The sequence below is a fragment of the Drosophila subpulchrella genome, unplaced genomic scaffold (assembly GCF_014743375.2).
Source record: "Drosophila subpulchrella strain 33 F10 #4 breed RU33 unplaced genomic scaffold, RU_Dsub_v1.1 Primary Assembly Seq50, whole genome shotgun sequence".
NCBI classification, from domain to species: Eukaryota; Metazoa; Arthropoda; class Insecta; order Diptera; family Drosophilidae; genus Drosophila; species Drosophila subpulchrella.
The window spans coordinates 846,936-991,114 of NW_023665687.1; the positions used below are offsets into that span (position 1 = coordinate 846,936).

Sequence of the window (144,179 nt, forward strand, 5' to 3'; positions counted from 1 at the left end):
TAACAAGTAACAATATTCTAACCGATAAGCCGTCCTATTCGTAGAATTAATGAATGTATAAGTGTCTGTCAAGCTGAAATGGCAATTGTTAGCAAGTGGGCGAAGATCAATGGGCTAGGCTCAAACCCGAAAAAAAAGTAATTGTATTGTTGTAGGTAAAAGAGTAATGGCTACCGATGCATTGCAAAAACTATCCATTAATAATGCTCCTATTCAGTATGTAAAAACTGCAATTAATTTAGGATTTACGTTTAATCAAACATTGACGTGGGATGATCACATTAATAAATCTGTGGGAAAAATGGTATGCAATACTTAGAAACTTATACTTGACCAAAGACTTAGACTAGCGTTTAATAATGTGGAAAGATATATTTATAATAGACAAAGAGCTGACCATATAAGTGACGTTACAATAAAAATCTTTAACAAGCCACTTAAATCATGGACAAACCTTAGGGCCCTATTACTACCCCATAAAATTATAAGCAAACAAGAGCCGTGGTATCTGTATGAAAAACTTATTTTTAGTTCGTCAAGAAGAACCAGAAACATAATAAGCTTAAAGTATAAGTACCTATGCACAAGGAGGCAGTTCCTTGTATATGCTGTTCGTACTTGGAACCAACTTCCACACACTATCAAGGCAATCAGTAACGAAACTCCATTTAAAAACGCACTGCAAGACTATTTTAATACTATTTAAGAGCACCACCTGACTATTAAACTACACAATTTAGCATATTGGAATTTAAATTTAGAGAGAAAGGACTAATAATAAAAATTAAAAATTAAAATTTAAAGTTTAAATTTAAAATTAACTAATTAAAAATAAAATATATACAAAATTAAAAATTAATATTATAAATTTAAAATAAAAATAAAAATAAATAAAAATAGTATTAACAGTAATAATGAAACTGAATACATATTTAAATTGTATTTATTAAGATTTGTAATTATCTGTCCTCATACCATCTGACTCGACCGAAATGTTAGCATATAAGATCAACTTTAAGTTCAACTTTCAAATTTTACACTTTTAACTAGCGCCTTAATTTATAAGTATGCTACATGCTTGTAGCGCTGGGATAAAAACAACCAAATAAATAATAATACAAAATTAATCTAATTATTTCATTCGTTGGTTCTTCATTTTTTAACAGTAACAGAAAGTGGCTTAATGCTTCGGTGTGACTTCCGGGTTCCAATTCTGGCAATAGATCCTAGAGAGAAAACCCATTAAAATTATGAAAAATCTAGTCAGTACTAGGTTCATACTTGAGTACTCTTTAAGGGCACGTCGTGAACTTGTTCATGAGTTTCAAATTCAAGACTTTCTCTAATACAATCAATGAGTCCATCTTGTTTAAATATAGTAAGTTTTCCTTGAGCGACTGCGTAAATTATGTCACGCACATTTTTTGCATATATGCAGCGTAGTGTTATTCTAAAGAGATCAGTGTTATTGGTCGCTATCGACTTGAACTCTCTATATATGTCAGGAAGAAGCCACAAGTATATGGTTGTGCTTTCTTTCTCTAGAAGATCGAGGTCTCGCACCAGGCAATTACCCACCCTATCATCTACCGCATCGCAAATTTGTCGATAAATAGTTGTTTTAAACTGATATGATTGCTGAGAATTTTTGCGCGTTTGAAGCTTACAGTAAACTTTCATAAAGTACAGAAGTAAATATCCAATTTCAGGTATGCTTTCACATAGCATTGACAATAAAGTTTGAAATGGCTTTATGCTTTTTTCATCATTTTCATAAATAAACCGAAACAAACCATACAATGGATAACCAATACTTTTCGCCAACAACTTTTCCTCAGTTTTACTCTCCGAAAATAGATTTTGTTGCGGTAAAGTTACGCGTAGAATTAAAATAGTATTTGATATCACATCATTAAGCTGAAACTCTTCAAAGGCAAAATCTGGTAACGTCCGAAAGTCATTTAAAAATGCCTCCCATTATTGTGGAACTTCACCGACAGGAAGCAATACCACAACAGGGCCAGAATCGCAGTGGGAAAGAACGTGCCGAGTGGGACTTCGCTCCCTACATGGACATCCTGCCGGGCGTGTCTTCGCAAAGAAAGTAAGTTCTGGCCAATGAATTTTTGGTTTCGTTGTACTAATAGAAGCATCTTTTTAGCAGAGCCGCCAGTAACACGATCTCCGACGAGCTCTCCATTGCGGAACCACAGGACTCCACCACCACCAGCTACTTGGCAGCTAAAGAGGAGATGTAGAGCGCATTGGCCTCTGCAGCGTGGAGGAAAAAAGGACGCCCGCTAAGGGACAGCTGGAGGAGCCATTACCAGCCATTGCCCGTATGCTGGGCAACTTCCTCCAGCATCAGCGGAATAACCCCGTTCCCACTCCCTCAAGGCCCATGTTGGCATGTTGCAAATAAGAGCTGAACTTAGGTTAGGGCGGCTGTCGGACTATAGTCCGACACACTTAGACCTCAATGGGTCCATTGTAAGCTGGACTGCAAATTGCGCGGAGAAAATGGCGAAATGGCGTGACAAGAGATGGATGCCGTTTTAAAACCGTCATTGCGGGTAAACTTTGAAAACTTAGGTCACACTACAAAGCTACGATGGGGAAACTCTTAGCCCATCTGAGTACTAGGCCTAAAAGTTAAAATAAATTTTATCTTATTCCGCTGGGCAACACCTACCTACAAAAAATTGGTGAAGTCAGAACAGTAGTTCATAAGAAATGATTTTCCTTCCCTATCTAGCAAGAACATAGTCCTCGACGTTACAGCCAATAGATTAAAGTGAAAAGAAACCAAATGTAAATATGTAAAGTAGATAAAATGTAAGGTAGCTTAATGCTAATGCTATTAATGTTATTACAACCAATAATTTGGAATTCTGTTCTTGGCAGAGTAGCTATCATTAAACATGTCAAAGCTTGCTTTAAGTTAGTTAGTCATAACTTAAAATAATAATGCGATTGGTACGATTCTCAGCATCTATATAGGTACAGACAGACGGACATGTCTAGATCGACTTGGCTTGTGATCCTGATCTAGAATATGTAAACTTTATAGGGTCGGAATCGCTTCCTTCTACTTGTTCTACTCAACGAGTAACAGGTATAAGAACTAACACAGTCAAAATTATTTACTTTTAAAAAACTTCTAAATTGTACATACTTTGCGTTCCGATTTTTAGAAAACTGAAATATAATTACAGAAATATTAAGTAACAAAAGCACTGCTTATCGAGGTAAAAAACTAGTCAGCATATAAAAGTTTAGATATCAACTTTTATGACAAAAATGTATTATACGGTCTTCTAAATAAATACACTTTCTCAATTTGTCTCATTCGGCACGCTTCATCAAAATCGTGCATTTTCTGCGAATCTGAATAAAAATAAGATAATTTGAAATGTCTTAATTGAAATTATTTAAATATATAAACGTTAAAAGATCAAATGACAAAAAAATGTTATGACTTGCTTTACTTTTCAATTTATTATTTCTTTTATTTTTCATTTTAAGAATATCCGTTCTGTTTTTAATTAATTTTTTTCGGCGCAACAACAATGAGATTGTAATTGTCAGTCAGAATCATTTATATTTTTTTTTTCTCTTAGCCGCTTGCGTCATTTTAGGTTTGGACCAATCCTCCTAAAAATGTATTATTTATTTAAATGATAGACAATATTAAGATATTTTTCCAATCTTGCTAGAATTTTCATCGGAGGAATATATTGATTTAACAATTTCGTAAATCTTTTTACATGACGAGCTATGATTGATGGAATCCTTTTTATTGTCTACTTGCTTCCGGCCACGACCACTTCCTTCACGTCGGCCAACAGCTTTTGTGTCGTCTTCCTGTTTTTATAAACCTTTGTGCCCTCGTTACTGTGAGAATATGCTGATTGCAGGGCTCTCTGCATCATGTCTTGAACGTAAAGTCCAGTACGAATACCATGCCTGCAACTTCTTCTATAACGCTCCAGATGACTTAATACCTATTATAAAGATGTTAGTATTTATTCGTTTAAAATACTTCTTGAATAACACAATTCCTTTTCTTTTCACCAGAGGGCGGAGATTTATCCCCCAAATCTCCCCGTAGATCCACGCCTAAAGTATTTGTTTAAATAAATTAAATAGACTTTCCGATAGACTTTTTGTATTATTTTGATTTTAATATTCAGATTCTTCCTATGAGAGCTATATGATATTTATATTTTCTTAACAAATTCAATTCGTAGTTCTGATATATTACAAAAATTTTATATACCGGAGTAGAAAAGTATGACCAGAAATAACGAAGCTATAAATATTTTCCTATTATTTTTCTATTAATTGTCCGATCGTTTCTATGACAGCTTTATGATACAAAATACATAGTTGTCCACTTTTTATCAAAATAAATTCAAAGTTCTGAAATATAAAAAGTGATATTTCTCAGAGAAAAAGACAAAATGTCAAGAAACACAACAGCTGTAATTATAAACCATTTTATTTTTATAATTTTTTCGATTATTTTTATGGGTGTTATAATATAAAGTTGTTCGGCTCGTTCAGACTTATATACTACCTGCAATACAAAAAATACTTTTGGTAAGGTTTAATTCCGATAGCCTTAAACTGAGAGACTTGTTCGTGTAGAAACGGACAAACGGATGGACAGACGGATATGGCTAGATCGACTCGTCTGGTGATGTTAATCAAGAATACATATACTTTATGTGGAAAACGTCTCCTTTACTGCGTTGCATACAAATATATCTCTAAGGATGAGGTTAAACGGTGAATTAGTTGGAGCATTGTTTGAAGCGGTGCAATGTTTCAATAAAAAGTCTCCACTTTTCTATATTTTAAACGCCGCTGGAAGAGATTCTGCGAAATATCTAAATTGTGGTTATAATTGCATTGAGAACGTATGTGCTAAGTAAAATTCAAATAAACTACACGTGCAGCGATGCTGGTAAATCATGTAATTCCAGCTTAATAGTAAACATATACAGATTTAACAATTTACCTTGAAGCTGAGGTAATTTGGTTTCCCTGCTGAGCACTAGGCACTTTAAATTCATATATTCTCTTCACATTAGACTTAAGATTTTTCAAACTCTTAAAATTACGACTCTCCTAATTAGGTATCTCACTCTCTCTCAAGAATGTTTTTTGTGTTTAATAGTGGTACGTAGACTAATTATTATATCAAAAGCAATAGGTGCGTATGCGTTACTGATTGTTTAGTCTGCTGACTAGATCAGATGACAATGTATGCTCGCCGAGTGCGAGCAGCTGTACGATGCTTAGAGTACTTGGTAATCAGAGAACTGGCCTTCGTGTATGCCATATTAACGCCCAAAGCGTTGTGAATAAAATTGAAGAATATAGGAATTTAATTGTTAATTCTAACATTGATGTTATATGTTTGTCCGAAACGTGGTTTACGTCTTATGTTAGTGATTCGTTAGTAGAGTGTAGTTGTTATGATCTCTTTCGTTCCGATCGAGGTAACCACGCTGGGGAGTAGCCATATATGTAAGTAAACGTCTTAATGCAAAGTTTGTCTGTAAACATCCGAGTGATAGCTCCGTTGAATGGAGATTTGTTCAGATCACAAATACATTATACTCATCAAAATCTTTAATAGGCTGCGTTTATAGACCAAACCGATTTATTGACTACCAAAATTTAATTGACATATTGTCCTCTATATCTATCCCTTATTCGGATGTTATCCTTGCTGGGGACTTCCACAGCAATATTCTAAAGGAAAATAAATAACCGGACGACATCGAATCTATTGGCTTAAATTTAGTAAGCTTAACAGTACCTACACATTTTTCAAACCACTGTGATACTCTACTTGACTTATTTTTAGTAACTGACTGTGATAAAATTTTCATGTATAGTCAACTTTCAATGCCAATGTTTTTTAAACACGATCTAATTTATTTAATTTATAATATTTATACAGACTTAACTAAAAACTATATAGTTTATAGGGACTTTAAAAATATTGACCACGCCTTGCTAAATACCGACTGTAATTTATGTGACTGGGCTCTATTTATGACTATACATATATTAATTCTCAATTGACTGTCCTACAAGATAATATAATAAATTTATATAATCGATCAGTACCATTGGTGACGAAAATGACCAAGCCACGTGAAAATCCATGGTTTAAGTCAGCAATTAAAGTACTTATTGACAAACGGGATAATGCATTTAAAAAATGGAATTGATACAAGACAAGCCAGCACGCAGCGCAATATAAACCCTAAGGAAAAATGTTTCACAATTAATTAATCAAGAGAAACGCAAATATTTCTTTACCAAATTTAATAGGGCAGCATCGAGTCAGCAGAAATGGGCTGATATTAAAAAACTAGGCATTGGTAGATCCAACACTACCCGATGTGATGCCAATCCTGATGAACTTAACAAAAAATTTTTAGACTTCAAAGTACCTGACGTAACTATAGATGACTATCTTGATCACCTACCTCGAAATACATATTAAAATTGTGATAATATAAATTGCGGCTTTGATAATGGTACCTGTGATAGTAATTTTAGTTTCGCGTGTGTAACTGAGTCCGATGTCCTTAAATAAATGTTACTAATTAAGTCAAATTAAGCCACTGGAGTCGACGACATAAACCCAAAATTTATAAAGATACTATTGCCAAAAATCTTACCATACATAACTTTTATATATAATACTGCCCTGACACAATCAATATTTCCCAACTCTTGGAAATTGCAAATGAATATAGGCGTACCATATTTGTCAAAAGTCTTTGAACGACTTATAACTGATCAGATTACAAGTTATTTAACAAGTAATATTCTAACCGATAAGCCGTCCTTTTCGTAGAATTAATGAATGTATAAGTGTCTGTCAAGCTGAAATGGCAATTGTTAGCAAGTGGGCGAAGATCATGGGCTAGGCTCAAACCCGAAAAAAAAGTAAATGTATTGTTGTAGGTAAAAGAGTAATGGCTAACGATGCATTGCAAAAACTATCCATTAATAATGCTCCTATTCAGTATGTAAAAACTGCAATTAATTTAGGATTTACGTTTAATCAAACATTGACGTGGGATGATCACATTAATAAATCTGTGGGAAAAATGGTATGCAATACTTAGAAACTTATACTTGACCAAAGACTTAGACTAGCGTTTAATAATGTGGAAAGATATATTTATAATAGACAAAGAGCTGACCATATAAGTGACGTTACAATAAAAATCTTTAACAAGCCACTTAAATCATGGACAAACCTTAGGGCCCTATTACTACTCCATAAAATTATAAGCAAACAAGAGCCGTGGTATCTGTATAAAAAACTTATTTTTAGTTCGTCAAGAAGAACCAGAAACATAATAAGCTTTAGGTATAAGTACCTATGCCTCAAGGAGGCAGTTCCTTGTATATGCTGTTCGTACTTGGAACCAACTTCCACACACTATCAAGGCAATCAGTAACGAAACTCCATTTAAAAACGCACTGCAAGACTATTTTAATACTATTTAAGAGCACCACCTAACTATTAAACTACACAATTTAGCATATTGGAATTTAAATTTAGAGAGAAAGGACTAATAATAAAAATTAAAAATTAAAATTTAAAGTTTAAATTTAAAATTAACTAATTAAAAATAAAATATATACAAAATTAAAAATTAAAATTATACTTTTAAAATAAAAATAAAAATAAATAAAAATAGTATTAACAGTAATAATGAAACTGAATACATATTTAAATTGTATTTATTAAGATTTGTAATTATCTGTCGTCATACCATCTGACTCGACCCAAATGTTAGCATATAAGATCAACTTTAAGTTCAACTTTCAAATTTTACACTTTTGACTAGCGCCTTAATTTATAAGTATGCTACATGCTTGTAGCGCTGGGATAAAAACAACCAAATAAATAATAATACAAAATTAATCTAATTATTTCATTCGTTGGTTCTTCATTTTTTAACAGTAACAGAAATTGGCTGCTTCGGTGTGACTTCCGGGTTCCAATTCTGGCAATAGATCCTAGAGAGAAAACCCATTAAAATTATGAAAAATCTAGTCAGTACTAGGTTCATACTTGAATACTCTTTAGGGGCACGTCGTGAGCTTGTTCATGAGTTTCAAATTCAAGACTCTAATACAATCAATGAGTCCATCTTGTTTAAATATAGTAAGTTTTCCTTGAGCGACTGCGTAAATTATGTCACGCACATTTGTTGCATCTATGCAGCGTAGTGTTATTCTAAAGAGATCAGTGTTATTGGTCGCTATCGACTTGAACTCTCTATATATGTCAGGAAGAAGCCACAAGTATATGGTTGTGCTTTCTTTCTCTAGAAGATCGAGGTCTCGCACCAGGCAATTACCCACCCTATCATCTACCGCATCGCAAATTTGTCGATAAATAGTTGTTTTAAACTGATATGATTGCTGAGAATTTTTGCGCGTTTGAAGCTTACAGTAAACTTTCATAAAGTACAGAAGTAAATATCCAATTTCAGGTATGCTTTCACATAGCATTGACAATAAAGTTTGAAATGGCTTTATGCTTTTTTCATCATTTTCATAAATAAACCGAAACAAACCATACAATGGATAACTAATACTTTTCGCCAACAACTTTTCCTCAGTTTTTCTCTCCGAAAATAGATTATGTTGCGGTAAAGTTTCGCGTAGAATTAAAATAGTGTTTGATATCACATCATTAAGCTGAAACTCTTCAAAGGCAAAGGCTGGTAACGTCCGAAAGTCATTTAAAAATGCCTCCCATTATTGTGGAACTTCACCGACAGGAAGCAATACCACAACAGGGCCAGAATCGCAGTGGGAAAGAACATGCCGAGTGGGACTTCGCTCCCTACATGGACATCCTCCGGGCGTGTCTTCGCAAAGAAAGTAAGTTCTGGCCAATGAATTTTTGGTTTCGTTGTACTAATAGAAGCATCTTTTTAGCAGAGCCGCCAGTAACACGATCTCCGACGAGCTCTCCATTGCGGAACCACAGGACTCCACCACCACCAGCTACTTGGCAGCTAAAGAGGAGATGTAGAGCGCATTGGCCTCTGCAGCGTGGAGGAAAAAAGGACGCCCGCTAAGGGACAGCTGGAGGAGCCATTACCAGCCATTGCCCGTATGCTGGGCAACTTCCTCCAGCATCAGCGGAATAACCCCGTTCCCAATCCGACTCCCACTCCCTCAAAGCCCATGTTGGCATGTTGCAAATAAGAGCTGAACTTAGGTTAGGGCGGCTGTCGGACAATAGTCCGACACACTTAGACCTCAATGGGTCCATTGTAAGCTGGACTGCAAATTGCGCGGAGAAAATGGCGAAATGGCGTGACAACAGATGGATGTCGTTTTAAAACCGTCATTGCGGGTAAACTTTGAAAACTTAGGTCACACTACAAAGCTACGATGGGGAAACTCTTAGCCCATCTGAGTACTAGGCCTAAGAGTTCAAATAAATTTTATCTTATTCCGCTGGGCAACACCTACCTACAAAAAATTGGTTAGGCAGAACAGTAGTTCATAAGAAATGATTTTCCTTCCGTATCTAGCAAGAACATAGTCCTCGACGTTACAGCCAATAGATTAAAGTGAAAAGAAACCAAATGTAAATATGTAAAGTAGATAAAATGTAAAGTGGCTTAATGCTAATGCTATCTATTAATGTTGATACAACCAATAATTTTGAATTTTGTTCTTGGCAGAGTAGCTATTATTAAACATGTCAAAGCTTGCTTTAAGTTAGTTAGTCATAACTTAAAATAATAATGCGATTGGTACCATTCTCAGCATCTATATAAGTACAGACAGACGGACATGTCTAGATCGACTTGGCTTGTGATCCTGATCTAGAATATATAAACTTTATAGGGTCGGAATCGCTTCCTTTTACTTGTTCTACTCAAAGAGTAACAGGTATAAGAACTAACACAAAGTTATTTACTTTTAAAACTTCTAAAATGTACATACTTTGCGTTCCGATTTTTAGAAAACTGAAATATAATTACAGAAATACTAAGTAACAAAAGCACTGCTTCGAGGTAAAAAACTAGTCAGCATATAAAAGTTTAGATATCAACTTTTATGACAAAAATGTATTATACGGTCTTCTAAATAAATACACTTTCTCAATTTGTCTCATTCGGCACGCTTCATCAAAATCGTTCATTTGAAATGTCTTAATTGAAATTATTTAAATATATAAACGTTTAAAGATCAAATGGCAAAAAAATGTTATGACTTGCTTTACTTTTCAATTTATTGTTTCTTTTATTTTTCATTTTAAGAATATCCGTTCTGTTTTTAATTAATTTTGTTCGGCGCAACAACACATTAGATAATGAGATTGTAATTGTCAGTCAGAATCATTTATATTTTTTTTTTCTCTTAGCCGCTTGCGTCATTTTAGGTTTGGACCAATCCTCCTAAAAATATATTATTTATTTAATTGATAGACAATATTAAGATATTTTTCCAACCTCGCTAGAATTTTCATCGGAGGAATATATTGTTTTAACAATTTTGGTATTCTTTTTACTTGACGAGCTATGATTGCTGGAATCCTTTTTATTGACTACTTGCTTCCGGCCACGACCACTTCCTCCACGTCGGCCAACAGCTGTTGTGTCGTCTTCAGCCGCCAGAGCAAAAAGATCGCTATATTGTTTCTGCGGATACAATATAAGCTTAATATTATATTTATTTTAAGAAACAGGTTTTAGAAACCTTTGTGCCCTCGTTACTGTGAGAATATGCTGATTGCAGGGCTCTTTGCATCATATCATGAACGTAAAGTCCAGTACCAGTACCATGCCTGCAACTTCTTCTATAATGCTCCAGATGACTTAATACCTATTAAAAAGATATTAGTATTTATTCGTTTAAAGTAAGCCAAAAAACGCACTTGATCAGCAGAAGGAGAACTATTCGTGATGGAAGTCCCCTTAGATGGTCGTTTTCTTTTGTTAGGAGACGAACTTGGATATTTGGATGTAAGCAAAGACGCAATGATTTCAGAGAGCTTTTCTTCATACCGTTGACACCAGAATCTGTTGATTTAGTGGATTCATTTAATAATTTATGTAGGGAGGGAGATTTTCAGAACAACTTTTTTGCAGAATACTTCTTGAATAACACAATTCCTTTTCTTTTCGCCAGAGAGCGGAGATTTATCCCCCAAATCTCCCCGTAAATCCACGCCTAAGGTATTTGTTTAAATAAATTAAATAGACTTTCCGATAGACTTTTTGTATTATTTTGACATTAATATTCAGATTCTTCCTATGAGAGCTATACGAAATATATATATATTTACATGAGTCGTTCTTCGCCCGAATAAAAAATCAGGAGATTTTTTATATTGGTTGGTTATTCTTTATTAGAACGTTGGAAAAAGACTAATTGTATGTTACAGAATTGGTTAGAATGAAACCTCGGTTTGCGTCTTAGAATTTACTGTTAGTGCATTAGGTGACGCAATCGCAAGTGGATGATGCGATCGCCATTTCTTTGTTTATGTTTACATAATTCGGTCTTATTAGATTTTGCGATCTTATTGGATTTTTACGTTTATGGAATTACGTCATTGTTGACATTCGGACTTAATCAATTTTCTTTGTTTGTTTGCATTGCGGGATCTCGAGCTTCTGTATCGTTTTTAATCAAGGCCGAAATTGGCGATTCTGTTTATTTGTGAACGGTTTCGTTCTTTAAACTGGTGGCCGTTGAGAAATCGCAGTGCAGACACGTCACTCCCCCATCACTTAGACAAAATCGTATGGTTATTTATGTGATTTTGGGGTATAGTTGTGGTATTTCTTGTAACTCTTGTGTTTCTATTGTTGGGTCGTCACCTTTTGTGTTATTGTATTTTATAAGTATTCTTTTAGGTATTTCCTTAAATTTATAAAGTAGGTACAGTGATACACTTAATATTAAGAGACCCAGTGTTACAATTACAATTATTTTGTAAATCTGGTTTTCTTTATTTTGTTCAAAAAATATTTCTTTTGCTTGAATGTATGATATTGGGTCTAATTTGGTGACATTATTTCTTGTGTATATGCTTTGTGTGTAGTCAGGATTATAATTGCTTATGGATAAATCGTTAATTACAATTGAGCAATTGTGTATTTTGATCATATTGTTTCCTTCAATTACAATTTCATTTTTTATACAATTTTGATTTAGTATAGTTTTTGACAAATTCCATGTAACTATGATATTTGGTTCGACATAATTAATTTGGGTAGTTAATAGCGTTTTTGTGAACCTGCAACTAGTATTTGTTTGATTAACAAGTCCTTAAAGACATGCGTTGGTAACAGGTTTTTTTGTTTCTTTGTTATACAAACTATTTCTGTACACGTAATATTTGTTTTGGGTGTTATCTTGTAATATTTTATTATTTTCATCTGGATAAGGTAATATTTCGTATACGGGAAGTTTCTTTATTTCTCTGGGTATGTGGGATATAATTAAAATTTCGTTTGAATCTGACCTAAGCCAAGTTGAGGTTTTTATGTTCAGAAGTATCTCAGAATTAATGTTTGTCAAGTAGTCGTGTTTTAATAACTTTGGATTGAATATTCCTAATCTTGCTAACTGCATTCCCATTTCCAGGTCTTCAATGTATTCTGCGAAATGTTCTAAATTAAAAATCAATAATTCAAGTATTTTTTCGTTTTTGTTGTATTCGAGATGCTTGTTTATTATATCGATGCCTTTGTTAACTGTATCGATTATATTATTTAGTTCGTTTACCTGTACACTGTTTTGAGCTATTACATTGATTTTTTCTTCTAATTCTTCTTTATCATTATTATCTAATGTTCCAAAAAGATATTTGTAAGCTGTTCCTACAGAATTAGCTAATCCTCTTTTGTTTCTTTTAACAATTTTTAACCCATTCTCTTTGTAGTTTTTCCGTTAAATATTTAATCTGTATTATTTCCTTAAAGCCAAACGCTTGTGATAGCAAATTTTTGTAAGTTTCTTCCGTTTTTGTAATATTAATTGTGAAGCAATGGTATTCAAAACTATCTGGGATGTTGATTGTGTCGGTCATAAATAATAAATAGCCATTGTATGATTTTATAGGGTTAATTTCTATAAATTGGTTGTTACCCATTGGCATCATTATTATTAACATTGATGTCAGAAAGATGAAAGTCAAAGCGCTGAGTCTTGATCTGGGTCCTCCTGCAAATATTTACTTTTATTAACTTTCTTTTGTCTCTGGAAGTTTGTTTTGTAATGTTTTATTTTTCAACCTCTGTTAGTTTCCTCAAAATGATCATTATCTATTTGTTCTATATTTCCTGTCTTTTTATAAGGATTGTGTAATTTCCCGTGAATTATGGGAGCCTTTCTAAATTTGGTATTTACCTCACAATGTTGTCTTTTTTATTAAGTTGTTCTATTTTAGCTTCTTTTATAATTTGGCTATTATATGCAGGGGTACCTGCATAAATAAAAATATCAGCTGGGGTTCTACCGGTTGCATTGTGTTTTATTTTATGATTGTAAGTATACAGTATTACTTCCATTTTCATAAGTTTATTTTCCGGATTGTCGCTGGTCTCGATCACACGTATTTTTTCGTTAATTGTTTTGTGTAATCTTTCTACATCTGATACTCCATTTTTACTTGTTGTTATCTGAATATTTACTTTTTCTGTGTCCAGCCAATTTTTAAGCGCTATACTCATAAAAGCACTATCCCTATCTGTTTTCAAGGTTCTGGGTTTTCCCATTGAATTGAATATTCGAAAAAGTCCTCTTTTAACTTCCATCCAGTCCTTTCCGTTTAATTCAATCGCGCTTCCAAATTTTGAGTATAAATCAATACAAGTTAGGTAATTTTGATTTTTGATCGTGTAAATATCTGCGACGTAAATTTCCCTACAAAATTCTGTTTCTGGAGTTGTTTTTAATAAAAGCGATGTTTTTCTATGTTCGGTTTTTGCTTGGTTACAAACATTACACTCATTAATTAAATTCTGAATTAAATTCTGGTAGTCGGGATAATAATAGGTTTCTTTGAAAAGCCTTACCATTTTTTCAATTCCTGGGTGCAACAGTTTTTCGTGGTTGCTAACAATAATTTCTTTAAATTCAGCGTAAGTTTTTATGTCCTGTAATTTAATTACTGCTCTTACAATTTTTGTAGTAGTGTTCAAAACCTGTTTAAAAGCTTCTTGAATGATTTCAAAATCAGAGTCGTGTTCGATGTAAAGTGCACTTGACTTGGTACAAAAGTGTTTTATTAATATTTGCTTAGCTTTTTCGACGTTTAATTCATTAAACATTATTTTAATCTTGACTTTATTAAAATAATTTTCACTTTCTTCACCTTCTTTATTGCTTCGAATCATTTCTACCTGTCTTGCGAAATGATTGATTGGTTTTTCAGTAATTGTTATTAAATTTTCATTATCTTCTTCAGCGCTATGTGCTGTTGCTTTGTTACTGCCATAGTATACTTCGTTAATTTTGATTCTTGACAATGCATCGGCTACGTGATTTTGCTTTCCTTCTAAATATTTTATTTCGAAGTCATATTCTCCTAACCTTATCTTCCATCTTTGCAGTTTCATATTATGTTCTTTGATATTGTTTAGCCAGACTAACGGCTTATGGTCACTTAATATCTCAAATCTTCTTCCGAATAAATAGGGTCTTAAGGTTTTTGTTGCCCATACTATAGCTAATAATTATTTTTCAATTGTACTATAGTTTTCTTCATGTGCATTTAGAGTCCTACTAATGTAACTGATTGGTTTGTTATCCTGAGAAAGAACTGCTCCTAATGCAAAGTTGCTAGCATCAGTAGTTAATTGAAACCTTTTTCCAAAATCTGGACAAATCAGTATGGGATCGTTTATAATAAGTTGTTTTAATTTATTGAATGCTGCAATAAATGTATCATCTTTGAATGTCACTTTAGAACCAGCTTTTAAACACTTAGTTAAAGGTTTTGAAATGTCTGCGAAGTTTGGAATGAATTTTCTGTAATAACCGCAAAGACCAAGAAATGATTTTATTTCTTTTTGAGTTTTGGGAATTGGAAATTTATTGATTGCCTTAACCTTTTCTGGATTTGGCATTACACCGTTTGGTCCAACTATGTGTCCCAAAAATTCTGTTTCTTTTTTCAAAAATTCACATTTGTCTAGTTGTAATTTTAGATTAGCGTTTTTAAGTTTTTCGAAAACAATTTTTAATGAAGAAAGGTGTTCGTCAAGAGACGTAGAGAAAACAATTATATCATCCAAGTATACAAGGCAATGCTTGTTTATTAATTCACGAAGGACATTGTTCATGCATCGCTGAAAAGTTGCAGGTGCATTTTTTAATCCAAATGGCATTCGTGTGTACTCGTAGTGTCCGTACTTTGTGGAAAACGCTGTTTTGTTTATGGAATTTTGGTCCATTTCGATCTGGTGGAAACCTTTAGCCAAATCAATGGTGGTAAAATATTGACACCGTCCTAGCTTGCCTAGTATTTCGTCCATATTGGGAATGGGAAATTTATCACTAATAGTGATCTCATTTAAGCCCCTATAGTCTACTACAAGTCTAAATTTTTGTTTACCTGAAGCATCTTCTTTTTTTGGTACTATCCACAATGGACTGCAATAAGGTGATTGGCTGTGCCTAATTATTCCTTGCTTTAACATATCCTGTATTTGAGACTCAACTTATTTTTCAAATGAAAAAGGATACCCATACGGTTTTTTATAAATTGGATTTTCATGATGAGTTTTTATTTCATGCTTAACAACATTCGTAAAGGTCAAATTTTCACCATCACGATATTGAATGCATTTATATTGGTTAATTAATTTTAATAATTTAACTTTTTCTTCTTCATTTAAGTGTTCTAAGCGATAACTTTTTCCCTCTGCTAATTCATTTTGAACAGCATAATTTATTTCATCAGTATAATTTTTAGATTTTAGCAATGCCTCAAAATCATTTATTTGTGTTGGATTTTTCAAACTAATGTTTTTGTGTAAAAAAATGCGGCCACTAATAGTAGTGCGACTATTTAAATAATCAATATTTGCCTGGTTTGCCTCTAGTAACTTTCGTCCTAGTAGTATGTCATAATTGGAAGAAAAGTCGTGAATATAAAATATTTGTTCTTGAGTAGTTCATAATGACCTGTCATAGTGCGTATAATTGTCGGATCTTTATGTATGCTCCCGTTGAGAAAATTCTTTTTCATTAAGTTAATTGATGAACCGGTATCGACGAGGCAACGATAATTATGATTATTTATAGTTATTTCTATGTATGTAATTGGTCCGAGGCTTGCATTGGAAAATTTTCGTTTTTATTATAAACATCTTCTTTGTACTCCTTATTTTGTTGATAATTTTCGTCTACTTACATTCTTGATTGTCCACTATTACTTTCTCTGACTCTCTTTTGTGATTGGTTGGGTACTGAGCCCGATCGTCCACTTGGCTGTTGGCTTTGATTCATTGTATTATTTTGCTGTCCCTGAATTAAATTTCTTCGAAACTCTTGGTAACTTCCCCTATTTTGGTCAAAAGTATTATTTCGGTTATTCAATTGGAACCTATAATTTTGTGGAACCATTCTTTGGGGTTGGTTGGGGTGTGTTTGAATTCAAAGAGCTGGGCCAGGATTAAATTGTTGGGTGTTGTACAAATTAGTGAAAGGGTAGGGGTTACGTGTATAATTTGTTTGTTGATGCTTTTGAATTTTATTAACATTGTTGTTATAATGTTTTAAATTTTCATTTTCTTCGTATAACCCTTCTTGCTGAGCCGCTTGTTTCAGTTTAAGTACTGTTGATATATCGCTTCTTGCTAATGTCATAAAAATTCTATCAGGTAATTTTCGTTGTATTAGGTTCTTTGTTGTCCTAAACATTGCTTCTGTGTACAATATTAATTCATTTGGATTTCCCTCAAGTTCTAATTTGTTGCTTATAACTAACTGCTTAAGCTCGATCTCGTTACAAAATTTTCTTAGATTACCTTGAAAATTTGTATTGTATAATCGCCTTAATAGTTCCTCCACAGGTGTTTGCGTTTTGTACTCGTCGATTAGGGCTGCTCTAAGATCTGGCCAGTTGTTGACTTGTAGAACTTGCAGAATCCTCTGGGCATCACCGGTGATTTGAAGTTCAATTGCTCCAAATATAACGCTTGTCTGTCGATCATTGGTTGTAGGATACAGACGCAAAAGGTAGTTAACTCTTCTGACAAAGGTTCCTAGGGTAGATGGATCTCCTTCAAACGTTGGAATATTCCGGATCTGGGACAAAAGCTGATTTAAGTTTAGCTCCGTCAATGGGTTGGGTGCCACACCAATTTGTGGTTGCCCTTTAGCTGGTGGTTGTTGGTCCATTTTGTTGTGTTTAATTAAATTCCACTCAACTTTATTACTGACCGAATTGGATTTATTCAGTAGTCGATTGAAATTTAATTTTTTATATTTTTTGTTCAGTGCCTTTAATTTGCACTTAGGTTCTTTTGCGGATCTCTTAGTTGCACTTCCGAGCTAGTCGAATAAATTGCTTACTTGTGGGCAATTCCACGCGCTGATCTGGATATCCTAGTTGTTTAGAAATATCCTTTTAATTGATCAGTAAGCTACCGACTTTGTTTTTTCGCAAGGATATTTTTTTTTAAAGAGATCCTACCGACTGCGCCATTTACATGAGTCGTTCTTCGCCCGAATAAAAAATCAGGAGATTTTTTATATTGGTTGGTTATTCTTTATTAGAACGTTGGAAAATGACTAATTGTATGTTACAGAATTGGTTAGAATGAAACCTCGGTTTGCGTCTTAGAATTTACTGTTAGTGCATTAGGTGACGCAATCGCAAGTGGATGATGCGATCGCCACTTCTTTGTTTATGTTTACATAATTCGGACTTATTAGATTTTGCGATCTTATTGGATTTTTACGTTTATGGAATTACGTCATTATTGACATTCGGACTTAATCAATTTTCTTTGTTTGTTTGCATTGCGGGATCTCGAGCTTCTGTATCGCTTTTAATCAAAGCCGAAATTGCCGATTCTGTTTATTTGTGAACGGTTTCGTTCTTTAAACTGGTGGCCGTTGAGAAATCACAGTGCAGACACGTCACTATATATATATTTTTTTTATCAAATTCAATTCGTAGTTCTGATATAATGAAAAATTGTATATACCGGAGTAGAAAAGTATGACCAGAAATAACGAAGCTATAAATATTTTTCTATTAATTGTCCGATCGTTTCTATGACAGCTTTATGATATACATAGTTGTCCACTTTTTTCAAAATAAATTCAAAACTCTGAAATATAAAAAGTGATATTTCTCAGAGTAAAACACAAAATGTCAAGAAACACAACAGCTATAAATATAAACCATTTCCATATCCGTTTCTACGCAAACTAGTCTCTCAGTTTGAAAGCTAGCCCATAGGAAATTTAAAAAAATTATATCTTTGGTGTTTTTTAGCGTATACCCTCCTAAGCTTGGAAATAACATTTTTTAATTAGTTTTGAATTTCGAATTAAATTTGATCGAAATCGTACGACTGTATCATACAGCTGCCATAGGAACGATCGTAAAATCGGTTGGAAAATAATATGAAACAAATTATAGCTTCGGTGTTTTTTAACATATAATCTCCTACGCTTGGAAATAACATTTTTTAATTAGTTCTGAATTTCGAATTTAATTTTATCAAAATCGGACGACTATATCATATAGCTGCCATAGGAACGATCGAAAAATTGGTAGGAAAATAATATGAAACAAATTATAGCTTCGGTGTTTTTTGACATATGAGTGATTCTTTGTGAAACGTATCGAGATTTTCATTATGGTCTCAAAACGGTTTCATATTTTTATCACGATGTTATACCATTTATACATGATTTTAAAAAAATTAAAAAAATTTATCCATTTGACAGAAGCAAAGATATGGCGATGCCTTTTTTTTTGTTAAGATTGTGTATAACTTGAAATTACATGGTGTAAAAAATAAAAAAAAAATCTCATTAATTATTATTTTTGCCAACCTTTAAGATAAAAATAACTCCCATAACAGTTTCCAAGCAAATTATAGTCCAAACTTAAAAAAAAAAATTCAATCGCGGTTTTCTGCAAGCCGGCATTTTTAATTTTTATAAAAAATAAGTATAATGTTCTAAACATAATCCTTGTTGAATCCTACAAATTTTGACGTGGGACCTTACCATACATAACTTTTATATATAATACTGCCCTCACACAATCAATATTTCCCGACTCTTGGAAATTAGCTAAAACTATACCGATTCCAAAATCTGCAAATGAATATAGGCGTACCATATTTGTCAAAAGTCTTTGAACGACTTATAACTGGTCAGATTACAAATTATTTAACAAGTAACAATATTCTAACCGATAAGCCGTCCTATTCGTAGAATTAATGAATGTATAAGTGTCTGTCAAGCTGAAATGGCAATTGTTAGCAAGTGGGCGAACTTTAATGGGCTAGGCTCAAACCCGAAAAAAAGGTAAATGTATTGTTGTAGGTAAAAGAGTAATGGCTACCGATGCATTGAAAAAACTATCCATTAATAATGCTCCTATTCAGTATGTAAAAACTGCAATTAATTTAGGATTTACGTTTAATCAAACATTGACGTGGGATGATCACATTAATAAATCTGTAAGAAATATGGTATGCAATACTTAGAAACTTATACTTGACCAAAGACTTAGACTAGCGTTTAATAATGTGGAAAGATATATTTATAATAGACAAAGAGCTGACCATATAAGTGACGTTACAATAAAAATCTTTAACAAGCCACTTAAATCATGGACAAACCTTAGGGCCCTATTACTACTCCATAAAATTATAAGCAAACAAGAGCCGTGGTATCTGTATGAAAAACTTATTTTTAGTTCGTCAAGAAGAACCAGAAACATAATAAGCTTTAAGTATAAGTACCTATGCACAAGGAGGCAGTTCCTTGTATATGCTGTTCGTACTTGGAACCAACTTCCACACACTATCAAGGCAATCAGTAACGAAACTCCATTTAAAAACGCACTGCAAGACTATTTTAATACTATTTAAGAGCACCACCTGACTATTAAACTACGCATATTGGAATTTAAATTTAGAGAGAAAGGACTAATAATAAAAATTAAAAATTAAAATTTAAAGTTTAAATTTAAAATTAACTAATTAAAAATAAAATATATACAAAATTAAAAATTAAGATTATAAATTTAAAATAAAAATAAAAATAAATAAAAATATTATTAACAGTAATAATGAAACTGAATACATATTTAAATTGTATTTATTAAGATTTGTAATTATCTGTCCTCATACCATCTGACTCGACCCAAATGTTAGCATATAAGATCAACTTTAAGGGGGTATTCTAGTCTAGAAATTTGAAAAAATCGAAATTTTTTTTTTTCATAATTCGATAGTTTAGATATTCAAAAATATCTCCCTAAACGGATTTTTCGAAACTCAATTTATTTTTAAAATTATGGCTGATTATACGTGCTATTCTATCAGTTACACTGCCTGAAATTTAACGTAAAACTTTAAACGCGTTTTTCTCCAAACTACTTTTTCTGATACGGTAGCCATAATATTTCAAGTTCTAATCAGCCGATTTACTTAAAATTTGGCATGAATATTCTTTCAATATCTCTCTATCGCGGGAACCAACAAAAAATAAGAATTTTAAACTTGTAATATTTTTAAAAAATTCGATAAAATTAAAAAATTAGTAAAAAAAATCGACCTTTTTTTGAGTGGCCGCCATTTTTTGAAAAAAATTTTTTTTTTTAGTTTTGCTGGTTCATGACATAGCGACATTCGTACTGATTAAGAATCTTTATTTTTTTTATTTTTATGATGACCACAAGGGTAGAAATCATGGCGACGAGGACACGGCCTTTTTTTTTCCCTCTACTTCAAGGACGCATAACTCGATGAAAAAAAAAATTTTTTTTTTTAAGTTTATTTTATGTACTCTTCTAAGTTAAATAAACAAATGATAAAAAACCCGACACTAAAAATATCAATTGTTTATTTTTAATTAATTGTTAAAAAAGGCTCGAAACTAGAGCCTCTAGACTAGAATACCCCCTTAAGTTCAACTTTCAAATTTTACACTTTTGACTAGCGCCTTAATTTATAAGTATGCTACATGCTTGTAGCGCTGGGATAAAAACAACCAAATAAATAATAATACAAAATTAATCTAATTATTTCATTCGTTGGTTCTTCATTTTTTAACAGTAACAGAAATTGGCTTAATGCTTCGGTGTGACTTCCGGGTTCCAATTCTGGCAATAGATCCTAGAGAGAAAACCCATTAAAATTATGAAAAATCTAGTCAGTACTAGGTTCATACTTGAATACTCTTTAGGGGCACGTCGTGAGCTTGAACAATTTGCCACAGGCAAAATTGTTCATGAGTTTCAAATTCAAGACTTCCTCTAATACAATCAATGAGTCCATCTTGTTTAAAAATAGTAAGTTTTCCTTGAGCGACTGCGTAAATTATGTCACGCACATTTTTTGCATCTATGCAGCGTAGTGTTATTCTCAAGAGATCAGTGTTATTGGTCGCTATCGAGTATATGGTTGTGTTTTCTTTCTCTAGAAAATCGAGGTCTCGCACCAAGCAATTACCCACCTTATCATCTACCGCATCGCAAATTTGTCGATAAATAGTTGTTTTAAACTGATATGATTGCTGAGAATTTTTGCGCGTTTGAAGCTTACAGTAAACTTTCATAAAGTACAGAAGTAAATATCCAATTTCAGGTATGCTTTCACATAGCATTGACAATAAAGTTTGAAATGGCTTTATGCTTTTTTCATCATTTTCATAAATAAACCGAAACAAACCATACAATGGATAACTAATACTTTTCGCCAACAACTTTTCCTCAGTTTTCTCTCCGAAAATAGATTATGTTGCGGTAAAGTTTCGCGTAGAATTAAAATAGTGTTTGATATCACATCATTAAGCTGAAACTCTTCAAAGGCAAAGGCTGGTAACGTCCGAAAGTCATTTAAAAATGCCTCCCATTATTGTGGAACTTCACCGACAGGAAGCAATACCACAACAGGGCCAGAATCGCAGTGGGAAAGAACATGCCGAGTGGGACTTCGCTCCCTACATGGACATCCTGCCGGGCGTGTCTTCGCAAAGAAAGTAAGTTCTGGCCAATGAATTTTTGGTTTCGTTGTACTAATAGAAGCATCTTTTTAGCAGAGCCGCCAGTAACACGATCTCCGACGAGCTCTCCATTGCGGAACCACAGGACTCCACCACCACCAGCTACTTGGCAGCTAAAGAGGAGATGTAGAGCGCGTTGGCCTCTGCAGCGTGGAGGAAAAAAGGACGCCCGCTAAGGGACAGCTGGAGGAGCCATTACCAGCCATTGCCCGTATGCTGGGCAACTTCCTCCAGCATCAGCGGAATAACCCCGTTCCCAATCCGACTCCCACTCCCTCAAGGCCCATGTTGGCATGTTGCAAATAAGAGCTGAACTTAGGTTAGGGCGGCTGTCGGACTATAGTCCGACACACTTAGACCTCAATGGGTCCATTGTAAACTGGACTGCAAATTGCGCGGAGAAAATGGCGAAATGGCGTGACAAGAGATGGATGCCGTTTTAAAACCGTCATTGCGGGTAAACTTTGAAAACTTAGGTCACACTACAAAGCTACGATGGGGAAACTCTTAGCCCATCTGAGTACTAGGCCTAAAAGTTAAAATAAATTTTATCTTATTCCGCTTGGCAACACCTACCTACAAAAAATTGGTTAAGTCAGAACAGTAGTTCATAAGAAATGATTTTCCTTCCGTATCTAGCAAGAACATAGTCCTCGACGTTACAGCCAATAGATTAAAGTGAAAAGGAACCATATGTAAATATGTAAAGTAGATAAAATGTAAAGTGGCTTAATGCTAATGCTATCTATTAATGTTGATACAACCAATAATTTGGAATTTTGTTCTTGGCAGAGTAGCTATTATTAAACATGTCAAAGCTTGCTTTAAGTTAGTTAGTCATAACTTAAAATAATAATGCGATTGGTACGATTCTCAGCATCTATATAGGTACAGACAGACGGACATGTCTAGATCGACTTGGCTTGTGATCCTGATCAAGAATATATAAACTTTATAGGGTCGGAATCGCTTCCTTCTACTTGTTCTACTCAACGAGTAACAGGTATAAGAACTAACACAGTCAAAGTTATTTACTTTTAAAAAACTTCTAAAATGTACATACTTTGCGTTCCGATTTTTAGAAAACTGAAATATAATTACAGAAATACTAAGTAACAAAAGCACTGCTTCGAGGTAAAAAACTAGTCAGCATATAAAAGTTTATATATCAACTTTTATGACAAAAATGTATTATACGGTCTTCTAAATAAATACACTTTCTCAATTTGTCTCATTCGGCACGCTTCATCAAAATCGTGCATTTTCTGCGAATCTGAATAAAAATAAGATAATTTGAAATGTCTTAATTGAAATTATTTAAGTATATAAACGTTAAAAGATCAAATGACAAAAAAAATGTTATGACTTGCTTTACTTTTCAATTTATTATTTCTTTTATTTTTCATTTTAAGAATATCCGTTCTGTTTTTAATTAATTTTTTTCGGCGCAACAACACATTAGATAATGAGATTGTAATTGTCAGTCAGAATCATTTATATTTTTTTTTTTTCTCTTAGCCGCTTGCGTCATTTTAGGTTTGGACCAATCCTCCTAAAAATATATTATTTATTTAATTGATAGACAATATTAAGATATTTTTCCAACCTCGCTAGAATTTTCATCGGAGGAATATATTGTTTTAACAATTTCGGTATTCTTTTTACTTGACGAGCTATGATTGTTGGAATCCTTTTTATTGACTACTTGCTTCCGGCCACGACCACTTCCTCCACGTCGGCCAACAGCTGTTGTGTCGTCTTCAGCCGCCAGAGCAAAAAGATCGCTATATTGTTTCTGCGAATACAATATAAGCTTAATATTATATTTATTTTAAGAACCAGCTTTTAGAAACCTTTGTGCCCTCGTTACTGTGAGAATATGCTGATTGCAGGGCTCTTTGCATCATATCATGAACGTAAAGTCCAGTACCAGTACCATGCCTGCAACTTCTTCTATAATGCTCCAGATGACTTAATACCTATTAAAAAGATATTAGTATTTATTCGTTTAAAGTAAGCCAAAAAACGTACTTGATCAGCAGAAGGAGAACTATTCGTGATGGAGGTCCCCTTAGATGGTCGTTTTCTTTTGTTAGGAGACGAACTTGGATATTTGGATGTAAGCAAAGACGCAATGATTTCAGAGAGCTTTTCTTCATACCGTTGACACCAGAATCTGTTGATTTAGTGGATTCATTTAATAATTTATGTAGGGAGGGAGATTTTCAGAACAACTTTTTTGCAGAATACTTCTTGAATAACACAATTCCTTTTCTTTTCGGCAGAGAGCGGAGATTTATCCCCCAAATCTCCCCGTAGATCCACGCCTAAGGTATTTGTTTAAATAAATTAAATAGACTTTCCGATAGACTTTTTGTATTATTTTGACATTAATATTCAGATTCTTCCTATGAGAGCTATACGAAATATATATATATATATTTTTTTTTTTTTCAAATTCAATTCGTAGTTCTGATATATTAAAAAATTGTATATACCGGATTAGAAAAGTATGATCAGAAATAACGAAGCTATAAATATTTTTCTATTATTTTTCTATTAATTGTCCGATCGTTTCCATGACAGCTTTATGATATACATAGTTGTCCACTTTTTTCAAAATAAATTCAAAACTCTGAAATATAAAAAGTGATATTTCTCAGAGTAAAAAACAAAATGTCAAGAAACACAACAGCTATAAATATAAACCATTTCCATATCCGTTTCTACGCAAACTAGTCTCTCAGTTTGAAAGCTATCGGGCTGAAACTTTCCCAAAAGTCTTATATTTTTTGCAGGTAGTATATAAGTCAGAACCAGCCGGATCGGACAACTATATCTTATAGCTCCCATAGGAAATTTAAAAAAATTATATCTTTGGTGTTTTTTAGCATATACCCTCCTAAGCTTGGAAATAACATTTTTTAATTAGTTTTGAATTTCGAATTAAATTTGATCGAAATCGGACGACTGTATCATACAGTTGCCATAGGAACGATCGTAAAATCGGTTGGAAAATAATATGAAACAAATTATAGCTTTGGTGTTTTTTAACATATAATCTCCTACGCTTGGAAATAACATTTTTTAATTAGTTCTGAATTTCGAATTTAATTTTATCAAAATCGGACGACTATATCATATAGCTGCCATAGGAACGATCGAAAAATTGGTAGGAAAATAATATGAAACAAATTATAGCTTCGGTGTTTTTTGACATATATGTCAAATATATATACAAGGGTGGTCAAAAGTATTTTCACAAAAAAAAAGATAAATATATTCATAATTTGAACTTACATCTTGTTTACTTTGGCATCAATGGAAAGGTAATTTAAATGCCGTTTGAATGATACAATACATTTCTTAACACATTCAGTACTTATTGAAAATCATAAAAAATATAAGCAAAATGATTTTTCAAAAATTCTTTTTGCAGTTACTATTATTTTTGTTTGAAGAAACTTTTTGCATCAAAAAATTTAAGTTTTCAAGTCGAGGAAAAAAGTTCAAAAAGGACATTTTCACACAAATTCGTCCTTTTCAATAAGTACTGAATGTGTTAAGAAATGTATTGTATCATTCAAACGGCATTTAAATTACCTTTCCATTGATGCCAAAGTTAACAAGATGTAAGTTCAAATTATGAATATATTTAACTTTTTTTTTGTGAAAATACTTTTGACCACCCTTGTATTATCTTATACTATTGGGAATATCATTTTTTGTGTTTTTAAATTTAATAATTATAGCTGCAAGGGTATATAAGCTTCGGCTTGCCGAAGCTAACTTCCTTTCTTGTTTATAATTTGTTCGATTATTTTTATGGGTGTTATAATATAAAGTTGTTCGGCTCGTTCACACTTATATACAACCTGCAATACAAAAAATACTTTTGGTAAGGCTTAATTCCGATAGCCTTAAACTGAGAGACTTGTTCGTGTAGAAACGAACAAACGGATGGACAGACGGATATGGCTAGATCGACTCGTCTGGTGATGCTAATCAAGAATACATATACTTTATGTGAAAAACGTCTGCTTTACTGCGTTTCATACAAATTAGAAATTGTTTATTTTTATACCCGTTACTCGTAGAGTAAAAGGGTATACTAGATTCGTCGGAAAGTATGTAACAGGCAGAAGGAAGCGTTTCCGACCCCATAAAGTGCATATATTCTTGATCAGGATCACAAGCCGAGTCGATCTAGCCATGTCCGTCTGTCCGTCTGTCTGTCCGTCCGGATGAACGCTGAGATCTCGGAAACTATAAGAGCTAGGCTGTTGAGATTTGGCGTGGAGATTCCTGAGCTTCTTACGCAGCGCAAGTTTGTTTCAGCAGAGTGCCACGCCCACTCTAACGCCCACAAACCGCCCAAAACTTCAAAAAATCGTAAATATGAACGCGGATATCTCGGAAAATATCAAAGATAGAGAAATGGGATTTCAGATTTAGATTCCGTAGGCTTGAGCGCAGCGCAACTCTAACGCCCACAAACCGCCCAAGCAAGCGTGTGGCGCCCACAATTTTCATGCTAGATAAAAAATTTTAACTGAAATGTGTTGGTCTCGTCAATACCTATGTATTGATCCAAAAAAAACTTTGCCACGGCCACTCTTACGCCCATAACGCTTAAATCTGTCTACCGCCGGTAGGTGGCGCATTTAAATCTCACTTTGCTGCTTGCATATCTCCATTATCCTTTGGTCCCTTTAGCTGAGTAACGGGTATCTGATAGTCGAGGTACTCGACTATAGCGTTCTTCCTTGTTTAAACTTGACTTTTGCAGTCAATTGAAAGGAAACTGCTACCATATCTCTAAGGATGAGGTTAAACGGTGAATTAGTTGGAGCATTGTTTGAAGCGGTGCAATGTTTCAATAAAAAGTCTCCACTTTTCTATATTTTAAATGCCGCTGGAAGAGATTCAGCGAAATATCTAAATTGTGGTTATAATTGCATTGAGAACGTATGTAAAATTCAAATAAACTACACGTGCTGCGATGCTGGTAAATCATGTAATTCCAGCTTAATAGTAAACAATAAAGACTTAAGAATTTACCTTAAAGCTGAGGTTACGAATGGATCTCCCCTCGACTTGGTTTCCCTGCTGAGCATTAACCTAATTATTTCATTCGTTGGTTCTTCATTTTTTAACAGTAACAGAAAGTGGCTTAATGCTTCGGGGTGACTTCCGGGTTCCAATTCTGGCAGTAGATCCTAGAGAGAAAACCCATTAAAATTATGAAAAATCTAGTCAGTACTAGGTTCATACTTGAATACTCTTTAGGGGCACGTCGTGAGCTTGAACAATTTGCCATAGGCAAAATTGTTCATAAGTTTCAAATTCAAGACTTTCTCTAATACAATCAATGAGTCCATCTTGTTTAAATATAGTAAGTTTTCCTTGAGCGACTGAGTAAATTATGTCACGCACATTTTTTGCATCTATGCAGCGTAGTGTTATTCTCAAGAGATCAGTGTTATTGGTCGCTATCGACTTGAACTCTCTATATATGTCAGGGAGAAGCCACAAGTATATGGTTGTGCTTTCTTTCTCTAGAAGATCGAGGTCTCGCACCAGGCAATTACCCACCTTATCATCTACCGCATCGCAAATTTGTCGATAAATAGTTGTTTTAAACTGATATGATTGCTGAGAATTTTTGCGCGTTTGAAGCTTACAATAAACTTTCATAAAGTACAGAAGTAAATATCCAATTTCAGGTATGCTTTCACATAGCATTGACAATAAAGTTTGAAATGGCTTTTTGCTTTTTTCATCATTTTCATAAAGAAACCGAAACAAACCATACAATGGATAACTAATACTTTTCGCCAACAACTTCTCCTCAGTTTTACTCTCCGAAAATAGATTATGTTGCGGTAAAGTTTCGCGTAGAATTAAAACAGTATTTGATATCACATAATTAAGCTGAAACTCTTCAAAGGCAGAGGCTGGTAACGTCCGAAAGTCATTTAAAAATACTTCCCACGTAAAAGAGTTCCGTCCAGTAACAAATGAATCAAATGATTCAGCTATTGCCTCGGCCAGTTCCACTTTTGGTTTTTCTCTTAGTCTTACCTGAAAAAAAAAAATTAATATACTCTTTGGGATATTTTATGAATGTTAACCTTTGACAAAGGCAAATCGTCATCGTCATCGGTATTCTCTTCGATTTTATAAATTTTCCCCAAATTTTTAGCTGCTTCCTCGCTAAAAACACTTTCAATTTCTTGATCCGTTGGTATTAGTGCTATTTTATTTTCTTCATCTAGGAACGATATGACTGTTCCACTTTTATGGCTAGGACTAAGGCCAGTTCCTTGAAGATCAAAGTTTTCTGTTAATGAATATTGAGTCAGATTATTTTTTAGATATATATTTTAAGCACTACTAACCACTTTGAAAAATTCGCTGATCAATCTCTTTTTTAACACTGTGAGCCAGAATTGAATGCATTGAAGGGTAGGACGGGGCTTGACTAAGACTATTAGACGGTGATAAAAACTCTCTAAAGTTTTCCCGTATTAAATTACGCAGTTCTCTATCAAGTTTTGATGACTCAAAAAGAGGTTGTATATTTGGTATCACCTGTGTATAAAAAACCATTACATTAAATTATTGTTTTCACATTTTGGAATTTACCTGCTTATCCAGAATTAATTTCAATGAATTGTAAACTCCCATTCGAATTCTATCTTCATGTTTCACATAAAAGTGTTTTGTAATTCGACATAGGAAATCCAACAGCGTACTACTGACAAAGGGATGATTTCTAATCGAGTGGTACATAACCAGAATTCCAGGCTCTATGTTCATAATATTATCTTTAGCTGGATCAAAAAATAACCAATCGTAAAACAATGACAACTTTGCATTGGCCGACGCAATTGGATTTGTGCAGGATGATATGAGCCAGCCTATAATTGCCCATCTCGGTATAATATCTGAACATAACATATCGTTAGTCGGATGGATTACATTAATGATAAACCGAATTAGATCTGAGCGTAAGCTGTGAGACTCAGGTGTTGCGAAATATTTGTCCTGAAACCAATCCTGGTATCTCTTTTGATTTCCAAACTTCACTGACGATGCTAGAAAGCTAATTTTTCGTTCCATTTCTGGCAGTAGACGGCATTGCAGGAACCTTCGACTTGTCCGAATTTGAAGTAGGTGCCAAATACCGTTGAAGGTTGGATGTAAGCTTTTTGGATTGTAAAGTATATCACGCCATAGTTGTTCAAATTCCGGAATGCGGGCGACGTTCTGTAAAAGGCTGTTTTTAACATAGATGAAGAATTGAAACCATTATTGTTTATTTATTTTTAAGCTGAAACTACAAAAATGATTCAAGTTAACTATGTATGTTAACACTTTGCTCAGCAAAGTTTGCTGACCCAGTATTTTGTAACTTTATGTTAGCTCTAAGATTATATTATAATATTCCGTAAGAAATTATAAAAAAAAAATGTAAGTGGAATTTTAAGCTTATACTGATTTTAAGTCTGTAATAAATAAAAACACCATATCCGAGTTATCCATTGACTAACATTTTTATTAAACAAATTAAAAAAACCAAATTAAAAAAAAATAATTCATGAATAAATTATTGATTTTTGTGAAATGATTGTAATAAACTGAATTTAGGAAATTTCAATTCTAATTTTGTGCAGCCATAAAAGAGAAAATATAAAGTCGTTTTTGGAGTGGCCGCGTCACCCGACTGAAACAAATTTGCGCTGCGCAGGAAGCCCAAGTACAAAATATTATAAAACTGTGGGCGCTAGAACGGTTTTTGTGCTTGCGCTGCGTGGGAAGGCCAAGAATCTGCACGCTAAGTGCCAACATTCTAGCTCTTATAGTTTTCGAGATCATAAGCGTTCATACGGACAGACGGACATGACTACATCGACTCGACTAGTGATCCTGATCAAGAATTTTTTTATGGGGTCGGAAACGATTCCTTCTTCCTGTTACATACTTTCCGACGAATCTAGTATACCCTTTTACTCTACGAGTAACGGGTATACAAACACCGAAGCTATAATTTGTTTCATATTATTTTCCCACCAATTTTCCGATCGTTCCTATGGCAGCTATATGATTTAGTCGTCCGATTTTCATACAATTTAATCCGAAATTCAGATCTAATTAAAAAATGTTATTTCCGAGCGTAGAAGTTTATATGTTAAAAAACACCAAAGTTTCAGCCCGATAGCTTTAAAACTAAGAGGAGACTAGCTTGCGTTGAAACGGACGGACAGACGGACATGGCTAGATCGACTCGTCTAGTCATGTTGATCAAGAATACAAGGTGAGTTCCAAAGTAAACAGGACTTTTTGAATCTAGCGCCCTCTAGTGGCGCCATCTATATGTCAACTGGTGCGGTAGAATCTGCTATCGTTTATCGACTTCCAGTAAAAACATGACATTTCATATATTGGAAGTGAGGTTGTTGCGTTTTAAGTGTCAGTATGTTTTTGTCATCGGTGCGAAAATGAGCTTCGAACCAAGAGCCAACATTAAATTTTGTTTTAAAATTGGTAAAACTTTTACCGAAACGTTTCAATTGATGAAACAAGTTTATGGCGATGATTGCCTATCCCGTAGCAGAGTGCACGAGTGGTTTCAAAGTTTTCAAAGTGGTCGTGAGGACATAAATGACGATGAACATGTGGGCCAACCAAAATCCGTGATCACCGAAAATTCCATCGAAACTGTGCGTGAATTCACAAAAAAATGAGACGAAATCATCATTGAAATTCATGGAAATAGAATTGAACATCTCCAAAACATCGATTTATCGCATTTTCACCGAACATTTGGGCTTACAAAAGGTGTGTGCACGGTTTGTTTCGCACAAATTGACTGACGTCCAAAAATTGCTCAGAATTCAACATTCGAAGGACATCATTAAAGAGGCACAAAAAGACCCGAACTTCCTTTACAAGATTGTGACTGGTGACGAAACGTGGTGTTTTAAATATGATCCCGAAACGAAACGCCAGAGTGTTGAATGGAAGGCGCCGGACGAGACGAAACCCAAAAAATCGCGCCTGGAGAAGTCAAAAGTGAAGACAATGCTGATTTGTTTTTATGATTCCAAGGGTATTGTCCACAAAGAATTTGTTCCAACCGGCCAAAACATTAATGCGATATTCTACCTTGGAGTTTTGAAGCGTTTGGTGCGCCGTATTCGACGTGTTCGGCCCGAATATCGCGAAGATGGAAGTTGGCGTTTGTTGCACGATAATGCGCCGCCTCATCGATCGACGCTTGTGGCCGACTATTTGACCAAAAATCACATTTTAACCATCAACCACTCCCCGTATTCACCTGATATGGCACCGTGCGACTTCTACTTTTTCGGAAAAATGCATTTGCCGATGAAAGGAAAGCGTTATGCAGACGTAGAGGCCATTCAAAAGGCTTGCACCGGCATACTGGCGGCCATACCAGGCAACGAGCTAAAACACTCGTTCGACATGCTTTTGACCCGTGCAAAACGCTGTATTAAAGCAGAAGGAGACTATTTTGAATAAAATAAATTGATTTTGCCGAAAAAACTATTTGTTTTGTCTTTTTTTTAAAAGTCCTGTTTACTTTGGAACTCACCTTGTATATATACACATACTCGTATATTCCTTTCGTTTGCATTTTGTTTCTTTTGATTCTTTTGTCGTTCCATCTGCGCGGTAATACAGGGTTGCCCATATTCGACGGACCCATGTTTTTTTTTTTAAAATCAAAGAAAAAAATAAAAATTTGGCGGTTGGCAATCTTAATCATTTAATTTGTTCCAAGTAGATTTGTTTACATCAATTTTTGAATATGATATCTTTCAAATGGCCGCCTCTGGCGTTGATGGCGTATTGTGCCCTTTTTGCAGCATTTTCCATCGTTTTCGCCAACATTTCGGCCGGAATAGCGGCTATTTCTTCACGAATGTTGTCCTTGAGCTCTTCTAGGGTCCTTGGCTTGTTAACGTAAACCTTTGATTCAAATATCCCCACAAGAAGAAGTCAGGCGGCGTCAAATCGGGCGAACGCGGTGGCCAGTCCAAATCACCACTTTTCGACATCAAACGGCCCGGAAACAATTTCTTCAGAAAATCGATTGTTATGCGACTTGTGTGCGGTGGAGCGCCGTCTTGTTGAAACCAGAACTGCCTCATACGCTTTCGACGAATAATTGGCATCACAAAATTGGTCATCATGTCGCGATAACGCTCCTGGTTGATGGTAACAGCATGGCCATTTTCATTTTGGAAGAAAAACGGCCCAATGACCTTTTTCGAACTAACGCCGCACCAAACTGTGACTTTTTCGTCGTGAAGAGGCACTTCTTGAATCTTCTCAGGATTTTCAGTGGCGTAAATACGGCAATTTTGCTTATTTACGGTCCCATTCAATGTGAAATGGGCTTCATCGGACATGATAATTTTGTTCCAAAATTGATCGTCATCTTCGGCCATTTCGATGACTCTTTGGGCCCATTCCAATCGACGAGGCTTGTCCGTAAGCAACAATCTTTGCGTCAATTGAATTTTGTACGGGAACAAATGCAAATCAACGCGAATAATCCGTTGTAAAGTGGACCGAGCCATGCCCAACTGCTGAGAACGGCGTTTTTGGGATGTTCTTGGGGACATCTCAACACTGGCTCGTACGGCAGCGATATTCTCGTCCGATCGCCTTGGTCGACTTTTATTTGGCCTCTTCGGATTAGAAAGAGCCTCACCAGTCGTAAATTTTTCGTATAAACGCTTAATGGTGTTCTTAGAAGGCGCACTTTTCATATTTTTTAATTTTTTAAAAGCACGTTGGGTTTTCACAATTGACTTGTTCTGTTGAATGTAAATTTCAACTATTTCAGAGCGCTCGCGTGGCGTGTATTGTTCCATGGTAAAAATCTGCTTGGACTGACGCTTCAAACGCGGTATGTCATTAAGCGATCTGGCATCTCTGTCAAAAGTTATGGCGTCGTCAGATGGGTCCGTCGAATATGGGCAACCCTGTACGAATTTTGCGATCGCAGACCCTCCCAAAGCCTCAGTCATGGACCGCGACCAGCTTAAGATTGTCAGGAACGCCCTAGCAGAGCATACGGCCAGAACCAGCGTAAGGAACAAGAATTACACCAAACAATTGATGCACACCGCCGCCGCAGCGGTTCGCATCGAACCGGCTTCGGCACAGGCACCAGAAATAAAGGTATATAAGGACATACAGATTGTGGACCATGTAAATATTTGCCGGAATTCTCGGGAGCCAAAGAATAATGTTTCTTGGAAACAAGCGACCGTCACCGCTTACCAAATATTTCGTCGGCATAATGGCTTACGCCATTATCAGGCTGGCCTTTTTTGGAACGGTATTGAATTTCGACGCAATAATACGTCGCCTCGATTTCACTTACAGTGAAAAATGACTAATGCATATCATTAAGCACGAACTTGGCACCTATTTCTTAGATTTAAGTTATAGAAGGGATGATCGGTTTTTTGGTCGTAGCAACACTGCCACATTGACCATAAACGGGTGGTTTAAGGGTATATGCGCGATACGCCTTCGTATACAGATTAGGTGTCGCAATCTTTCGGCAGATGTAGTGGTTGTTTGAAGACAGCTTGGTGTCACAATCTTCTGAAGCCTCCAAGGTTGTGCGATGCGTGTGAGACGTGATCATATATGGACTGCTACGTCACTTTGAATGACCCAGTCTTAGATCACAGAAGGTGATCCTGAGGCTTTCCTTTATTGAGCTTGACTGGTGGTTAGTTTGCAAAACGCCAAAGATTTTAGATATTACTAAGAAGTGAAAGTGAGCTAGAATTAAAAATGTAGGCTACCTCTATTTCTACATTTTGCCAACTGTCTTAATTGGAATAATTCCTTTAAGTCGTTGTAATGTCTTCAAATCGTATATATACATTTTATAAATACATACATACATATTTAGTTATATTACAACGATCACATAATTTCGTATTTTTTGCATATATTTTGGGAAGAAAATCCTTGTCTTACGTTGATTCCACCATAAGTCTGTTAAGTACTTTTATTCTTTTGGCGTTGCATTTTAGGTCATAGTACCAAGGCTTTTATGGAATGTTAAAAAAAGCATTTATAAACTGGATCCCTTGCTTAAAAACTTTTGCTTATTATCCTCATTTCAGTTCTTTTCTAGGAGTTTCCTAATTTCTCTATGCGGGTCTTTGATGTTAAATTTTATGTATATTTCTCGTTGAATTGCTGATTTGACAATAAGGTCAGTCTTTTCGTTAATTACTATGCCCTTGTGGCCAGGTACCCAAAATAGTTCTAGCCTTAGTACACCCGATTTTATATACGCGATACACGCAGATTTTTTTTTAAAATAATTTTTTAGCACCAAGGCAGTTACATAATATTACAGCGTATTTTTACTTAGATTTTTAAAAGACAGAATCAAATTTAATTCTTGCTAGTTCAGCTTTTACAAAGGAGAGCGGAGTGTCGAAAAAATGTTTATGAAAACTGGGTAACCCATTGCCACTTGATTCAGGACCTACTGAAGCATCTATGGAAATTATATTCCATGTTTTCCTAGAATATTCGTCTATGATTTTCACATAAAATGGAAAAAGTTCCTAGATAACTAAAAAAGGTCACGTATTTTGGTTTTGTCAAAAAATGAAACCAATGTGTTGGTGTATATTCTTTTAGCCAGGAAAAACCTGGTACCATCGAAAAACACCTTGTTTTGGGCTTTCACTTTAAACCATTCTTTGGCGGTCAACAATTTTGCCCTGAAGATAGGCGGCAAGTACGAAGATTTTATGCTTGCTCGTGCCAGGAGACAACCTACACATCCTCTTAGAGCTCCAACTTCAGCAATTTCTAAGCTTTTGCTTGCTTCTTACGAATGATTTGAAGATAACATACGTGTGCTGATTTAAGGCTTTATCCCAGTCTTGATAGTAGTGGCGTAGTGAAGGATTTTATAACTGTTTTTTTGGCTTTTATCTTCTTTATACTGAACATTATGAGGCATATTGCCAGAAAGGGTTGTTCTCAGAAACACAAAGCTTTATTGACTTGGCATAGCCACATTCTCGACAGCTATATACATGGTGCCCAACTCAAGCTTCGGTATTAAAACATTGAATACCCTTGGAAAAAAAAACCAAAATTCATGGAAAATGAATTAGTTTTTGAATAAAATGTCGACCAAATGGCCACCGTTGTTCTTGATGGCAAAAATAGTTTTTTCGAGCATTTTCCATGACTTTTTCGAGCATATCGGCCGATATATTGGCCATTTCGGTGCGAGTACTATCTGTGTGATGGTCTTGGGCTTGCTCGTGTACACTTTGCTCTTTAGATAACCTCACAAAAAGAAGTCCGGCGGGGTCAAATCCGGCGAACGCGGTGGTAGTAAGTAAAGTAAGGGCCGATGATGGTTGAGGCACAAACTGTCATTCTTTTTTCATGTAATGGATCCTCATAAATGAAGTGAGGACTCTCAATGCGCTTCGTCGGTCATCAAAATTGCATGCCAAAAAATCGTTGAGTTATCTGTATTTTGTACGGAAACATTCCCAAGACTTTCAAAATACGCTGCATCGTGGTGCCACTAAAGATTAAATGCTGCGAACGCCGCTGGTACGATACGGTGAGGTCCTCCTCAACACTATCCCGTACAGCCGCTATGACAGCACTGGAGCGCCTCGGACGTGGTCAGTTGTGTGGCCCACGGTTCGCCACTGAACCGTGTTCAAAAAAACTCTCAGCCAAATGACGAATACTATTGTCGGAAGGCGCTTTTTTGCCTCTGTACTTTCGTCGATACGCACGCTGCGTTTTCACAATTGAACGCCCGTTTTCGATAAACAAAGTCACCACCTCGACGCGTTCTATTGGTGTTAAGTAATTCATGGCTCAAATTGTACTGAATTGACGTTTCCAAAAAGCCAATCGCTTCACAAACGTCTAAGCTATTCAGTGTTTCTATATCGAAGGTCGAGATGGCAACTTTTTACAACCTCTGCTGACATTAACAAATAGTTGCCTTGGTTAATGGAGAAACCAAGGTCCTTAAAGAGTAGGTTAAAAACAGTTAGTTTGCTTTGCGACTTGTTGACCGTGCTGTTGAAAGCTTTTCCTGAGAAAATTATGATAAAATCATAAGCAAATTGCATAATCTGGGCATCATTAATATGATGGAATATTTCTGTGGAAAGGATAAACACTATTGGAGGGAGGCAGGCTCCCTGAGGAATCCCACCTTTCGTTACTTGTATAGCGTTTCCAAGTTTTTAAACACGATTTGATAGAATGCTGAAAATCCAGTCTATAAAGACTTTAGAAAATTTGTTCCATAACTATTTAAGGAAGTTTAGATTTACACAATTATACGCATTGACAGGTCAACAACTGCTAAAACAATAATAAATAAGTCGACTTTTTTCAATGCTATGACAATAATCACATCGTTAATGCAAATTAATTTTATAATTAATCGTTGATTAAAAAAAATACATTTTTATTTTTATTTTATTGGCGTTAGACTTTAATTTACTGGGCTCACTATTACATCAAAAGAAAAGACACTTTTTTTTCCAAATTACTTGTTACAAAGAGAGATTGGTCAAGGCCAACAGTTTCAGATTGTTCAAATGGTGGCTTATAAATACTTTGGCCTGATGAGCCATCGAATTCGTAACTGACAGTTAATGTACACCTTATATTCCCGTGGTGTTTTAAAAGCGCCACATCAATAACCTCTTCTTGCATTTGAAGTATACGGTCTGAAGTAGGGTTTAGTAAACTTTGTAGTGCTACTTCAGCTTTTGTTTCAGAAAAGTTGACAACTTTTAGTCTGCACTGTAATTTTGCTTTTGCTTCTTCAAGGTAAGAGGGATAAATATCACATCTGTGACGCATGTTATGGACTTTTGTGTTTATATACTGTTCCTTTGTTAGCCCGTTTTCAATTAAAAATGCTTAAGCATTATCAGCGCTTATAGGTGTCTTCAAAACTTCTTTCAAAACTAATCCCGTTAATTCTTCATGTGAATTCTTTGCTACATTGTAAGCTGTAAAATGGTGTTGAATTAACTTTTTCTATGGCCAGCTCAGATGCCAACTTCCTTTTTAAAGGAGGTCCCGCATACTGAACGTTTGAGGCTTCCGAACAAGTTTTGTTGATATAGTGCCCTGGCCCTTAAGCTCTATTAATAGTGAATTTTTTTCTTTAAAACGTTCTATCATTCTATTACATTTGCAAAAACGGACTTTTTCCCTAACTCATTTATTACCTTTTTGATCTAGTTGATATTAACTGTGACAAAATTAATTCGATTACTTCTTCATCGAATTAAATTTTCCATTGTGACTTCTTGTTAGAATCCCTTTTTATTTTATTTGATTCTTATTTATTATTTCTTTATAAAAACATAAATTAGTTACGTGAAATAAATCGTTGTAAGATTCATAAGTAAGAATATCCTTGTTGTCCTTGAACAGAACAAATTCATGGTTCGAGTATCAATTATTTCTGAACTGGTCAATATATTCAAAAAACGTCAAAAGGATTTTGGGTCGTCGTGGAATGAATACTCTGAATTTATTCCTGAGTGACTATTATAACGATCTCAATATAATCGGTTGGATTAAATTCTTCTTTTAAGCAGCGAGCTAATTCTGTTAATGGCGAATGTGCCCTTTCAACATGTCCGTTTGAAGTACTGTGCCTCGGGTCTGCGTAGTGTAAAGTTAATCGGCACCTTTGTGCAAAAGATTTAAATTGTGCTGAGGTAACTCGCGGTTCATTTTCGGTCATAAGTACTTTATCTTGCGGAAATTGTTGAAGTAATTTTATTATCTTATTTTCAATGTTTAATTTATTTTGAATTTCTTTAACTACCTACCCACCTACTCCTACCTTCTTTAGCTGGCACTGGGTGTCTGCTATATTTGTTTTCATTGCAAATTTTACAATTTATAATACATTCTTTTAGATTTGTATATAAATTGGGCCAATAATATAATCAACTGATTTGTTATATTTTCGTCTAGTCCCCTATGAGCGCGATTGTGTATTTTTTCATTTATTATAGCACTATCTTCTGCGTTTTCTAGGATCTGGTGAAAAATTCGAGTAAAAAAAAATTATTAGTAAAAATTATTTTTTAAAGGTACTTGAACATAATATAAATCTTCTATCGCTGTTTGTAACATTATTTATTTGTATTCGTGATAATGCATCGGCTACAACATTTATTGTTCCTAGTTTGTGTATTATTTTTGTGGTAAGACTTTCTATGAAGGAATACCATCTTTTCATTTCTACGGTTGAATTTTCTATGCCAATTACTCTATATAAATAATATCACAGATTTTTTAAAGTCCTTACTATGACTAACAATTTTTTTTTATTTGTGGTATAAAGTTGTTTCGTTTTATACAATGGACACCATCCCAACAGCAACAGAGACTGCCAAACAATACTTTGTGGAGGCCGCCAAGCACCACACAGAGGCCACAAGATGTAACCAACGTCTGTTATTCTGCTGGGTATGCGGCAAAGCGGGTGTCAGGAGCGTCGAGTGCAGCCAACGAGCGGGAAATGGCCAGCGATATCAGCCACAGAGAGACGAGCGGGGGTCGCACAGAGCTACCTCTCCAAACTAACTGGCAAGCTAATCGAAGAGGGACATCAGTTGTCCGCAGCGGTTATGATTGGTGGGAGCAGCTACAAAGCCACAATCGACACGGGGGCAACGGCAAGCTTCGTGAGCGAAGAACTGGCGGACAATCATGCTGCTCTAGAAAGGATTGCAAGGACGAGACGGCAAGTTAGGTTGACAGACGGAAGATGCGGCGGAATTAATGCGCAGCTCGGGGTGGAGGTCAAATTCGGCAACAAAGAACTGACCATTAGCCTGTTGATTTTACCAGAAGTAGTGGATCCGTTGGTGTTGGGATGGAATTTTCTAACACAAGTCGGTACCGAAATTAAGTGCGCTGGACACGAAGTGATAATACCGGCCAGGAATCGTCACAAGGGATGGCTCAAGGAAAAGTTGTCGGTGGCAGTCGTACAACGGGCAAGCGAAGATGACGACACGACGAAATTCCTGGAGGCAGAGCTATCGTCTTTCAGCAGCATCAAACATGGCAGAGCATCAGATCACGATGAAAGACGACAAACCAATAAAGCAGCGATACTATCCCAAGAATCCGAAAGTTCAAGGGGAGATCAATGCGAAGGTGGACGAGCTTCTCCAAATGGGGTTCATAGAGCATTCAAAGAGCCCATACAGCTCCCCCATCGTGATGGTGAAAAAGAAGACAGGCAAGTGGAGACTGTGTGTCGACTTCAGGCAGATCAACGCGAAGTCAGTGAAGGATGCCTACCCAATGCCCCGCATAAACTACATCCTAGATCAACTAAGAGAAGCGCGGTACATCAGCAGTTTGGACCTGAAGGATGGATCCAGATCCCACTGGAAGAAAGTAGCAGGCAATTTACAGCGTTTACGGTACCAGGCAAAGGTCTGTTTCAGTGGAGGGTAATGCCGTTCGGACTTCACTCGGCGTCGGCAACGTTTCAGCGAGTCTTGGACCAAGTAATTGGCCCCGAGATGTCACCTCACGCATTCGCTTACCAGGATGACATAATAGTGATCGGTCGCACGCTGGAAGAACACAAAAAAAACCTGAGGGAAGTGTTCCGGCGTCTAAAGGAGGCAAATCTGAGGCTGAATCCAGAAAAATGCCAATTCTTCAAAAAGGAGCTGCTGTACCTGGGTCATCGAGTGACTAGCGAGGGAATAGGAACAGATCCAGAAAAAGTAGCCGCCATCGCCGAACTAGAACCACCATCGACTGTCAAAGAGCTCCGGCAATACCTAAAAACTTTGCCACGCCCACTCTAACGCCCACAACGCTAAAATCTGTCTACCGCCGGTAGGTGGCGCATTTAAATCTCACTTTGCTGCTTGCATATCTCAATTTTCCTTTGGTCCCTTTAGCTGAGTAACGGGTATCTGATAGTCGAGGTACTCGACTATAGCGTTCTTCCTTGTTATATTTAGTTTTTAGTTTTCTAAATATCGGCAAGCTCTGTACATAAAATGGGTATAAAAACTTCGGCGTGCCGAAGTTAACTTCTTTTCTGGTTCCGCATGCCCTTCTGCGAAATGAATGAGACAACGCACTGCCAAGAAAGGTTCCGCGATTGTAGCATATGTAACTGTCCTAAGTCTTCAAGCCTGTATAGGAAGCTGCTGGCTGCTGCGCCGTAGGATACATTGAAAATTGCAATGTCATGCTTCTACCGAAACCTGTCTATACATCCAAGCAATATCCGCTCTAATAGCATATTTATAAAACCTAAATCCACCAGGATGTCAAACAGCTCAGATTGCAGCTTTGCTCCCACTGGCATGTTCTCATTTAAAGACTTCTCGTTACTTGATTTTTAAGAAGCACTAATAGACGACGCGGAGTTTTGTCGTCTCACTGTCTGGACTAAGCACTAGGTGATGAGGCATGAAGTATGTCACTTCTCAGACTGCATATGAATCGACCACTTCCAAATGACGTAGTTCCATATACTCTTGGATAAATTAATTGTTCATATTGTTTTTTTAAGCAAGTGTTTCGTGCTAACCTCCTTTCAAAATTGAGAAATCGTGAAAGGGCCGACTGGTAGGAGTCTCCTAGTTCAGGATGCAAGTCGATGAATGGTGTCTTAACAATTTTCCGGACGCTCTCGCTAGAAATGAAGATCCTTTCGCATTTCTTTTCTTCTGGTGTGAAATTGCACCTAGCGGGTTAAGCCTCTTTACATTCCCAAAATCGATAAACAAAATTTGTTAATGTATCCCTGGCGTCAGTCTTCGGCGATTGCTTCTTGACTAACAGAGACATCCGGCTCGAGAAACTGAAGTCTCACAGCCAAACAAGGTCTGTGGCCAATCATTTCCTAACTTGATGTGACCTCGCCATAATTAAGTCAAAAAAGATAGACACTCCGAATAAAAATCGGGTTCAGCTAACTGCACTTCCTGAGGAGGTTTCCAACGTGAGTCAAGGTGTTGACAATATGGATTGTACTGAGTAATCTCTCCGAGCACGAAGAACACCGCCGCAAAGTTGCCAACTCTTCTGGTCATAAAAAGCTAAAGTAACATATGAAAAAAGCTAGAAGCCACCAGAAAATTTGGATGATAGCTAAAATATAAAGCTGTGTTAGTGAAACGATAGTTTTATTAATTTGATTTACTTATTAAGTATTTTTGAGTAGTTCGTAAATTTCGTCAATCATGTCCTCTTCTGCTGAATTTTTTTAAGTCTGATTGGTTCCAATCTTTTTTAGGCAATCGCTGGGACTTCATAGTTATGACAGCATTTATTTTCCCTGCATAGTCCGAATCTACAACTATGATATTTTATGCTATTAATATTTTAAAATATGGGTTGAACAGATAAAATACCTAATGTGTAAAATTAAGTTTAATGTTTCAACGGCCATTCTATTTCGCAGCTTAGTTTTCACATTGTTCATTTGGCTGAACACTCTTTCCACCTCTGCATTCGACCATGGCAACGATAAAAGGCTTAACGCAAATGATGCTAGTGTCGAAAATCTTTTATTTCCTGCTGCATCCACGTAGTTAGACACTTTGGCCCATAAACTTGTGGTATCCATTATTTTGGACCATTTTATAAGATGGACGTTTTTGTATTGGAAGAGAATCTCTTCAATATTTGCCGATTCAAACTTTAAGTGCTAGAGGATGTGCAAAATTTCACCCTTCTTTGGACATATTTTGTTGACGGAAAACAAATCAATTTGTTGAAAAATTTCAAAATTATCTGGCAACTTTAATTAAGAATTTGGAACTTATAAAATAAATATTACAATTACTCTATAAGAAAACCTCTGCTTGAGCTCATTAATTAATGTGTTAAGCAGCAGCAGCAGCAGATGGCCGGCCGCTTACCAGGTACGCGGCGAATTCGCGTAGTAACGGCGCGGCGAGGAGAGGATGGAGAACGAGAGAGTTTGGAGACCAAGGATGGAGAACGAGAGAGTTTAAAGACCAAGGATGGAGAACGAGAGAGTTTGGAGACCAAGGATGGAGATCCAGAGAGTTTGGAGACCAAGGAGCGGATAAGGAGAGAGTGGAGACTTGCCGGGCAGAGCAAGAGTGCTATGTGGGGATAACGGGACTCCACCGTACTTAGGTTTCTCCCGTGAACTTTGGATCGGGAGAAGAAGTGCCACATCTAGGCAGTGGAGCGGCACACAGGCGTGCCACAAGCATCACAGGAATCAACGGGACGGCAGTAGTGGGCAGAACATCGGTTGGAAGCGATACGTAAAGGACAAGTTGGTCAAACAGGAGTCACGGACTTTGGACCCGGGGTGGAAAGATTCAGCGGGCCGTGCCCAAAAAGGAAATAACGGTTCCCGGAGGCCCTATATAAGGCCACAGAGCGCTGGAAGCTGGATCAGTCGATCACGAGGAGTCAAGATCAGTTAAAATACCAAAGTGAATAGTCAGTCAACCAAGTAATCTACGAGGGAGCTACAACAAGGCGAGTTGTCGGAAGCAGCGCCGTGGGAAGCATACAAGGAGCAAGATCGCCACGTCGAGACGTTCGGAATTATACATCAGGAATCTCCGAGACACAAGCCACTTGTCCGGAAGGCATCACACGGCTAAGTCAAGGCGTTTGTTTTCCAACTTTGTCACGACCACACCCTGGCGAATCGCCCGGCGGGTCTGTCAGAGTCAAGCGAAAGAGGCCTACGACGAAGAACCGTTAGCTCGGGGAGGAAAGTTGTATAAGACCCAGCGTACCTTGCCCGACCAAGCAGGACCTGGCGTGAAGGACGAGCGGTGGATCGATTTGCGGTTTCAAGAGGCGGACGCCTGGAGAGCCCTGCTATTACCGGCGAAGTTCCTGGACAGCAACCGCCCAACTCCCCGAGTGCCAGAACGACAAGCTACTGGTCAGGAGACAACGCAGAAGACATCGGCAGCGACGCCAGCAGACATTTCCGGCAGCCACGTTACCATCGCCGCGCGGAGCTCATTGGGGAGCGCAGGCGCGTCACGGACGATAAGCATTAGGGTGAAGCCGGGTGGAACGTTCGTCTGCGCTAGGCGTAAAGCGAAGTGAACTGCTAGGCAGCTTCCTGGCGACAGCCTGGACTGTCAGCGCGATCTGAGCAAGAACCTAGCGGGACCGGTATTGCCTCGAAAGGCGTCGGCCTGGAGAGCAAGGCTTGTTCACCCTAGTCTGAGAACGGTGACGCTTCCCTAAGCCCACAAGGCCGAACTCTCTGCGAGTCTAAGGCGCAACAAGAGACCCCGAGGCAGCGCGTCGGCAAGCAAGCAGAGGCGGCCACTACAAGCGTCCCGAAACCCAGGAGCCAGCGGAAGCCGAGTCAACGCGTCAAGCCAGAGCAAGGAACCAGAGCACGGCGGAACCAGAGCAAGGAGATACCGAAGTCAGCCCAGCCACACACCCGCTGTACTAATACCACGAGAATAAATCCCACTGTTGCCATTTGAACCCCTTTGTTTACTCACTGATCTACGATGCAGTCACGTCCTATAAATTTGGTGGGACGAACACACAATCTTCTGAGCTAGCCGCACGAATCTCGTAGCGAGCAGACACAAAATCAGTTCGTTACATCTGGCACCCAACGCGATTGTCCCAACAGTGAGAACAGCACAATAAAAATGGGAAAGAAGTGGATTTACCGCCTCAAGAAGGAGGACTTCGCCCATGTCGCACAGAGGCTTAATGTCGCCCTGGAGGGCAGGCTAGACGACATGAGGAAGGCACTATCGGAATACTACTCAGAAATAGAGAACGATTCACAACTCGTCGACATCTGGGCCGAGCTGGAGGCGACATACCACGACAGAGCCGGCCCAAGCATTACGTTAACGAACGCTGAAGGGGACAACCTAGTGGCAAGCCTTAGCATTGACAACAGGCGAAAAGAGGCCCAAAGGAGAGAATCAAGCCAAGATAAGAAAACAGCAGCGCTAACCCCGAGACCAAGCCAGTCGGACTATGCAAAGGTCGCTAAACAGGTCCGTGAATGGTCGTTCAGGTTCGACGGGGCGGAAAAACCATTCGAGTTCCTGGAGCAAGTAGAATGGTCCGCCAACACGTACGGTTTGGAGCTCGATATGATCCCTCGAGCGATGCCTGAGTTGCTAAAAGGAAGGGCTTTGAAATGGTTCATCGCCAACAATAAGCAGTGGAGAACTTGGGCAGAATTCATTGAAAGTTTCCACACATATTTCCTGCCAAGAGATTTCTTCACCAGGCTGGCGGACCAGGTCCGGCAAAGGAAGCAGGGCTTCAGCGAGTCGTTCAAGGACTACATGATCGACATGCAGACGATGCTGAGGCCACTTAATTACTCCGCTAAAGAGACCCTAAGGATCATCAAGGAAAACTGCACCCCTAGTCTAAGGATCTTCCTAAGGGCATACAAAGTGTCGGACCTGGACACGCTGATGATATTAGCAGACGAGTACGAAGAACTTGAAAAGGAACGGGAAGTTTTCGCACAGGAGAACAAGTTCTCAAGGACCAAGTCGGCGTCACCAACACAGGTGACATGCAGAAGATGCGAGGAGACAGATAACCAGGACATACGAGGAAACGACCAATGGTCACCACCACACCAAGCCAAACGACAGCAGGCAACAGACGCACCACGCGGAGGTCATTGGACACCACCCCCACAGCAACAGAGACAGCCAAACAATACCTTGTGGAGGCCGCCAAGCAACACACAGAGGCCACAAGATGCCACCCATATCACAGACCCGCTGGAGGCCTGTCGGAAATGCGGTGGGAACGGACACTGGGCTAGAGGATGTCGTAACCAGCGGCTGCTGTTTTGCTGGATATGCGGCAAGGTGGGTGTTAGGAGCGTCGATTGCTGCCAACGATCGGGAAATGGCCAGCGATCTCAGCCGCAGAGAGGCGAGCGGGGATCGCACAATGCCACCTCTCCAAACTAACGGGCAAGCTAATCGAGGAGGAGCAGCAGTTGTCCGCAGCTGTGATGATTGGTGGGAAAAGCTACAAAGCCACAATCGACACCGGAGCAACGGCAAGCTTCGTTAGCGAAGAATTGGCGGACAATATTGCATCGGTTGGAAGCGGTACGTGAAGGACAAGTGGGTCAACCAGGAGGCACGGACTTTGGACTCGGAGTGGAGAGATCCAGCGGGCCGTGCGCAAAAGGGAAATAACCCGGAGGCCCTATATAAGGCCGCAGAGCGCTGGCAGCTGGATCAGTCGATAACGAGGAGTCAAACCTTCAAGATCAGTTAAAGTACCAAGTGAACAGTCAGTCAAGCAAGTAATCTACGAGGGAGCCACAACAAAGCGAGTCGTCGGAAAGAGCGCCGTGGAAAGCATACAAGGAGAAAGATCGCCACGACGAGACGTTCGGGATTGGGACTTCAGGAATCTCCGAATTGAGACACAAGTGGCTGAGTTCCGGAAGGCATCACACGGCTAAGTCAAGGCGTTCGTTTTCCAACTTTGTCACGACCACACCCTGGCGAGTCGCCCGGCGGGTCTGTCAGAGACAAGCGGAAGAGTCCTACGACGAGGAACCGTCAGTTTGGGGAGGAAAGTTGTCTGAGACCCAGCGTACCTTGCCCGACCAAGCAGGACCTGGCGCGACGGACGAGCGGTAGATCGATTTGCGGTTTCAAGAGGCGTTGACCTGGAGAGCCCTGCGATTACCGGCGAAGTTCCCGAACAGCAACCGCCCAAATCCCCGAGTGCCAGAACGGGAAGCTACTAGTCAGGAAGGGCAAGCGAACGACCCGTTGAAGCAGTCAATAGGCGTTGTCCTGGAGAAGCCGGGTGGAACGTTCGTCTGCGCTAGGCGTAAAGCAAAGTGAACTGCTAGGCAGCTTCCTGGCGATAGCCTTGACTGTCAGCGCGATCTGAGCAAGAACCTAGCGGGACCGTCCGGGACAGAGCAAGGGACAGGTATTGCCTCGAAAGGCGTTGGGCTGTAGAGCAAGGCTTGTTCACCCTAGTCTGAGAACGGTGACGCTTCCCTAAGCCCACAAGGCCGAACTCTCGGCGAGTCCAAGGCGCGACAAGCGACCCCGAGGCAGCGCGTCGGCAAGCGAGCAGAGGCGGCCACTACGAGCGTCCCGAGACACAGGAGCCAGCGGACGTCGAGTCAACGCGTCGACAAGCCAGGTCGAGAAGCACTAGCAGCCGGCGGAACCAGAGCAAGGAGATACCGAGGCCAGCCCAACCTCACACCCGCTGTACAAATACCACGAGAATAAGTCCCACTGTCACCATTCGAACCCTGTGTTTTCTCACTGATCTACGGGGCAGTCACGTCATATAAATTTGGTGGGACGAACACACAGTCTTCTGAGACTACACAAAACCAGTTCGTTACATCTGGCGCACAACGTGATTGTCCCAACATCAACAACATCATGAGAACATCACAATAAAAATGGGAAAGAAGTGGATAAACCGCCTTAAGGAGGACTTCGCTCATGTCGCAGAGAAGCTTAATGTCGCCCTGGAGGGCAGGCTAGACGACATGAGGAAGGCACTGTCGGAATACTACTCAGGAACGGAGAACGACCCACAACTCGTCGACATCTGGGCCGAGCTGGAAGCAACATACCACGACAGAGCCGGCCAAGCATTACGTTAACGAACTCTGAAGGGGACAACCTAGTGGCTAGCCTGAGCGTTGACAACATTAAAAAGAGTCCCACAGGAGAGAGTCAAGCCAAGATAGGAAAACAGTAGCGCTGACCCCGAGACCAAGCCAGTCGGACTACGCAAAGGTCGCTAAATAGGTCCGCGAATAGTCGTTCAGGTTCGACGGGGCGGAAAAACCATTTGAATTCCTGGACCAGGTAGAATTGTCCGCCAACACGTACGGCTTGGACTTAGATAGCGATGCCGTAATTGCTTAAGGGAAGGGCGAGTTGTTCAAGGACTAAATGATCGACATGCAGACGATAGTAAGGTCACTTAGCTATTCTACGAAAGAGACGTTAAGGGTCATTAAAGAGAACTGTACCTCAAGCCTACGGATCTTCCTAAGAGCGTACAAAGTGTCGGACGGGGATACACTAATGATCCTAGCCGATGAGCACGAAGAACTTTAAAAGGAACGGAAAGTTTTTGCACAGGAGAACAAGTTCTTAAAGACCAAGTCGGCATCACCAACGCAGGTCACATGCAGAAAATGCGAGGAGGCAGACAACCACACCAAGCTAGACGACAGACGGACCACGCGGAGGCCAGTGGACACCACCCCCACAGCAACAGAGACAGCCAAACAATGCCTTGTGGAGGCCGCCAAGCAACACACAAAGGCCACAAGATGCCACCCATATCACAGACCCGCAGAAGGCCTGTCGGAAATGTGGGGGAACGGACGTTGGTTTAGAGGCTGTCGAAACCAACGGCTGTTATTCTGCTAGATATGCGGCAAGTTGGGTGTCAGGAGCGTCGATTGCTGCCAACGATCGGGAAACGGCCAGCGATCTCTGCCGCAGAGAGGCGAGCGGGGATCGCACCATGCTACCTCTCCAAACTAACGGGCAAGCTAATCGAGGAGGAGCAGCAGTTGTCCGCAGCTGTGATGATTGGTGGGAAAAGCTACAAAGCCACAATCGACACCGGAGCAACGGCAAGCTTCGTTAGCGAAGAATTGGCGGACAATATTGCTGCTCTAGGAAGGATTACCAGGACGAGACGGCAAGTTAGGTTGACAGATGGAAGGTGCGGCGGAATTGATGCGCAGCTCGAGGTGGAGGTCAAATTCGGCAACAAACAAGTGACCATGAGCCTGTTGATTTTACCCGGGGTAGTGGATCCGTTAGTGTTGGGATGGAACTTCCTGAAACAAGTCGGAACCGAGATAAGGTGTGCTGGACACGAGATCATAATACCATCTAGGAAACGACACAATGGATGGCTCGAGGAGAAGCTATCGGTTGCAGTCGTTCAACAAGTAATCGAGTTGGATGATACTACAGCGTTCCTGGAAGCAGAGCTGGCAGACTTTAGCACAATGACGGGAACATCGAATATGGCTGAACACCAATTCAAAATGAAGGATGACAAGCCAATCAAGCAGAGATACTACCCCAAGATCTTAAAAGTCCAAGGGGAAATCAACGCAAAGGTGGATGAGCTTCTCCAAATGGGGTTCATAGGTTCAATAGAAAATAGAGTGAAAAAGAAGACAGGCAAGTGGAGACTGTGTGTTGACTTCAGACAGATCAACGCGAAGTCAGTGAAGGATGCCTACCCAATGCTCCACATAAACTACATCCTAGATCAACTAAGGGAAGCGCGGTACATCAGCAGTTTGGACCTGAAGGATGGATACTGGCAGATCCCACTGGAAGAGAGTAGCAAGCAATATATGACGTTCACGGTACCAGGCAAAGGTCTGTTTCAGTGGAGGGTAATGCAGTTCGGACTTCCCTCGGCGTCGGCAACGTTTCAGCGAGTTTTGGACCAAGTAATTGGCCCCGAGTTGTCACCTCACGCTTTCGCTTACCAGGATGACAAAATAGTGATCGGTCGCACGCTAGAAGAACACAAGGAAATCCTAAGAGAAGTGTTCCGGCGTCTAAAGGAAGAAAACCTTAGGCTGAATTCAGAAAAATGCCAATTCTTTAAGAAGGAACTGCAGTACCTGGGACATCAAGTGACTAGCGAGGGAATATGAACAGATCCGGAAAAGGTAGCCGCCATCGCTGAACTGGAACCACCCTCGACCGTCAAAGAACTCTGGCAATACCTAGGAGTAGCGTCGTGGTACCGCCGGTTTGTACCAGATTTTTCCCGAAAACCCCTAAATGACCTGCTACGCAAAGGCAGCAAGTGGGAGGGGACACCAGAGCACCAGATGGCGTTTAAGGAAGTAAAGACTCGTGGCTGACCCGGTGCTAGCATGCCCGGAACTTTCATCCTACAAACAGACGCCAGCGACTACGGAATCGGAGCAATACTGACCCAGGACACCGAAAAGGCCGAAAAAGTAATCTCCTACTCGAGCCGGACACTGAACGGCGCGGAAAAGAACTATTCAAAAACGGAGGAGTGCTTGGTATCTGGAAGGTTACCACTTTAAAGTATTAACCGACCACATGGCTCTGAAGTGGCTCAACAGCATCGAAAGCCCTTCGGGAAGGATCGCCAGATGGGCCCTGGACTTACAGCACTACGACTTAGAGATAGCGTAAAGGGTCAGCTAAACGTGGTGGAGATGCTACGAAGCAGAAGGACAATTGCACGGTTGGCAGCCCGATACTACTGGCCATGGATGCATAGAGACGCCCTAAAACGATGTAAGAATATTCCAAACTTGCATGAGATTTAAACTTAATCAAATGCAGGCGGCCGGCAAAATGCTAACCCAAGTGCCGGAGGACCCGTGGGCCACGGTATGCGCAGACTTCGTCAGACCGCTACCACGATCTAAGCACGGCAACCAAATGCTGCTGGACCTGATAGATAGGTTTCCGAAATGGACGGAACTAGTGCCCCTGCGCAGTGCGACAGCCGAGTCGCTCAAGAAGGCGTTTAGGGAGCGCATAATCGCAAGGTACGAGGTCCTAAAGGTGGTCTTAACGGACAACGGGAATGCAGTTTGCGAGCCGCATCTTCAAAAGTTTCCTGGCTGAGATGGGCATCAGACAACAATTAACCGCACCCTACACACCACAAGAGAATCCCACAGAACGAGCGAACAGAAAGGTCAAGACTGTGATTGCGTAATTCGCAGGGCACGACCAGAGAAACTGGGACGAGAAGTGGCCGGAGATTATGCTGGCAGTGAACACTGGCATATCGGAGTTTACCGGTTATACCCCGGCGTTCCTTACCCAAGACAAGGAGCCGCGACTCCACAGCAGCCTACATGATAAGGAAACTCTAGGCACTGGACTAGATACGGAGACCCCGGAAGAAAACGTCAACAAACTTAGGGAGGTCTTTGAGATCGTACGGCGAAATATGGAAAAGGCATCCCAGGACCAAGTAAGTCACTACATTCTGAGGAGGAGGCAATGGACGCCAGCGGTGGGCGACATAGTATGGGCCAAGGAGCACCACCTGTCCAAAGCGACCGAGGGATTCGATGCGAAATTAGCCTCGAGGTACGATGGTCCTTACCATGTTGTAGATTTCGTCTCTCCGGTGATTCGCAAAATACGCCTCAGACATGCAAGGACCGGAGCGTTCACGTTGGCGAGCTTAAGCAACAACAAACACACACATGGACACAATGGAGGACTAAAGACACGTGCGAGGCAACAGAATTATGCGACAGGCCTAAGCGAGAGTCATCCATACGCCACGCGGAAAGGACCACCATAAGGATACGGCACAAGGACATCAATAATGGTGGATGGTGAGCCAGACCGAAAGGCAACAGAATTCAGCGTCAGGCATTGGCCAGATATTCTATACGGAATGCGCCGGAAGAGATCGTCTAGTTGTTTCCTGAGGAAAGGGGGGGACGGTGCAGATTCAGATCTACACCGTATCCGGTTGGTCACATAAGACAGGAACGCGCATCGCACCAACAGTTAACAGAGAAAAAAACACGGGCAAACCCTGGAATGAAAGTGAAGTAAATGCCGGTCCAACCAAAAGTCCAACTCACCACGGGATGAAAAGTCCTTCTATTGCAAACCGCTAAGGCCATTGTACTTAAGATTAAGGACAGGAACGGCATATGCTGGTCGGAGTTGGGGAAAAAAATGTAAAAGACAAATCAACCGAAAGCTGTACGGGCAGAACCAATTTTGCAAATTCACCTTGGCTTAGGGAAGGGGGCGCCTCTATTAATAGTCGGTCGATTGTCACTGGACGATAGTGGCGATCGATGGGCACAAGAAATACTGGAAATATCGGCAAAGGGTGAAACATCGCATCGAGAAGGAGGCAACGCGCCGCCATGGGATGTTGTGACCAGACGGAGAAACGTCGAAAAGGAAGAGGACGCAGTAACGAGCAGCGAGGTGGGGATCGATAGCCGATGATTATCAATAACCTAGTGGAAACCTATGAAGAGAATTTAAATTCGGAGGAGGCGCAGAGAAAGGGAATGCAAACTTGATCGAGACCCGGCGCTGTGGAACTCTAGATAGAGCTGTGAGCGTCGCGAGGCATCAAGGAAGCAACAAGGAAGCGCCAAGGGAGTCATCGCGAGCGTTGCGGAGCACCACGGAAGCAACGAGGGAGCGTCGGGGGAGCGCCGAGGGAGTCATCGAGAGCGTCGCAAGGTCTCAAAGTCTACAGGATACACGAATATTAAAGCCGGAGAGAATGAACGAGTTTATTTTGGGGGGATGTAGGGAGTTATTCAACTGCTTGTTATTCAACAACTAGAGGTTGGAGAGATAGAGAGTGGAGACTTCGATGGCAGAGTAGGGGTGCCGTCTGCAATATTAAATATCGGAACGCACCGGATTTGGGACTCTTCCGTGGACTTTGAGCTAGCAAAAGAAGTGCCACTTCTTAGCAGCATGACGGTGCGCTTGCGAGCGAGGTTCAGCATGATAGCGCCAAGACATCGGACTCCAGGTGGTAGCCATGGGTCTAGCAACAAAGAGGCCATACTGGATCCGTGAACTTTGGACCTGGAGTGGGGAGTACCAGCGGGCCGTGCGCAAACGGGGAAATAACGGTTTCCGGATGCCCTATATAAGGCTCTGGGAGCATCATCAGTCGATCACGAGGAGTCAATCCAACAAGATTAGTCAGTTAGCAAAGAACCAAGTCAACCAGCAGTACGAGAACAACAACCAGTCAGGTCGTCGTAAGCAGCGCCGTGGGAAGCCTACAAAGAGCAAGATCGCTACGTCAAGACGTTTGGGATCGGGACATCAGGAATCTCTCGTAGCTGAGGTCCAGAGGGCATACAACGGCTAAGTCAAGCGGTTCGTTTCTTACTTTGTCGCGACCACACCCTGGCACATCGCCCGGCAAATCCGTCAGAGTCAAGCGATAGAATCCTGCGACGAGGAACCGTAACTCGAGGGGAAAGTTGTCTAGACCCAGTGTGCCTTGACTGATTGAGCAGGACCTGGCGCGAGGGACGAGCGGTCGAGGCGTTGTCCTGGAGAGCCCAGCGATTACCGGCGAAGTCCCGGAACAGCAACCGACCAAAACCCCGAGTGCCAAAGAACCACACTACCAGCCAGAAAGGGCGCGCAGTCGACATAGGCAGCAACACCAGTAGACATCACCGGCAACCACGTCGCGATCCCTGCGGAGAACTCATTGAGGAGCAACTTCCTGGCGTTAGCCTTGACTGTCAGCGCGAAATGAGCAAGACCCTAGTGGGACCGTCCGAGACAGATCAAGGGACAGGCGGTCATTGTCTCGAAAGGCGTTGCCCTGGAGAGCGAAGCACCTGTTCACCGTAGTCTGAGAACGGTGACGCTTCCCTAAGCCCACAAGGCCGATCTCTCTGCGAGTCCAAGCCGCGACAAGCGGCTTCGAGTCAACGTGTCTGCGGGCGAGCAGCGGCGAGGGACACTACGAGCATCCCGAGATGCAGAAAGGAGGCAGCGATCACCGAGTCAACGCGTCGACAGCCAGTGTAACCAGCGCGAGACGACACCGAGACCAACCGAGCCACCCACCGCTGGAATATGTAATACGAAAATAAACCCCCTGTTATCCTTTGAATTCTGTCCTTTCTCACTGATCTACGGGCAGTCATGTCATATAAATTTGGTGGGACGAACACACAATTTACTGAGCTAGCCGCACGAATCTTGTAGCGAGCAGACCAATAAAAACAGTTCGTTACACCCTTGAAATTAGGAAAAATAAACTTACATTTTGGAAAATCAAAACTTTTGGAATAATAGATGAATTAAGTAGTTTTTTTTTGAAAGCTCGGGATTTGAGGACACAATAAAGGAATTAGAATTTGACGTCCAAAACGTTTTAGAAGTAATAGATAAGAGGCTTAGCAATGAAAGAAACCAAGTTAAGGAATCTATAGCTGTAAAGGCAGAGGAATTACCTAAGCTGCCACAAATTAAGATACCCACTTTCTTTGGTGATTCCATTGATAGGGATCTGTTTAATGAGTTATTTCTGGAACTCATTCATACAAGAGAGGACCTCAGTACCACTCTTAAATTTAATTATCTCAAGTCAGCACTAAAAGGAGAAGCCAAAAATGTGGTTTCTCATTTATTGCCAGGCACTGGATATAGTTTTGAAGCTGCTTGGGATTTACTAACCAAGCGGTATGAGAAGAATAGAAAAATTCTCTCTGATCTCATATACAGGCTTATGGACTTATCCAATCTAAATTTTGAATCAAATAAAAAAATTCAAATATTTATTAAGTCAATTTATATAATAATAAGTCAATTAAGTCAATTTATATAATAAAATTAAAGGCACAATTATCTGAAGATGTGGATGCAGTTTTCGCCCACATAATTCTTCGAAAATTTAACAAAGGTGCTCTAAATTTATATGAGAGCCATGTTAAAAAGACAAGGGAAATTCAGGCACTTTCTGATAGTCATAGAGTATTTAGAGCAAAGACTCAGCTCCATTTCCTCTTTTCGACAGGAAAATAAACTTGTGAGAAGAGTTTCAAAGTAAAGCAACAAAGAAAATTGTTCTTGTTGTAATTTACCAACCCATAATATAACACAGTGTTATAAATTTAAAGGTATGGAACCAGCAGAAAGATATGTCTGGGCAAAAAAAAAGACACATTTGTTTAAAGTGTCTGAAGCATTCAAAGAATAAAAAGTGCACAAATTAAATTCTTTGCTTGAATTGCAAAAAACCGCACCACACGCTTAATCACATAAACAATAATAAAGATTAAGTGAATACGTGTAGGACGACGGAACAGGCCTTATTGGCCACAGCATTAATTCGAGTGAAATCAGCTAGTCGGGGCTTTAAAAACTGAGAAAAATAAAAATAAAAACTTTTACTGAGATTTGTGGAGTTTCCTCTATAAAAAAGTGCATATCAAAGCATAAATTAAAACTGAACATTAAACCTTTAAAAGAAAGAACAAATGATTTAAAAGTGGAAGAGATTGTCCTTCAAAATTAATCAAAGCATTACCAGTGCGCTCATTAAATATTGGCAAAACTACCCTTTAGCCGATCCCGAGTTTAGCAAGCCAGGTCGAGTTATAGGAGCCGATTTATATGCTAAAGTTCTTCATAAAGGGATAACAAAGATAGACGGTCTTCTTGGTCAAAACACCGACATTGGTTGGATAGCGTCTGGATGCACCAAATTCAAGGGAAGTAACATGATAGTTGCAAATCAATGCCTTAAAGGAAGGTACTACAAGTTCATGACAGAATACATGTATTTGGGGCATATGGTTGAGGCAAAAACAGAAGGTAAGTATTATTTACCACGATAGAGTGCAAGGACTTGGAATGATTTTGGGATTTGTAAGAAGAAAGTAAGGATGATTTAGAGTCAGAGATTTGTGAAAAAAATTTCACGAAAACAACATACTTAGACTCTTTGCGATATGTTGTGAGGATGCCCTGTAAGGAAGAGCAAGCCTTATGGGAATATAAAGGCCGAGCCATGACAAAATTTTTAAATTTAAAGAAAAAATTCATAAAAATTCAAAGCCTAAAAGAACAGTACTGCAAGTTCATGACAGAATACATGTCTTTACCACTTACCACATCAAGCCGTAATCAGAGATGCGAGCTTAACCACTAAATTAAGGCTTGTTTTTGATGCGTCAGCAAAGACAACCAATATAAATGTCCTAATGATATTATGTGGATTGGACCTAGATTTCAAAAAGATATTTTCGACATTATTTTGAAATGGCGTAGATGGCAGTATGTGGTTTCAGCGGACATTGAAAAAATGTATCGTCAAATAAATACAAGGGAAATCAAACAAAAATTTTGGCATGTCTTATGGAGAGATTCTCCAAAAAATAAAACCAATGACTATAGTTACCTATGGTAATGCTTCCTCTCCATATTTAGCTGAAAGAGTGCTTGCGGATATAAGAGATATATGTAAAAATCCACTAATCAGTGGAATTATAAAAAAATGATTTTTATATGGATGATTTGATGACAGGATCAGACAGCATTAAAGAATCCAAAGAAATCATTAAACAGGTCTCATTGGAGTTGGGAAAAGTAGGGATGAAATTAAGAAAATGGATTTTAAGTCATCAATAGATTATTGAAAATGTCGAAAATGCTGGAGAAAGCAAAACGTTAAGCATCGAAGAGAATAAGTCCGTGAAGGCTTTAGGTCTTCAATGGAAACCTTTTAAGGGTGATGATGAGAGCTCTTTTTACACCCTTGCAGAGGGTATATTGATTTCAGTCAAAAGTTTGCAAAGCAAAGAAGGAGACGTTTCCAACCCCATAAGTATATATATTCTTGATCAGCATGACTACGCAAACTAGTCTCTCAGTTTTAAAGCTATCGGGCTGAAACTTTCCCAAAAGTCTTATATCTTTTGCAGGTAATAAGTCGGAACCAGCCGGATAGGACAACTATATCTTATAGCACCCATAGGAATTATAACATATAACCTACTAAGCTTGGAAATAACATTTTTTAATTAGTTTTGAATTTCGAATTTAATTTTATCAAAATCGGACGACTATATCATATAGCTGCCATAGGAACGATCGGAAAATTGGTGGAAAAATAATATGAAACAAGTTAAAGCTTTGGTGTTTTTTAACTTATAACCTCCTACGCTTGGAAATAACATTTTTTAATTAGTTCTGAATTTCGAATTTAATTTTATCAAATTCGGACGACTATATCATATAGCTGCTATAGGAACGATCGGAAAAGTGGTGGGAAAATAATATGAAACAATACATAGCTTCGGTGATTTTTGACATATTATCTTATACTATTGGGGATATCATTTTTTGTATTTTTAAATTTAATAATTATAACTGCAAGGGTATACAAACTTCGGAATGCCGAAGTTAACTTTCTTTCTTGTTTTGATTGTTTTGTTTTTAATTATCCTGACCTTTTATCCCAGGACGTTACGGCCTTTATCCGTAACAAAGTTCAGATTGATGATCTAAAGGTTGAACAATTTAATTTTCTGTGCTCCTTTTGCAACTATGTGCTCTGCCAATTTTTCGCCTGTAAGCATTTTTGTTAAAGAGTAAGAAGCTAAAAAAAAGAAAATTTGTTCAAAGGAAGTTGGAAATCCCTTTAAAGAGCCATCCACGTTTACATCTTAACCTAACTCAAAAAACTAGATTCTTTCCTTCCGATTTCCTATCAGAATATAAGAGGTTTACAAAGTAAGCTGACCAAATTGCATACTGATAGTTTTTCCTTGTCTTTCCATGTTATTGTGTTTACAGAAACCTGGTTAAAACCGGAAATTCTTACTTCCAGGGTCTTTCCCAGTAAGTACACAACTTACAGGCTTGATCGTCCGTCCCGACGTGGAGGTGGAGTTTTAATTGCAGTTGACTCAGAATCAACGTCTGAAGTAATAGGGTCCGACGAAATAAATGACATAGAATTTCGGTGTATAAAACTATCCCTTCCGGGTATTTCTATATACATAACACGTTACTATATTCCGCCGTCATCTGAACTCCCAATATATGCGAATATCTGTCCGCTCTTCAGTTTATTTCAAATAAACTATCAGATAGGGATCAGTTAATAGTTTTAGGTGACTTTAATATACCTAGGGCGACGTGGTCTACCGTCGAAACAAAAATATATTGTTACCTTCAACGCAGCATGACTTCTTGACGGTTTGCTTGATATTTCATTGTCTCAAGTAAATCATGTTCTAAATTTCTTAGGACGATTACTGGATCTATGCTTTGTTTCCAGTTAAGATTGTGTTTGCATAGTTACAATTTCTGCAATTAATTTACTAGAAAACCCATATCACCCAACGCTGGAGCTGACTATTGACACGGGTACAAAAGTGCATGAACTATCTGAAAAGTCAGATAAACGCATCCCCTGCTTTCATAGCGCAATCTCCGCACTCGTAAATAGCCTTATAGCTTGCTCGAATTGGTCTAATCTGTACTTACGTACTAATATAACTGAAGCTGTTAATATATTTTATGATGTATTAAACGCAGTTTTTGATACACGCGTTCCCACGTATTATCCTAAAATTTCAAACCAACCTCCGCGGTTTAACAAAGAGTTAGCACGACTTAAAATTGTTAAGTCTAGACTCTACAAAAAGTTTAGAGCTTCCGATTCACCAGCTACCTTTTTATTTAGCTCGTTGCAACCCCAGTTTACACTGGTTCGTAAATCTTCAAGTTACCCATCATAACTTTAATTTGAAAATTCGGTCGCAAGCACTGATTAGGCCATAGCCGATCTTTTTGCACAATTTTTTCAAACCATCATTTTTTCAACATCAAGTCCAATGCCTAAATTAAGCTTTATTTTTTGTCCTGTTATAAGGACTCACTTTTTTTTAGATTTGCAAAGGGTCAAACCAGTCTACTTGCCGGGTCCTGACGGAGTCCCTGGATGTGTGCTCAGCTGTTGCGCTGAGGCTTTGTGTCGTTGTAGGGGCCTTATTTCATTTTGTCAACACGAAGTTATAAAATTTTAAGTTCACTTCATTTGTGATAAACGGTTATAGGAGAAATCGGCAGACTGATGTGGCTTACACTGGTTTCAGTAAGGCGTTTGGTTCTGTAAGTCACCCGATTCTAGTCCGGAAATTGGACCTTTTAGGGTTTCCAGGTGATCTTCTCAAGTGGATCGTAAGTTATTTGAATGACAGGACTCAAAGGGTCATTTTTAAAAACTCTTTTTCATCGCTAGTCCGAGTTACGTCCGGTGTACCACAAGGAAGTCATCTTGGCCCGCTTCTGTTTACGTTATTTATAAATGACCTTCCATTAGTCTTAACGAAGTCCCGTGTACTTATGTACGCAGATGACGTTAAGTTGTGCCTGCAATATAATGATCCCGCACAAATTTTAGCTTTACAATCTGATCTCAATGCATTTCAAACATGGTGCATGAATAATGAATTAAATTTAAATGGTTCTAAGTGTAAACTAATGACATTTTTTCGTGTATACTTTGAGTGGCTGTGTGTTACATAGGATAACGCATGCTGATGACCTTGGAGTCAATATGGATCCTAAACTTACATTTTCTGCCAGGGGCGTGCTTGCTTTTATTAAAAGGTGGTCGAAGAAATTCTATGATCCCTATGTCACAAAGACCTTGTTTATTTCATTAGTCCGACCAATTCTTGAGTATTGCGCTCCTGTTTGGAGTCCCCAATATGAGGTGCATATAGACCGGATTGAGTGTGTGCATAAAAAACATCTTAATATTTGCCTTACGGGGACCTAACCGGGAAGCAAGCCTAGTACTACCATCCTACTCTAGTAGACTACTTGTAATTAACTTACCATCATTAGCTAACCGTAGAACAATGCTTGGTATTAAGTTTATTAGAAATCTTATTCATGGTGTTGTGGAGAGTGCCGAGTTACTGGGTCGCCTGCATTTTGATGTGCCAAATATATTCACTACAAACTATAATTCTCTAATATTAAATCATTATATCTCTAATTATGCAACGCATGAACCTTTAAGAGTATTTTACAATGATTATAATAGACTATATCACCTAAAATCCACTACCGACTCACTGCCTATCTGTAAATCAATAATACTATCCTACTTAGCAACTAATTAGTTTTACTTTATCCTGTATTTAATTGTCTGCTGTTATATTGTCTTTTTCTTTGTCCGCGATTTCTTTTACTCGCCCAAAACGGCGAAGGGCGTCGCGCTTAACAATCATTGCTTGGTGTCGTAGGGCCACTTGTTTGTACTGACCATAGTGCATCAACGTCCAAAATGAATTAAAGTTTTGCGTCAAATTTGCTATCAGCAAAATAAAATAAAAAAAAAGCTAGTATTGTCAAAATTATTCGATCCATTAGTATGGCTAACACCAGTCACTATTGTTGGGAAATTGTTTATGCAAAGGCTCTGGTTAGAGGAAATTAGTTGGGATCAATAACTAGTTGTGAATGACATAAACGAGTGGAGGTTGTAGGAAACATATTTAAAATTTTTTGAAAAAATTAGGATTCTGAGATAGATAAAGACACATACCGATTTTCCAGTTGAGCTTCACGGTTTTGCAGATGCTTCCGAAAAATCGTACGCGGCAGTTCTGTATGCTAAGGTAGATGGATCGGTCACATTAATAGCTACCAAAAGTAAAGTTAATCCTAAGAAAAACAGAAAGACTATTCCTAAGTTAGAGCTTTGCGCATCCCATCTTTTAAGTAAATTAATGCAGAGAACAAAGGAGTGCATGGAGTGATTCCATCATTACATTAGCTTGGATACGTAACGGGAATTGGAAAGATACATTTATTAGACGTAGAGCTGATGATATCAAAAAACGAATGGATACAGAGTGGAGTCATGTAAAGTCGGATGATAACCCGGCAGACATTGCCTCCAGAGTTATTTGTGCCACCAAGTTAAAAGTTATACCCGTTACTCGCAGAGTAAAAGGGTATACTAGATTCGTTGGAAAGTATGTAACAGGCAGAAGGAAGCGTTTCCGACCCCATAAAGTATATATATTCTTTATCAGGATCACTAGCCGAGTCGATCTAGCCATGTCCGTCTGTCCCTCTGTCCGTCTGTCTGTCCGGATGAACGCTGAGATCTTGGAAACTATGAGAGCTAGGCTATTGAGATTTGGCGTGCAGATTCCTGAGCTTCTTACGCAGCGCAAGTTTGTTTCAGTAGAGTGCCACGCCTACTTTTACGCCCACAAACCGCCCCAAACTGTGGCTCCTACAGTTTTGATGCTAGAATAATAATTTTAACTGAAATGTATTGTTCTCATCAATACCTATCGATTGACTTAAAAAAAAGTTTGCCACGCCTACTTTATCGCCCACAAACCGCCCCCAAACTTCAAAAAATCGTAAATATGAACGTGGATATCTCGGAAACTATTAAAGATAAAGAATCGGGATTTCAGATTTAGATTCCGTAGCTTTGTACGCAGCGCAATTTTGTCACGCGAATATGCCACGCCCACTCTAACGCCCACAAACCGCACAAGCCTGTGGCGCCCACAATTTTCATGCTAGATACAAAATTTTAACTGAACTGTATTGGTCTCGTCAATACCTATCGATTGACCCAAAAAAAATTTGCCACGCCCACCCTAACGCCCATAACGCTTAAATCTGTCTACCGCCGGTAGGTGGCGCATTTCAGTCTTGGTTTGCTGCTTGCTTATCTCCATTTCCCTTCGGTCCCTTTAGCTGAGTAACGGGTATCTGATAGTCGAGGCACTCGACTATAGCGTTCTTTCTTGTTAATACTGTAATCAAGAGCGCAGAAAACCAAATATCTAAACTACCAAATTTGCCAAAATAAGAGCGGATCGAAGCCTTTGTATAAAGATTTATATGTATTAAAGTTAAAAAGGCTTAATATCCAGATTTTAAGACAGTTCATGAATTAAAAGACGCTAGAATACTGATTATTAAAAAACAACAGGAGCGTCAATTTGGGTAGTCTACCCAAGTTCAGAGTAAATGCGTCATATACCTTCTTAAAGGCAGGAATAGACTTTGCGGGACCATATCACCTTAAATGCTCAAAAAATCGGGGACAAAAAACATTTAAGAGTTATATTTCAGTGTTTGTGTGTATGACTACAAAAGTCATTCACTTAGAAGCTGTTAGTGACTTAACTTCCGATGCATTTTTAGCAACTTTAAAAAGATGTATATCCAGAAGAGGGAAATGTACTAATATATATTCGGATAATGGTACTAAATTCGTAGGGGCTGCTCGGAAGTTAGAACAAGAATTTCTAGAAGCATGATATTAGTGTATATTCGAAAATTAAAAAGACAGAATTCGTTGGCATTTTATCCCGCCGCCTCACTTCGGAGGTATTTGGAAAGCAGGTATTAAATCCGTAAAATATCATTTAAAATGGGTAATTGGGGATAATATTTTGACTTACGAAGATGTGGCAACTTTGTTATGTCAGATAGAAGCAGTGCTTAATTAAAGACCCTTATATACTACGGGGAACGATATTAAAGATAATGAAGTTCTAACACCCGGTCTCTTTTTAATAGGTAGACCACCATTAGATGTGGTTGAGTCAATAGAAGACCATAAGAAAATTGGTAGCCTTGATAGCTGGAAACTGATTTAAAAAAATGAAAAGAGATTTTTGGGTGAAGTGGAAGGACGAATATCTTTACACACTGCAGCAAAGATATAAATGGAAAAAATAAATAAGTATAGAAAAAGGGCAGGTTGTGCTCTTAAAAGATGAAAATTGTCACCCAGCCAGATGATCAATGGGTAAAGTAAAGAAAGTTCACAAGGGTAAAGATGATAAAGTTCGAGTTGTAAAAGTTAAGACCCAAGAAGCATTATTTACAAGGCCGATAACAAAAAATTGTCCATTAGTTGGTGTAAAACAAGCAGAGGATGTTATGAAAAGGACGGTTAAGGACAAAAAAAATAGTTTCGCCTAGATTTTCTAAATTAGGTACCGTAATGGTAATGCTATTGCTCAAGTTGTTCTGTCAAGTGTAAGTGGTAATTTACAATAATATGGATGCCTATTTTCAAATAATTATGAAAAGTAATGTGCTGATACAAAAAATGATAATTATTTGCGGGTAGCTTCATTGCTTGGAGGATCAATGTAATATAGTTTTGGACAATATGAAAAATTCGTTAATGGAACTAAAAGAAAATAATAATCTATTTATGGTGCAAATGAGATCAAGAAGCAAACTTGCTCCTTTCGAATTCATGGGTTCATTATATCACATTTTATATGGAACAATGGATGAGGACGATAGGAAGCAACTTGAAGAAAATATGAGAAATCTATTAGATAATCAGAACAATTTAAATTAATTAGTTCAGAAACAAACTTCGGTGGTAGATTCCACCACAAATTTTTTAAAGAATACGCCTGAAGACAATAACGATAACTTAAAGAATATACATATAAGAATTGAAAATATGACAGAAGTTCTTAAAGAAAGTTATTATGTTTATAAGGAGTCGATTAATTTCTTTATGATAACTAAACAACCTAACTCATTGATTGAAGAAGGCGAAAGGGTGCATGCAGCGATTATAAGTCTGTTAATTGACATTAATCATGGTAGATTAAACACTAACATCCTTAAGCCAAATTTACTACAGAATGAGATATCAAAAATTCAAGGCAGACTTTCTTAAACATTAGTTCTTCCAGGGAAAACGACAGGTACTGAGCTTAAGGAAGTCTATACGCTATTGACAGCTAGGAGATTATTAATCGAAAATAAATTAATTATAAATGCTAAGATTCGTATGTTTAGTAGACATCCATCTAAGCTGTTCAGAATTATTTCTTTAATAATAATAATATGGTTCATAAAGCTTCGAAATATTTAATTTAAAATTTTGAAATCGATTCTTTTCATTTTATATCCGAATCATCTTTAAGACAGTTTCAAAGATGGCAGCAAAATAAGAGAATTTACAAGAGAAGTTAGCCCTGGAATTCTGCAAATGACAATCCTTGTGAAATACAACCACTTAAACCAAATAGGGTTTCAAACTGTATATACAAAACAGTAATGGACTCTACAACTTTTTGGGTAGAGCTAGAGAAGAAAAGTAGTTGGTTGTTCAAGGTTCCTTTTAATTCCAATATAAGATTACAGTGTACAAATGAACAAATTTAGTTACTTTATTGTTGGATTTTATAAATCATACTGTCGAGATTGTACGCCTGAATAAAGAAATAAACAAGAAGGACGCTATAGTCGAGTACCTCGACTATCAGATACCCGTTACTCAGGACCAAAGGGAAATGGAGATATGCAAGCAGCAAAGCGAGATTGAAATGCGGCACCTACTCGTGATCTTAATATATGGTTTTGTGGGCGGTAGACAGATTTAAGCGTTATGCGCTTAGGTAGGTCTCGATAGGTATTGACGAGACCAATACATTTCAGTTAAAATGTTGTATCTAGCATGAAAATTGTGGGCACCACAGGCTTGGTCGGTTTGTGGATGTTAGAATAGGCGTGGCAATATTTTTTTTGGATCAATCGATAGGTATTGACAAGACTAATACATTTCAGTTAAAATTTTGTATCTAGCATGCAAATTGTGGACGCCACAGGTTTGTGCGGTTTGTGGGCGTTAGAGTGGGCATGGCATATTCGCGTAGCAAACTTGCGCTGCGTACAAGGCTACGGAATCTAAATCTGTGATCCCAATTCTCTATCCTTGATAGTTTCCGAGATATCCACGTTTATATATACGATTTTTTGAAGTTTGGGGGCGGTTTGTGGGCGTTAAAAAGGGCGTGGCAAACTTTTTTTTTGAGTCAATCGATAGGTATTGATGAGAACAATACATTTCAGTTAAAATTTTTATTCTAGCATCAAAGCAGTAGGAGCCACAGTTTTGGGCGATTTGTGGGCGGTAGAGTGGGCGTGGCACTCCGCTGAAACAAACTTGCGCTGCGCAGGAATCTCAGGATTTACTCTACGAGTAACGGGTATAAATATTTAAAGGAAAATCCTCTTAAATTAAGAGATGTGCATTTTTATCATATTTCCGGACATGTTTCTTTAGGAATCGGATTAATAATTGTAATAACCATGGTAATATATGCCATAAGAAAATGTTATATAAGACAAAAATTGCAAACCATTGCTTTCGCTGAACCGTTACAAGGTGTCTAATAAATAAGTTAAAAGAAAAATAAAAAAAACATATCGAAATAAAAAAATACAGTCCACTAATTTTATATTTTGTTAACGAAAAGAATTTATATAATATATAAACTGTACACCTCACCTTGTCGGCTCTTGGCAGAATGTTCAAGCATGAACACGTATATATTCAAATATATCTAGGAGTTACCTAGAATTAATTACTGCAGCTTTATGCATTGCACAAATATTCCTGATATGTTTTTTTTACCGCGAGCGGTCACATGATATTTTTGAAGATAAGTACTGTGGCAGCCTGTCACTACGAGCGTTGCTGAGAGCGGAGAGCATACTGGCGCTCATTGAGTCAGTCGTTTATATACACTTGTAAAGTGCGGATCGCACCGAAGAAATAATAAATATTGTTTGTATATCTTAGTAATTGCGTGCAGTTGGTTTGTAATTATTGGGCAATTTGCAGGTCATTACAAGTACTATCGACGTAGCGGGGATTTTTCGCATTTAGGCATGTTTTCCTATGTTAGGGTTAAACAAGCAAGCGATACGGCTAGAATAAGAATTTCATGTTAGTTACTTGAGAGAATACTTTTTAGAATAAAATCAGTTTTTATACATAACACAATGTTGTTGTTTTTTCTTATTACGGATAACCATTACAACACGAGTTTGTTCGTATTATCAACGTTATATAACCAAATAATTATCCATATTTTGTAATTCAATCGAGATTGCACACCACATGCAGCAAATCAACTGCGTTATAGGCTAGATGACGCTATAGAGGAAGAAGATAGGTGGCGCTAGGCTAGGTGTGTAAGTAAATAAAGCAGAGTTGCTTTAAGAATATCTCCATCCCTCTCGCACTTCCTTAAGCTGAGTAATGGGTATCCAATAGTCGAGGCCATCGCCTATAGCGTTTCTCTAGCTTTTCTTAGATTTACATCGCGGACAGAAAGGCAGAACAGTGAGCTTGACCAATCGTACAAAGAAGGTGTCTATAAATAAAATCCATGTATATAAGTATAATAAATAATACAACAAAATACAAATAAGGTAACAAATAATTTAAAAATAACAATTTAAACTGTTGAATACAGTACTTCGGACATATCATTTAATACCTACTTTTTTGAGCACAATTACGAGGGCTGCTGTTTAAGTTTCTGTCATTATTAGCATTATTAGGACCATTTCCCAAAAAATGTTTGGACTTTTATCGATAAAAGAAAGCTCAATACAACTTTTTCATGTGTAACCACGTTTGTTAGACTAACGATTAATCAAAAACTTACCTGGGCAGGCAAATTGAATTAACTCGTGAACATTTTCGTGCAATCATTTTTCACATGGATTATCACGACAAGAGTGCATCGATGAACTTACTGGACTCGTGTGGATTGGTGCAAAGAAATTTTGGAAAAATACAATCCTGTGTTTAAAATGACATTTATAGGGTAGTCACAGGTGACGAATCATGGATCTATGTTTATGAGCCCAAAAGAAAACAGCAATCGAAGACGAGCCAACTCAAACGAAATTTGTTCGTGAAAAAAGCACTTAAAAGCAAATGGTCGCCTGTTCCTTCGGCAAAACGTGTTATGTGGCGACGGTTCCGCTTGAGCAACGTAGGACGGTCACTTCTGAGTGGTACAACACAACTTTATTCGAATTCGAAAAACCAACAAGAGAAGAAGGATCATTGTGCACCACGACAATCTCATACATCACATCAATCCAGCGCCATTTTGACCGGACATATCGCCGTACAGTCCTGTCTTAGCACCCTATGACTTTGTTTTGTTCCCCCACAAATAAAAAATGCGTAGTCAACGATTTTCGTCGCAGGAAGATGCGGTTGGAACGTTCAAAAACCATGTTTTGGAGGTGTCTTAATCGGAGTGGAAAAAGAGCTTCGACAATTGGTTTGAGCTCAAAAATGTATAAGTCTATCTATTTTTATTATTAGGCCATGTGTTGTACAGAAATTCCGTACAATACGGTAGATGTTTATGTTCTCTTTTTCAAACTTTAATTGACTGACGGAGCATCGGTAAGATAAATTATAAATGTCTAAGTCGAACTTTCGCGCAGGTAGCGACATGTTTTGTCAGTATTCTGTTTTCACCGTTTTTAGCATTTGCGGTTCTGAAGAACTCGCGGTGTTTTGGTATGCACCTCTAAAGTGCGCCATAAAGCATTGGATTACCATTTGAAATGACTAAAAACACTTTAGCAATCCTCTTCTAAAGAATTTGCGGTTTTTTGATATTCACCTCTAAAGCTGAAGCTTTCGTATTTCAATTGGTATCACACATAAGACAGCTTGGGATATATATAGCTATTCAGGCCCATTGTACAGCGACTCATAACACCGCTCTCCCATTGCTCCGCTCTCCTGCTCTTTTTCCCATCTCCCTGCCCATACGCAAGTCAACGACGCCGCACTTCAGCAACGACGCCGCAGCTAATTTTGATCCATCGAACCGAAGCTTTGACCAGATAAGTAAAGCTTTTTCCATCGTTTTATTTGCCGGTCTGCAGTCAGCCACTCAAAAATATTATTTGTTTGATTTTCTGTACGATTTGTCTAAAATCCAAGACCAATTTAATCCCACAACGGCAATTAATAAATTACTTTGCCATTTGTTTTCGTTTTCCGTTACTTCGTGCGGCCATAATGCATATTCTCCGAATCTCTTTTGTGTGCATATTAATGTACGACAAATTTCATTGCATTAGGCGGAACATACATACATTGTTAAAATATTGTTACAAAAAATAAAAAAATGTATTCATTGTATATCCGCTGCCGCATAAATATTTGCACATATTTCTTTTTCTCCGTCATAACACATATCCGCCGGTAATAATTAATAAATAAATAACATAGCCATAATGAATACAAAATACGTACATACATAAACATTCGTTTATACATATTATCTACATTCCCAGATGTCTATTCCCGAGAATTAGTTTTCCGTCGGCCATCCTATTAAGTATAATCAAATAAAATTGCACCAACCGACGTGAAAAATTTTCTTTGGTCACTGTGTTTATATTTCGTACAACAGCCGCATTCAATCTTTAAATTCCTGTGCATGCCAGCAGTATACACTTGGTTATAACTAAATACCATCCACCTAACTATTTGGTCTTTTTGTATTTGGTAGTTTTTCATACAGATTATTAAAAAGCGATTTGTTGCTATTACTGGGAATTTAGTATTTTTTCTTCCGTCAAATTATTAAAAAGGCAAAAATAATACCAGTACTCCACCGGGGTAATAAAGATAATTAAATACATTCACCATCCACCGATCTCTCAGATAACTTAAGCCAAAAAAAAAGCGGTACTCCACCAAATAAATACTATTGTCCTTTTACGGGTGACATATAAGCTCCTTTCGCACCGTTCCTACACAGTATTATTGGGTTAAATTCCGCAAAGTAATTGTAGGTTGGTTCGTGCTCCAATTCCTATTGTTGCGATCAACGACCAAGTTCCAGATACAGCATTTTTCTCGTAGGTACCTCTTTCCAACGTTCCGGAAGTGGGCCAGAATATAAGCGCCTATCGAAACAGTTCCACATTTTGGCATGTCCCTTGGCACTGACAACTTCCCAAATTGCTCTGAACCAATTTATTGAGGCTTTGGATCGATGACACGAGCGGACACTTCGAATGGATTGCTGGCTAATCATTCTTTATTTCATATTGTATTAGTGTATAAGCCCTTATGTATAGTATATAAGATTTTATGTGCATTTTCGGCAGCGGTGGCTGCTCGGCCACCCGTACACTGAAAGAACAAATTTGTTGCCTAATGGTAAGAAAAAGAGGACGTAATTCGCTTTCTACCTTCATATTCACCTTCATATTAACAACGTAGAGGAAATAATTTTGATGATGAAGGGCACGGATCAGGCCCCGTATGGCCAGATGTTACTTTGAGCAATTAGACAGAAGATAAAAGGAAAGGCGAACGATGCAGTCAGGAGCAAACCGAATTTGCGATGATATTAAGGACGCACTAATAAGACACTGTAGGGATAGGAGAGACGAAGAGACTCTAATGACGGAACTGTATAATTTGAAACAAAAACAACTGTCCATACAAATGTCATACGACCAGATTACAAAGATCAAGTTAGCATTATTCAGGGTAATCGAAACAGAGGAAACCGAACTCTAGCAATTAGAGTTAGACAGAGAGTTGTGTCCCAGACTTGTTTGACGACATTCCTTGCAGGACTTAGAGGAAATCTGAGCGGCATAGTCCGAGACTATAAGCCTACAGGGCTAGAATAAGCGTACGATATAACAATAAAAGAAAGGAGCCTGTATTTTGCGGAGAATGCTACAACTTGGTCACAGAACAGACTGTCGATTAGGCAAAACTATTGTTTCCGGTCAAATCAGTACCAATACCAAGTAGGGACAATAATCAGTATCAGAACAGGGATTGTAACCAAAATCAAAACAGGCACTATAACCGTTACAACCGAGTTAACAAACCTACCTATAACCGAACAAACTACGATTATAATAATCGTAACCAACGATTTCCGGCTATTACGGCAAGCGATGACATACCCAGTACATTAAATGCCGCAGCTAAAAGAAACTCAAATAACAACAGATTTCAGTCTAACGGACATAAAAAATTTAATATAGAAACAAAAAGTAAGACCGACGAGACCGAGGCATCACATAATATTGATAAAGAGGAAAATGTTCTTGAGAAAGTTTCGTTTGGACGCCCATTTACCATATATAGAACTTTCATTTCAAGACAAACATAATTTAAAATTCCTAGTAGATACTGGCGCAGAGGACTCTTTTATAAATCCCAAATTTGTAACAGACAACGAACGAGGTAAACAGATTTAAGGAAGACGATTTCGCCCTTACTAATGTTATACCAAATAACGTCAAATACAAAAACGAACATTATACTTAAGGCTTCGAGACCATTAGAACAGAACTTTTAAATGAGGAAGAAAGAAATAAAGACTACAGAAGACAAGCCTGTATTCTGTAGACCGTTTAGATTCAGCCCCACAGAATCAAACGAAATTCAAAATCAAGTAAACATACTCTTAGACCAAAATATAATCAAACATAGCCGTTCGCCTTGGAGCGCTGCAGTTTTCTTGGTTTCAAAAAAACTAGATGCGTCTAAAATAAAAAAATGGAGAATGGTTGTGGATTTTAAAAACTTAACGATAAAACAGTAAAAGACAGATATCCCATGCCTAACATCAATGATGTCCTTGACAGAATCGGCAGAGCTAAGTATTTCACAGCCATAGATCTGGCTAGTGGCTATCATCAAATTGAAATGGAACCTAGAGACACGCCTAAGACAGCCTTCACGGCACAAGGAGGGCATTATGAATTTATTCGTATGCCTTTCGGTCTTACAAACTCTCCAGCGACTTTCCAAAGAGTGATAGATAACGTATTGGCTGATCTCAACGGAGATTGCTGTTTAGTGTACTTGGACGATATTATAATTTTTTCACCTTCCCTACAAGAACATATTATATATGACGGACGTTGATGCACTACGAGCAGTACAAACAAGTGGCCCAACGACACCAAGCACGTGCTTGTTACGCGCGGGGCCCTTCTATAAATTTGGGCAAAAATGCGAGTTCGCGAGGAAGATACAAAAAACAAATAGAGACGGGACACAAATGAAAATAAAAGAAGCAACTAAGAATGAAGCAAATGAGTTAAAATATTAGTTTTTAATACCGGGATAGAAGATGATGTGCAAATTAAATGGTAAAGATTGTTATAATTATTACATAGAACGCGAAAGGGCTCGTGCAGACAAAAATTTTATGTACATCGTGGCAAATTTAGGGGATAATAATTTCGTGTTAGTCTAGCAGGGACATTGAAAGTTAGACGGTTTACAAGTTCTACAGAATCAATATCACCTCTAATAAGATTTTGCATAAAAATAGTACCAAGCATTGTTCTACGATTTACAAGTGTAGGTAAATTAAGCAATAGTAATCTACTCTGATAGGAAGGTAGCCTTACGTTTTGATCCCAGTTCAAACTACGAAGGGCAAAAAGAAGAAATTTTTTTTGTACAAGTGCACATTGACCGTATTGAGTGGTCAATGTGCACTTGATATTGTGGACTCCAAACCGAAGAACAATATTCCAAAATAGGACTGACAAGGGAGGTAAATAATAATTTGGTTGTATAAGGGTCATCAAATTCTTTTGACCAACGCTTTATAAACCCAAGAACACTCATGGCCTTGTTGACAGTGGACATTATGTGGCAGTCAAATTTATGTTTTGGGTCCAGAAGAACGCCTAAGTCATTAACGGAATATATACGATCGAGTGACGTATTTTGAAGAGAGTAACTAACAAAAGTAGGAGTACCCCTATAAAAAGTCATAACGTTGCATTTAAGGCAGTTCAAATTTAAAAGGTTATACTCACACCATCCCTGAAAACAATCAATATCTGACTGTAAGTTGAAACCCGACGCTATATCATTATGTGATAAACAAAGCTTAACATCATCAGCATACATTAGTACACGAGAGTGTGTTATGATAGAGGGAAGATCGTTAATAAACAAAGTAAACAGCAAAGGGCCCAAATGACTACCCTGAGGCACTCCAGATGTCACATAGATCAGTTTTGAGGCAGAGTTCTTGAATATAACCCTCTGAGTCCTACCATTCAAATAACTTGAAATCCAAGTTAATAGATTACATGGAAACCCAAGCTGATTTAATTTGAATAATAGAAGAGAGTGGTTGACAGAGTCAAAGGCCTTACTAAAATCTGTGTATATAACGTCAGTCTGCATTTTTTTCTTAAATCCATTTATTACAATAGATGACAATTCCAGAAGGTTGGTGGTGGTCGATCTTCGCTTAACAAAACCATGCTGACACGGTGATATTAGCGAGGAACATAAATGTTGCAAATGAGAAGTAATAATACGTTCAAATGCTTTAGGAATTGCCGACAATTTGGAAATACCTCTATAATTCTGGGCATCCGCCTTCGCACCCTTTTTGTGAAGTGGAATGATAAAAGAGTCCTTCCAGATAGTAGGAAAAACTGATGATGAAAAAGACAAATTAAATAGTTTAAGAATCGGTTTACATATGGTTGACGCACAAAACTTAAGCACACACCCGGGGAGTCCATCTGGACCGGGAGAATAAGTTGGCGTTGTTGTTGCTAAGTCTCTTATGAGAGAACTTTCCGTAATTTCATGGATAAAAATACAGTTTGCCCTATTTAAGGGATTAGGGTAGTTAGAATTTGACCAAGCAACCGAACTATAAGTAGTTTGGAAAAACTCGGCAAATAAATCAGCAATTTCAGAATCCGTCGATGCCACCATTGAGTTAAAACGTACAGATGAAGGCAATGCCGACTTGGCATTAACAAAGTTATAAAACTGCTTCGGATCATTTGAAAATTCGAATTTACATCGACTTAAATACATAGAATAACAATGACTATTGAGAACATTAAAGTCCGATCGAGCCACCACATATTTCGAATACTTTTTATAGGTGTTTGTTTTAAGGTTTTTAAGTCTTTGAAGCGCATTGGTAAACCAAGGACGCCTGTTTAGCTTTGAAGGAAGCCTATCAGGAACGCATTCATTAAAAAAAGTATTTAACACTATATAGAATAGTTCAGTGGCACTTTCAATATTGCCGACTTAAATTCCGTAACAGGCCAAGATTCAACCAGACAAGTCAGAGTTCCTACACAAAGAAATAAAATACTTAGGACATATTGTCACAGAGAATGCTATTAAGCCTAACCCAAAGAAAATTTTAACAATAAATGCCTTCCCAATTCCGACCACCAAAATAGAGATAAAATCTTTTCTCGATTTCTTGGGATATTGTAGAAAGTTCTTACGGGATTTTGCTAAAATAACCAAACCTATGACGCAACAACTAAAAGGGAAAGCCCCGGTATTGCTAACCGAAGAATACAAAAAATCTTTTGAGACCTGTAAAACCTTACTTTGTAACGACCCGGTCTTTAAAAAACCTTTCATATTAACCACAGATGCCAGTAATGTGGCAATAGGAGCGGTCCTGTCGCGAGGAACACTGGGTTCCGACAGACCGGTATCATTCGCTAGCAGAACACTTAACGATCAGGAAACAAATTATTCAACCGTTGAGAAGGAAATGTTAGCCATTATTTGGGCAACAAAATATTTCCGATCTTATCTTTTTAGTCAAAAATTCCAAATAGTCACTGACCACAGGCCTTTAACATGGTTAATGAATTTCAAAGAGCCAAATTCAAAGTTAGTTAGAAAAAAATTGCAATTGTTAGAATATGACTACGAAGTGGTATACAAAAAAGGATCCCAGAACGTAGTGGCTGATGGCTTAAGTCGTGTAACAATACAAATGTATTGCATATCCGATTCTCTACCCCATAATTACATCCGATAGACCATTAAACGAGTTTAAAGCATAATATATTTTTGAGCTAGGTAATGAAGAGAAGACTAGAAATTGCATCTTGTTCAAGAACAAGTTCAGACGAAACGTTTCTAAAGTTAACTTTGATTTTAAATAAGTTACTGATATTTTACGGGAAATTTTAACACCTAACAGATTACACGCCATTTTCGCCCCGGATCCAATCATTAATTTGATAAAAGAAGCCTACGTTAAATATTTTCAAAACTACAAAGTTATCACTCTATCAACTTTTAACAGATATAACGACTAAAGAGGAACAGGAGTCAGCAATTAAAGATTATCATCAGAAAAATAACAATCGAGAAATAGAAGAAACATTAAATCATCTAAAAAGAACAATATACTTCCCCTACCTAAAACTGAAAATTACACAGATAATTAATCTTTGTGATACTTGCCAAACACTCAAGTATAACAGAAGACCACCTAAGCCGATATATTAAAAAACCGAAATTCCTGAAGTACCATCACAAATAGTACATATACAAGATATATGTACTAGATATGTAATAGATATTTATACGATAAATGGTCAAACAATTCTTACACTCATTGACAAATTCTCAAAATTTGCTTGCGCCTATACAATCCCAGCAAGAAATTGTATAAACGTGGTCAAATCTTTGAGGCATTATGTTTGTTTTGTTGGCATTTCAGCAAAACTGATATTTGATCAAGGCGCCGAGTTCTCAGGGAAGATTTTTGCAAGCAATATGATATTATTATCCATGTCACATCATTCCAGCAATCTGCGTGTAATTCACCCGTAGAAAGATTACATTAATCGCTCACCGAAATTTATAGAATTATTTTCGAAAACAGAAAGGCTAATAAATTGGAATTTGACCACGAGGAAATACTATTTGAAACCCTAACTACTTATAGCAACGCCATCGCTCTGCAACCAAATATACACCAATTGAATTATTTTCGGGAAGAACTCACGTCTTCAATAAAGAAATTGACTATAATACTGAACACGATTACCTGCAAAAACTTCACGAATTTCAGAACACCTTATATCCTTAGATCAAAGCACAACTAGAAGAAAAGATGAATTTTAGAATTGAAAAATTAAATGAGCATAGAGTTCAACCAATCTCAGTTAGTGCAGACGATGTAATATTTAGAAAAGAGAATAGGAGAAACAAGCTCACTCCTCGTTTTTCCGAACACTAAGTACTAAAAGACAACAAAATTACACTAATATCAACTAGGAAACAAAAGTTACACAAAGCTAAAATAAAAAACAGGATTAAAGCAAACCCAACTCCTGTATATAACTCCTATCTTACAGATTCGCGTTCATCGCAGCCCAGGACTTAAAGGTCCAACAATTAGGAAACGACACCCCCTTACTAAAAATAAATATATATATATAAGCGAAAATCATATTTTATTGCCGGCGTTATTAACTTTCAGAGAGCAATTAACCAACTAAAAAGAAACTCAGAGTCTAATGCCGCAATTGAAAGCCTTTCAACTAAACTTCAGCAACTAAATGTCAGGGTAGATATGTTATTACCTAAGAAGAGACAAAGACGTGGACTGATCAATGGACTAGGCAAAGTTGTTAAAATAGTAACAGGAAATTTAGACGACGCTGACGGACGTAGAACCGAAGATAATCTAAAAACGATTACAGACAATCAAAGAGAGCTAACAGCAAACGCAAACAAACAGGAGATATTTATTAACGACATTAAGGCAAGATTTGACAATATTACGGATCACAAAAATAAAAAACAGCAAATAATTAATTACTTCTTAAACAACTATAAAAACACAATCTTCAAGACCGTAAACTCAGAACACCACCTTCTACACACACTACAATATGTATCCCGAATTCACATGAATATAGACGTACAGTCAAACTATTTAAGTAATATAGAGGAAAGCATCTTATTAGCTAAACTAAACATTATACCAAATTTTATTGTATCCGAACAGGAATTAATTGTAATCAGACAAGAGATAAATGATCCAGAGTTACGTAATATGTCAGACGAATACATCCTTAAGATGTTAGAATTAGATAGCTTCATGATCGGAAATAAGATCAATTTTAGAATTAAAATACCTATGTACATTTAAACAAAATTTTTACCAATTTACATACATTATTCCTTTACCTGTAAACGAATCCAAATTTTTAATCTTACCCAACTATATGGCATACCATAATGCGAAAGACGTATATTATTTCACGAACAAATGTTATAGGGTGCATAAGTATTTTATCTGTGAAAACTCTATTTCAACCGAAAACAATCTTAAAACCGAATGTCTTTATAATATATTTACGTTAAATATTGCAAATTGTAAAGTCAAAGATGTTGGAATCCAAGAAATAATTACGGAAATATAACCAGCACACATCTTAATTTTAAACACAATTAACTCGACCATTGAATCTTATTGTACGACAAATATTCCTGTAAAGGGATCTGCTCTAGTTACGTTCAAAAACTGCGAAGTATACATCAACGAAATTCCCTATGACAAAGAATTGTCACAATTCGTGGAAAAGATAGAAGCTACAATTCCAGTTATTCAAAACATCAACTTCACCGATCACATTGGAGATATTAATTTACACAAACTTAATTGACGATCCATTAATGCTTGCAATTCAATTGTTTATTGGAAAAAGTTTACGACTACTAATTTTAGAGCAGTATATCTATTATTATTAGTTGGAGTCTTAATATCAAAATTTTGGATCAATACAAAAAAAAATATTTTATTGCTACCATACCAGAACCGAGTTTCGTGACGTCCACTCCTTCGTTTTGGCCGTCACTTCAATCCAGGAGAGAGGAGTTACCGACCAGTCTGTAGGCAACAAGGCTCCGGCCAAACCTCCCAGAGCTACCCTAGAAATGATACGATGACTGGGTGGGCACTTTGGCCCACACATCTGGATGCAGTTATGTTGCAATCCGAAACAATACACCCACTCGAGTCGTTGCCTCGGTAACGTTTTGCTGACATCGCAATAGGATGCCCCGACCCCTCGCCACAGGAAATATCACACGAGCGGACACTTCGAACGGATTGCTGGCTAATCCTTCTTTATTTCATCTTGTATTAGTGAATAAGCCCTTATGTATAGTATATAAGATTTTATGTGAATTTTCGGCAGCGGCGGCTTCTCGGCCACCGGTGAACAATATATGAATCAGTCTAGAAATACACTTCAAAATACTTTATTCTCTCTCTTTAAACCGTATTTAATTTCAACAAACATCAATCTTGATATTCAAAGTATCAGTTTTGAGGACTAACTGACGGATAACTGAACCCTCTTGGGGTACCATAACTCAAGCTCCCCAAGTTCAAGCTGTTCCTACCCAGACCTACATGTCATCTGCCTGTCGGCTGCCTCCGCGCCTCCCTCAGGAATCTTATTACAGCAATTTATATAAACAATCCAAGGCTGAAAGCGTTCGAAAAATTGTTTCACCTGAATGCCAAATCGAGTGGTGATGCACACAACATAGTTTCGAAATCTCCCCTTACCAACGATGAATTGCGATTGTTTTCAATGGGCAGTCCGATAATCAGGAATCTTGGTCAGCTATACGTGAACTTCACATCACCATCCAGGGTTGCCTCATGGCGCTGGATATGTCCGGGGTTCAAATAGAAAATTGGGATTGCCTCTTGGTGTACATGTGCTCTTCCAAACACCCTAAGCTCACTCTTTCCTTATAGAAACAGTCATTGCAAAATAAATGTAAGATTCCGACGTGGCAGGAGCTGAACGCATTCCTTACGGAACGTCTTCGGACCTTAGAAGCGATAGATGAAGTACGACCAAAGACCAATATAATGTCTAAGATACGTAACGGCCATAAATTGGTTTTGAAATTGGTGGTAAATTTTTGGTGGAGACGAAATTAACGCTCTCTCCGCTCGCACGAAGTTGAACACTTGAAATCTAAAAATGCACTAATGCACTTGGTTGTGTGCGATACCCATGGAACGAGATTGCAAGTCCAGATGATGGGAAGTTTACCCAGAAGAGCGTGTCCTCGCCAAGTTCAGTCGCACAATGGGAAGACCTTCGTCAACGCTGCCACCCTTCTTTTCCGAGACTTTCTGCATGCCGTTAAAGAGTCTGTGACTGATGCGTATAGTCCCCAGCAGCTCAACTGGCAATTTATTCCTTCAGGGGCACCCCATATGGGAGGTCTTTGGGAAGCTGGTGCCAAGAGCTTCATAACTTTTTCTATAAATCTAGAGTTACGCGAACGTATACTTTTGAAGAGCTTTCGACTCTCCTCCGAAACTTGTCTGAACTCCAGACCGCTATCTCCCATGTCAGAGATTCCTACCTTTCTGCTAGCGCTGACACCAACCAGGGCACTTTTTGCCGGCGGAACTCTTCTGTCCATAGTGGAACCCGAAGTAAAAGGATAATCCAAATCCATTATCAATTCCGCGCTCGAAAAAAGGATTAGTACCTTAAAGAGCTCCACAAGCGCAACAAGTAGCAATTTCCTACAGAAAATCTTCGCGTCGGATACATCTGCCCTTAAATGAGTGGCGAATCGTTACCGATGGCAACGTCCGCGTAGTCGTCAATCGAACGGCACGCAGCATTCTCAAACGTCCACTGACCAAAGTGGTTTTTCTTCCAGGAAAGCCTTCCAAAACTTCTTAGTAAAGAATCGTGCTTCCCATAATCCTTAGTCCGTAACCATTATCCACTTCAGTCTAAATCAGCTCTGTTTGTTTATTTCTTTTAGGAAAATGGATGCCCGTCCAAGTAGCGCTCAGGCATTGGATAGCAGACGATCTCGAGGTATTCAATCATACCGATGCCGAGTTCCCCGTGAAATCCATCCTCTTCGGAAGTATAAGAGGTTCCTAAAGCTGAGCGCAGAGAGGCGACTAAGAGCAGTTCCCATCAATAAGTACTGCACAAACTGCCTCGCCCACGAGCACTCCGCGGGGAACTGCCGTAGCGGTGACCGGTGCAAAACGTGCATCCGGAAGCACCATAAGTTGCTCCATATGCATAAGCACGCTTCCCGGAAAAAATCCGGCTCCCAGCAACGGGCCACTTCTCAGCAGCGTTCACGACAGCAAGATCCGCCAAGTCGACAGACGTATGCCCTGCACCGCGCTCAGCATCCTCGACACCAGCTCCGTCGCTCGCTGCACTTCTCCAGCGTCATAGCGTCAGAGTCACAGCGTCAACGTCCTCCCGACTGCCTTGGTAATCGTCGATACCGGAGAGAAGACATTCGATCCGCAATTATCGACCCGTCCACCCCGACGAGCTCTATCGATGCATCCTTGGGATGAAGGGATCTGCAAGGCAACAATTCGGTCCAAGGTCGACGAGGCAATCAGACTGGAGGTGGTCCTCAAGATCGAGCCGAACGTGCGGTATCCGTACTCCCATCCGAGCGCTCAGTAAGAGCGTTGAGGAGAAGTTTTGGGATCAACCGCTCGAGGATCTCCCTGATCCTTGGCGCTGATGTCAACCGCAAGGTCATTCCGCCGGGCTTCCACATGGTCGACGAGGGACTGCCAGTAGCCTAAAAGACGGTATTCGGGTGGATCCTCCCCGGCGCCTACCGCTGTCGCTCCCCCGAAGTTTTTATAACGAAGTTCTTGCGCGTGTGCATTCTATTCATCTTCGGTCTGTCGCGATCGCTCCTTCGAGTGTTTCTCCCCTACAGCCGGTCCCAGCAGCAGTCCGGTGCAACTGCATCGAAGCCAGCCACAGCGCCCCGTTGCCACCACAAGTCGACGACGCCGCACTTCTTCAGCGACATCGGAACACACCCCCGTACCACTCTTTAGTGTTGCCTTTCGATTTTCCATTATGCGGCTATACATTGTAATCGCTTTTGCACACTCTCCTTGTGCGCTTTGTCACTACATGGACTGCCGTCCACAATGATATAACTTTAAATATTTGGCCTTGGCTTACAGGGTTTCTAGTCATTTCCATATTGTGATTGATGGCTGAAATTAATAAAATTCTTTTTTCCTTTGTCTTAAAAAAAAAACAAGGAAAACCGCTATAGTCGAGTACCTCGACTATCAGATACCCGTTACTCAGCTAAAGGGACCAAAGCAAAATGGAGATATGCAAGCAGAAAAGCGAGATTGAAATGCGCCACCTACCGGCGGTAGACAGATTTAAGCGATGTGGGCGTTAGAGTGGGCGTGTTACTCCGTGGCATCCGTCCGGATGAACGCTGAGATCTCGGAAACTATAAGAGCTAGGCTATTGAGATTTGGCGTGCAGATTCCTGAGCTTCTTGCGCAGCGCAAGTTTGTTTCAGCAGAGTGCCACGCCCACTCTAACGCCCACAAGCCGCCCAAAACTGTGGCTCCTACAGTTTTGAGGCTAGAATAAATATTTAAGCTGAAATGTATTGTTCTTATCAATACTTATCGATTGAACCAATAAAAAGATTGCCACGCCCACAAACCGCCCACAAACTTCAAAAAATCGTAAATATGAACGCGTATATCTCGGAAAATATCAACGATAGAGAAATGGGATTTCAGATTTAGATTCCGTAGGCTTGAGCGCAGCGTATGTTTGTTACGCGAATATGCCACGCCCACTCTAACGCCCACAAACGTCCCAGGCCTGTGGCGCCCAAAATTTTCATGCTAGATAAACTGAAATGTATTGGTCTCGTCAATACCTATCGATTGATTAAAAAAAACTTCGGCACGCCCACTCCAACGCCCACAAACTTCAAAAAATCGTAAATATGAACGCGGATATCTCGGAAAATATCAAAGATAGAAAAATGGGATTTCAGATTTAGATTCCGTAGGCTTGAGCGCAGCGCAAATTTCTTACGCGAATATGCCACGCCCACATCGCTTAAATCTGTCAACCGCCGGTAGGTGGCGCATTTCAATCTCGCTTTGCTGCTAGCATATCTCCATTTTCCTTTGGTCCCTTTAGATGAGTAAGGCGTATCTGATAGTAGAGGTACTCGACTATAGCGTTCTTCCTTGTTTTTAACTAAGAACATTGCTGAGGTATTCCTCTTTGAAATAAGCGTTTATATGGCGTTTATATATCATAAAGTCTATCGATTTGTATACATTTTTTTTTCAATGAAGTTCAATTTAAAACAAGAAAAAAAGGTACCTTCTCTAAGCCGAAGTGTCTATACCCTTGCAGGTCGTTCCCATGGGAGCACTCACGCACAAACAAAAAAATAGTTACAGAAATATTAAGATAATGTACCATTTCAATTTACTACCGCATGTTAACCGAAAACGAAATATAACGGTCTTTCCTTCCTTATGGCAGCTATATGACAAGTAGTCCGATTTTTAGTAAATTGAATTCGTAGTTTTAATAGTTGGGAACAGTACCAGGCTCCCAGTTGCGCCAACTGCAGGTTAGAATTGCTGATCAGCATATTATATAACATAAATCGACGACTCACTAACTTGCTATACGACTCGACGACATATCCACCCGCCAAGCGGTCAACACATTCTGCAGAGTCAGCCGAGCCAATTACGCAAGCTGTTAACATAATCAAAATCCACTGACCTACTCTATAATACAGCTTACTTCACTACTCATTTCACTAAGCTCCCGTGTTATCCAAGTATTTAAGAATATATTAGTTATGAATGCAACTTATACCGCCGCGGTTCTACTTTCTATCTCCGGGAATAGAGCTCGTAATACGGCACTATATAAACATAGTAATAATAATCATTTTCTTTCTTTTTTAATCAAATAAAAAAAAACTTCATTAAAAAATTTCACCTATTGATGTTTTTAACATATTCATTGCCTCTAACAATATCCAATCAAAAGATGGTCAACTGCTTTAAAGCAGGCTTTCTGGGTTTTTCTCCCCACAGTGCTACGGCCTATTACTAGCCGTGCACAAAACTGAGGCGGTGCGGATAAGCAGTAGGAAGACGACGGAGAAGGCAAAGGTACAAGTCGGTTCAAACAACATTTAGTCAAGACCGTCTATCAAGTATCTAGGGGCTCTGATCGACCACAAGCTGTGGTTCAAAACTCACCTTGAATATGTACCAGAAAAAGCATCAAAATCGAATGCAGCCGTTTCGAGGCTAATGCCCAACACTCGAGGACAGGAGCTGCACAGCAGGCCAATCATGGCCAGTGGTGACCTTGACAATCCTGTACAGCGCGCACATATAGGCCGAAGCTATGAAGACCTCGATATACAGCCGCCAGTGTAAATTCATCTAGAGACGGTACGCGCTCCGCAGCGACCTGATAGACTTCCTTGTTAAAAATCAAAGGACTGAGAGCACAGTGAGCAGGACCCAGCGAAGTTGCAGAATTGTGACAGCAAAGGAGATGGGACAACGAGAGCACAGGACGATGGACGCTAAAAAATAAGCCAACGTTGTAACATTGACCGACTATCCGTTGCGCGAAGTAGAGCTTCGCGGCGGTTCCGCGGGGTCGGAATTTTTCAACCACCCTCTGTTCTATTAAATGATTGTACACTAGGGTGGTCCAAAAAATGAAAACTGGTTCTCACCATTTTATATGGTAGATCAAGGTCTGAAAAAATGTAATCAAAAGTAAAAAAAATTTTGTTCAGGTATAGACCTTGCGAATCGTCCTCAAAGTTTGCTTTAAAATTACTCATACTACATGTGTTCCAGCCAGAACTTTATTCGAAAAAATCGATTTCCCACCCCCATCTTTGTCAACATTCTAAACTCAGTCAATTACTATGTTTATGCTATGAATTTCATGTATTCTCCAATACATGAAATGATAATAGCCCCTGCTTAAACAACACAGACAAATTCATGAAATTATATTAGTAAAGCTGTCAAATTTGTTGAGTTTGATATAGAACTCTATAGAGTAGTAGGCTGTGCCTCAGCATTTCGTAAATTGGGACTGAATTCATAGTCAACTTTCGTGTGTTATCGAATTCATGAAACGGTGTTTATGCACACACGAGTTTGCTCATTTCATGAATTGATTTCATGAAAAGGCATAGCATAGACACAGTAAATATTAGTAAAAAAATTGACAATTCCGAAATGTTTTTGGTTGGACACCTAAAATCCGAATTTGACAACGGATTTGCCATCTAAGATATCCGTATTATCTAGTGTCCTCTATAGGACTAGATTTTCCGGGAAAACATTTTTACAAAGCGCCAAAGATGTAACACAAATGCTAGTTACCATTTGGAGTCAGAGGGGAATTCTAGTCCGGCCTCACCATCATATTATTAAATCCATATCGCAGCTTCACAAAGATTTTATTAGCCTAAAAAAAAATGTTAATTAAATCATAAATAAACATATATAATTAAGTATTGCCTTCTTTGTCCTCCCTCATTTGGGTATATAAGTGTTTAGAGAAGGTCCATTTATGAAACGGTTATTTTCATGTTTTATATTTTTTTTATATTTGTTGAACGTTGATGCACTAAGAGCAGTAAACAAGTGGCCCAAACGACACCAAGCACGTGCTTGTTACGCGCCCATTTTTATTTCGGGCAAATACGGTTCGCGAGGAAGGTACAAAGAACAAACAAAGACAGGACAAAACATAGATCAACAAGACTAAAGCAAATGAGCCAAGATTTTAGTTTTTAATACAGGGATAGAAGTTGAGGAACAAATTAAATGATATAGGTTGTTATAATTATTACAAAGAACGCGAAAGGGCTCATGCTGACTAAAACTAGATGAACATCAGGCAAGTTGATAGGATAGTAGTTTCGCATTAGTCTAACAGGAACATTGTAAATAAGAAACCAGACTCAATACAATTATATGAAAAACAAAGCTTAACATCATCAGCATATATTAGTACACGAGGAAGATCATTTATAAACAGAGTAAACAGCAAAGGCCCTAAATTACTGCCCTGAGACACTCCAGATGTCACGTTGATCATCTTGGAAACAGCGTTTTTGAATAAAACCCTCTGAGATCTACCATTCAAATAACTTGAAATCCAAGTTAACAGATTATTCGGAAACGCGAGCTGATCTAATTTGAATGAAATAAGAGAGTGGTTTACAGAGTCAAAGGCTTTACTAAAATCTGTATATATAACGTCTGTCTGCAATTTTTTGTTAAATCCATCTATTACAAAAGATGTCAATTCGAGCAGGTTAGTGGTGGTCGATCTTCGCTTAACAAAACCACAAAACCACACGGCGATATTAAAGAGGAGCACAAATGTTGCAACTGAGAGGTAATAATGCGTTCAAATGTTTTAGGAATTGCAGACAATTTGGAGATTCCTCTATAGTTCTGAACATTAACATTTTTGTGAAGTGGAATAATAAAACAATCTTTCCAGATAGTAGGAAAAACAGATGATGAGATAGACAAATGAAAAGGTTTAAGAATGGGTTTACAAATAGTTCAGGCACAAAACTTAAGAACACACCCAGGGAGTCCATCTGGCCCCGGAGAATAGGTTGGCGTTATAGTTTCTAAATCACTTAAGAGAGAACTTTCGGTGATTACAGGAGAAAAAATACAATTTTCCCTGTTTAAGTGATTAGGGTAGCTAGAATTAGACCAAGAAACAGAACTATAAGTAGAAAAATTATATAAATTTGTCCAGTTATATTGTGAAATCAAGTTATTGAGTTAACTTAAGTCACATTTACGAAAGTATCTACTTTTAGTTGGTGAAAGAGAAGTAGAGAGGGTATCAACGCAGGGAAGACAAATTGTATGTTCTAATGTGGGATGATATCGGTCTTCTGGCACAACTAGTGGGTCAATTCTAGATACCGTGACTTCAGACGGATCTAAAGCAAATACAAGATCTAATTGTCTGTTTAGTAAATTACGTATAAAGCTAACTTGATGTAATGATAACTCTAACAGACCGTCAACGAAGTCATGGTCAGATAAAGGGGTAGAGACAAGTGAGTCAGTGGAAAGGGACCAAGAAATGTCAGGGAGATTGAAATCACCCAAAACAATCAAAAGATCCCTTTCGGAAAGATGAGATAAAACAGTTTTTATTGCAGACAAATGTTGCTCATAAATTGTTAAATCGGATCCAGGTGGAATATAAGAACAAGTTACATAAATAGAAAAAGATTTCAAAGAAACTTTAACACCAACGAATTCTATTTCATAGGGATTAAGAAAGTATATCCTTTCCGATGATAAAGTAGAGGTAACGGCAACCAGCAACACACGCAATTCTTTAATGACCAATTCATCATTAAGCCAAAAACTTTTAGAATTTAGTACATTAAATACTTCCGGAGGCGCAGATATTTTAAATGAAGATATCCTACGAACATATGGAAATTTAAACTCCTCCACTGTTATGTTTTGAGATGGGAATTCCTGTTGTATAAATTCCAAAACATCTGCAGATGTGGTTTCAGGTGTTAAACGATACATAAATAATTGCTTCCTATATGGAACAACCGAGAGGCTCTTTCTTCCACCACCAGCAATCTGAAAATCGTTCGTCTAATTATCGAGACTAGGAACTCCTATAGAGCTAGTTTCCCCTGTTTTTTGAAAATGCTTAAAAACAGGCATTTGAGCCATATTTTTGTCTTTTTCATACAAATTTTTTCCGACATTGTCACCTTCAAAAAATCATAAAAAATATAAGAAAAATGATTTTTGAAAAATTCTTTTTGCAGTTACTATTGTTTTTGTTTGAAGAAACTTTTTGCATCAAAAAATTTAAGTTTTCAAGACGAGGAAAAAAGTTTTTTTTTTAAATTTCAAAGTTGATTTACACAAATTCGTCCTTTTCAATAAGTACTGAATGGGTAAAGAAATGTATTGTATCATTCAAACGGCATTGAAATTACCTTTCCATTGATGCCTATAGTTTACAAGAAGTAAATTCAAGTTATGAGTATACTTAACTTTTATTTTGTCAAAATACATATGCCGACCAGTGTATTTCCACGCATGAGGCTCAAGTCCACGAAAAACCAACACGCAGATCAATATAATCTTTTACTCTGCCAACAAGTCCAGTACATTTTGGGTGTATGACTACGTTGCAGAGACGACAGTAAATAAAAACGTCATTAGGTGACGATCCAAACTGACAATCTTTTTTGCAACAAAAAAGAGCCATTTTTAAGAAATTTAATTTTAAGAAAAAAAGTTATTTATAAAACCAAAGAATCAAAAGAATTATAAATACCTCACTTAATTTGACACTGGGATCAAACAAATAAAAATGTAGACACACAAGAACACAAAAGTATAAGAGCGCGTAGAGACTGCGAGAGCGAGACAGCGCAACAGAGTGGCTGTCGACTGAGCGTGGCTTGCGAAACACAAACAAAGTATACACGACAATAGTTTAGACAAGAAACGGGAGAGAGATTACAAGAAAGTTATGGGAAAAAACAACAAAAGCTATTGAAACAAATGCACCACAGCGTACAGAAGTTACAATAACAAAATGCACAGGCTAAAAACAGAGTTAGGTTTTGTTAAAATTTCTACAATAAAATAGACAATTAAACATAAACAGACGATTTAAAACACAAACACGGCTGGTTATGATGGACTAAGTCACAAAGCAAGGCAGGTTTTATATGACTTATTATGCAAATCGAGGATTTTAATATCTTATTGTCAATATTTTCAAAAATTAAATCCATTTCGATCTTGTACGACCATGTAAATTCTGGTCTTAGCAACTAGAAAACTTTTTTAATTTTTAAAGCTTTCAAAGTAGTTCGGAAAGGTGACAAACGAATTTGAGATATAAAACCAAGTCAAGGCCACCCATACGAAAATAATATACTTAATCAAGGGCAACAGTGCGTATGAGTTATAGACTTTGAAACCAATTCGCGTTTCTTTTTAAAAAAATTTTTTTTGGTATACATTAAATACCTCAAAGCGCACCGTATAGGCGGGTGAGAGTAGGACCTTAAAAATTTCCATACAAATGTGGACCGCCCTATTGTACACACCTAAGCTTTATTTATTAGCGAATGCCTCGACTAATAGACAGACTTATGCGTTATGGGCGTTCACTAGGCGTCGCACTGCGCTACATAAAACCTTAGGTGATTAGGAACCCTTATAATCTTTTGCTTAGTTCCAACTTTTTAGCTTTTATAAATAGATCGACTTGGCGTGTTACCCTGATTAAATTATATATACATTCCAATCTAGTATACCGTTTTACTTTACGGGTAACGAATATAAAAAGCCACAAGTTCAGATAAATGTGAAATAGAGCTAAGTTTCCAACAAAAATTACAAGACAAACGGCTACGCTTAGGTGATGTACATATCAGCACACCACATGTAGAGACGTATAGAGTTGTCGAAATCGTACAGATTTCATGTGTAGCGAGACGCTAGACATTATAAAGTCTCTTTCGGTCTTCGAGGGAAAAATGAGAAAAGCGGCGCGTTCCGCATACAAAGTGTGTGAAATAGGTAGTACGAAGACTACAAAGCTTTAGACATATTTAGAAACAAATAAAAGTTTGAATTTTAATCCTATAATAAACCAACAAGGTTTTACGTACGCGGACAATCAACCGGTATATTTAATAGAGCAAGAGATGTCAAAGCTCCATCAAGACAATTTGACTCTCCTGTATAATAACTGACTCTGCTTATAAACAAGACAATTATGACCTAAGATTATGACCATAACTTCATTGATTTTGCGAAACGTGTGTTTCTTTCGAGAACCAGAAAATCGCTAAGCTATTTTCTTTTTTCCGCAAGACCTTCCTTCCGCTCTAGCATTAGCCCAAGAGGTGGAGGCTAAGAACTAGCGATATATGTTTGTAAGTAACTTAGCCCGCAGCACAGAAAAAACTCCAAAGGACAGAGAAGATATTCAATAACAGATTCTAGACTTAACCTGGAAGGTAAAAATCCCCATTTCAATAAAAGATTAAGACAGCCACCCAGACAGGATCAACAAAGTGTTCCGTTTTATAGGTAAACCCAAATCAATCAGTATTCAATGCAACGATAACAATAGTCAGGAACTGACAAATAAAAGACAAAGTAATAGTAGTGCAAGGTACATATGATCGATACACCAAAGAACCAACCATTTGGCTTTAGACAATAACCCACCTAAAGAAAACGATAACAAATACCCTATAGTAGTCGAGGAGGAAGTCGAAGACATAGACGATGACTTCATAGAATGTAACGAAATGGATATCGCAGGGAGATAAATCTAACTTTAAAGACACACCTTTAAAAAAATTAAAAAACATTTCCCTAAGTCAACCATTTTGCTGCAAAATTGATCGAAGGTTACAACATCATAAACCAAAATGCATGATGCTCATTTTTAACACAATTACAGAATTTTTTTTATTATTTAATTTAACTTAACGTTTAACTAAATAATTGGACTTGATTTACTTAAAAAACAACTGACGTCGTACTTTACCTAAAACAAAAATATAGTAACTAATAGCGGTTCGGGGAAAATTCAATTCTTAAAATGAGCTAACCTTAATTTTACGAATGGAAAAATTCTATTCAATGTTAGGAAACAGTAAAGTTGTACTTGCAGAGGCGTACGATGCCCTGCCTTAAAATACTTATATCATTGGTGGTATCCGGACAGAGTGCGAACAACCAATGTATTCAAAAATGAACCCGTACCCGATGCGCTTCTCTGATTTTCTAAATACGGAAAGCAATCACTTGAACTTAGTTTTACGATAAATTGTAACTGTATTCCGAATGTAGCTATACCCGTTACTCGTAGAGTAAAAGACTAGATTTGACGGAAAGTATGAAACAGGTAGAAGGAAGCGTTTCCGACCCCATAAGGTATATATTCTTGATCAGGATTACTAGCCGAGTCAATCTAGCCATTTCCGTCTGTCCGTGTGAACGCTGAGATCTTGAAAACTATAAGAGCTATAGCGTTTGGACTTGGCATGCAGACTCTTGGGCGCCCGCGCAGCGCAAGTTTGTTTCAGCAGGGTGTCTGAAAACGTGATGTTACTGTACCCAAATTACAAGAAAGCCTTCGACTTAACGACAGATGCCTTGTCCTTTGGTTTGGGAGCAGTCTTACAACTTGGTGGAAAACTTTTAACCATGAAATTATGAACTCCAAAGGGTAGCGAGCTAAATTTTGCAACAAGTTTAAGAGAGCTTTTTGCAGTTGTAGAACCTCAAAACTATCTATTCGGTGTGAAAATTTAAAACAGTTTTACTGACCAGCAGTCGCTAGCTTTTGTCGTTTCCGATCGCAATCCATACGCCAAATTAAGCGCAGTAAAGCTTTATTTGACGAGATTGAAACATTTCTTACAAGCCATGGAAAGAGAACTACTTTGCTGACGCGCTGTCCCGACAGTACATCCACACGTTAGAAGAGGATGCACAGTCAGATTTATAGTTACATAGCTAGTTATCACTCACCTATACTGTCGAAAAAACGGACAAGCCGGTCAACTGCTTTCGGAACCAATTAATAATAGAAGAAAACCGAACTGCCTCCGCTAGAACGGTCATAATGTTAGGTGAAAAGACTCGACCCCTCGGTTAGAGAAACAATTATACGAAGAGTATGCGATGTGGTCAGGAATGACGTGGTCAATGCAATTTAATGCGAAATACCAGTATAAATACCAATAAGGAATACCTCGATAATGATCCATCTGTAAATCCGAGAAAAAGTCCCTTTTTAGTAATAGGTTTAACGTGCAAATCGTTAATGCACCGCCACTTGATGGTACTTCGGACAAATAGAAAGATTACACAGCACACTGGAAGAGATTGCACGGTGTTTAAAAATCGAATGAAATATCGACGACACTGTTGAACTAATTTTTCTCGCAGCTTTAGAATACAATGGATCCATCCACTCAGTAACAAGTAAACGACCCACTGACATAATCCACACATCGACAACAGCGCTTAGAATAGAATTTAGGGATAGAGTAATGGAGTGTGGGGTACAGTGAAGAACGATTGGTTTTTTGAATGTCACTTCCAAAAATCAATATTTTTCAAAAGTTTAAAAGCAGAAAGTTGCTGACATATAATGACCATACTCCTAAGAAGTTCGGTGGTAAAATTTCAGCGGAGTGAAATACGGCAGCTCTTGGCGTAAACCAATATGTTTTTCAGTTTAAAAAGTTGTAGGGAAAGGTTACAAACTGATAAAAACACACTCTATGCAGAAGTAAACATTATTTTATTTTCCAAGACAAGTTAAAAATTTACAATAATGGAATACAGATTTACCTGTACACTTAAAAAATGTCTACATCAGTTCTGGGCTTTAATTAAATTGTTCAATTTCTAGTTTACAAAAATACACCAATAATTTTTATACCCGTTACTCGTAGAGTAAAAGGGTATACTAGATTCGTCGGAAACTATGTAACAGGCAAAAGGAAGCGTTTCCGACCCCATAAAGTATATATATTCTTGATCAGGATCACTAGCCGAGTCGATCTAGCCATGTCCGTCTGTCCGGATGAACGCTGAGATCTTGGAAACTATGAGAGCTAGGCTATTGAGATTTGGCGTGCAGATTCCTGAGCTTCTTACGCAGCGCAAGTTTGTTTCAGTAAAGTGCCACGCCCACTCTAACGGCCACAAACCGCCCAAAACTGTGGCTCCTAAAGTTTTGATGCTAGAATAAAAATTTTAACTGAAATGTATTGTTCTCATCAATACCTATCGATAGACTCACGCCTACTCTTACGCCCACAAACTTCAAAAAATCGTAAATATGAACGTGGATATCTCGGAAACTATCAAGGATAGAGAATTGGGATCTCAGATTTAGATTCCGTAGATTCCGAAAATATGCCACGCCCACTCTAACGCCCACAAACCGCCCAAGCCTGTGGCGCCCACAATTTTCATGCTAGATACAAAATTTTAACTGAACTGTATTGGTCTCGTCAATACCTATCGATTGGCCTAAAAAAAAATTTGCCACGCCCACTCTAACGCCCATAACGCTTTAATCTGTCTACCGCCGATAGGTGGCGCATTTCAATCTCGCTTTGCTGCTTGCATATCTCCATTTCCCTTTGGTCCCTTTAGCTGAGTAACGGGTATCTAATAGTCGAGGTACTTGACTATAGCGTTCTTCCTTGTTTTTTTAAGTTTTCAGCTGTAGGAATGAAACAAAATAATATGTCAACGATCCAAAAAAAATTAAACCTACATACCCTTCAAAATGTTTGTCACTATATCCTACAACGTACTGTTGGAAATATAATGGCGCCACTTTTATAAGACGCAAAAGAATAAAACACAAGGTAACAAGAACTTTTGCTAAAGATCTAATTAAAACGTGGGTTCACTTATCTGACTTGGTTTCCACAAATCTTTGCTCTGGCACTGCTGAAACACAAATACATTGAATAGGTTTCTTAATTTTTGCTCCACCTTTTTAGTCAAAAATATCTTACGAACAAATTATACGAATCTTAATATTATTATTGTAAATATATTGTCGGCACGATAAGAAAAATTGACTACAATTATTTCGAATATTTGAATATTCACATATGACATATTACCCTATCGTCACCTTACCCTACACTCCCCTACTAAATGCACAAAACTTCAGTTACAAAAGTAACTAAAGTAAAATAAGACAAGACGGAAATTTCAAGGTAGAAGACAATATCGACGTAAAAGATTAGGAAACAAACATTCAGATTTGGACACTGAAGAAACGGTAGAAGCAGACTTGGGGACCACAGTCTCATTAAAAGGGTGGTCCTTAAGGACACTTTGAGGTAATTTCTTAATACGTGTGGTTTATTTATTTGGTCCTCCTTATGGAGACTAAAATTAAATCAATAATAACCTTATTACCAGTCATGCTGACTTGCCCTAATTTAAATGAGGGCCCTAATAATTATTGCTGGGCAGGAAGATCGTTGCGTCGAAGATGGGTTCGGCTAAACACGGTGCTAAGTCCCTTACCAGAGGATTAAGGTGATATGTGTGGTATGTAGGTCGCGTGTTGGTTAAGTATTTCATCTTATCGAGATGTCAAGATCCCTGTGGATGTTTTCGTTCAGAACATCCAAGGAATCCCAGTGATGGTTCTCAGCACTTTGGATTGTGACCGCTGTATGATATTATCCGTAAGTCCAGATTGGCTTTAGGGTATGTTGTAGATTAGAACCTTGATGTCTAGGCATAGGGGCGACCGTGGTCCAAATATAGCCAGTTGGTTCCGTGCGAGGTTAACTTGAGGGGGCGTTCTGTTATATCAGAGCCACAAACTACGCAGACTGAGCGAAGGGTGGAGTACTTTCTGGTATGGTCATACTCCTGGCAGTTGGTCCTTTCTTTTGTGCGTGACCGTCGCGTCGTTCTCCTTTAGTACTAAATGCAAGCATTAGCTGCTTTTTAATTAGTAAGTATAATAGTTTTTCTTAGCGTAATAAAGTATTTTGTCACTGCTCGAAAATGATCTTCGAGTTTAGTTTAATGCTTAGTTTCATAAATGTTTCCCTTAGTGAGCGGAGTCACATAAAAATTATTGTCCCCGACCAGCGCAACAATTTTATTAACTAGTGCACTCGATTTTTTTATTTTGTATATATTGGCGGAGGCTTCTGTTTTCTTTGAACCTCCTGTCCATGTCTGGATTGATTATTCTCTGACTGTGCCAGAAGATCAAATCTGTTATTGGTTTCACCAAGCATATCGTTACCTATATAAAGGAGGTTAATTTTTGGTTTATTACCACTTATTTTATTTCGATTTTCTAGCTTTGGCTAAGTTTCTGTTTTATTTTAATGTAGCGATCCATCCCAGTTTGGGTAGTCGGGCCACTATTTTATTTTTGCTAATGTTGTTGCTGCCGGTAATGGTACTGCAATTTACAATAGTGTTATTATTTTATTGGTCGCTGAAGTTAGTAACTGATGTCTTGGCGTTGTTGGTGGTGGTGATCCTGAGCCTGTTGCTGTGGTTGCAGAAAGTGTTGAGGTGCTATCTGTTTGTGCACCAGGGTCGATGGCGGAGGCGGTGCCTTACACCGCTCGTTGAAGTAGGCGTCGAAAAGTATGTAAGAGGTTGAAGGAAGCGTTTCCGACCCAACAAAGTATACATATTCTTGATCAGCATCACCAGACGAGTTGATCTAGCTATGTCCGTCTGTCCGTATGAACGCGGAGATCTGGGAAACTCTAAGAGCTAAATTGGGCTTCCTGCGCAGCCCAAGTTTCTCTCAGCAGGGTGATACGGCAACTCTAACGCCTACAATCGCCCATATTGCTAAAAACCCGTCTAGCGCCCACATTTTGTAATATTTAGTAACAATTGAAATTAGAGTATGTTCTTATTATCAATACCCACCTACATGGCAAAAATAATTCAATTTGGACCATTCACTAAAAAGTTATAGCTAAACAATAATAAATAATAAGCGAACTCAATAGAATGTGAGATATATTCACACAGAAAATCGGCTGCTTACGAAAATTCACTAGCGTTACCTAGGCTTCACTATTGTTTGTGGCACTTTTAAATTTATATTAAGAATTTACTTGATTTTAAACATTGTTTTAAACGGCACTAAAACAGATTAAGTGTCTGTTAAGATTATGGATTAACTCCAGTATATTTTGTTATTTTATCGCCGATTTCCGACTCGCATAAACACGTCCACTCGCTACGGTTGGTATTTTAAGGTAATTAAAATAAATCTTTTTTTCTTTGACACAGTAGGATTTGGAAATAGTACTTATTGCCATATCAATTGCAGCTAAAACAAGAAAGGAAGTTTACTTCGGCAAGCCGAAGTCTGTATACCCTTGCAGTTATAATTATTATATTTATAAATGCAATAAATGATATTCCCAATAGTATAAGATAAAAAGTCAAAAAATTCCAAAGCTATAATTTGTTTCATATTATTTTCCCACCAATTTTCCGATCGTTCCTATGGCAGCTATATGATATAGTCGTCCGATTAAAAAATGTTATTTACAAGCGTAGGAGGCCATATGTTAAAAAAACACAGAAGCTAAAATTTGTTTCATATTATTTTCCCACCAATTTTCCGATCGTTCCTATGGCAGCTATATGATATAGTCGTCCGATTTCGATAAAATTAAATTCAAAATTCAGAACTTATTACAAAATGTTATTTCCAAGCGTAGGAGGCTATGTTAAAAAACACCGATGCTATAATTTGTTTCATAATATTTTCCCACCAATTTTCCGACCGTTCCTATGCAGCTATATGATATAGTTGTCCGATTTTGATAAAATTAAATTTGAAATTCAAAACTAATTAAAAATTTTATTTCCAAGCGTAAGTTAAATAAGAAAGGAAGTTAACTTCGGCAAGCCGAAGTTTGTATACCCTTGCAGCTATAATTATTAAATTTAAAAATACAAACAATGATATTCCCTATAGTATAAGATAATATGTCACAAAAACACCGTAGCTATAATTTGTTTCATATTGTTTTCCCACCAATTTTCCGATCGTTCCTATGGCAGCTATATGATATAGTCGTCCGATTTTGATAAAATTGAATTCGAAATTCAAAACTAATAAAAAAAATGTCATTTCCAAGCGTAGGAGGTTATATGTTGAAAAATACCGAAGCTATAATATGTTTCATATTATTTTTCCACCAATTTTCTGATCGTTCCTATGGCAGCTATATAATATAGTCGTCCGATTTCGATAAAATTTAGTTCGAAATTCAAAACTAATTAAAAAATGTTATTTCCATGCTTAGGAGGTTATAAGCTAAAAAGCACCAGATATAATTAAAAAAAATTTTTTTTCCGATTATTCCTATGGGAGCTATAAGATATAGTTGTCCGATCCGGCTGGTTCCGACTTATATACTACCTGCAAAAGATATAAGACTTTTGGGAAAGTTTCAGCCCGATAGCTTTAAAACTGAGAGACTAGTTTGCGTAGAAACGGACAGACAGACGGACAGACGGACATGGCTAGATCGACTCGTCTAGTCATGCTGATCAAGAAAATACAAGGTGAGTTCCAAAGTAAACAGGACTTTTTGAATCTAGCGCCCTCTAGTGGCGCCATCTATATGTCATCTGGTGCGTTACAATTTGCTATAGTTTATCGACTTTCAGTAAAAATTTCATGACATTTCATCTATTGGAAATGAGGTTATTGCGTTTTAAGTGTCAGTATGTTTTTGTCATCGGTGCGAAAATGAGCTTCGAACAAAGAGCCAACATTAAATTTTGTTTTAAAATTGGTAAAACTTTTACCGAAACGTTTCAATTGATGAAACAAGTTTATGGCGATGATTGCCTATCCCGTAGCAGAGTGCACGAGTGGTTTCAACGTTTTCAAAGTGGTCGTGAGGACATAAATGACGGACGAGCCGAAACCCAAAAAATCGCTCCTGGAGAAGTCAAAAGTGAAGACAATGCTGATTTGTTTTTATGATTCCAAGGGTATTGTCCACAAAGAATTTGTTCCACCCGGCCAAAACGTTAATGCGGTATTCTACCTTGGAGTTTTGAAGCGTTTGGTGCGCCGTATTCGACGTGTTCGGCCCGAATATCGCGAAGATGTAAGTTGGCGTTTGTTGCACGATAACGCGCCGTCTCATCGATCGACGCTTGTGTCCGACTATTTGACCAAATTCTCACATTTTAACCATCAACCACTCCCCGTATTCACCTGATATGGCACCGTGCGACTTCTACCTTTTCGGAAAATTGCATTTGCCGATGAAAGGAAAGCGTTATGCAGACGTAGAGGCCATTCAAAAGGCTTGCACCGGCATACTGGCGGCCATTCCGGGCAACGAGCTAAAACACTCGTTCGACATGCTTTTGGGCCGTGCAAAACGCTGTATTAAAGCAGAAGGAGACTATTTTGAATAAAATAAATTGATTTTGACGAAATAACTATTTGTTCTGTCTTTTTTTTAAAAGTCCTGTTTACTTTAGAACTCACCTTGTATATACTTTATGGGGTCGGAAACGTCTTCTTCACTGCATTGCAACCTTCTGACTGAAATCAATATACCCTCTGCAAGGGTATAAAAACACCAAAAATTTAATTTTTGTATTTTTTTTTCCGATTATTCCTATCCGATCCGGCTGGTTCCGACTTATATACTACTTGCAAAACAAATACGACTTTTGGGAAAGTTTCAGCCGGATAGCTTTAAAACTGAGAGACTGGTTTGCGTAGAAACGGACGGTCCTATACTAAATGCAAGGGTATAACAATTATTTCATTATTTCTCTGACCTTTTCCTTGACAGATATATGTTAAGGTCGTCCGATTTTTATTAAATTTAATTCGAAATTTTTAAAAATACACAATATGTTATTCCCAATAGTATAAGATAATATGTCAAAAACAGTACCAGTCCAAACTTCATAGAAGACAGACGTGCTACAGAGATCACCTCGCCAAAACCAACAGATAACAGCACCAAATCAATCCAAATTTTCAAAAAACAAATAAAAGCACAAAGCATACTTTACCAAAAATCCAAAAACAAAAGTCCCTAACAGAACCGTTGCAAAGAAAGTGCACCGGGCAGCAGCCCAAGTGGACAAGCAATGCGACCACCGGACCTAAGTAACCCAGTACTATGGGATAAAAATGCATTAACTGAACCTAAATAAATCATAATTTCTCGCCAAGATAACCAATCTTTTGAAAATGTGTCTCCCTTCATTATCAAGAAAGTAATTGATTACCAATGCGGTAGTGAAGTTGAATCGGTCAAAAAACCAGAGACGGAAAGCTATTAGTTAAAACCAAAGGCGTAATCCAAGCACAAAGACTGCTCAGGCTTACCCAATTCCACAACTTCCTTGTCAGCTTATCCGAACACAAAACACTCAACACCTCAAAAGGAGTTATATACTCTAACGACCTACGTAACATAGAAAAAGAAGACATACTAAAAGAACTAAGCTCGCAAAAAGTAATTGAAGTCGAAAAGATCTTTCAATTCAAGAACAACCTCCTACAAAAATCTGGTCTGACAATCTTAACATTTGCAACAACAACACTACCATCAACAATAATGATAGGATATGAACGTGTCCACGTGTCCAACCGCACTAAGCATTTATGATCAACGCCACACACATCAACCAACAACTTACTCTAGAACCCTCGAACAACAACCTAAACCTACAACATCAATGCAAACAACAAACAACACTCCGTCAACCTCAACTAACACTGAATCACAGCCAAATAGAAAAATCACCAACTATATCGACCTCCGCGCGCGCTCAAATAAACAGGAAAACCCACAACAATCGGCCAATACATCGGAAGAAGATATGGACACAACTGACTCCACTAATCGCAACCAAAATAGAAGACTCATCCCTGAAACAGACCGTAAGCTCAGATCCCAAACAAAAGACAAGTCCAACCTCCTCACTAAACCACGTAAAGCTAAAGACAAATCTGAAAAAACATGTATCTCCAACACCAACCTCATAAGCAAACTACCTAAATAATCTAATTAAAACTAATTAGATAATAAGTTAGAAAAACACTAACCTAACTTTAAAACTTATTTTAACTTTAAATCTTAAAGCCGATGCTTAAAATTATAGAATGGAATATAAAATTATATAGATCTACAAGTACTTACTAAATCCTATAACCCGCAAATCATTGCCCTCCAAGAAACACACATTACAAACCTATGCTTTCTTCCTACCCCTATAAACTGAGGGAGTAGAACACCAGCAAGAATAACTATAATAGTTTTGGAGGCACCGCCCTTCTAATTCACAATTCCATACCCCAGAACGAAATCTCCGTGAGGTCAGACTTTGACGCGGTCGGAGTTTCCATACAGTCCAAATCCAAATTTAACATTATCTCAGCCTATATCTCCCCCTCCAAACCCTTCAACGCAAACAACTTGGCAAATGTTCTTGATTCCCCGAACGCCCAAACCCTAGTGTTGGGTGACTTTAACAGCTGGGACCCTTCTTATTGGGGCTCACCAAAATTCAACAAATGGGGAAGGACTATAGCCAACTACATCGACCGCTCTAACTACTTACTACTAAACGACAAATCTCCAACTCACTTCTCAACGCACAACACATACACACACATTGATCTATCCTTCGCCTCCGCCAGTATAGCTCCAGAAATCTCCTGTGTTAGACGACCTTCATGGCAGCGACCACATTCCCATATTAATTTCAATATTCCGCAACCAAACTGTCCCAACCTGTACCGCAAAACCCTCATTTAAACTAAAAGATGCAGATTGGAACCTATTCAAGGAAAAAATCACAAGTTTTAGCTCGGAAAGCTTCCATAGTCTAAATGTCAACCAAGAAGCCGCTACTATCAAAAAATCCATACCCCAAAACTACACCTTAACCCAACCCCGCACCGTTCCCTGGTGGAACAGCGAGCTGTCTCTTCTCAAAAAAGACAAAACAAAAAAATGGAGGAAACTCAATAGAGAATTTAACACTCATAACATTATTGAGTATAAAAAATTCAATGCAAAATTCAAAAGATCCATCAGAGATGCAAAAAAAAAAAAGGATTCAACAATTTACCTCCGACATTAACCCATACTTAAACCCAAATAAAGCATGGGCAAATATCAAAAGACTATGTGGGTTATACCAAAGTCCATAGAATAACAAGATACGTAACAGCCATACAACGGAATGTACGCCAAAATTTTTGGTGTGGATTTTCGATGTGGATTTTCGATTTTGCTAGTGTGCGTTGTCCGTGTAAAGCTCTTTGGTTGTGTTGGTGAATCATTTCGTGTGGTCTGCTGCAATAAGGGCTCAATCTCACATTTGACTAACGTAAGGTGTCAATGGCCTGTAGGCCAGGGGTCTAGTCGCTCAACCGCGGGAATTGCAGGTCGGAGTTCAACCCCGACTGGGAACAACTTTTTTTCTTATGCAATCGTTTTTTTTTTTTAAATAAATGAAAATCATGAGTGCTATTCACATAAAATGCTAATGTTAGATACATTGAATTAGTGTTTTGCTGTACAAACATTGTTAGTGGCTAGACTCCCCAGACAAATGTAAAAGTAGCAATAAGCTAAATATACTTCGTCAAAAATAGATAAATATCTGGAGATCTTTAATCTATTTATCAAAAAATTGCATTTTGCACTCACCATATTCAACAAAATATAATGAAAAATCGTTTTCTCGAGTACACATTACGCTTTTAATCAAAGTGAATTGCTTACTGTGTTCATGTTTTTATTGCTATTAGAAATTTTTTAAAGTCTTTGATATGTAATTTACACAAAAAAAAATATATCTATAGGAGCGATTAATTGCTAAAGTCCCAATTGGTACATCTAAAAAAATTTCGGCTATAAAAACATAATTTAAAATAATAAAAAAAACTAAAAACAAACTAAAAAAATCTATCTATAAAAAAAATAATCAAAAAAATATAGCTAAAAAAATTTTAAAATAAAAAAAACTATAAAAAAAATTTAGTTGAATCCAGCCTCTGAGTGGACTCGAAGAACATGGAACTCAAATCCATTATCCACGGGTCACCAACATACGCAGAGCGCCACAGCCCGCTTATAATTCGCACGAGCAATGCGTCTTTTAGATCGATTTCTTTTCGTCAACATAATTCAAGAATCGACAACTGAGACAAAAATTGAATTTTGACTTTTTCACAGCGCGAAGTGTCGTGAGCGAAATAGCAAGAGAGAGGGAAAGATAAGGAAGCAAAGCAACTGCATTCTAAAAATAGATTCCTATACGTGTAAGGGTTGCTTTGCAAAAATTAGCCCGCCTGTGTACATTTTCTTACTCCTAGTTAGCATCTTGTTATGCTATGGTCTTTGGTTATACCCCCAAAAAAACATCCACTGCCTTAACAACCCTACAGTGGTCGGCATAAGTATTTTGACAAAATAAAAGTTAAGTATACTCATAACTTGAATTTACTTCTTGTAAACTATAGGCATCAATGGAAAGGTAATTTCAATGCCGTTTGAATGATACAATACATTTCTTTACCCATTCAGTACTTATTGAAAAGGACGAATTTGTGTAAATCAACTTTGAAATTAAAAAAAAAAACTTTTTTCCTCGTCTTGAAAACTTAAATTTTTTGATGCAAAAAGTTTCTTCAAACAAAAATAATAGTAACTGCAAAAAGAATTTTTCAAATATCATTTTGCTTATATTTTTTATGATTTTTTGAAAGTGACAATGTCGGAAAAAATTTGTATGAAAAAGACAAAAATATGGCTCAAATGCCTGTTTTTAAGCATTTTCAAAAATTCATAAAAAATATAAGAAAAATGATTTTTGAAAAATTCTTTTTGCAGTTACTATTGTTTTTGTTTGAAGAAACTTTTTGCATCAAAAAATTTAAGTTTTCAAGACGAGGAAAAAAGTTTTTTTTTTTAATTTCAAAGTTGATTTACACAAATTCGTCCTTTTCAATAAGTACTGAATGGGTAAAGAAATGTATTGTATCATTCAAACGGCATTGAAATTACCTTTCCATTGATGCCTATAGTTTACAAGAAGTAAATTCAAGTTATGAGTATACTTAACTTTTATTTTGTCAAAATACTTATGCCGACCACTGTACTCCTACAATCGACCCACAAGAAATCGCTAACTCTTTTGGTCAAACCTGGTCAGAAGAAGCCGGCGACCAAAACTTCTCCTCAGCCTTCCGCCTCAACAAAGAACTCCTTAATCCTACCCCAAACTACATCCCTATCAAAACGGCAGTAGAAATCGAAAAGGACATAACGTTCATAGATTTCTCCTCAACACTTAACACTCTGAAAGGTAGAACTCCAGGTCACGACCGCATATCTTACTGCATGACCAAAAACTTGCCCACAACTTTTAAACAAAGAATTATTAACTTCTACAATGAAATACTCTCTTCACATATCCCCCAATCATTTAAACTCAGCCTGGTCCTACCCATCTTGAAACCACATAAACCTCAAACGGACATAAAATCTTACAGACCCATATCTCTGAACTCATGCCTAGCCAAAATCCTCGACAAAATAGTTGCAAAGAGGTTGTGGTGGTTCGTTCAAAATAACGAACTCATTCACAACAGCCAACTCAGCTTTAAAAGAGGCAAATCTGTACTAGACAGTCTACTTTATGTAGACCACCTAGCCTCCAGATCCATTGCCCTCAAGAAACACCTAACAATTATTTCACTCGACTTCACTAAGGCTTTCGACAAAATTGGCATACACACAGTCATACAGCAACTACACGTTTGGAAAATACTACGTCAAAAACTTCATAACAAATAGAAAAATAATAATCAAAACCGACACCTATCTCTCCAATACCTTCCCTCTTAACAATGGTATTCCGCAAGGCTCTCCAATCTCTGTCATTTTATTACTCATAGCCTACAACTCCCTTACCAACATCATCTCTATCCCAAGAGAAATCAAGTTCTGCGCTTACGCAGACGACTTTCACCTCATCATAGAGCACAACAAACGAAAAAACCCCACAACGAACCTAACACACACCTTTAACCAAATCGACGAGTGGTTCACGCACTTAGGCTCAGTCCTTTCCAAAGACAAATGCAAGATACTTCATATCTGCCGGAAACACAACTGCAACGCTAAGATATTAACAGGAGACACCACTATACCAACCACCGACACCCTCAAAATACTAGGACTCACAATCAACAAAAGATACAAATGGAACACTCACATATCCAAGTTAAAGGCCGATCTGTCCAAGCCATTAGGCATAGTAAAGCACCTTTCGTCCCACAAATACAACACCGCCTCTCTCATCCAAGTCATAAAATCACTCATTATTTCCAAGATAGACTACTGCCTTCCAATTTATGGACACGAACCCAAATCACAATTAAACAAAATTAAAACTTCCCTTAATTCAACAATAAGAGTAGGTCTTGGAGCATTCCGTTCCACCCCAATAAACAACCTTCTATTAGAAGCCAACATATGTCCCATAGAACACAAGTGAGACTTCTTAACTGGAAAACTAGCCAAAAACCTTTTAAAATCCATCGACACACCCTTAAAAAAGCTTACCAAATCGACTAAAAGAAACCATAGATACTCCAGCACAATAGACCACGTAATACAATGATCCAAATCCAAATCAATTCCTTACCTCCCAATCAAAAACAATAAATGCAAAACATTTAACATGGATAGCATTATTAAAGCAACCAACACCACCCTATCTAAATACAATAAAAATACAACACCACCAAACATTTTTCATCAACTCTTTCGCACCCTCAAATCCTCGTACCCCAACCATAACTTCGTCTATACCGACGGCTCCAAATCTGGAGGCATAACAACCTACAGCATCACAACCGAAACAGCAACGATCAAACTGGGACTTCTGCCTTTCTATTCCTCAGTCCTCTCGAGTGAGATAATAGCAGTTCAGGAAGCCATACAAATTTGCGTAAAGATGCCATCTCCTCGATCACCAACCAAAACAACCATTCGCACTATGCCACCTCAGTCAGAAACCTAGTCACTAAACACTCCCCAAAAATATCTCTTGTCTGGGTACCTAGCCACATAGGACTCGTAGGTAATGAAAACGCAGACGAGGCAGCCAAACTGGCCTCTAAATTTCCACTAACCCTTACTGCCAACAACAACACTAACGACATTACCCAGTTCTTAAAAAAAGAACTACAAGATAAACAAACAAACAGTCTTAATTCAACATCTTACTGGTATCAACAAATTGCCAAATCATCCACGTCAAACTCCCTTCATAAAAACACTCCCTTGAGCAGGCGGCAACAAATAATAATAAACAGACTCAAACTAGGACACACAAACTTAACCAATGCCCAATACCTGGACACGGCTAAAAACAATTTGTGCCCATTGTGCAACAACGCACGCATAAATATCCAACATATAATATGTTTTTGCCCCTCCCTCTCCTCACAACGTTCTCAATCCTTCCACAACCTTGATCCCATCCTATCTATAGCTAACCCCACAATCGACAACTTCAACATCATCTCAAACTTCCTGATCAAAGCTAAAATTATAAGCATAAAAATAAAACACTGTAAATATCTAGATTATAAGCTAGATTCAAATAGACAAAAGAAAACAAAATGAAATTATACTAAACCAGAAGAGCTGAAGGCCTATAGCTGCTATAGCTCATGACCACTGTTAGCAATTAGTTTATAATTACTTGTTAGCGTTATATAAATAAATATGTCAAAAAACACCGAAGTCTATGATTTGTTTCATATTATTTTCCCACCAATTTTCCGATCGTTCCTATGGCAGCTATATGAAAACAGGCAGATAAATATTAACACAAATGCTCAAGCATAAATAAGCAGACCAACAATCACAGTAAACGTTAGTAATCAAGATTGTTTATTAAATTAAATTCGTAGTTCTGAAATATTAAGAAAGTGCTATATACCGGAGTAGAAGAGAATGAGAGAATTATGATTACAGAATTAAATTATTAAATATGAAACATTGCCATCCAGAAATAAAATTATAAATTTCAAACTCAAAGCCTTGATGTTATTGGTTACATTTACGAAAATTGGAATAATCAATCTTTACATTCTATAAATATTAAAATTACTGACCAATTTGTTAAGCGCCTCCTCAGTATATGGTAATGTGGGCGCCAGACACATATAAGAGTTATGGACGTGGCAAACTATTTTGAGGTCAATCGATAGGTATTGACGAGGCCAATACATTTCAGTTAATATTTTTTCTAGCATGAAAACTGTGGGCCCCACAGCTTGGGACGGTTTGTGGGCGTTAAAGAAGGCGGGGCAAAATTTTAAAGGTCAATCGATAGGTATTAACAAGACCGATATATCTCAGTTCAATTTCATTTCTAGATTCAAAACTGTAGAAGCCACAGTTTTGTGCGGTTTGTGGGCGTGGCACATTTGCGTGACAATCTTGCGCCGTGTACGAAGCAAGGATTCTAAATTAGTCGTCATCTAGCTTTCTTTGCGTTCAGACGTGCTTAAAATTCTCGCTATGTTACTTCACCGCTGTCCCGAGTGCAATACCGATGTTACATTGGCCCAGCTTCGTGCTTCGAATGCTGTTCGCTGTTCTTCTTTGTGCCGTCGCGCTTATCATACTTCTTGCGTAGCCCTACCGTACGATGTGCTCAAACTTTTATTAAATCCAAACATACTGTGGCAATGTGATAGCTGTGTGGATGCGAATGATTCGCAATCTAAAATTGATGAATTCCATAATAAATATTATATAAATTATATCAGGGCCTTCATAACAAATTCTTGGAGGCGTTCCCCGCTAAAGATGATGCATTGTCTCAGAATTTAAATTTAAATCCCAAACCTCGTCTACCGAGGCCTACCAACGTAGCTGCAGCTCCCCAGTCATACGCGGCTGCTGCTGCTACGTCTTCCGAGGTCGTTGACCCTTCTAATCATGCTCTGGATATTGAGAGAGGACATTTTATACAAGTTCGAAATAAGAAGAGAAGGAACAACAACAAGCCCAATAAATATGTTGGAGTGGCTCCTGTTGCCGAAGACCTTAATGTCTCGCCGACCAAGAAATTTTTGCATGTCGAAAAGTTTGCAACTGAGCCGAATGCTGTTTCAAAATATGCGTCCACCAAGCTTAGTTCTCTCCCTGGCGTCGTTACTTTTGCGGGACCTTTTACGAGAGCCTTTCCTCATTTGTCTGAGTCCTTTTCGCAACAACATCGGCAGCTGCTTGCCTTTCTCACTGCGCTCTCATCATCTTCTGTCTCTCTCCTAACGCTTCATCATCAACATTAGCCGGAGCTTTTGTTGTCCGCTTTGCGTGACATTCGCTGTCCGCCTGGCTCTAATATCGGCGCGCTCCTCGGAGTTGCGCTCTCATCATCTTGCGCCGCTCTCCCGTTGCACCATCAACATCAGCTGGAGCTTTTGTTGTCCGCTTTGCGAGACATTCGCCTTCCGCCTGGCTCTAATATCGGCGCGCTCCTCGGAGTTGCGCTCTCAACATCTTGAGCCTCTCTCCCGAAGTACCTAGAACATCGGCTGGATTCATACTCTTTATTAGGTTGGAAATCCCTCATTGAAAATATGTTCTCTACATATTCGCCGCCGGAGTTAAACCAATATCGGATGCTGCTATCTTCGGATTCTGATACTAATGAGCTCAGCGCGTCTCTTGGGATAGCGCTCTCTTATATGAGAAGTCGGACACACTCTTCACTGTGCTCTTCACCGCCTCTCTCTATTGATACAATTTCTTCTGCGCTCTTTGGATGGCCGTCATGCTTCATTAGGAAAATCATTTACATATTCCCAATTCGACTGCACTATTATTCCTTGGAATGACGATCTCAACCTGCCTATAAAAATACATACGGATACGCAAGGTACTTAATAGTACTTACGATCACGCGAGGCCGACATCTAATTTGGATGTTGAGAATTCCTCTTCAACAATATGCGCTGACTGGCAACCTGCTATGGGCTTGTCCGCAGTAAACTCAAACAGCCATCATTCAGGAAATAATGGCTTGAAAATATACTTTCAAAATATATCCGGCATGAGAACTAAAACGCAGTCTGTCTTTATGAATACTTCCAACAGTGACTATGACATTATCATACTGGTTGAGACTTTGCTAAATTCTAACTTTAGTTCGAATGAATTTTTCGATCCTAAATTATTCCAAGTTTTTCGTAAAGACTTCGGCAGAATGCAGTGCGAGAGAGGTGGTGGTGTCATCGTGGCTGTTGGCCGAAAATTCTGTTGCACTCTAATTCGACTCCTTAATGATGACTCCCTTCTAGACCAATTGGCGGTGACGGTGTCTGGCTCATCCGGGAAGATATCGATTGCGGCTTCCTATGTTCCACCTGGCAGTGATTTTCGGCTTTACCAGGCTCACTTAGACAACATCGCTAACATCCATGCCAGCTTGGAGGACTCTGATGGCATATGTGTGGCAGGAGACTTCAACCTCAGCTCTGTTTTCTGGACGTGGGACCCACAAGCATCTGCTATGGTGCCTGGAAATGTGCATCATTCTCATGAAATAATTGTCATTGATGACTGTTTTAGTATTGGCCTCACCCAAATTAATATTTTCAATGATTTGCATAAGCTTCTTGATTAAATCTTCATTAATTCTATTGTTCATTCTAACGTAACTATGGCTGAATTTACGATTTCAAATTGTGTTGTACATCACAAACCCTTGTGCTTAAACATCGAATTTTACAGCTTTCAGCCATTCAACGATTCTAATCCTAGATATATATTTGATCCCTCTAGTTTGAGTTCCCTAAGGGATTGCCTGCTATCTTTAAATTGGGGTGCCTTTCTAGCGAACCCTTGCATTGAAAATAATTATAAAACCTTTCTTTCAACGATTAGAAATACTCTTGACAGCATAGTCCGTTCCAAGGTAGGTGGTTCCTACAGGCTTCCTTGGTATACTAAAGGACTGCAAAAATTCAAAAAAAGAAAGATATAGGCTGCACAAACGTGAGTTTAAGTTTCTTAATAAGTTTCTATATAACCAATACATTTGTGAAGTTGGGCATAGTTTGAAGGCCAACCCTAACGCGTTTTGTCGCTTTGTTAACTCAAAAAAATCACATTCGTCTATACCTTCAACAATGTCGTATGGTGATGTTGTTGCTTCCACCGAGGCCGATATCGCCAATTTGTTTGCTGCCTTTTTTTCATCGAACATGGAACCTTCCGATGATTGGTATGACCTGGAAACTTTAAATTCAATTTCAGAACTTTGCTACATTGGAAGCCTGGACATATCGTATGATGACATTTCTGAAGCAATAAGTTATTTTGATAATTCCCCAAGACTAGACTTTGATGGAATTTCTTCATTCTTCCTAAAGAATTGTATTGCCAGTCTTTACCTACCCCTGCAAATTATGTTCTCTTCTTCTTTGTCTCAAGGAAAATTCCCAGTTAGATGGAAAATTTCTAGAGTCATGCCGGTCCATAAAGGAGGAAGTAAATTTGATATTTCAAACTATAGGTCAATAGCTAAAATCAGCAACATAGCAAAATTGTTCGAAAGATTAATTTTCAAAAAATTATCTTTCTTAATAAGGGGTTACATCGAACCTAATCAACATGGCTTCAAGCCTGGTCGATCTACGACGACCAACTTGGCTATTTTTACCAATCACTGTATACATGCATTTGAGGATCATTTACAGATGGACACGATTTACACAGATTTTGCCAAAGCTTTTGACAAGGTTTGTCACTCTGCCCTTAAGGCTAAACTTTCCAAACTTGGCTTTCACTCTTCTTTTCTTAATTGGATAGCATCGTATTTGGATAACCGACGTTATCATGTTGAAGTAGGTGGTGCATTATTCCATCCTTATAAAGCGACATCTGGACTTCCTCAGGGTAGCTCTCTTGGCCCTTTACTTTTCATTATTTTTATAAATGACATTTGTGCCTGTATCCATTTTTCTAGCTTCCTTCTTTATGTGGATGACCTAAAGATCTATAGGACTGTCAATAAAGTAAATGATTCGATATTGCTTCAATCTGACCTAGATAGTATCGGTAGTTGGTGTTCCAAGAAGAGTTTGCCTTTAAACCTTAACAAATGCCACATCGTTCGTTATGCGAAACGTTCTGTAACCATTCCATTCACTTATTACATCAATAACCACCCTCTCTCTGCTTTGAATGAAATAGTTGATCTGGGGGTATTATTTAATGACAAATTTATGTTTAATGAGCACCTGAATTTTATATTACCAAAGGCTTATGCCATGTTCGGCTTTGTTAAGCGAAACACTTTATTATTCAAAGATCCGTATTCAGATTGTCTGTATACTCTGCCTTGTCCGTTCGAGGGTTGAATGTGCTTCCTTTATTTGGAATCCCTCGGGAAGTGGAAGGTTACAGAAAAAGTTTTTGAAGTTTGCATTGCAATCCTTGCATTTTCCTGAACCGGCTCCGCCCTATGATAATCAGTGTTCCCTGCTTCACACATTTTCCTTGAAGGATCGCCGTGCAACTGCTGGCCTTCTCTTCCTGAATGATTCGCTAGTAGGAAATATTGATTGACCTTGCCTGTTGGGATGCATCAATTTTAATGTTCCTGCCAGGAATCTCCGTACAATGGTTCCATTCCTGGACCGTGCTGTCAGGACTAATTATACTCGCAATGAGCCACTACTAAGGACTCTTAGATTGTTTAATTCTTTGCCTTCTAGCATTAGATTCAGCTGGGGGACCGAGAAAGATATGCTAAGGCAAACTCTTAGGGAATATTTCTTAATTAATTTTCAATAATAGATTTAAGATAATCATATGTAGCCAGATAAGGATTTATCCATTGGCGATAAGTAAATAAATAAATAAATCTAAAATCCCTCTCCCAGCAGTGATAGTCTTCGAGATATCAGCGTTCATATGGACGATTTTTTGAAATTTTTGCCTTTTTTTTTGGTTTTGATTTCCATTTTTGTCATTTAGAAATTGTCAATAGACTGTTAAACGACGCAGAAAGACAAGTGCTACAAGCTTTTAATAAGAGTGAGTGAGATGGACTAATTGCTGCAATGTGCGTACGTAGAAGAATCGCGATAATGAAAGTCTGTTGCTTGCAGACATGCAAGTTAGTGCTTTCGACTGGACAACAGAGAAGTCCGTGATATTCATGCGGAGATATTTACCATGCACAGTGCCTTGGCACGTCATGCAATTGACATGAGGAGTGGCTTGCGCTACTATGATAATTTGCAAAACTTCCCAGAAAGTCCCCGATTATGAAGGTCACCAGGTTTTTCAGCCTGAGATACCCCAAAAATCTTATGTTAATAATATAACATTAACCAAAAATCGTTAAATATTTGTTTATCGGCTAAATCCTAATCTTTCATCTTAGCACATTACTGCCAATATCCGGCCAAAAATCAGATTGATGATTTAAAAGTCGAAAAAGAGAAGTATCATTATTAAAGATCCGTATTCCTTGTGCTCGATTTGCAACTATGTGGCCTGTGAGGCCTTTTGGCCTGTACGCATTCTTATTAAAAAGTACGAAGCTTAAAAAAAGAAAATTCGTTTGAAGGAAGTTGGAAATCCCTTTAAAGAGATAAATGGGAGTGGGCCCAAATTAAAGATTTATTAAACTATACTTTTTATACCCTTGCAGATTGTGATTCCAGTCAGAAGTTTGCAAAGCAGTGAAGGAGACGTTTCCGACCCCATAAAGTATATATATTCTTGATCAGCATCACTAGACGAGTCGATCTAGCCATGTCCGTCTGTCCGTCCGTTTCAACGCAAGCTGGTCTCCTCTTAGTTTTAAAGCAATCGGGCTGAAACTTTGGTGTTTTTTAACATATAAACTTCTACGCTCGGAAATAACATTTTTTAATTAGTTCTAAATTTCGAATTCAATTTTATCAAAATCGGACGACTATATCATATAGCTGCCTTAGGAACGATCGGAAAATTGGTGGGAAAGTAATATGAAACAAATTAACTTCCTTTCTTGTTTACACTTAATATTAAAATATCCTAGACCGTACATGGCATGTGAGAAAATATTCTGGCATCCCGTTGAACACAACAGCACTATTATTAATTTTGACGAATACAACAATGTAGCTGAAAGTGGTAACAAGATTATGACGACTGGAAACTGCAGCGCTGCCCTTACAACAAAACTCTACAGAGAAATGCCCTACTCAACATGAATACAACAACTCCATTTAGGTGGCTACGCATACTGTACCACTCGACCCAGCCACTTTGAGCCGCTAACAGTCACCGATGACGGCGTTATCGTACTTAATGACGGAACAGCTACGATCATTGGACAACTGGTAACTGGAACAATCCTCCTCACATTTGACGAGGAGGTAATAGTAAACAATACCATATACCGAAATTTATAGAGCTAAAAATCCACAGCGCCAGCTTCATCAACGGTCCTTAACATCAAGGAGTTTTGAGCTTATCATATTAAATGTGAAAATTAAATAGTAAAACCATCGCCGCGATCGCCTTTTGGACCATCTGCTTGAATATTTCCAAACTCTTCCAGAGCGGTTTCAAGAAGTTCGAGGCAAGAAAAAAATCCAAGCCAGCGTCACCACCGGATATTGCAAAACGACGGTGCCAGAAACCCAGGCTTCAGGTCGGCGTAATCAAAGGACAACGCACTACGACGAAAGCAGCGGCTACCCAAAACTATTCACGCGGCGACGGGTCACCACTTTCAGGACATAGGGCTAGCTTTGTATTTATATCCTATAAAAATCAAAGAAATAATCGGAAAAATTAAAAAAAATTTTAATTTAAGCTTTTGTGTTTTTATACCAGTTACTCTTAGAGTAAAAGGGTATACTAGATTCGTCGGAAAGTAAGTAACAGGCAGAAGGAAGCGTTTCCGACCCCATAAAGTATATATATTCTTGATCTGGATCACTAGCCGAGTCGATCTAGCCATGTTTGTCTGTCTGTCTGTCCGGATGAACGCTGAGATCTCGGAAACTTTAAGAGCTAGGCTATTGAGATTTGGCGTGCAGATTCCTGAGCTTCTTACGCAGCGCAAGTTTGTTGCAGCAATGGGCCACGCCCACTCTAACGCCCACAAACCGGCCAAAACTGTGGCTCCAGCAGTTTTGATGCTAGAATAAAAATTTTAACAGAAATGTATTGTTCTCATCAATACCTATCGATTAACCAAAAAAAAAGTTTGCCACGCCCACTATAACGCCCACAAACTTCGAAAAATCGTAAATATGAACGCGGATATCTAGGAAACTGTAAAAGAAAGTGAATTGGGATCTCAAATTTAGATTCTGTAGCCTTGTACGCAGCGCAAGTTTGTTACGCCAATATGCCACGCCCACTCTAACGCCCAGACCTGTGGCGCCCACAATTTGTATGCTAGATAAAAAATTTTAACTGAAATGTATTGGTCCTGTCAATACCTATCGATTGATCCAAAAAAAAATTTGACACGCCCACTCTAACGCCCCGGTAGGTGGCGCTTCTTAATCTCGTTTTGCTGCTTGCATATCTCCATTTCCCTTTGGTCCCTTTAGCTGAGTAACGGGTATCTGATAGTCGAGGTACTCGACTATAGCGTTCTTCATTGTTTGACATATTATCGTCAACTCTTAGGAATTTATTTTATTTAAATTGCAGAATTTTGAATTAAATTTTGAAAAAATCGGACTAATATATCATATAGCTGCCATGGGAACGATCAGATAATTCATGGAAAAATAATTGTGGCTTCGTAATTTTTGATCTATTTTCTTTTTTTATTATTTCAGAATAACAAATAAAAGAGCATAAGAATCGGAGTATCATATAGCTGCCATAGGAAGGATCGAAAAATTAATGTCAGAATAGTAAAAAATCGGCAAATTTCGTTTTCAAGAAAAACGTGAACGCTAGTATGTTCAAATGTAACGTTATCTTAAAAGAGTATATTAGATTCGTCGGAAGGTATGCGAGAAAAAACCATTTTCGACCCTATAAAATATATATATTCTTAATGAGGATCACTAGCTGAGTCAATCGAGCCATGTCTGACTGCCTGTCTTTCCGTCTGTTTGTCTGTCTGTCCGTATGCACGCTGTGATCTCGGAAACTAAAAAGGCTAGCAAGTTGAGATGAGGCATGAAGTGTCGTTAGATTCCTGTGCATCGCAAGTTTATTTTAGCAGAGTGCCACCCCCACTCTAACGCCCGCAAACAGCCCAAAACTCTGGCGCCTACAGTTTTAATGCTGGAATAATAATTACAACAGAGTGGAGTATTGGAAGCTTTTTTAAAATATCAGCTTAATATAGATTTGTTTTGGTAAAAATATGAGTAAAAAATGCTTTAGCAGCACTAAATAAACTTTTCATTGAAATAAAAAAATATCAAACATATGGAATATATCGATATTTTTACTTGATATTTGAAATAAGAATTACATTTTTTTATAACAAACATCATCAATACGATATTTTTTGAAAATATTGGTTATCCCTACTCATTTTTTCACCTTCCTTATTTTTTAAATTTAATAAAAGTTCAAATAACGTACTTTAAGACATGAAAATTGGAACTAAATTTTTCCTTCATATAAAAATCGACCTATTTATACCCGTTACTCGTAGAGTAAAAGGATATACTAGATTCGTCGGAAAGTATGTAACAGGCAGAAGGAAGCGTTTCCGACCCCATAAAGTATATATATTCTTGATCAGGATCACTAGCCGAGTCGATCTAGCCATGTCCGTCTTTCCGTCTGTCCGGATGACCGCTGAGATCTCGGAAACTATAAGAGCTAGGCTACTGAGATTTGGCGTGCAGATTCCTGAGCTTCTTACGCAGCGCAAGTTTGTTTCAGTAGAGTGCCACGCCCAAAACTGTGGCTCCTACAGTTTTGATGCTAGAGAAAAAATTTTAACTGAAATGTATTGCTCTCGGCAATACCTATCGATTGATCAAAAAACATCAAAAAATCGTAAATATGAACGTGGATAACTCGGAAACTACCAAGGATAGAGAATTGGGATCTCAGATTTAGATTCAGTAGCCTTGTACGCAGCGCGAGTTTGTTACGCAAATCTGCCACGCCCACAAACCGCCCAAGCCTGTGGCACCCACAATTTTCATGCTAAATAAAAAATTTTAACTGAACTGTATTGGTCTCGTCAATACCTATCGATTGGTCAAAAAAAAAAATTTTGCCACGCCCACTCTAACGCTCATAACGTTTAAATCTGTTTACCGCCGGTAGGTGGCGCATTTCAATCTCGCTTTGCTGCTTGCATATCTCCATTTCCCTTTGGTCCCTTTAGCTGAGTAACGGGTATCTAATAGTCGAGGTACTCGACTATAGCGCTCTTCCTTGTTTTTATGGTACATTTGTATATAACCTCAAAATAAGAACGATTTTAGGTTAAAACAAAAGAGAACGCTATCGTCGACGGCTTCGTCTATTTAATACCCGCTACTCAGCTAACGGGAGTGCGAGGGAGATAGAAATATGCATGCAGCAAATCATATTTTTCTAAGATTGCACACCACTCCTTTATTGGCTTATCACTGTGGACGGCAGTACACGTAGTGGCGAAGCGCGCAAGAGAGCGTGCGAAGACAACTACTATATATAGCCGCAGAATTGAAAATCTGCAATTATGGTCCGATCGCAACGAGTGATACACCAATCGAAAGGTATTGCAAAAACTAAGAAGATTGCATACCAAGACTTTATATAGATTTATATATAGATTATATATATATTATATTATATTTCATTGGGAGAAAAAGCGGTGAAAGTGTAAAAGTAAAAATGTAGAAAATTGGAGCTGCTGGATACGGTGGGGATAAAAGCCCCCGGCTGTTTAGCTAGTTTTATTCTTACTGAGAATACGCGTCGAATGACATCTCATTTGTTGAAATCTGATGTTCCGTTCAAAAGTAATTCAAAAAACAAGATTTTCTTCTTCTTCCCAAAATGAAAATGTTTGTCCCTTTGTTTGTGGGTTTGTATGCATCCCATCTTAGTTTTAGGGTTTTGGAAACCCTATGGGTGTATAAAGCAGCTTGAAATAGAAAACGTTTGTTCTACGACTTTTGGAAAAACCCGCTAGTTTAGCGGGAAATAAAAAAAAAAGCCAGATTTAAAATGCTTATAGTATCTAAACAACTAATGCTACAGAAACGTGCTATATATCTCTGAAAATATAATTTAATTTGCTAAATACTCTTTATACAGTAAAATTGTCTGAATGTAATAGATTTAGAGTTATGATAAAAAGTTATTTTTTAAAACCACTTTTTGACTATTTTCTCAAAATTGAGTCGAACGATTTCTTTTTAAATTTTAAATCATATAGCCCTTGAGATTCCTCAACTTTTGTTATATAACACTTTTTGCCCTAAAAATTACCGTTTGGAAGATATTAAGCGATAAAAAGTGCAACTCGTTTCAGCTCCGTATACGTAATATTTCATACTTATTCGAGTAACCAAGAAAAAAACCAATTTGATGAACAAATTCTTATTGGATTTTTTCAAACGGAAAATCTGTTATGGTTTTAGGGTGCTTTACTTGCAAGAAGCTAATCGTAATAGGAAACTTGATCTATTTGTTCTACCATTTTGAAAAAAACCCGCTAGTTCGGCGGGAAATGTAAGAAACGACAGATTTCTCTTGGAATTTGAAACTATACAGCCCTTGAGATTTCAAACTTGTGCTATTAAAATAGGTAATTGATCCGATAAAACTTGTTGTGCCTAATTTAAGGTGGCGTTCAGCTAAGATTAAGGTTTCTGTGTGTTTGGTTTTTCAATAGCCAAGCCATATGGGGACGACTCCTAGTCATGGTATTGGGGTACTTAAACTCTTGAGCAAAAAAAAAACTTCTGATATCAAACAAAAACACCTCTTAACGAGGTAGAAAGTAGTGGCGAACGCGCCTTTAACAAAAATTTCTGATATCAACAATTGTGACGAAAAATGATATTACATTCGATAAAATAAAAAAACTATATTAAATTTATGTATTCAGCACGCTACAACAGAAAATTTACATGTAGGTAAATAAATATGTACTGTTGCGGGCCGAAATCATAAATTTAATAACGTTTATTTATTTTATCGAATGTAATATAATTTTTCGTCACAATTGTTGATATCAGAAATTTTTGTTAAAGGCGCGTTCGCCACTACTTTCTACCTCGTTAAGAGGTGTTTTTGTTTGATAACTTTTTATAGTCCGATTTGAAAAAATTTTGGTATGTAGACGGATACTAATATTCAGAACCAAATTCCATCTACACTTTTACAAAATATTAAAATTAATGCGCGCGCCAGATAGATTGATTTGACGTTTTTATTTTATGGGCGTAGCACTCCGAAGAAATAAACTTGCGTAGCGCATGAAGCCCTAGAATTTGCATGCCTAATCGCAACATTCTATCTATTGTTATATTGTTGAACGTTGGTCCACCAAGCACGTGCTTGTTAGCTTGGAAACTCAACACAGGGATAGAGGTTGAGGAACAAATTAGATTATATGGGGTTTTATATTTATTACAAAAAATGCGAAAGGGCTCGTGCAGACTAAAATTTGATGTACATCGTGGTAAGTTAATAGGAAAGTAATTGCGCGTTAGCCTAACGAAAACATTGAAGGTTAGGCGGCTTACCAAGGATTATGCATAAAAATAGTACGAATAATAATGCTATCTATTCTACTCAGGTAAGAACCTGATCATAATTAAATCCACGAAGGGCAAAAAGAATAAAATGTTTTTGTACCGACTCAATATAGTTGACGAGATCTCAGCGTTCATACGGACAGACAGACCGACAGAGAAGGCTAGGTCACTACTATATATACCATATAGTGGCGGAAACGCTTTCTACCTGTTACGTACTTTCCGAAGAATCTAATAGCACTGTGGACGGCAGTCTAGGTAGTGACGATGCGCTCCAGGATAGTGTGCGAAAGCGATTACTATATATTCAGGAAGAAATTAAAATCTACTGTGATCGTCTGTCTGATCGATACGACTGATATCAAAATAGCAAAACAAGACAACAAACAACGTCTCAAGAAGAAAATTTTATTTTGTTTGTCAGTTTGTCCCAAAGCGTTATTTTAGGGTCCTGAAAATTCTAGATTCATAGCTTAATATATGAAACTTTAGTTCTACCACTTTTAGAAAAATTCGCTAGCTTGGCGGCAAAAAAGGTAAAAATAGCTACATATAACTCATAGTGTTTGACGATTCTGATAAAGCAATATAAAAAAAGGTATTCCAAGAAAGAAGAAAACAAAGAAGTCGGTTATGAAATCGAATGTATAATTGTGATAAGAACTGTATTTTAATTGGCCGCGTTCAGCAGAACAACATGATACCTGATCACTGATGGAATTCTTACGATAGTTCTGCTGAACGCACATGATACAAAAATTCTTGCATCATGATCAGTAAGAAAGGAGGGTAAAATTCTGTTAAATTCTTTACAACTGTTCAGGCTTTTTTGATTTTTACGTGTCCTCGATTGCTATGTGGAATGCTACAGTTGCGTTGGCAACCGATATCGTTTTTATAAACGCAATTTTATCTAAAAAACAATTGTTTATAAAGTGGTTGTTAGAACCGTACAATAAGACCAATTTAGTGGAGTTTTTCAGGTCAAATCATTACGGCATTTGGGAAAGTAGATTAATTATACGATTAATGTTACAAACAAAAACTTCTGATATCAAACAAAAACACCTCTTAACGAGGTAAAAATCTAATGACGATCGCACCTTCAACAAACAAAAGTTTTGATATCAACTTTTGCGACGAAAATGTATTATACGATCTACTAAATAAATACACTTTCTAAATATATTACATTCGGCCGCTGCAATTTAGCTGTACGATTTTGATAGTGTGTTGAATGAGAAAAATTTAGAAAGTGTATTTATGTAGTAGATCATATAATATATTTTTGTCAAAAAAGTTTATATCAGAACTTTTATTTGTCGAAGGTGCGATCGTCACTAGATTTTTACCTCGTTAAGAGGGGAGATATAAAGATTTTAATTTCGTTTTCTTTTTAATTAAAGTCAGTAGTTAGTTAAAATTGAAGAGATTGGTGATATCGAATTGTCCAATAAATATGGTGAGTTTAAGCATTTACCGTACAAAGTCCCTTCCGAGAGGTATAATATCGTGGAACCTTTCTCGGATTAACGATATCGTAAACTTCACCTCCTTTTGTCGGAGCGGCATCAAAGCTGGATTGGCGTGATCTTCTATAAGGCGCACGAAGCTGTAAACTGCAGACTGAACGAGGAATGGATTGTTTTCCAACCATGCTCTAAACTCCATAAATATATCCAAAAGGCTCTCGATAAGAAAAAGATTTCTATGGGACGCATCCCCTCCGCCTGCCTGCCGAAGACAGTTCCAAATAACGTTTTCGACACTGAGAACCTGGTGTTTTACGAATTCCCGTAACACCCAAATTAATTGTCTTCTTGCTATTTCCGTGAGCTTAGAATATTTCTCAGCCACTAGTAAAGTGAGGTTTGCTACAATAACATTCATTCCGTCCCTAGATACGAGCGTTACATCGCGATACGTTTTTGGAGCCATAGCAGGATCGGTAAGCATTATGTAGAGAAAGCCGATTGAAATCTCCTCGTGCTGTTTGTCCTTGCACACGATTTGCGACAATATGTCATGCATTTCTTTATCACTAAGTCCAACAATTTGCATCTGCAAATTGATAAACGAACGCTCAAATTTCTAAAACAAAAATACAAATAGGAGAAAAGAATCATTTATTGGGATAATTTAAACTTATTTTATTGATCACACCTCTTCAATCTCATCTTTAAAGTCGACTGCCGAACACACAAACAGCTTCGAGACGTGAGCAGCACTTTTCTGTTGCTGCTGATCCATTTGATGGGAATGTGTATTTTCGCACTTTAACTATTGCCGCTGGACTCACTACTTCCTTTTACGCAAATTTGTATAGCGAGCACAAATAACAAACAGTGATAATTGTACTTGCATAAAATTCTTGTTTTGCTTTGAGGGAGATAGAACGAAAAGACATATTAACAGTACTGTGGTTCCACTGACAACGTTCTAGCAGAGTGCTTGCGATTTTTGAAAGATAATAGCTTATTCCCACGTATAAAATCCTCTTTCGACAGCGTTACGTTCAACAGACGGCCCGTAATAGCCCCTTCCTTATAAGCGCTCCGTGTGGAAAAATACTTCAATACGTTGTAAAATACAATGCTAACGGATATTATTTATTAAAATTTATAATGGTAATTTAAAATTGTTTTATTAAATAGAAAATATCAGACCATTTTAAGTGGACGTATTGTTATCCACCTCTAAAGTGTTTACTAAATCATTTGATCAAAATATAAAATGGCATCAACAACCTCATGCAGCCACTTCTGAAGAATTCGAGGTTTTTCGATATCCACTTTTAAAATGCTCCCTTATAATATTGGATCAAAGTTTAAGATAACATAAACAACCCTTTATTTTGATATTCACATCTTAAGTGCCCCATAAAACATTAGATCTAAATTTAAAATGACAAAAAACCATTAACAGCGTCTTTTAAGGAATTTTTTCATTGCTATTAGCAAATTAATTAAGGATGAGATTTCAATTTATGCAAGCGTAGTGAAAATTGAATAGGGACTATTTTGGGCCACTAGTGACGGCACAATAATTTCCACAAGTTAGAACAGTTTGGACCATTTTAAGCATTTATAACACCTTCTTCGATTACGCTTCTTTCACTATATAATCGTTTCGTAAGCAACCATTTCGGTAGGTGGATGTGACTTCAAATGGTTTTTTCTTTTGGTGCAACAAGCGTAAGTTCTTGCCATGAAGGACATAAGCTGGAGGTTGTTTATTTCCTCAAAAAAAGCATAGAAACATTTATTTTCAGGACTAGATTAATTGCTGGGTTCCGAGCCGTTGGCAGGCTCCAATAATTTCCTTATAACGGCGGTAATACAGTTTAAATGCATTTCCAGTACAACACTGAAATACCGACTCGGCAGCAAGATGTAGCGACTTTTTCCTATCTCTATCCTACACGTATATTCCCTATGGAAGTCGCTGAAGCGGAATTTGGTCGTTGAATCGAAAACCGCCCTGTGTGAATAGGGTAGGTAGGTAGAGATATTATAATAATTTCGAACAATAAAAATACTAAGCAAACAGTTCATAGGGATGACCTAAAATATTTTATTCAAAAACACTTCGGTATCTCGTATGGCCTGATCAACTGTTTAAATACCACATTTTTTTCAAAACTTTTCCAACTTTCTTCCTTTTTTACATTATCATCTTATAATTTCAATTACATATATAATATAAACGTTTTAGCAAACTTGTTTTGAAATTTTTCATATTTGATATATTTTTAAAAAAGAAAATTTTACATTAAGTATGACCATTATAAAACCTAATGGCATACATTAGTACAATTACTGTGGGTAATTCGGTCGTCGGGTAAGAATACATGTATACTCAGTACTCTTATTTTCATAAGTTTTCCAGTTGGATTCGATTTAATCGCACATTTTCATCCTCCAGTTAAACGCCTTCTTTAAAACACATTTTAAATAGTACCAGTGGTATTTTGATCGTATGCGGTCACACTTAACGGCTTGGCCATTTTCAAAAGCCAGAGAGCGAGACAGCAAGATGTGGAGGCCGTGACGTCAAAGCCGGGACCAAGCGGAATAGGAAAAAATTTTGGGACTTGGTTAAAGAGGCTTAATTTCCAAAAATAATTGTATACAGTTATTTGCGAGTGTGCCTAAAGATTATGAACAGCTCATTTAAAAACCCCTTTGAAAAAATTACTAACAGAGAAATGGAAATGAAAAAAAGGTAAAAAGCAAATGGAATTTGGGGGGGGGGGGGGGGGGGGGATTTAATCTTAGCAAGCGTCTTCGATTTATTATTTCGTAAAATCTGTTTTTGTTGATATTTATGTCATGCCGTTTTTGCTGCTGCTACTGAATTTTTTCATTGTTCGTTACATTTAGTAGTTAAGATAAAACTGATATTTTGCAAATATAAAACTAGTCCCATCAGTAGGTAAGTTAACTAAGTTAACCGAGCGGCGGCAATGACCGTTCGTTGGACAGCTCGCTCCGGCCAAAACTGCTGACACAGCGTCTGGCCGGATGCCCATGCATAGCCGGCAAACACAGCATATTTGCGTGGCCGCTATGATTCCAATTTTTGTTAGCTTTAAGTTCAGTTTCATTCTGATTTCAATAAAGAACAGACATGCTTGAATATAACTCCGGCCACCGTCGTTAACTTACTTATCTCTTGGAACACTAACTGAGTCTCTAGGCCAGTAGTAAAAGGAAGACAGTCATCTTCCCAACATAATCTTCGTAACTCTTCAGTTAGGGAGGAGCTAAACACCGGCCAACCGGCTATTCATACGGAGGACCAGAAGTTGTCCACCGCCCCTATAATACAGGACAGCAGCGTGGGACCAGCAGCCGACGTGCGTAATTCGCAATTACTACGGGACAGCAGCGGGGGACCAGCAGCCGATCCACACAACTTAATAATTGGCGCTCAACGTAAAATACGGATTGCAATAAATTTAGGGAATCATGTAAGTGAGCATTTTTATTCATACGTGCCCTCTACCTGCATTCATTTTGTAAAAAAAAATCAATACACTGCCAGAAAAACTTCTGCAGTTCCATTATTGACATTTCACATTAATTTCGTAAATTTACTCTCATTAATTGATTGACATTTACAATTCTTTTATAATAAATTTAAAATAAAAGAAAATAAAATTTTTTAAATTTTATATAATAAATATATTTTAACTAAATATATTATTAATGGTGACATATTGACAATATTACCAAATATTATTGCGTATTGTTTGCATACTATTTTCTTTTTTTTTGCAAATAGATAAACCAATATTTTAGTGCAGTCATAAAGAAAAAATTACAAACTTTAAATATCCCGACCGAATATCTCGTATTCTCAGCGTTAGCTTCGCAGTCTTGTTGGTTTTATTGTCTCCCCACTTCACATCCGCGAACCCGATACGGTCGCGCATGCATTTGTGTGGCAATTGTTGTTTTTCATTTTCTCGGTTTGCCATAGCGGAGGCTCAGTACCCGCGCACTCTCACCTTGTCACTGCCTGGCAATGCAACAACTCAGTCTGAACAGCCCCCATCCATCGTGGGCAAAGCGGCGACTCAGCCCCCGCGTTCCCCTCGACAGGCCAGCTGCATACAGCATACAGCATACAAGCATACAGCTTGACCATGCTTTAACTCTTCAGGGCGATTTTGTAATTGCAGACCCTCATGAACAATCCGTTTCAGCAGTATAGGAATAATAAACAAATCTCCAGCGGCTCTGATTCTGAGACCGAAGGCCCAGCCAGAACTTCTACACCGAAACGTGTACGCGCTAATATTCCCTCAGCTGTAAACATGGCTTTTAGTTTGGAACAAATGACAGCCACCATACAGGCGGCAGTTGCCCATGCCGTTTAAGAGGCAACCCTGGAGAGCCAGCGTAGGGAAAACGAACTACGCCAAGCCATACAGCAGCTGACCGCCCAGGTTAATGCGGTACAAATCACTCCCGCCCAAGCGGAAGCCCCTCAGATTAAAGCCTACGAGCCCATAGATATTAAAAATAATGTTAAATGTGACGAGCCCCTGGACGCCGTTAAGTGCCTGCCCGAATTTACGGGAGCACAGGATGCATACGTCTCTTGGCGGCAAGCGGCAGTAGCCGCATATTATATTTTTAGAAATTATGTGGATAGCTCCCGCCATTATCAGGCAGTTATTATTATTAGGAGTAAAATAAGAGGCCCTGCCGATGCAGTGCTGTCTTCGTTCGGCACTGTGTTGAATTTCGATGCGATCATAAATCGGCTCGATTTTACATACAGTGACAAACGCCAGATCCACGTAATCGAGCAGGAGATGGGCACCCTCAGACAGGGAAGCCTAACACTCTTGCAGTACTATGACGAGGTCGAAAAAAACTGACCTTGCTCACCAACAAGGTCACAATGTCGTACGAATTGTCGGCGGCAAAAGTTTTATGCGACAAATTCCGGGATGATGCGCTCCGTGTATTTATTTCGGGACTTAGGCGCAACCTCACAGATGTCCTCTGGCTCTAGCTCAAGAGGTGGAAGCAAACCACGTTTGCAAAGAGTCAGGAGGATAGGGACAGGAAAACAAATCCAAAGACGCAAGAACGCCAGCAAACGTCCCAACAGGCATACACGCAAGTAAGTGCTGGGAAAATTCCACACTTTACTAAACAGCATAAGGCACAGGTGCACCCTGCTCCACGCGGCGATGGGCACCGTGGAGGCACTCCGGAACCCTTGGAAGTGGATCCATCACTGTCTACAATGTTGAAACCATCACAGGCCCCGGCATACCTGAATAGGAAGCCGGCGGCGTCTGACAAAACGCACCCACAAAAAGGGCAAAGGGTAAATCACATTGCCCAGAGCGCTGACAAAACTGGTGATACATACACCACAGCGGCCTCTAGCGCGGCTCAAAAAATTGATGATGACGCCATCACAGAATATGATTCGGATGCCATCAATTTTTTAGGAGTAAATCCCTGCTACCCGTCCTCAGACGAAGAGTAGCGGGGACTTCCATGAAATTCCTTATATACACGGGCGCTTCTAAAAACTTTATTAGACCTTACAAGGAGCTAAAAGGCGTCCGTCCAGTAGAAACCCCTTTCAATATTCATTCAATCCATGGCACAACACAAATAACACGGAAATGCAATGCAAGCAACGTTCTTTATTCTATCGGACCTATCAACGTTCGATGGGATAATCGGCCTCGACCTGTTAACACAGGGTGGGGCATCGCTTTGCTTAAAATCTGGGAGTCTTAAATGGGGTACGGAAGTCGAAGAAATTTCCTTCCATACCTGTGCTGATGTCAATTTTACTAACGTAGATTGCTCTGACGCACCCCCTGCAATCAAAGATGCCTTTATAAAAATGCTTAAAAGCAGAAAAAGGGCATTTGCGGACCCCAATGAGGCACTACCGTATAACACTTCGGTAGTAGCCACAATAAGAACAATAGATGAAGAACCTATTTATGCAAAACTGTATCCGTACCCCATGGGGGCGGCCGATTTTGTTAACAAGGAAATCCAAAATGTATTGGACAACGGCATAATCCAGAAATCCGTGTCTCCGTACAACAACCCAATATAGGTAGTGGACAAAAAGGGCACTGATGAAATGGGCAACAAAAACATGCGACTAGTAATTGACTTTCGCAAGCTAAATGAAAGAACGGTATCCGACAAGTACCCCATGCAAAATATCTCCATGATATTGGGAAACCTAGGCAAGGCCAAATATTTTACAACATTAGACCTTAAGTCAGGATACCACCAGATCATGCTCGCAGAGCGTGATCGCGAGAAAACTTTCTTTTCGGTAAACGGAGGGAAATATGAATTTCGCAGACTCCCTTTTGGTCTGAAAAATGCTGCCAGCATTTTTCAAAGGACAATCGACGACATCTTGCGAGAGCAAATCGGCAAATTTTGCTACGTATACGTGAATGATGTGATTATTTTTTCTGAAAATGAAGAATCACATGTCACACACGTAGATTGGGTTTTAAAGAACCTCTATGAAGCAAACATGAGGGTGTCTGTAGAAAAATCACGCTTCTTTAAAAAGAGCGTAGGCTTTTTGGGATTCATAGTCACCAGCAATGGTGCAACAACTGACCCAGAGAAGGTCAAAGCTATTAAAGACTTCCCGGAACCAAAATCCGTGTTTGAAGTCAAATCACTCCTTGGCCTGGCAAGCTACTACAGATGTTTCATAAAGGATTTTGCGGCAATAGCAAGACCCATTTCGGACATCCTGAAAGGGGAAAACGGAACGGTTAGTAGACATAGGTCACGGAACATTTCGGTCCAGTTCTCTGAGGCGCAGCAACAAGCGTTTCAGAAGCTGCGAAATATCTTGGCATCTGAGGACGTTATGTTAAGATACCCTGATTATAAAAAAGCATTTGATCTATCGACAGATGCATCAGCCTATGACATTGGCGCGGTATTGTCCCAAGAGGGTCGTCCAATCACAATGATCTCAAGGACATTGAAGGACAGGGAAATAAATTATGCTACAAATAAAAGGGAATTGTTAGCTATTATTTGGGCATCAGCCAAATTACGGCACTATCTGTACGCAGTAAAAGACATAAATATCTTTACTGATCATCAGCCCTTAACCTTTGCGGTCTCGGAGTCGAATCCGAACGCTAAAATCAAGAGGTGGAAGGCGCGCATTGATGAGTCAGGTGCGCGTATTTTTTATAAGCCTGGCAAAGAGAACTTGGTCGCGGACGCGCTGTCCAGACAACAACTCAATGCCATGGAAGAGCAGGATGCTGAATCATGCATAGCCACGATACACAGCGAACTCTCCCTGACCCACACCATTGATTCTACGGACAAACCGCTGAATTGCTTCCAGAACAAATTGGTTTTCGAAGAGGCGCGCTCCCCATCGAAACGCAGCTTCATACTGTTTGGGAACAAAAGGCGTCACTTAGTTAGCTTCTCGTGCAAAGAATCATTGCTCAGAGAAATCGCAGATATTATCGTTCCTAATGGCGTAAACGCCATCCATTGTGACCTACACACGTTGGCCATGGTACAGGACCAGCTGGTGCGACAATTTCCAGCAACAAAATTTTGGTACTGCAAAAATCAAGTAACAGACATTTTCGCAGTTGCTGAGAGACGGGAAATGATCACAGCTGAGCATAATAGGGCCCATAGATCGGCCCAGGAAAATGTGAAGCAAGTGCTCTCCGAGTACTACTTCCCGAAGATGGCAAAATTGGCCAGCGAAATCGTTTCAAGCTGTAAGACATGCGCGAGAGCCAAATATGACAGACATCCAAAAAAACATGTTGGGGCGGTGCGGCTTGATCGATGGAAATAGTTGAAGCCCCAAGATCGAATGGTACCCAAAAAACACGGGAGTACTTTTGGGGTTTTTTCGCGACGAGCGTAGGTGTTTATTAGTACACTTTGAAACATGAACTGCCTAAGCCTAACTTAACTTAAGCGCTCCAGAGCAGAGCGGAGACTTAGGGGAGAGATGGAGAGGGAGAGCGGACGGCAGTGCGAGCGCGCGATATGTAGACATCTGGATAAAACTGCCGCTCGACACTGCCTCCTGAAATTAAACGCCCTTTTGACGTGAACATTCTCCCCCCCCTTGCGAGGACACCCGTAGCAAGAACCTCAGGATAGTAGGCTCAGGAATACGTTGGAAGTGTAGATCGGTCGTCCGTATGTAGGAGAGTGTGGTGGTCCTTTCCACACTTGTGGCAGTGATGACCACTACGGCAGGAGTCCTTGGTATGATTGTGAGCCAAGCAATTGGAGCAGTACTTCTGGATATGTACTTCCTGGAGCCGATTCTGGGGGCTTAGCCGTAGAAAGTGGTGGCACTTCCGTAGAGGATGGATCTTTTGGCAGACTCGGCATTGGTAGGATTTAATACCTCGAGTACGTCTGCCATCCAAGGATGGGTATGGAACCCAATACTCGGATGGAGTATTCTTAGGAGGGACTTTTTGTACGGAAACTTGCGCTGAATAGGACGAAATGATGTGTGGAACTGAGGCGGTTACTGGCCTTGGAGGGTCGGATGGAATCGTCGGAGTAGTAGGGCCGCTGTTTCGATGCAGCAATGTGTGATGCCGATCTTGGCAAGTGAGACAGTTGTGAGCGCTTGTGCAATCCCGGAATTGATGGCTACTTGCAAAGCAATTGGAGCACAACTGCTTCCTTTGAATATAGGCTAGGCGATCGTCTACCGTCATCTGTAGGAAGCGTGGACATATACGCACGGGGTGGTTCTTCTTGGAACACAGATCGCAGCCCTTGGGTATCGGAACTAACCTTGTGTTGAAGGAATTTATTTTTGGAAATTCTGCCACTCGATTTGTGTCTTTCGACTGGACGTGGTGGAAATTGGCATATCGGAAGCTATCGACGGCCTCAAGAGTTCGATGGCGCTCTGTCAAATATGAATCAAGCGCAAGCCACGTAGGAATTTCGGCTTTATTTTGGATGGATTGCTCCCATAATGAGAGAGTGAGCTTTGGTAGTTTTGTCGAGCACATATAAACCAGGGTAGGGTCCCAATTCTCAATATTAACACCGGAAAATTTTAAGGAAGTTAAGCAACCTTGAAAAGTGCGTTGAAGTTCCTTTAAGGCTGCTCCCGACTCCTGTACTATGGATTGCACATTGAAAAGTGTTTTCAGGTGACTGTTCACTTGCAATCGCTTATTTTCGAAACGCTCAGTTAGGTTATTCCAGGCTGAGCTAAAGCCATCATTGGTGAGTGGGGATCTTGAAACTATGGAATGAGCTTCGCCACTTGTTTTTGAATTTAAGTGGAATAATTTTTCAACGGGCGTTAGACTCGGATTGTCTATGTATATTGCCGTGAAAAGGTCCCGGAAAGTCGGCCAGCGAAGATAGTCGCCAGAGAAAACCTCTGTGTCGATAGGAGGGAGCCGACAGCCATAAGACGTGGAATTTCGGGACGGAGTTACTGGAGCTTGAGGTATTTGGGAGGAGCCTTTTTGGATTTGTTCCATCAGCTGCGCGGCAAATATTTCGTAAGTGGAGTACGTTTGGTAATACGTGGACTTTAGTATGGATTTTGTGTCTGCGGCGCTCTCGCCTGCAGATATAATGCTGTCGGAGCATATGTCGTATGCTGCCTTTACCGTTTGCCACAAGGAATTGAGGTGATCGCGACGGATGTTACAGGCGGATAACGTTGGTGTAGGAGCACCTGGAGCGTTCACAGTGGCCTCAAAGTGGATCAGACAGTCAGCTGTGGCCATAAATCGGGTTAAAGCGGATTTTACTGATGTTGCCATGACGTTAAATAATTTAGAATTTTAATTCGGATGTAAGGAAACGGATTGGAATCAAATTGGAATTTAGGAACCAATTAAGATTGTAAATATATACGGTCACACTATCGGATAGGCAATAAATATTTATTATATCGGAATGTCGGACTTATGTAAGGAATTACGGACTTTAATATTGTTTGTTTGAAAAGAACACTTTTTGTGAGCTCTTGACCCACTGTGCACTGGCGATATACGTATGTATGCACACTGTACATATGTACATATGTGGGGTGCGAATAGCGGAATAACGTTGCGGGAATTGGAAAGACTTCGCTTATGTTTGTATGTCGGTGCGTTTGTTTGTCACCTGTACAACTAAATTGCAAACGATTTGCTGGAGTAAATTTGTGGATATTGTCACTTTGTTTTTAATTTTGGAAATAGTTTAGCCGTATTTGTAGGTCGAGAAAAGTAGTTGGAGTGGACTGTATTAGAAAAAAGTAGTTCGAGTGGACTGTATTAGATTGTTTTTGTAAATATACACATGCAGCTGGAACACAGTATAAAATAAAGAGTGCAAATCTTAAGGACAATCTTTATGATCGGGAATTTTTTACTGTGGCTGAGTTATATTTTACACACAATTGGAATTGAAAATATATTTGAGAAATATTTTTGTTGAATTGTAGCACTGAAATATCTTCTGGAATTGTTTCAAGTGTACAATTGTGGGCAAAGGAAACTGGAATATTGTCGGGCACAAGTAACGGAATCGAAATACATATATTAAATGCCGTTGCGTCGGATTAATCACTTTTGGATTTAGACAATATATCATACAGAAAGTTAGTCGAAATAGGGTTCGAAAAACTGGCGTATGACCGGCAATTATAGTAAGTGGAACTTATCTGGAGCGGTTCAAGCCTGCTGGGACAAAATCAAAGAAAACTCCAGGAGAGGAAAATCCAAAGATTTTGAAATCCGGCTTCGACTGGACCAAAATGTTGGGGCGGTGCGGCTTGATCGATGGAAATAGTTGAAGCCCCAAGACTGAATGGTACCCAAAAAACACGGGAGTACTTTTGGGGTTTTTTCGCGACGAGCGTAGGTGTTTATTAGTACACTTTGAAACATGAACTGCCTAAGCCTAACTTAACTTAAGCGCTCCAGAGCAGAGCGGAGACTTAGGGGAGAGATGGAGAGGGAGAGCGGACGGCAGTGCGAGCGCGCGATCTGTAGACATCTGGATAAAACTGCCGCTCGACACTGCCTCCTGAAATTAAACGCCCTTTTGACGTGAACAAAACAGGAACTCGGCGAAACGCCAGTCCCATCGCAGGTGGGGGAAATGCTGCACATAGACATTTTCTCTACAGACAGGAAATACTTCCTCACATGCATTGACAAGTTTTCAAAATTTGCAATGGTCCAACCGATTCTCTCTAGAACAATAGAGGATCTCAAACCGGCCCTATTACAACTCTTGAACGTTTTCCCCAAAGCTAAGGTCATCTATTGCGACAATGAACCGTCATTGAATTCGCACACTATTTTGACCACGTTAGCGTCTCGAATGCGCCGCCCCTCCACAGCGTCTCGAACGGACAAGTGGAACGCTTCCACAGCACTCTGGTGGAACTTGCCAGATGCCTCAAAATCGACAAAGGCATCAGCGACACTGTAGAGTTGATTTTACTGGCCACGACAAAATACAACAAATCTATCCATTCGGTCATCGGTAAGAGGCCCGCCGACGTGGTAGTCACTCAATCGAATGACCCACAGTGCGATATAGAGGGTAGAATAAGGCATGCCCAGGACAAGCTAAGAAGCAGGGAAAATGCCTCCCGGCAGAACAGAATATTCAATGCCGGCGACAAAGTCCTAGTAAAATCCAACAGGAGACTAGGAAACAAGCTTTCGCCGTTATGCGAAGAAAAAACGGTGGAAGCGGACATGGGGACCACAGTCCTCATTAAGGGGAGGATGGTCCACAAAGACAACCTTAGGTAGGCCAAGCATAACCATGTTATCGCTCGCCTGATAATTTTTCATTTTTCATTACTTTTATCCCTAGCCACTTGGCGTAAGCTTTTCATTACTATTATTTTTGATCATACTGCTTTTTCTGTGCTTTGGTGGTGGGTTAACCCGTCTTTAACAAACAATACAGTATATCCGAATTACAGGTTTACAATCATACCCCTGCTATTCTTCTTGACCGTAGCTTCGGCGCACATAACAGACTACTCAAAAGCCAAATACATTCCCATCGTTGATGGTCGAATTTTGGTATGGGAAGAGTTCGCATTTGTAAGACACTCAGCGAATCTCTCGGAGTATAGGCGCGTGGTGGAAGAGACAGACGGAATGACCGACAGGTTCCCACAATCGCATATGCAAAAACTTTTGAGCGTTGATACCGCTCACTTGCGTGACCTGCTCGAGTCATTAAGCATTCACCATAGAGTAGCCAGGAGTTTAGACTTCCTAGGTAAAGCCTTAAAGGTAGTGGCGGGAACGCCGGACGCCGAGGATTTTGAAAAAATTAAATTCAACGAATTTCTACTCATTGATGCAAACAATAGGCAATTAAATATTAATACCAAAGTCCAAGACCAAATCAATAAAATATCCACTACTGTCAATCAACTTCTGAGGTCGGCTAAGGAATCCCAAATTGATACGGGACACCTATACGAGATGTTACCAGCTCGTAATAGGATGACGGTAATGGAGCTGCAGAATTTGATGCTTGCAGTCGCCCTTGCGAAAATTAATGTCGTTAGCCCTAGCATACTAGATCATGCAGAAAAAACTGCTCCGTAACACCAGGGGCCACATTTTGCCTACTGACACTAAGAAGTTCGTGCGCCCAGGAGCTCCACGCTGGAGGCACTGCGCACTGCGAAATTCAGCAAAGTGACTTGCATCCCGTCACTTACGTTGACGATGGAATTGTCATTGTAAATGATCGCCCGGCTCGTGTGAGTGTGGACAATGGCACTTACGTCCACGTACAGGGTACCTACCTCATCACCTTCATTGAGAGTACCACAGTCAACGAAACCCGGTTTGTTAATCAGGACACAGCCCAGAAAAGGGCTCCGGGAGTAGCCACCTCGCCTTCTCTGAACGTCACTATGGAACGAAACATCCTTAGTCTTCCATACCTTCATCGTTTAAGTGAACGTAATTTGGTCAAACGTGGTTTTAGGAATTTGTTTATTGGCTATTTATACCCGTTACTCGTGGATTAAAAGGGTATACTAGATTCGTCGGAAAGTATGTAACAGGTAGAAGGAAGAGTTTCCGATACTCTTGATCAGAATCACTAGCCGAGTCGATCTAGCCATATCCGTCTGTCCGTCCGTCCGTATGTCCGTATGAACGCTGAGATCTCGGAAACTGTAAGAGCTAGAATGTTGGGACTTGGTATGTAGATTCTTGGTCTTCCTGCGCAGGTAAGTTTGAACGAACGCCCACATTTTTAAAATATTTTAAAAATTTTTTCGAGATTTTATTTTTATTATCAATACTCATCTACATGCAACAAATTATTGAAATCGGGTCATTAATTAAAAACGAAACAATTTGCGAACTTAAAAGAGTGCGAGAGGGACGAAGTTGTATTAATACAGGAAATCGGCTGCTTACGAAATTTAACTAGCGCCACATAGGTGGCGCTTTTATGTTAGCTGAGTAACGGGTATCTGATAGTAGAGGCCGTCGACTATAGCGTTTTCTCTTGTTTTCTTTTGCAAATTTGGAGGGTCAAGCTTGGAATTGTCAATAGTTTACGTCCTCCCTTCAATTTATCAATTTTCAAGGTCCATACAAATCGACCCGCCCTAATATACACATACATATACATATCGTCGAACACAACGTTTAATTTGGTTGTTGTACTGTCCAGCTTGTGAAGACAATGGTGTTGCAAAAAGCATTGAGAAAGATCGATCTGTCGCGCAGCTGGAGACATGTGCCCCAAGTCAAGATATTCCAGAAGAAATGCTAAAACTTTGCTTTGAGCTGTGTGTTTCCAGCAAGGTTTCTCTCTTAATTCCTAAGTCTACGCATCGCTTGCTGATAGGATTCTACTAAATTCTTTTCAGCCAATGTCTTCCTTCGAAGTTGAAAATGTGGAGTATTCTACACCTATATCCCTAAGCAGAATACTTAAAGGTGCTAGAGCTGCATTCTGAATGGGGCTGCAAATATTTCCAGACACTATCCAGCCAAGCTTGTTCTTATGTAATATTGACAATTGCGAAAAAAATGTATTTTCCCCGGCATACATTAAACCAAAAAAAAAAAGATCTTCACCAATCAACAGATCGACTATAGAACACGGGGCCTGCTGGCTTTAAAATTAGTGTCAAATGCGTTAAAGGAGTCGCGAAAGCTTGCGTCCTGCGCCTGTGTAAATAGCGCGGTAGGAAAAGATGCTCCGCAACGACTCCTAATATAGACAATGGCAGTAACTAACAGAACAAGGGGAAAGAGTAGGTAAGAACGGGCTACAAGCTCTGTCTTATCTAAATCGGTTAGCTCATCCTGTGCTAAAAATAAATCCATTGACTTCAGTTGCCGGGAAAATGAATCCTTCCGCTTAAAAAACTTATACCCACTTGGCTCTGTTACGTGCGTTTCGAAGGCATCAGGCGTTTTAAGGCTTTAAATTAATTTGGTAAGCACACAAAAAGGCATGAGGATGAGTACTGAGCGAAAGATTTTCAGTTGATGTGGTGATGTGCTGACACCGAAAACGTTGCGATTTGTAAGAAATTAACCAAAGTGGTTATATGCGACACTATACTTTGAATTACGTCGGGGTCACCAAAAAGATCTGCTTTGTTCGTGGTTCAAAACGCATGTGTCGCTCGCTTGATTCTTATGTACATCTTCTTCCCACCACGCTCCGCCGGCCGTGCGCAGCATCGCTTGAAGTCATAGCTTTTGAATAACAATGCGGCCGCTATATAAGGGTTTTTTCTCAGACTTTGAGCTAAGAATCCGAGAGCCACCGATTGAACTGTTGCCTTTTTTTTTGTATAATAAGTTACTTCCTATCCATGTAGGCGAAAAATTTTGTAGCCACGCCGTTAGATCGGAATAACGCCACCGCCAATGTATGAAATTAGATTTTAAATAATACAAAATTAGTTTGTTGAAAACGTAAAAAGCGTGCGGTAGTTTCTGGTGATATGTTTTGATGACATTGAACGATGATGAACTTATTGATAAGTGTGAGCGAGAATAATTCATATGATTTTGTGAATTGTTTTATATGAGGTGTTAATTGTTGTAATGTATGAAACGAGCAGTGTGGAATGTGTAAAACTAAATATTAATATTAGCAGCCTTAATAATACTCGACGTCCAATTTTCAATTGGTTAGTTTAGAGCAATTTATCAAAGTAAGTATAATGTATTCATTAATGTAGCAGGAATCACAATGTTCATTTCCAAGTAACCGATAGATATCGCTATATTTAAGTAGTGTTGGGAAATGTCTTTTTTGTGTGTATTTTGAGCAATTTAGCAAAGTAGAGGATTATTAACAAAATACTGTATAACCCTGAAAAAAGAAGTTTCTTGGTAAGCACGAACATTCTTAATGTGATCACTAAAAGTACTTAATTTCAGAAAATTAGGTTTTAGTATTAAAATAGGAATGAAATATTTTCATTAGTACTACAAAACTTCAAAAGTAAATAGTATATCAACAAGTACAATTTGTGCTTAAATCGATAATATAACTCACTTATTATATTTGCTAAAAAAGAACAAATGTTGCTTAATTTAAATAGAATTTTTACTACACTAAAGTAGATAAAAATAAAAAAAAAATATTTCCCACTTTCATCGCAAGCATTAAAGAGTGTTACAAAACATATCCTCACAACAAGCACATTTTGTGCTTAGGTCGTAGAAAGTAATAGGAAATTAATAATTGTCCTTATATACTCTGAAACTCATATATTACCGTACGCTTATATTTTCAAAACATTAAAATTTTTACATATAAACAAAAAACACAATGAATAAAATATTATTTATAATTAATAATGAAGTTCTCCAAGCAAGCACATTTTGTGCTTAGATCGGAGAAAAAATAAAATAAATAATTAATAATTGTCCTTATATACATATGTACTCTGAAACGGAATATATTTAATTTTTCATACAATCCAATCTACGCCTGATTGCTTATCCACAATTGTGATGAGCTGAAAAAATATAGATAAAACTTGAACAAAATTAAAAGTATTCATCGGAATCAAAACATTAAAAAAAAAGTATAAAGAACTCTTTATACAATAATCTATTTAAGAAATCACATATTATTGTTTTGCCATCTACATATAATATGTCTATTAAGGTCTTAAACATATTTTCTAGCTGGTTTATTGTACAACTCAATCCCAGAAATAGAGGTTAACTTCACGAATATTATTAATATTAATATACCTAATATTTTAATAAATTTAACTCCAAAAACGTTTAACTTAATACATATAATAGGTAAAGTTTACTATAGAACTAAAATCTCGATATCAACACAAGATGATATTTGATAAGTCGATACAATTGAATGGCTAGCCCCAGCTCTAGAAAAAGCCATTCACTTTTGATCTGATCGCGTAGTGTCAAAGTTATGTGAAAATGAGTGCAAGTGACGCGAAGCTGGAAGAGTTTTTAAAAGAACATGAACTGGAAGATGTTCGGGATTACCTCGAAAGTAAGTAATAATAATGCGATATCCAATTTAAAATAATTGTGAATTGAAGAGAATTAATAATTGGGCACTTGGTATTCCTGCGAATTGCACAGCACGTGGTTTTTTTTCCTGGAAAACTACATTGAGCATACACATGTATACAGGCAAAATACTACAAATTAAATATATATGAACATAGAACCAAACCGCGAAAAGAACACACTTTTTATAGTATTTTTTTCGCTAAATACATATGTACTTATTTATGTGCATACCCTGCAGTTCCACAATTGAGTATAAGCGCCTAATCATCACGATGTCGACTGCGACGTCGGCAGAGCAGCCAGCGAGGCCGGCAGAGCTGAGCGCAACGACGGCAAAGAGACGCACTCTCAGTCGGGTTAGTGATGTAAAAAAACATCGATGCATCGAGCATCGATGATTTTTCGGCGATGTTTTTCGATGTTTTTCGATGTTTTATGTTATGCCGATGTTTATCGATGCATCGATGTTTAACCAAAACATCGGGCGTCGAGTTGCACAACATTGCAGAACATATGGTTTCAGTGCCGCACAGACAAATTCGCGGTTTTTGTTTTAGTTTACCGTGTTTGCAATGCCAAAGTAAGTATTATGTGAAATATATATGTATATAAATATAGTTATTTGCAATTACAAATGTATTCATTCTAGAATAACAACAAAGACAAGCTTTTGCTGGAGGCACTTTACAAAAGTTGACGGAAATAGCGCAAAATGCAATATTTGTGGCAAAGTTTTTAAGACTGCGGGTAACACGACCAATATGAAGGACCACCTGCGTTCCCTTCATAAAATTGATCAACATGTTGGAGTGCGTGCAGTACCTGATTCTAGTGTTGCGGCACAAGTTTCCATTGCTGAAAGCTTTAGAAATATAGCGGATTATGGCATCGATGGGGATAAGAACAAAAAAATCAAGGATGCCATTATTTACATGATATCAAAAGATGTTCAACCATTTTCCATAGTCGAAAACCCAGGCTTGTTGTTAGAAATTGATAAGCGTTTGGGTTCAATAGAGCAGGTATGCTTCAAATGTCATTATTCATTTATTTCTTTACATATTTTATTTTAAATTTATGGTTTCAGGTCTCAATTCTGGCAATGGCTACAGTTCTTGACCCAAGATTTAAGAAACTGCATTTTAAAGACCCTCAGGCCTGCTCAAACTCTATTATAAAAATCAAGTCTATGGTAAAACCGATGGGCAACGACAACAATAGTAATGATGAGCACAACTAAATCCAATTCTTTTTGGGACCACCATCACCAGCTGGCACAATCTCATAAGCCTAAGGGGGATATTGATGTGGAGATGATAGCGTACCTGCGAATGCCATTAGCGTCATTTGAAAGCAACCCTCTACAAGTATGGGAAGGTTTGAAAAACACATATCCCAATTTACATAAAATGGCGCTGCAATTTTTACCGGTAGTAGGATCGTCGGTTCCTTCTGAACGGGTTTTTTCAGCGGCATCATATGTCTTAAGCTAGAGAAGAAACAGGTTAAGACCAGACCGATTAAGCCGCATTTTATTTTTGCAAAGCATCGACAAAAAATACTTTTTTGGAAAAATTTAATTACTTATTATAATTATAATAATTAATATTGCTTTAAAAGCATAACAAAAAGACAGCTAAGGAAGCATTTATTGTTACATTATTTTGTTTTTATTATTATTTTTGATTCTGAATGTAATGAAAAATAGTGCTAAGGAAGCATTTATTTTTATATTATTATTTTATTATTTTTGATTCTCAATGTAATGAAAAAGACTGCTGAATGCTCATGAATTGATATAGTTTTAAGTTCGTTTATAAAATTGTTAACAAAACCCTTCAATGAAGAAATAAAAAGGAAAAAACTAAGAAAGCTTTTATTTTTGTAGTCTTAATTCCTTCTTATTTAAATATTAAAAAATCTCAATAAAAAATTTAATAGGCTTCTACAAATTGAATTAACGAAAAATAACGGAATGGGTTGAAAACATCGATGCATCGATGTTTCTAGCCGATGTTTCACAAAACATCGATGTATCATTTTGCAAACAACGATGAAGATCGACATCGATGTTTCGACCCAAATTTACATCACTAAGTCGGGTTACGCAAAGAGAACGCTCAAAAAGTACTTTTGGGCTCTCCCTCTCTCGCCATGTCTCAGCTGGAAAAATGCGGGTGCAGGCAAGGAGGCCCAGCAATTAAAATGTAGACTTTTGTGCACCCTTGCCTTTTAAATAATGCAACATTTTTTCGTAAATGTTAAAACAACAAATTAAAATAATAGTTTTGGGTTTTAAAATATTCGTATTGTTTTGTGAAGTTTTAAAAATATATTTTTATAAAACGATTTGCATAGTCGGATATGTCTATAAATATCCTGCTTTTATGTGCAAGGTGCATAGACCAAACTGGACATGCAAAAAAAAACAGAGCAACAACGGATAAGAGGATCCGTTTTTCTGGAAGGCACGCGCCTTTTTCGTTTCTTTCACTTGCGTTTACTTATGTGAAGGAGTTAGAATTACCCGCAATAAACGTAGTTAAATAAAATAAGTCAGTGGTATAAAAGTGATACCTATACGATTCCCAGGTAAGTCTGTCGCAGACCAATATTTATTTATATAAATAGACAAATGAATGAATCTGTGAAAGAATTTTAAAATCTTATTGAGTGCAATGTTCCTAGAAATCGAAAATAAGAGATGTTTGTATTTAAAACTTATGTTTGTGGTTAAAATTTGTTAAAAATGAATATTAATAACATTAAACCACAGTTTTTACTTTTGTGTACGTACACAAACATGGCTATTTAAATAAAAGTCTCAATTTTCAGTCCCTGGAAAAGTGTTAGTTTTCCCGCAAACGCAAAATCAAAAAATGTTAATAAATAATACAAAGATATATAAATATCGTGTGGTATATTTTTTAAAATAATTTTTAACAAGAAACAAAAAAAAAATGAAGTGACCGAAAACAAAACTTTCAGAATTTCTTCTCTTGTTTTTTAATATTTAAGTTTACTTGTAAGCTTACTTTTTAAAAGACTCCTGTCATTTTCTTTAAATGCCAAAGTTAACATTTTCTTTACAAATACTTACAAATAACGATTACCTTCGGTCACTCGTTATACCCGTTACTCGTAGAGTAAAAGGGTATACTTGATTCGTCGGAAAGTATGTAACAGGCAGAACAAGGCGTTTCCGACCCCATTATTAAGTATATATATTCTTGATCAGCATCACTAGCCGAGTCGATCTAGCCATGTCCGTCTGTCCGTCTGTCCGTCTGACCGTCTGTCCGTCTGTCTGTCTGTCCGGATGAAACCGACAAAAACTGGCTCCTACAGTTTTGATGCTAGAATAAAAATTTTAGCTGAAATGTATTGTTCTTATCAATAGCTATCGATTGACCCAAAAAAAAGTTTGCCACGCCCACAAACTTCAAAAATTCGTAAATATGAACGTGGATATCTCGGAAACTATCAAAGATAGAGAATTGGGATCTCAGACTTAAGTTCCATAGCCTTGTACGCAGCGCAAGTTTGTTACGCGAATATGCCACGCCCACAAACCGCCAAGTCTGTGGCGCCCACAATATTCATGCTAGATAAACAATTTTAACTGAAATGTATTGGTCTCGTCAATACCTATCGATTGATCCAAAAAAAAATTTGCCACGCCCACTCCAACGGCCATAACGCTTAAATCTGTCTACCGCCGGTAGGTGGCGCATTTCAATCTCGATTTGCTGCTTACATATCTCCATTTCCTATTGGTCCCTTTAGCTGAGTAACGGGTATCTGGGTATTTGAGCTGCACCAAAAAAAAGGCAACGCCGGCCCCAGATGCTGGCGAGGAGGTGCCAACGACTCCGTTAGGACCGGGAACCGCCGAGCCCCCATTGTACACCATTCATCAAGAACGCGTGTTTGTGGAATTTTTCATATGCATCATTTATACATATGCAGATTCCTGTGAGACTTCAAGCAAGGCGGTTGCATAGTCGAGAGAACTCTGAAGTTGTCTCGTTTAAAGTCAGTGTAGCGACGGTCGTCACCTAAAAAGTAAACTGTGTATAGTGTGAGACACTCCGGAACTAGAGGTACGTACCATGGCACTGTTCCGGCGGGGCTTCCGAACGTATCCCCAAGTCTTGGACTGGTGAGGCTGCTGTCGGTTCGTGGGCCAGGGGGATCCTCTCCCGCGCATATCGAGTGAGAGTCTTTCACCACGAAATCTCTCTCACACGCACAGTGACACAGCGCACAATGCTGAACAACGTGGGGCGTAGGAGCTCAACAGCGTGGATCTCCGCGCTTAACAGCACATAGTGTTGGAAAGCGCCATAAACGCGGGCCCTCTCTGATTTTTTGAACTTTCGAAATACTCCAAATTCTGGCACCTAGATACAGGGACGGCAAAGGGCAGAAGGCCAAGGATCGGGCAAATTCCAACCCCTCCGCCGCGGCGGTGCCTATCAAAAGGGGCACTGGGGACCGAAAAGGGGCGGTATATCCCCCATCGTAAGCCAAGGGGAAATCTGTGGCCAGCGCGGGAGCCTCCCTCGAGCAAGTCGGGAAACCTGAGATGGAGGAGGCTGAAAACCCTTTCGTGGGCAGACCAGTGGTGGTAAGATCTCCCCGCCATCCGAGGGAAGAGGGGACCGATGGAGTTGCAGCGGCATTTAGGAGGGGCAGCAAGCTCGCCCGCTCGCCGGCACCTTCGTAAGCCCAAGTTGATGAGCTGATTGGAGATGCTGAGGAAGTGAAGGAAACCCCTAAGAGGACGTGTGATCCTGCAAGCCCAGCAAACTCGCAAAGGACAACGCCGGCCAAAAGGAGCAAGGCCTCCCACGAGGCAACCTGCCTTGAGGATCTCTTGGAGCTGGGGAAGCTGCTACAGAAGATATCCACCAAGATGATAGACAAAACGGCACGCCATATAACCGTCGCCACGAGGGAGACGTTCGTGCGCATGAAGGCGCTTCACACGAGCATCCTAGAGGCGAATAGAGAGGGCGGCAAGGACGACAGCATCAGTGAGAACGGCCATGATGCTGCAATCGTGTGCTCGAAATGCTCTCGAAGCTTGCAGAGCGCCGGCAAGGAACAGCAGACAACGGCTGTCTGAAGAGAGATGCTGCAGCGCAAATGGAACCTTGGCGAAGGATAAGCCAGCCAACTGTGGCTGGAGGATCCGCAGCTCAACTGGCCCACCATCCACGCGCCCAACGCAGCAGAAAAGAGCCAAAGCTACCAGGAGCACCCGAATGAACCCTCCAAAAGGGCCACAAGAAAGAGAGGCGACGCACGCTGGCGCCAGTAAGATTTCGAGCCACGCAACTCCGGTCGCCGGTCAGGAAAAAGCCGAGGGCCACGCGTCGCGCCATACCAGACGCTGTCGTTGTCGAGGCGAGCGGCAAATCTTACAGCGAGGTGTTAGCCATGGTGACACGAAGGGAAGACAAACAGTTGTCGGACCTGGGAAGCTGTGTATCCAAGGTACTTCCGCACCATTAACGGCAACCTACTGCTCGAGGTGGCCAAAGCAGAAAGCGCAGAAGCCATGAAGGAGAGCATCGCGAGGGTGCTAGGCGACGCAGCGTCAGTGCGAGCCATGTCGGACGAGGCTAAACTGCTCGTTTTGGAGATACGAGACGTCGACTCCATCGCGACGGAGCAGAAAATCTGAGCTAGGACTGCGAGCTAGTATGGCATCAATGCTGAGCGCATCAGAGTCCGGAGTCTGCGCCGAGGCTACGCGGAGTCGCAGTCGGCAGTGATCAGCTTGCCCTACTCCCTGGGAGAGGCGTTCTTCATCGTGGCGAGGTGCAGATTGAATGGACCATCTGCAGGATCCGGGAAAGAACAGGCCTCCCAAGATGATTCAAATGCTTGTAACCCGGCCATATTGCAGTTAACTGCAAGAGCCTAGTGGATAGGAGCGATTGCTGCATAAGATGTGGTGAACAAGGGTACAAGGCAGCCAAGTGCAGCAAGGAGCCTTCATGCTTCATCTGCTCTGCGGGAGGAAAGAAGGAGACCAGGTACCAGGCAGGAAGCAGATTCTGCTCAGCCACAACCAGCGGGACAGGGAGGCCTCGACCGACATGCAGTTGATCCAGCTAAACCTCCTGAAGCAGACGGTGCGCGAACTGGGTTCTGAGGTGGCAATACTCAGTGAGCCCTACAGAGTGGAAAGCACTAACGATTGGGTCACGGATCGCACTGGCAAAGCGGCACTGTGGCTCTGCGGAGTGGGTGCACCACTCATGCGGGACATGAGGGCAGCAGAGGGGTTCAAGGGGCTCCCTCTATACCAACGCCAGGGGGCGCACCATCCTTGAGGCTATTGCGTCGCTGGACATCGTCCTGTTGGACGAGGGCTCCCAGCACACCTTCAACAGAGCTGGGGTCGGTTCAATCATTGACCGTAGCACACGCTGGAGGATAGGCGAGGTGTTCACGGCCAGCGACCATGAAGCCATCCTGCTGACAGTTGGCGGTCCACCGTGCCAAAGCCAGCCGATGACCGGGTCAAGGAAAGCCTACCGCCAGGACACCTTTAGGCCACAGACCTTTGCCAGTGCACTGGAAGGATTGGCTGTCTCTGAGTTGGACTCGGCAGATGAAGCAGCGAACAAATTGGCAGCTAGACTGGAGGAAGCCCACCAGTGTACTGGTGGAGCGAGGAAATCGCTAGCTTGCGCTGGACCTGCCTTCGAGCCAGGAGGTTAGTCCAAAGGGCGAGAGGCACGGCAAACCTCTCAGCCTGCTACTCGAGCTTTAAGAGTGCAAAGAAGGCACTCAAACTGGCGATTCGGTACAGCAAGAGGAAAAGCTACCTCAAGCTCTGCGACGAGCTGGAAAACGACCCATGGGGAAGATCCTATAAGACGGTGGTCAAGCGTGTGAATGCCGGCAATAGGTCGCTTACTGACCCGGCGGTCCTGGAGGGTATTGTCTAAGTGCAGTTTCCAGAGGGTCGCCGCCATTGCATCCCCCGATAGACGCGACAAATTGGGAGCCCGATATGTCCGGTCACGGAGACGGAAATATTATCTGTGGCAAGAAACTTGAAGAACAGGAAGGACTCTGGGCCGGATTTGGTCCCGAACAGTGCAGTGAAGACCCTGCTATCCCTCCATCCGGGTGCGGTAGCATCGCTCTATAGCACGTGCCTGCTGGAAGGGACCTTTCCCGACAGGTGGAAGCGCCAAAAACTTCTGCTCCTGCCAAAGCCAGGGAAACCAGCGGGCGAAGCCTCTTCTTATAGACCCATCTGCCTGCTGGACACTATAGGCAAGGTCTTCGAAAGGGTCATTGCAACAAGGCTTAACTCTGCTATGGAGGATGCCGATGGACTCTCTTCCAACCAATATGGTTTCCGGAAAGGGAAATCGACACTGGATGCGATAGAGAGGGTCACCAACCTTGCTGCTAAAACCATCGCTGGTACCAGACGGAAGGGTGGGACGAAGAAGTATTGTCTAGTGGTCACGCTGGACATACGGAACGCGTTCAACTCAGCCGATTAAGGGAGGACAGTGGAGACATTACGGTCCTTCAACATCCCGGAATACCTGTTGAATGTAGTGCACAGCTACCTCAGCAAAAGGGAGTTGGTCCTAGAAACATCTGTGGGCCCCAGGACTTACGAGGTGACAGCCGGTGTTCCTCAGGGCGCGGTACTTTGGAACACGATGTATGACGGAGTTCTGAAGCTCCCACTGCCGAGCAGCACCAATATTGTTGGCTTTGCAGATGATGTCGCGCTGGTTGTGGTGGCCAAGGAAGTTGGTTAGGAAGTTAGGAAGTTACAGTTCGTAAACAAGAAGGCAAGTGAGACCACAGGATCGCTCTGCAGGATCCTGCTGAACACCAGGGGAGCGAAGCAGGACAGACGTAGTCTCCTCGCGACCGTTGTCAAGTCGCAGTTGCTGTACGCTGGTCCAGTGTGGGCTGAGGCCACGGCTGTTAGCAGCTACATGGGAGGTGTTAACTCGACGTACCGCCTGTGTGCCGTCAGAATATCGAGTGCCTTCAGGACGATTTCGGACGACGCAGCGCTTGTCATTGCAGGCCAAGTTCCCCTATGTGAACTGGTGCGGAAGGCCAAGGAGATACGCGCGGCACTAGCAGGCGAACAGGCGGACCACAGTACCAAGGCCGTGGTGAAGAGGAGGGCCAGGATGCAGAGCGTCGACAATTGGCAGGCAGCCTGGGAAAACTCCAGCAAGGGTCGCAAGACGCACCAGCTCATTCCCAGCATAGAGCCATGGGTAAATAGGAAGCACGGCCCCTTACTCCTGTTCTTGTACTTACTTTTACTCTGTATATAAGTATAGGTAATAAATGAATATACAAAAAATAAAAAAAAAATATGTAGATACACTGACAAAGCGCATGTTTAGGCTTGCATTAATAATTGCGATCCCGTAATAAAGTTTTGCGGGTTTTTATTTAACAAATTATACTACATTTTAAAAGATTCTTACTGAATTATCATTTTTATCGCAATGCCTATGCGAGCCTAACCATGTGCTTTGCCAGTGTATCTGTATATGTACAATGTACATATATACAGTGTATTAAAATAATATTTGGGCTTTTTCAACTTTAAACGTGAATAAAAGGTTTGAAACTAATAAAAACAAAAAATTTAATGATGAAGAATTAAAGTTTATTTTATTACCATTTCATAGATTTATATATGTATATTAATACTTTTCTTTAAATTTAAAGGATGCATAAAAAAAACTAATGTTAATGTTATACACTGTATGCATGTACATAATTAAGACTGAAATAAAATTAATTAAATATTGTTAGATGCACAAATTCAATATGATGATTTTAAAAATATTTTAACTGAGTAAGATTTGGAGGAAACCGTTCCACCGTTGGGTCCTCGGTTGACATTTTGAGAGAAGCTGCTGCCTTGGAGAAAACCAATAGTAAGTCATTTCTGAAGTTTAAATAAGTATTAAATATTTTTGAATGCAGCTTGGACCAGATGGTGAATCGCAGTTGCTTCCCACAAACATAACCAAATCGCAGGAGACGCCGCTTAAATTTTATTATAAGGCAAAGCTGGTGCTAAGCAAAAGCTTGGACACTTTATTGGCGAAGACCAATAGAGGGAGAGCTATTTTGGATCATGGAAAAAAACAGATGTCTTTAAGCCAGGACATAAAGAACGATCTTATGGGCATTATCCTTGAGGAGATCTTCTCAACAGGGATAACTATGAAATATTCCGATTTTAGTCTGTTTCTGGGCGAAATTTGCTGTCACTTACCTGGCGAAGAGAAATGCAAGGTAAAATTTAATTGAAAAATTTTGATATTTTGATATTGATTTTTACTTATATTTTTAATCAATTTTATAGGATTACTACTTCATTTCGCGAGACGGTAAAAAAATCCATCGGGCAAACTGTATTCCAAGTACAAAAATCGAAGATCAAGGATCAAGCTAAAACTAGCACAAAATGAGTTGCTTGAAAAGTATGAAGATTTGGAAAACCAAACGACTGAAGTCTCAGAATCGGATCGTATCGCACTTTCGCTGTTGCTTTCTCTGAATAGGATTGGTGACAATTGGGTCTTAGTGTGCGAGAAATGGAAGAAGACCTTCCATTTTGAGCTGTGAAAAAAACAACACCCCTTTTCAAATATGTAATCTCCTTAATCAAATTACGTATAAGGGTAAAATATATAAGTCCAAATATTTCCTTGTGGCTAGAGAAGTCCATACAAAATTATTTAAAATTTTAAGTTTTTTTAATTTTGGTATTAACGTTTTTGTTGTTTGCGAAGAAATTAATTTATTGAGTTATGATTATGTTGGAAATAGCACTGAAAATGTTTATGTAAAAAACATTCAAGAATTCATATCAGTTCCAATTCATGTGTATACTTTAAATAATTCGAAGTCTCATATAAGGCTGAAGCAGGTATAACATAAAACGTAAGTGGCAAAACTTATGTATGTATTATTTTCTTTTTAAGTTTCCTGTATTATACTACAATAAGAATCAACAAACTCAGTTACGCGATACATTCAAATAATAAAATAAAATAAAACCGGTTTTTTTGTGCAAACCCAATGCCATCCTAAGTGAAGAATTATAAGTTATCATGTAAAGAACCTTTTCCGCTGGATTATGGAATTTTAAACTCTTTAATGAAGCATGGTTTGTTCTTATTATAAGACCAAAGATAATGCATTGGTAAAATTGGTACATACTGTTCTTGAGCGTAGTATAAATAATTATTTTCTGAAGACTAAGTCCAGTTTAAAATAAGAGTTATATATTTTTGATGCAAGCTGCATATAATCTTGATATAAGCGTTGGCCATGGTTCATTTAAGAACATTTTAGACATGTTTTAAGAATAAATATTGATATATTAAGGAACTAATTATATTTCATGTAAGTTCAATTCATACTTGATTTAAGAATTTTTAAACTTAACTAAAGTACAATTCATATTTAAATAAAGTAGTATTTATACTTAAATAAAGAAGATTTCATACTTAAATCAAGTAGAATATGTTCGTACCCAAAGGTACTCAACATGACCACACCCAACAAATCAAGCAGTAGCCAAGTTGGGAACAGTACCAGGCGCTCAGTAGCACCCACTCACTAACTTACCGTCTCAGCGGTACTTTGACCCGCCAATGCAGTCAGCACATTTTGCAGTGTCAGCCGAGCCAACTACGCAAACTGCTACCATAATCGAAACTCCCTGACCTACCGACCTGCCTACCTACTTTAGAATATAGCTTATTTCACTAATCATTACACTAAACTTCCGTGTTCCAAATAGTATATAAGCATGTATCAAATGAAGAATAAATCAGTTATCAACGCACCTCATAACTCCGCGGTTCTACTTCCTACCTCTAGGAATAGGGCTCGTAATACACTATCTCAACTAGCAGCTAACCATGTTAGCTCAACCTCAGCGCAGCTCAGCATCGCCTGTGGTCCGGCATCGCAGTAACCATCGTTACCTTTGCCGCGACGCGATCGTCCTGCCAGCAAAGCGTCCCCGTGCCAGCGACAAGTGCTCATTACCCCCTTGTCCCGCTGTGTGACCCAGAAGTGTCTACTTCGGTTAGGCACAAACAAAGGATCACACTCAAGCAACCCCCTTCCCACCAAAGGCTGAACCTCTGACTGGTGAGAAGACCCGTTAAGTTCACTACATCCACCCGCCCTGGAAACCGTAGCTCATCCAGCTTCACAGGATACTCAGCTTCATCCAGCTTCACAGGATACGCTTCGTCATCAAGCATCACAGGATCGTCAGCTTAATCCAGCTTCAGAGGATACGCTTCGTCATCCAGCGTCACAGGATCGTCAGCTTAATCCAGCTTCACAGGATACTCTTCTTCATCCAGCGTCACAGGATCGTCAGCTTAGTCCAGCTTCACAGGATTCACAGCATCGTCCAGCTTCACAGGATCGCCAGCTTCATCCAGCTTTACAGGATACCGAGCTTCATCCAGCTTCACAGGATACTCAGCTTCATCCAGCTTCACAGGATACTCAGCTTCATCCAGCTTCACAGGATCGTCAGCTTAATCCAGCTTCACAGGACACTCAGCTTCATATAGCTTCACAGGATCGTCAGCTTCATCCAGCTTCACAGGATACTCAGCTTCATACAGCTTCACAGGATCGTCAGGTTCATCCAGCTTCACAGGATACTCAGCTTCATCCAGCTTCACAGGATACTCAGCTTCATCCGGCTTCACAGGATACTCAGCTTCATCCAGCTTCACAGGATCGTCAGCTAAATCCAGCTTCACAGGATACTCAGCTTCATTCAGCTTCACAGGGTACTCAGTTTCATCCAGCTTCACAGGATACTCAGCTTCATCCAGCTTCACAGGATTCATTGTTTCCAAGACACACAATATGTCTACTTCATTCATAGAGGAAACAAGTCACACAAGAATCGATTTACACAATCGAATTCTAGACAACCAAAATGAGCTACAAGTACAGATCCAACAGCTCATAAAGAATTATGGCAAGGATTCGGTCGAACGACGCCACCGAGACGGCTATTACTCCGGTAAGCTAAATCAGCTAAACGATCTCTGGCAGCAGTTTTGCGACCTAGATGAAGAAGTCCAACAAGCGGCATTACCCACTGGAAGTGAGTACCCTTCACGACTAGTAGCAATTAAGGAGCTGGTCAAAAAATATCAGAAAATCTTTCTGGACAACATGCCGACTGGAAGCGA

At 38.9% G+C, this 144,179-nt stretch overlaps 2 protein-coding genes, 2 long non-coding RNA genes and 1 pseudogene across 10 annotated transcripts; 2 read left to right on the forward strand and 3 right to left on the reverse strand.

The window, feature by feature from the left end:
* Nucleotides 1-10,323: 10,323 nt before the first annotated feature.
* Nucleotides 10,324-11,405, reverse strand: LOC119562468 (integrator complex subunit 3 homolog). The gene is made up of 5 exons (XM_037875661.1): nucleotides 11,360-11,405; nucleotides 10,949-11,093; nucleotides 10,771-10,896; nucleotides 10,524-10,712; nucleotides 10,324-10,469 (listed from the first exon to the last, which is right to left on the reverse strand). The coding sequence occupies exons 3-5, from the start codon at nucleotides 10,822-10,824 to the stop codon at nucleotides 10,410-10,412; spliced, it is 303 nt and encodes a 100-aa protein (XP_037731589.1). The 5' UTR covers nucleotides 10,825-10,896; nucleotides 10,949-11,093; nucleotides 11,360-11,405; the 3' UTR covers nucleotides 10,324-10,409.
* Nucleotides 11,406-21,144: 9,739 nt separating this feature from the next.
* On the reverse strand, nucleotides 21,145-22,582 carry LOC119562467 (annotated as a pseudogene).
* A 1,075-nt stretch (nucleotides 22,583-23,657) lies between these two features.
* Nucleotides 23,658-116,258, reverse strand: LOC119562466 (integrator complex subunit 3 homolog). 7 transcript variants are annotated; one of them, XM_037875653.1, is made up of 11 exons: nucleotides 116,007-116,252; nucleotides 115,324-115,934; nucleotides 28,936-29,569; nucleotides 28,689-28,881; nucleotides 28,422-28,630; nucleotides 27,562-28,371; nucleotides 27,349-27,506; nucleotides 24,319-24,463; nucleotides 24,141-24,266; nucleotides 23,894-24,082; nucleotides 23,658-23,839 (listed from the first exon to the last, which is right to left on the reverse strand). In XM_037875653.1, exons 1-11 carry the CDS (start codon nucleotides 116,091-116,093, stop codon nucleotides 23,768-23,770), a joined length of 3,234 nt encoding a protein of 1,077 aa, XP_037731581.1. In that variant the 5' UTR covers nucleotides 116,094-116,252; the 3' UTR covers nucleotides 23,658-23,767. The 7 variants fall into 7 exon arrangements, with proteins under 7 accessions (XP_037731581.1, XP_037731584.1, XP_037731582.1 ...); XM_037875656.1 differs by lacking the exon at nucleotides 27,562-28,371; XM_037875654.1 differs by lacking the exons at nucleotides 115,324-115,934; nucleotides 116,007-116,252 and adding an exon at nucleotides 55,342-55,379.
* Nucleotides 116,259-127,156: 10,898 nt separating this feature from the next.
* Nucleotides 127,157-135,126, forward strand: LOC119562470. Its single transcript, XR_005221859.1, has 3 exons — nucleotides 127,157-132,493; nucleotides 132,563-132,935; nucleotides 133,001-135,126. It is a non-coding gene; the product is annotated as an uncharacterized LOC119562470 (long non-coding RNA).
* A 500-nt stretch (nucleotides 135,127-135,626) lies between these two features.
* Nucleotides 135,627-142,791, forward strand: LOC119562469. The gene is made up of 3 exons (XR_005221858.1): nucleotides 135,627-140,870; nucleotides 140,920-141,234; nucleotides 141,305-142,791. It is a non-coding gene; the product is annotated as an uncharacterized LOC119562469 (long non-coding RNA).
* Nucleotides 142,792-144,179: the final 1,388 nt, after the last annotated feature.

What these genes read in the sequence shown, in the direction of transcription:
- LOC119562468 (XM_037875661.1), bottom strand. Translation starts at nt 10,824, where the DNA reads ATGATGCAAAGAGCCCTGCAATCAGCATATTCTCACAGTAACGAGGGC. An exon ending in ACAGTAACGAGGGCACAAAG is followed by an intron (nt 10,713 to 10,770) that starts GTTTCTAAAACC and finishes TTGTATCCGCAG; the next exon opens with AAACAATATAGCGATCTTTT. An exon ending in CCGATGAAAATTCTAGCGAG is followed by an intron (nt 10,470 to 10,523) that starts GTTGGAAAAATA and finishes ATATATTTTTAG; the next exon opens with GAGGATTGGTCCAAACCTAA.
- LOC119562466 (XM_037875653.1), bottom strand. Translation starts at nt 116,093, where the DNA reads ATGGATCAGCAGCAACAGAAAAGTGCTGCTCACGTCTCGAAGCTGTTT. An exon ending in ACAGTAACGAGGGCACAAAG is followed by an intron (nt 24,083 to 24,140) that starts GTTTCTAAAAGC and finishes TTGTATTCGCAG; the next exon opens with AAACAATATAGCGATCTTTT. An exon ending in CCGATGAAAATTCTAGCGAG is followed by an intron (nt 23,840 to 23,893) that starts GTTGGAAAAATA and finishes ATATATTTTTAG; the next exon opens with GAGGATTGGTCCAAACCTAA.